This window comes from Microtus pennsylvanicus, chromosome 3 (assembly GCF_037038515.1).
Source record: "Microtus pennsylvanicus isolate mMicPen1 chromosome 3, mMicPen1.hap1, whole genome shotgun sequence".
Lineage (NCBI taxonomy): Eukaryota > Metazoa > Chordata > Mammalia > Rodentia > Cricetidae > Microtus > Microtus pennsylvanicus.
The window spans coordinates 4,117,454-4,261,632 of NC_134581.1; the positions used below are offsets into that span (position 1 = coordinate 4,117,454).

General features: G+C 47.4%; 4 protein-coding genes and 3 non-coding genes across 13 annotated transcripts; all 7 read right to left on the reverse strand.

Moving 5' to 3' along the window:
- Positions 1-19,321: 19,321 nt before the first annotated feature.
- Positions 19,322-54,919, reverse strand: Mobp (myelin associated oligodendrocyte basic protein). 6 transcript variants are annotated; one of them, XM_075964145.1, is made up of 7 exons: positions 54,467-54,599; positions 50,051-50,125; positions 32,142-32,351; positions 31,658-31,933; positions 26,833-27,055; positions 21,287-21,363; positions 19,322-21,165 (listed from the first exon to the last, which is right to left on the reverse strand). In XM_075964145.1, coding segments are annotated over exons 3-5 (483 nt in total). In that variant the 5' UTR covers positions 32,348-32,351; positions 50,051-50,125; positions 54,467-54,599; the 3' UTR covers positions 19,322-21,165; positions 21,287-21,363; positions 26,833-27,054. The 6 variants fall into 6 exon arrangements, with proteins under 6 accessions (XP_075820260.1, XP_075820256.1, XP_075820261.1 ...); XM_075964141.1 differs by having other exon boundaries at positions 31,617-31,933; positions 54,467-54,597; XM_075964146.1 differs by lacking the exon at positions 31,658-31,933 and having other exon boundaries at positions 54,467-54,597.
- A 23,059-nt stretch (positions 54,920-77,978) lies between these two features.
- Rpsa (ribosomal protein SA) lies at positions 77,979-82,326 on the reverse strand. The gene is made up of 6 exons (XM_075964148.1): positions 82,202-82,326; positions 81,428-81,593; positions 80,553-80,671; positions 78,925-79,170; positions 78,411-78,539; positions 77,979-78,306 (listed from the first exon to the last, which is right to left on the reverse strand). Exons 2-6 carry the CDS (start codon positions 81,558-81,560, stop codon positions 78,046-78,048), a joined length of 888 nt encoding a protein of 295 aa, XP_075820263.1. The 5' UTR covers positions 81,561-81,593; positions 82,202-82,326; the 3' UTR covers positions 77,979-78,045.
- LOC142847424 (small nucleolar RNA SNORA62/SNORA6 family) lies at positions 78,724-78,869 on the reverse strand. The gene has a single exon (XR_012910180.1). It is a non-coding gene; the product is annotated as a small nucleolar RNA SNORA62/SNORA6 family (small nucleolar RNA).
- Positions 80,272-80,473, reverse strand: LOC142847422 (small nucleolar RNA SNORA73 family). The gene has a single exon (XR_012910178.1). It is a non-coding gene; the product is annotated as a small nucleolar RNA SNORA73 family (small nucleolar RNA).
- On the reverse strand, positions 80,875-81,029 carry LOC142847423 (small nucleolar RNA SNORA62/SNORA6 family). Its single transcript, XR_012910179.1, has one exon. It is a non-coding gene; the product is annotated as a small nucleolar RNA SNORA62/SNORA6 family (small nucleolar RNA).
- Positions 82,327-85,693: 3,367 nt separating the features above from the next.
- Slc25a38 (solute carrier family 25 member 38) lies at positions 85,694-103,475 on the reverse strand. Of its 2 annotated transcripts, XM_075964150.1 has the most exons (8): positions 103,293-103,428; positions 96,217-96,388; positions 94,592-94,713; positions 93,268-93,352; positions 89,953-90,132; positions 89,550-89,724; positions 87,555-87,721; positions 85,694-86,530 (listed from the first exon to the last, which is right to left on the reverse strand). In XM_075964150.1, exons 2-8 carry the CDS (start codon positions 96,280-96,282, stop codon positions 86,408-86,410), a joined length of 918 nt encoding a protein of 305 aa, XP_075820265.1. In that variant the 5' UTR covers positions 96,283-96,388; positions 103,293-103,428; the 3' UTR covers positions 85,694-86,407. The 2 variants fall into 2 exon arrangements, with proteins under 2 accessions (XP_075820265.1, XP_075820264.1); XM_075964149.1 differs by lacking the exon at positions 96,217-96,388 and having other exon boundaries at positions 103,293-103,475.
- Positions 103,476-116,069: 12,594 nt separating this feature from the next.
- On the reverse strand, positions 116,070-117,275 carry Ccr8 (C-C motif chemokine receptor 8). The gene has a single exon (XM_075967682.1). The coding sequence runs from the start codon at positions 117,268-117,270 to the stop codon at positions 116,182-116,184; it is 1,089 nt and encodes a 362-aa protein (XP_075823797.1). The 5' UTR covers positions 117,271-117,275; the 3' UTR covers positions 116,070-116,181.
- Positions 117,276-144,179: the final 26,904 nt, after the last annotated feature.

Below are 144,179 nucleotides of genomic sequence, written 5' to 3' on the forward strand. Positions count from 1 at the left end.
CAGAATGGTTTGGGCAGAGAACACCTTGCATAGCTGCTGCAGAAGTGTTGTGACGTGCCAGGCTCTCGGCCAGGATACACTGGAAGTGCTGATAACGGTGCGGCATCTTTGTCTCTCTAGTGCTGCTCTTTCTGTACGCAGGGATCCTGCCAGCTTGGCAACAGGCCACACGCCACACCACGCTTTACACAGGGGGAGGGAGGTTGAAGTGCAGACACAGTCAGGACTCTAACCAAGGTCATGCCATTGGTCTACAATAGACCGTAAGGCTAGAATCCGATTTACTCTCCAATACCTGCCTTTGTTCATTACAGGTGCCACATGAGACAGGTTTTCTAAGACATGGTTGACTTCGTTTGTGATATGGCTCACCATGAAAATGTACTAACTTAAAGAGCCCCTTGGGGAGCCAGATAGATGGCTAACTTAACTGCACCACTCTTCCAAAGGTCCTGAGTTCGGTTGCTAGAACCCATATCAGGTGACTCATGGACACCTCTAGCTCCAACTCCAGGAAGATCTGATGCCTCTGATCTCACATATACCACATACACACACACACATAATTTTAAAAAGACTTTTGTTGACTGAGATTTCTGACCTGCCTGGTCCCACAACTGTTCAGTCCCAAAGAAACACACAGAGGTCTACATTAATCATAAACTGGTTGGCCTAGTAGCTCAGGCTTCTTATTAATTAATTCTTACATCTTAAATTAGCCCATCGTTCTTGTCTATGTTAACCATGTGGCTTGGTATTTTCGTCAGCGAGGCAGTCACATCTTGCTTCCTCTGCATCTGGGTGATGACTGCAGACTGACTCTTTCCTCTTCCCAGAATTCTCCTGAACCGATACTGCATCCCTGAGACACGAATACAGACACACATGGGGATGGGGACACACAGAGGTACAGGATACAGGAATGGAGGTATACATGGGGATGGAGGCACACACAGGAATGGAGGTGCACAGGGATGGAGGCACACAGGGATGGAGGCACACAGGGATGGAGGCACACAGGGATGGAGGCACACACAGGGATGGAGGCACACAGGGATGGAGGCACACACAGGGATGGAGGCACACACAGGGTTGGAGGCACACACAGGGTTGGAGGCACACAGGGATGGAGGCACACACAGGGATGGAGGCACACACAGGGATGGAGGCACACACAGGGATGGAGGCACACAGGAATGGAGGCACACACAGGGATGCAGGCACACAGGGATGGAGGTACACGCAGGGATGGGGGCACACACAGGGATGGAGGTACACACAGGGATGGAGGCACACAGGAATGGAGGCACACACAGGGATGGAGGCACACACAGGAATGGAGGCACACACAGGGATGGAGGCACACACAGGGATGGAGGCACACAGGGATGGAGGCACACACAGGGATGCAGGCACACAGGGATGGAGGTACACACAGGGATGGAGGCACACACAGGGATTGAGGCACACACAGGGATGGAGGTACACGCAGGGATGGAGGTACACGCAGGGATGGAGGCACACACAGGGATGGAGGCACACACAGGGATGGAGGCACACAGGGATGGAGGCACACACAGGGATGCAGGCACACAAGGATGGAGGTACACACAGGGATGCAGGCACACAGGAATGGAGGCACACACAGGGATGCAGGCACACAGGGATGGAGGCACACAGGGATGGAGGCACACACAGGGATGCAGGCACACAGGGATGGAGGTACACGCAGGGATGGAGGCACACACAGGGATGCAGGCACACAGGGATGGAGGCACACACAGGGATGGAGGCACACACAGGGATGGAGGCACATACAGGGATGGAGGTACACACAAGGATGGAGATGCACACAGGGATGGAGATGCACACAGGGATGAAGGTGCACACAGGGATGGAGGCACACACAGGGATGGAGTCACACTCAGGGATGGAGGCACACACAGGGATAGAGGAACACACAGGGGTGCAAGCACACTCAGGGATGGAGGCACACACAGAGGTCAGGCACAAACACATAGTATCATGAGCACACATAGGGATGCAGACACACATGGATAATGGTGCGACAAGGCTGCTATAATCAGCAATGCTGCAGTAGAATGTGCTCATGAAAGGAATGTAACACTGTTAGAAATTAATCCATTTATCTCATTGACTTGAACATACTCTTTCACAGCGCAACAGTTGTGAATATCAGAACATGTGACGGTCACTGCCAGACAAACAAGATCACTAAAGTCTCATTAGGAAACTCATCCATGGCTGTCCGTAATGTCACTTTGACTGAGCTGTATGCATTGTCAGACCTACAATACACTGAGACTAACTTCAGAGGAATTTCCACATGACTTAGCAATGGGACAAAAAATTCGCTGTGTGGATCAGTCCATGAGGCTCCTGTCACACAAACACAAGTACCTGAGATTGGACCCCAAGAACCCATGGAAAAGCTGGGCACAGCAGCAGGTACCTGCAACCCAGCACTGGCAGGGAGGAGAATTAGGGAATTAGCACATCCCTAGAGTTTGCTATCTAGTCAGCCTAGCTGAATCAATGAGCTCCAGGTTCAGTGAGATTTACTGCTCAAAAAATATGATAGAGAACCATCAAGGAGAATAATTGATGCTGGCTTCACAAATACATACATTCACTCACACACCCTCAAATGCACTTGCAAACTTGTATATAATGCACACAATCATTGTGTGTATGAGCTGTATACACTGTACACAATCATTGTGTGTATGGGTTGTATATACTGTACACAATCATTGTGTGTATGAGCTGTATATACTGTACACAATCATTGTGTGTATGGGTTGTATATACTGTACACAATCATTGTGTGTATGAGCTGTATATACTGTACACAATCATTGTGTGTATGGGTTGTATATACTGTACACAATCATTGTGTGTATGAGCTGTATATACTGTACACAATCATTGTGTGTATGAGCTGTATATACTGTACACGATCATTGTGTGTATGGGTTGTATATACTGTACACAATCATTGTGTGTATGAGCTGTATATACTGTACACAATCATTGTGTGTATGGGTTGTATATACTGTACACGATCATTGTGTGTATGAGCTGTATATACTGTACACAATCATTGTGTGTATGGGTTGTATATACTGTACACAATCATTGTGTGTATGAGCTGTATATACTGTACACAATCATTGTGTGTATGGGTTGTATATACTGTACACAATCATTGTGTGTATGGGTTATATATACTGTACACAATCATTGTGTGTATGGGTTGTATATATTGTACACGATCATTGTGTGTATGGGTTATATATACTGTACACAATCATTGTGTGTATGGGTGGTATATACTGTATACAATTGTTGTGTGTATAGGTTGTATATACTGCACACAATGATTTGTGCAAGGGTTACTTTTGTTATAACAAAATACCAGGCAGAAGCAAATTCATGAAGGGAGGTTTGATTTTAGCTCAAGGTTTGAATAGCTACAGTCAGTCGCGGTGGAGAAGGCATGTTGGCAGAACTGTAACACACCTGACCACATCACATCTGTCATCATGAAGCAGAGAGAGAGATAAACACTAGTTCTCAGCTAGCTTCCTCCTTTGTGTTCAGCCCATGACCCTAGCTCATGGGACATGTCACCCACACCCAGGGTGGATGTTTCCTCCCCAGCTAAACCTTTCAGGAAACACCCTCACGGGCACACCAGGAGGTGTATCTCCTAGGTGACTCCAGATCCAGCCAACCTGACAATGGAGATGAACCTCTGTGTTTGTGCATTTATATCTGGGGCCTGGGCATGCATCTCAGCTGGTAGAGTGCTCCCCTAGCATGCAAGAAGCCCTGGGTTCAGCGGTGGAGCACACCTTTGGTACCAGACTTAGGAGCTGAATGCCGAAAGACCGAAGTCTCAGGTCATCCTCTGCAACAAAGTGAGTTTGAGATCAAATTGGGCACATGCGACTTATATATTATATTAATGAAGCATAGTTGTTGTTGAATGAATTGTCACTATCTTGTATTTTTTCAAATTAATAACTAAATACTTTAGGAACCTTGTGGGGAAAAATTGTACATTTTGTTTCTGAGATAAATGTGCAAAAATGGCTCATCTCTCAACACAACAAAACACAGGAGTAATCAGATTCTTAGAGCTTAGCTTGGATTCCTGTGACATGCATTGTTCGAGATTCTGTTATCTGCAAACATCATCGAAAGCCCATATCCTTCTGCTCCCCACAGAGTTTACTGCTCGGCAGGAAGATTCCATCTTCCGTGCCTGTTGGCAGAGGGGCACGCCCACTCCCACAGAGGGTTCCGTGGGCTGCAGGCATTTGATGTGCTCTCTCCTTGTTGCCAGACAGCAGTCTAGAGGGAAACCCAAAGACAGGACTCAATTGCATTCTCCCCCACTACTGGGAAAACTTTTCATGCTTGTTTGAACACAATGGATCTGCTTCATATTCTTAGAGTGTATTCTCCTTTGGGAAATGCTAATGATGTCCTGATAACATTTACATTCAACACCAGTAAGGAAACCGTAAGTCAATTCTCCTTTTTTTTACATTGTATTCATTTGTATGTGTATAAGTGGTTTGCCTACTACTCTTGTGCCACATGCATGTAGTACCCACAGAAGCCAGAAGGTGGCATCAGATCCCTGGGGCTGAAGTTATGAGTCTGAGAATCAACTCAGAGCCCAGATTACTTTATGTTAGTCTGTGGCATTGGGTTATGAACTTGTGTAGGGTAAATCGACTAGCTACTTTTGATTTCAAGGCTGGATTAATGGCATGTTTACATTTGTCATTAATATATAATAACATTCAAAGGACATATATAAGTTCTGAAACATACATTTGCAGCTGAGAGTTATTACCATGTGACAGTCGCCATTTTAATTAGTCCTATTTAATTCACATTACACTAAGAAAGTCTGAAGTCTTCCAAAGGGCTTAGAATAAAGTGTTCCCAAGTATTCAGTAGCTACAGGTAGAAGGGATTCTGATAGCGTCTCTAATCAAACTGCAGGGAAATCGTTATTGGCTGCATATTGTGAATTGATTTAAAAGGGAGGTAACACATGTGCGTGGCGTGTTGCACTGCAACACCTAATCCACCCGTGCTGTTTTGAGTGTCCCTACAGAAGAGGGTCACACCGAACCACGTGGAACTATTTATTAAAGACAGCACTTGATTGGTCCCTTCCCCTCAAGGGGAAAAGGCCCTGTCCAGTTCTAGAGAGCCTAACCCTCCACAGGTGAGACACTATCCTGCCTGGTGGGCCTCAGTTTCCCTCAACCCCACACAGGAACGAAAAGGGGCTGTCCTGCTGGCTCAGCAGGTGAAGACATCTGTCCTCAAACCTAACACCTTAGTTCAACCCCAGGACACAATGGAGAGAACCAACCCCTGAAACTGGTCCAGGGTCAAGTGAAGTAAATGAGAGGGTAAATAAGTGTGCGCACAGGAGGAGATTGGAGAGTCCCATTTCACAGGTCTAGGGAGATATAAGTAAGGCGCTTGCTCCAGAAATGTGAGGGCCTAAGTTCAGGTCCCCCGCACCTACATAAAAAGCTGGACATGACCTTGCATGCCTGTAACCTCAGCACTGGGAACTGGAACTAGGGACCCTGGAACTCACTGACCAGATGATATAGCCAAAAGGTCATCCCCAGGTTCAGTGAGAGACCCTGCCTCAAAAACTAAGATAGGTCTGGCAAGATGGCCCTGTGAGTGAGGGTGCTTACCACCAAGACTGATGACTTCAGATCCGTCTGTAGGACACACACAGGGGAAGGAGAAAACCAGCACATATGAGCTGTCCTCCTAGCCCACGTGTGTGCACAGAGAATGCGGGATCACATGGAGGGTAAATGTTCCTGACCTGTATGTAAGATATTTGAATGACCTGCTGTCTCTTTTGCCAAATCAGAAACTATTTAAAAGACGTCAATGCGAGGTACTAAGGATCAACCGTCTCCTCATAAAGAAACATCTGGTGTTGGGGCTCCCAAGTCAACTACAAAACGCTCCCCTGGAAAGAGACGCAAGCTTCAAAGACTGAGGCATCAAAGATGGAGAAAGACCCAAGATGAAAGACCAAGACTTTGAAAGCAAATAAACATTTGCTGACAAATTTTCCTCTGTTAAGCCTTCAGTCCTGACACCGCACCTGCTTTACAGCTAACGATATGAGCTCAAAGGAGGGGAAGATTGGCTTGCCAGGCTCCTTGGACTGGATCCCCAGTGTCTCACACGCTGAAACGGAAAGAGAGCCGGGAGAGCAAATTCCACCAAAGCTGTTGCCCTAAGACCTGCGGGCAAACATTTGACTTTAACATTTTATTTTTCGCATCGCATGAGACAGCCTGACTCATAATTATAAATATCCAACTTGTCCTGTCTCTGGGATTCCAACAGTTAACCCAATAGTCCCAGACACTAGAATGTCACCAGCTGAATAGTGATGTCTCTGAGAGCCCTTTCCGTGAAATGGTCTCATTTAATCGAATCTCAAGCAACCAAGGCTGTATCTGATACACTTCACTTGTCTAGTCCTGGGCAGAGAAGCCAGAACACACCGTCCTTTGTCTCTGTGGTCCCGGGGTTGACATGGCAGCCACAGACGAGGACATGCCACTGGACTGGCAATTCCCTTTGTGCAGAAATCTAGTCTGTCAATAGTCCCCAACCCTAGAAACAACTCAGAGAAGCCAGAAACAGACAAGTAACCAATTATGAAAATCAGGTAAACAGCTGTACTCAGTAAATCAGACAAATCTTTGGGGTAGTCAGAAGTGGTGACCCCACGTATCATGGACGAGCCCTGCTTTAAAAGTTTTTCTCAAAAGGGAAACATTTTCTTCCCTCTCCCAATGTGTATGTGTGTGTGCATATATGCATGCATGTACATGTATGTATACATGTGTGTATGTGTGAGTGTGTGTGTACATGTGTGTGTGCATGCATGTGTATGTATGTATCATGTGGATATGGGCCTGAGGTCATCCTTGCTCCTCAGCATAGCATCCATCTTGTTTTGTTTTATAAGCAGGGTCTCTCACCTGCTAGCACTCAGCGAGTAGACTAGCTGCCGTGTGAGCCTCAGGAGCATGTCTGTCTCCACCTCCCCAGAGCCAGGATTCCCAGCATGCAACACGACTGCTAGATTTTGTACATGCGTTCTCCTGCTCTTTGCTGACTGTTGAGCAATGCTGTTCTTGCAGAGAAAGGCACAAATGTCTACTCGTTCCGCATAGACTGTGGTGGTTTGAATGAGAATGCCCCTCGCAGGCTCAGTCCAGTATTTGAACAAGAACGGCCCTCGCAGGCTCAGTCTGGTATTAATGAGACCTTAGTTCCCAGGTGGTGAAGCAAGCAGATGTTTGTTTTCTACAGTTCAGAGGCTGGGGAGTCTAAAAGGCATAGCTGCCATTGCTGCCGGCCTCATGAAGGCCTTTCTGCTTTGCCACACACGGTGGCGTGCCTTGTTCCACAGGCTTACTCCTCTGTTCCTGCCACACCAGCCCAGGAATGGCATCAACCGCCGTGGGCTGGGCCTCCCCCATTGATCACTAATTGAGAAAATGCCTTACAGCTGGATCTCAGGGAGGCATTTCCTCAGCTGGGACTCCTTCCTCTCTGATGACTCTAGCTTGTGTCAAGTTGACACACAACCAGCCAGTACGGTGGGTTGTTGTTGTTTGTTTTGTTTTGTTTTTCGAGACTGGGTTTCTCTGTGTAGCCTTGGCTGTCCTGGTACTCCGGTATTTCAGACTGGCCTTGAACTCATAGGGATCCCCCTCCCTCTGCCTCTAGAGTGCTGGGATTAAAGACTTTTGCCTCCACTGTGCACAGGTCACAGTGTTTATCACAGCAACAGAAAAGCAATGAAGACCAGGGCCCACAACAGACCAAAGCGATGAACACACCACAGTCCATGTGGTGAGCAATGGCACACTGGGGTTACACACAGGAGTACAGGTGGGAGGGGTCACTTAACAACTACTTGATATCACTGAACCCCAGCGTGAGTGGTGACCCGTGAGAGCTGGAAGCGGGGAGCTCACTGCCTGACGAGTTAGATCAGAGAGCCTCAGGCTAGTAGCTCTTCCATCCAGAGCTTGGGCTTCCATATCATTGGGGAGGGGTCTGGTGAAATTCTTTTTATCTTTCTTGAACTTGGGAACTTGTTTACTTAATTCTCAGAGGGCCCCATCCTCCCTCCTGAGAGGAGCTTTTGGCTTCCAAGGCATTTGCTACACAACAAGCCCCTGTTCTTATAAGTGATCCCAGCTCGGATATTTTGTTACAGACACAGAAAGCTGACTAGGATTCTGAGGCGTCTTCATGGCCTCCTCAGTGCTGGTTCTCAAGGCTGACTGAGGGAGGAGGCGAGGGAGACTGGACGGCTCAGGCCCCACCCCCATCCACTCACCCCAGGCTGGCTGCACATCCTCAGCCCACAGCCTTGGCGCTGACTACAGCATTCTTCTTCTGCTTCCTGCAATTGCTCACAATTCTAAATTTTCTGCCAGGACCGAGTGGATCTCAGCCACTGTTTCTGCAACTCTAGCGGTTTTCATTTGCAGAAAGTCAACCAGGGACAGAGCCCAGAGAGCACTTCTCACCCACTACCGCGCTCCACTCCGCAGGAAGCGGCCATGACTACAGGGAGCAGTGAGACCAGGAGGAGCCCCATGTTCTTTTTTTTTTTTCATTTTTTTTTATTGATAAAAGAAGAATAAAGAAAAAAAAAACAAATTTCCACCTCCTCCCAGCCTCCCCTTTCCCTCCCCCTCCTCCCACTCTTCTCCCCCTCCCCCCACTCTTCTCCCCCTCCTCCCACCCCTCTCCCCTTCCCCCCACTCCTCTCCCCCTCCCTCTCCAGTCCAAAGAGCAGTCAGGGTTCCCATAAAACTGAACTCTCTGATCATGACGAACAATGAGGGCTGATGAGACGCCAAGGACAATGGCACGCAGTTTTGATCCTACGCAATCTGCTGGCTTGGTGGGAGCCTAGCCAGTTTGGATGTTCACCTTCCTAGATATGGACGGAGGGGGGAGGACCTAGAGCCCCATGTTCTTGATGCACAGCACAGGCCTTCCTTGTTCCCCTTCTTCTAGGCTCCTCCGACTCTGAGGAGGAAGCTTGGAGGTTTGCGTTCGGCTCCAACTGTAATCCCAGACTCAGCCTCCATTTTTGGAGGCCCCTCCCCTGTGCCCCTCTAACCTTGACCTCTCCCCAGGAAAGGTCAAGACCATTCCCACGGGCTATTTATATGGCTCCCCAGAAAATAAACCTGTGGTTTTCTCTCTTCCTCTTTGGTGGTCACATTGGCGGCTTCCAGTTCCCCTCGGGGCCACCTGGGAGTGCAGATGTCTAATTAAACCTAGATAATTTTTAATCTGGTCTGATTTGGCTTGATTGGGATTATTTTGTGTCAGCGGAGAGGCTCAGTTAGGAAATATTCCTAACACTAACGTCCTGCGGTGCCCTTTGCTAAAACTCCTTTCTGAAGGATGAGCTTCTCACTGGGCATGGAATAAGTCCACTCCACTGGATACGGAGCCTAAGTTGGCCAGCTCGTCTGGGTTTGACCTGTGCCAAGCCACTCTTCCTCAATACCTTGTAACCCTGAGAAAAGTCACTCAGACTCTGTCCTGGTTGTTTCTCTATGACAAGATGCCTGACCAGAGCACCGTGAGGAAGGGTTCATGGCTTGAGGGTGCCATCCAACATGGCAGAGAAAGCGTTGCCGGAGGAGCATCGGGCAACTGTTCCCATTCCTGCAGGCAGGGACCAGAGACGTGGATGCTGGTCCTCAGCTGGCTTCCTCCTTTCTATTCAGGCCAGGTCCCGCCTATGGGATGGCACCACCCACATTCAGGTTTGGCCACAGAAAGTCATTGAAACTGGCTAGTTTAGGTGAGAGATGTGCCAACATTTTGAGAGATCTAAGTCATGTCTGTTGTGCCAGCTTCTCAGAGGCCTCAGGTGACAAAACCACCATTTGTGACCACATGTTTAAGAGTAGCTTGGACTAAGGCAAAGGTGCGGACAGAATTGCCGTGAAGTTGAGGCCAGTCTGGGCTATGGAGTCGGGGTCTGCTCAGTAAAGTGCTTGCTGCAAAAGAATGAGGACCTGAGTTCAGTTCCCAGCACCAAACAAACAGCTAGGTGTGGTGGGGTGTGCGTGTAATCCCTGCGCAGGAGCTATCGAGACAGGAGCAGCCCTGGGGTGCTCCGGCCAGCCCTGGGGCTCTACAGCCAGCCAGTCTAGTCGGGTCTTATCTCAATAAGTAGATGACTTCCGAGGAGCACCACCTGCGGTGACCCGTGGCCTCTGCTAACGCGTGTGCTCACCTGCACTCGCGTTTACACACGAACACCCAAGAATTGACTGGTGTTTCCTACGCTAGTAGATTTCCAGTACAAATTATTCAGCTGAGGGCAATGTAACCCAACCCTAAAGATGCCGATAAGACACTCCAGACTCTAGAGAGCTGAAGACCTGACTCAGGGTGGAATCCTTCCATGTCATGTATGAATCCCACAGCACTGCATACATGAAGCAGGGTGCGGTGGCACAGGACTTAGGAGGTAGAGGGAGGAGGATCAGAAGTTCAAGGTATCCTCCTCCACTACATCATAAATGTGAGGCCAGCCTAAGCTACATAAAACCCTGTTTCAAAAAAAAAACTTAAATTTTTTTATAGGTAGCTCTGTGTTCTTTTTTCCCCTTTTAGTTAATGTAGAAAGTTAGATAATTTAAACTTGAGTTCCATGAACTCATGCATAAGTTATCATGATCCCTTGGGAATTAAAAATAGATATTACACAGACATATAAATACATGCAAGTATATTTGAGTAGAGAATCTAAAGAAAATGCTAAGAGGTTTTTGTTTTGTTTGTGTTTTGTGGTGCTGGGAAATTTGACCTCGGGCTCCCACGCTACCGCTGAGCTGTACTCCCAGCCCTTTTTCCTTTGTTTCTGCTTTGACACGGTTCACGTAGCCCAGGCTTGCTTTAAACTCACTGTGTGATCAAGGGCAGCCTTGAACTCCTGATCCTCCTGCCTCACTTTCTGAGCACTAGGTTCACAGGCCTCGGCCACCACACCAGGCTGGAAGTGGGGACTTCTTGCCCTGTAAGGAAGCTCTGAGCTGACTCTCTTGCAAGAACTGTGCTCAGACAAAGCAAACAAGCATAAGCCCAGCGGGTGAGGTCAGCCTGGACCTCAAGGAACAGCCAACCTATGATCCTTGGTTTCCTCTTCAAGCTCAGTCTAAACGGAGAGGACATGATAAGAATCCTTGATCTACTTGATCAAGCAGTCTGCACCCATCTGCACAAAACTCTGGAGGCCCAAGGCAGAACCGCTATTTCAGACAAAAAACAATAAAAGTTATCATTTGACCCCCACATCTCCATGCATGAGCTGTTGCCTCCAAGTACATACATCCATGCATGTGTGCACATATATATGTATATATGCAGTATGTATGCTTGGGAGATTTTATGGGGAAGAATAAAATAGTGGAGACAGAGAGGCTCTTTCTTCCTAAAATGTAACCACAGAAGGGAAGAAGGTCTGTAGCCCCTGTGTGCCGTAGCCCCTGAGTACCGTGGCCCCTGAGTACCATGGCCCCTGAGTACCGTGGCCCCCGAATGCCATGGCCCCCGAATGCCATGGCCCCTATGGCATCCTCTCCTTTCACTCTCCAGGCAGGAGGGTTCACTCTTTCTGCCTAATCCCTCACCACCTCATGTATCTTCTCTCCTTCCCATTTTCCAGTGCATCAAGACCTCCTGGAGTTGGAGCCAGGCTCACAAAAGAGCTCAAAGCTGCATTTGCCTGCAAAACACCTCCAGCTGCATCCACAGAGACACGGGCTTTGGCAAGAAAGACTGGAGTGCCGAGTTAGCATAAGGCAATCCATCCACAGGCTCTGTGAGAGGATGAACCGCTCTACAGGCCTCTTCTGCTGACCTCAGGTTTTAGGGCTCACGCAGAAGCTGGAAGAATGCTGAGACCACGGAGTGAGGACTCCGAAGCTGTGCCAAGTGAACTCTGGGTAGGCTTCAAAGGGATTGGGATTGCGAATCACTGGGCGATCCCCTCCCATTGGCCTGTCTCTGCCATCTGAGCAGAAGGGCCCTCGACCTGTCTCTGCCCTAGAAGTAGACCGGTTCCTGGCCTGTCCTGGCTCCAGTAATCTTTCATGACCACTAGGTAATATTTTCAAGATGGTTGCCCTTTGTGGAGAGGGAGAACAGGTTTGGAATTTTTTTTTAATTCTAAGATTTTCCAATCTCCTAGGAAATGTCTGAAGGCTCCGATGTGATCATCTCTGCCACTGTCGTTGTTCGAGAGTAGACTGGCAGGGGCAGGGGGAGGCAGGGGAAGCAACTGGCTCAAAGGACCTAACTACTGAAGACGTAACTGGAGGTCCCATCCAGACAGACAGCTCAATCTTCCCAACGTTCATCTGTTGCATCGTGGAGTAAACCTGACCTCAGCCAGCTTCACAAAGGGTGTTGTGAGAGGCATATACGACTCAGTGTTTCTAGGACTTGGATATCATGTGCCTCTCTCCAATCAAAGAAACTTGGCCTTCCAAGTTAGCATCTTCAACTGGTGGTGGAGAGGGATGGGGGGGGGGGGGGGGGGCAAATGACCTTTAATGCGAAGCTGCAACCAGTGCTCCCTCTAGTGGCTGTTTATTCAGGTGCCAAGGTCTTTAGGAAATGGGCTTGAAATCCAGAAAGGCTGTGAAGAAGGGTGGGGAGTGGGCAGTGCTAAATGGTCCTAGGACTGAACCAGCTCCCATTGACTCAGACCCATAGATCAGCACCTCTCTCAAGCCTCTTCAGAGAAGCTTCTTTGACAGTAGATGGTGATTAATACAGAGACCCACATGGGGTAAGATGTTGGTTGATGGATACCAGTATTTATGTCACTGAACACAGAGAAGCTGAGCTGGTACCCGCCAGTAGGAGCTTCATCCCTACTGCGTAACATTCACAGTGCTGGAAGATACTCTACCAGAGGGGAAAGACAGGCATCAGGGTCACCCAGCTACAAGTGACCAGACTGTAAATGACCACCTGGTACAATGGTGGCACAAACATCATGGGAGTAACCGACCGCTTTGTATAATTGGATGTAAGGCCCACTCCAAGAGAAGGAACTCATACCTGATACCCATAAAGTGACCAGGAACCTGAGAGTAGGTTTGTCCCACCCCCGTGACCTACTGTTATTCTGCTAAAGGAACACAGGGATAAATGACTCTTCATCTCACACTATTATACCCATAGATCAGAGTACTGGCCACGTCAGAGGTGTTTCTTCTCAAAGTAGATGGAAACAGAGAGAGAGAGAGAGAGGGAGAGAGAGAGAGAGAGAGAGAGAGAGAGAGAGAGAGAGAGAGAGAGATATTTTGGAGCACTCGGTCCTAAATGGGATGTCTTCTTAAGGCTCCAGAAGCTGTGTGAAGGAGAAAGTGGAAAGATTGTCAGAGCCAGAGGTGACACATGACTCCAAGAAAGCAGTGACTTCCAGATACAGAAGGATTGATGCAGATATAAACTCACAGAGGCTGTGGCAGCATGCCCAAGACTTGCACAGGTTCAAGGGAAAGTGGACATGGGGTCCCTCTCCTAACCAGGAAGCTCTCTGCAGTTGACATCTGGTGTAACAGGGAAAAGCTATTTCCTCCAGGGGAGTGTCACTGGGTCTGTGCACCATACTGTAGGGCAGGTCTTACCAGGAGTAGTCAGCTGGCCAACACAGAGCACACTCATCGGTGGTTTGTGGACTTTTTGTTTTGGTTGGTCTTTTGTTTGATTTTTGTTTTGTGTGTCAATTTTTTTAATTTTGTTTTTGTGGGTTTTTTTTTCTTTTCTTTTCTTTTCTTTCTTTCTTTCTTTTTTTTTTTTTTTTTTGGTTTTTCGAGACAGGGTTTCTCTGTGGCTTTGGAGCCTGTCCTGGAACTAGCTCTTGTAGACCAGGCTGGCCTCGAACTCACAGAGATCCGCCTGTCTCTGCCTCCCGAGTGCTGGGATTAAAGGCGTGTGCCACCACCGCCCGGCTGGTTTTGTATTTTTTAAGAAAGAGGGAAAAAACAGGGTGGATAGGGAGGTGGGGAGAATCTGCAAGGAGTTAGGGAGGGAAAAGCCTGATAAAATATATTGTATAAAAACAAATTTAAAAAGAATGAAAGCTAGGAGGTGGTGGCGCACGCCTTTAATCCCAGCACTCAGGAGGCAGAGGCAGGTGGGTCTCTATGAGTCCAAGGCCAGCCTGGTCTACAGAGTGAATTTCAGAACAACGAGGGCTACACAGAGAAACCCTAGCTCGAGGAAAGAGGAGGAGGAGGAGGAGGAGGAGGAGGAGGAGGAGGAGGAGGAGGAGGAGGAGGAGGAGGAGGAGGAGGAGGAGGAAGAGGAGGAGGCAGCGCCGGGACAGAGAGACTAAACTGAAAATGATGGTGTCCAGGGAAGTCCCAGTCCCAGCAAGGTCGGCCCCGTCCCTGTCATCCCCTCAGCTCCTGACAAATGCTGGCATTCTGCCTGCTTGCCACTCCGAGCAGTTCTCCTCAGGGGGACTGTTTCCACAAGCCACTGCTGGGGTCCACCTTTTCGCTCATGCCCCGCCCCACCCCAGGAACTTCTGGGCTTATTTTAATTGCTATGGCAGGTTTTTTAAAACATAGATCCTAACCTGTATCTTGTTTCCCTAAAATGGCATTTAACAGATTTCCCTCATACACTTATTTCTTATGCCATACAGAGAGGGGGAAAAAGATTTTTGTCTCAGAAAAAAATATTTGCCTCATAATTATAGATGTGTTCTTTCCCAGAAACCCTTAGGTTTGATACACAATTACATAGTTCTCATAAAAAGATGGCTTTATTTCTACCAGGTATTGAAAATAACACACATCTGCCACCTGCACCAGGCCCATCGTTAGAAATGGCTAGGCATTGCCCTGGATGTGGGCCAGAATCTGCCTTTTAAACTAGAATTCCACAACCTCTAGGTCTCCCTGGATCTGCTTTCCTCCTTATGCAGCTCAGAGGTTACTCAGTATCAACCAAGTTTTCATTTTCTTCTCCAAACACCAAGTATTTTACATTGGTGTGATTGCCAGTAACTTCACCAGGTTTATTCATGAACCTCCAGGCAAAAATCTTTATTCAAGTCTGAAGACAGCACAGAATACATGCATTGGTGACGAATAGCAATTAAAGGTAAATCAAAGACGCTGCATTTAATTTCCAATTATTTGGTATGTTTGTCAATGCCCTGGGTTTCTTTTTCTCTGTCTCCAGGAAAAGCCATACAGGCTCAAGTTCCAGCAAGCATGCATGCCAATTAATCCCTGATACAGACACCTGCAGGGTGTCTAACCACAAGAAGGATGTCACCTCACTCCCAAAGGAACATTCATGCAGCAGTGAACAATATCCAAGGTGAAACTTTCAACCTGTAAGTTGTTGTAGCGTACATCTCGCTCAAATGTGTATCCTTTCTTAAAAAGAACAACCGGCTGCTCCTTCTACCTGTGTGGCAAAGGCACAGCGCCAGTTCCGTAGCTATTGTTGCTGATTGTATTATTTGCCTTCTTGCTCTCCTGCTGCCTTCCATAGAAGACTTCAAGACTTGGGACTGGAGAGATGGCTCAGTGGTTAAGAGCACTGGCTGCCCTTCCAGGGTTCGTGGGTGTGATCCCCAGCACCCACATGGTAGCTCACAACTGTCTCTAAGTCTGCTTCTAGGGCATCTGACGCCCTCTTCTGGCATCCATGGGCAGTGCACACAAGTGATGCAGACATCTATGTAGGCAATCTCTCATACATATAAAATAATCTTTAAAAACAAATTGAAAAGAATTGCATCATGACTAAATAAGACAACATGGCCTATAATGAAATAATAATTGGGTGTACCAATAAACCTCGGAGACAAGTCAGTGGAAGGGGGAAATGGTGTCAGTGCTCTCTGTGCTGAGGGGTTCTGTAGCTGGGCTGAGCACGGGAAATACTCAGTTTATTCTACAGAAGCGTTCTTGGTTTTAATTAAACACTACATGATGTCCTATGGGGGAAGAGAGCAATTGGTTCCAGCAAGTAAAATACGTTTAAGAGCCCATGCACAGCTGGGCCGTGATGGCGCACAACTTTAATCCCAGCACTCAGGAGGCAGAGGCAGGCAGATCTCTGTGAGTTCAGGTCCAGCCTAGTCTACAAGAGCTAGTGCCAGGATAGGCTCCAAAGCTACAGAGAAACCCTGTCTCAGAAAACATAAATAATAACAAGCCCATGCACAAGTGTTCTCTATTTAGAGCCCTCCCTCCCTTTGGGTGCACATCACACTTCACTGATCCTGTTGTCCCAAGGGAGACGCCCTCAGCTGCAGGAAGCCTCATCCTCACTCCAGGTGTTTGCTTGTGGCAACCATCCTCAGTTAGCATCATCCTTCTTAGGATCCCCAAGTCACATGAAGCCATGACCGGCTGTGCCTCCTGGAAGTAGGTATTCAGTCCCTCTGCGCTGTCACCACGGGCTGGAGTCTTAGGCACTGTGGGCATCTATCCCAGATTATACAAGGAAATCCTAGCCATTTATAAAACTCCCTGGTTCCTAGCGGGAGACACTCGGGAAGGGCGAGAAGAGACCCTGCTCCTACAGAACATCTCCAGGATGGCTGCAGAATCCCAGTTCTCTCCGTCACACCCATCTTCCTTTCCAGCAAACAAGCCACACCTCATAGCCATCTCTGGGATCAAGTTGGTCCTAAGATGCCTGCCACCTTCTGACGACGTTGCTTTATCAGAATAATACGACTGCATTTGTAAACAGTTGAGTATTAAAAACTCTTCAGAGCACACCGCTCCTCGTGGGCTCGTGACTCCACAGACTTTCCAGCGGATGGTTTGAGGACCACGAGTGCTTTGGGGGAAACCCCCATTGTGCTGACTTTTCCCACATCACAGACTTTCCATTCTCTGGTACCCTAACCAACCTTGCCTTCTTCCAGCATCTGGGATTACAGGTTGATTCTGATTCTCTCCCCTGCCCTGAGATAAGGACTCAGCTGTTCCTCACAGAGAGAATCACTTTAGAATCCAGAGGTGTGGAGTCCGCAAACATCGGTGGCCCATATTCCAAATAGAATTGTGCAAAAATACACAATATTGTAGGGATGGAGTAGATAAAACCTCTAAAAACACATCCATGGGTCTGAGTTAGAAGTGTGTGTCTGTCATCCCAGAGCTCAGGAGGATGAGGCAGGAAGTGTCATGAGTTCAAAGCCAACCTAGACTATTTATCATATTTTGGCTCAAAAGGAAAAATAAGAGGTTCCTGGATCCTACTGGGCATTCCACTCCATCTGTTTCAGTCCCTTTGCCTCAACTTTAGTAAAGAAGTTTACTAACCTAATTTTTCAACTTCTGAGCTACTTTTTTTTCTCATTTTCTCAATTGTTAAGGACCACAAAACGCTGTCTGTCATCCTTCCAAAGCACAGGTGCACATTTCAGTGTTGCCAGCTGCCCCATCCCACCCACAGCTCATAACATCTGTGCTCAGCTATCCTGAAACCAGCTCCACCACACCCAGGTTCTACCAATCTTTAGGTCTCTGTCCCTTTAACACCAATACCAGAAAGGAAAAAAGCTCAGATTCTTAGGCAATCTCTCCAAAAGCCAAGAGCTCAGGACTGAAGAGATGGTTCAGGGGGTAAAGTACCAGCTGCCAAGCCAAATAACCTGAGCTCCATCCCCAGGACTCATAGGGAAGCAACTCCTGCAAGTTGTTCCCTTGCTGCTGCGTGTGCGTGCGTGCGTGCGCGCATGCACACATACACACACACACACATGAGCCCAGACACACTCATACATATTCATGTTCACACTGCAACACTCACACACATCCACACACACACACACACGTATATATGTTCATGTTCACACTGAAACACTCACACACACACACACACACACACACAGTATTTAATAACTTCAAGAGCTCAGAACCTTGAGCATGATGGAGGGCTGGCTTCTTGACTAATAACGATGACAGTAAAGGTGGAACCATAGGTGACCACTGTAGGAGAGCAGAAGGAGGGACTGTTGGCCATGGGGAAGGAAACTGGCGTGAGGTGGAGAGGAAAGGAGCAGGAGGGCCGGGAGCAAATAAGAACAGAGTGTAAGTTACGTGCTGTGTCTCACACATGCATGAAACCATCTCATTACTCTATATTAAAAAGCTATAGAGGCAAAAAATAAAGAATAAAACAAAAGCATAACAATAGTAAACTAGAAACTAGAAACAAATATCATTTTCCAAGTTTAAAAGGAAAATCCTGTGCTGAGTCAGGCAGGTATCTGTGAGCTGGAGGCCAACCTGGTCTATACAGGGAGCCCTGGGCCAGCCAGGGCTCCATAGTGAGACCCTATCAATAATAACAACTCTTTAACCTGTGTCGAATTTCTCCACTGAAGCTCAAAAAAGTGAATTTATCTTATATATCCCAAGTAGCTTTTTTTGGTAGTGACATTATGTATGAAATAATTTATTTTATGTGTACAAGTGTTTTGTCTACACATGTATGTACACCCTGTCTGTAGAGTGTCCGTGGAGGCCAGAAAGGGACGTCAGACACCCAGGACCTGGACTTCTGCATGGTTGTGAGCCACCGTGTGGGTGCTGGGAACTGAACCCAGGTCCTCTGGAAGGGCAGCCAGTGCTCTAACCACTGAGCCATCTCTCCAGCCTATGACTCTGTGTACTATATTCCGCTTTCCTAGCTGTCCACAGGTCAGTAGCCTGTGCTGGTTCACAGTTAAATGATAGTAAAGTGTGGGGCACTGGAGAGCAGTAACCTCTAAGTGAGAGCCGGCCAGGTCACCTCTTCCCGCCGTTCACACTGTGAAACCGTGTCATGGGAATATTTCCATTATGCGAATTAGCAAATGCTATAACCCAGGGCTTCCTATCTGGAGACCCCAACAGCTCCAGGCACATGCCTCAGTTTCTCCCAGAACGTAAGCTTAATGAGCATCCGGGATAAGCTACCATGTGTCAGCCATTGTGGCTATGGATGCCTACTCAAGAAACTGATGAAGAGCAGCTTTTGGAGTTTTATATGTCGCTAGTATTTAATGGGAAGTGTTCCTCAGAATCAATGTTACACAGAAAAACATTACATAACTATCACACTGTGTTTCAGTTTTGATGCCCAAGGCACAAGACGCTCAGTCGACCCCCACCAGCTTCAAGCAATCTCCAGGTAGGTTTGATCCATCCCCAGATTTTATTTCTACAGAAGGCAGACAAAATTTAGCAGTTTCTGGTTATTCACATTAACAGGCTAACATCCAGTGCTGGGCATGGGTTAACACACACTCCAGGTCTTGGGGGTGGCGTGGAGGGGAGGGTGAAACAGCGAGCCCTGGGGATGGAGTCTCGCTTTGCTAAAATCAAGATGGTTTCCTGAATGGGTTGGGGCAAGGCTCACCACAGGGCTACTGTGTGCTCCTATCCCATTCCCGTTCTTCCCAGCCCAGTTACTCAGGAAGGTGATGGCCGTGGGCAGCTCACCGTTAGAACCTGTTCCTCAGAGACGTTATCACCTTAGATGTTCATTTAGCACCCGAGGTTCTGCATGAGTTGTTATGCAGTTAAATTCCTTGCCTTCTCATTGGAGCTTCCACGGGGTTACACTGGAGCGTCCTCGGGGCCACATTGGAGCTTCCACGGGGCCACATTGGAGCTCCCACGGGCCCACAGTGCCCTCCTGTTAGGACGCTGGGACCCTTTGGGTACCCTGGGACAGTATTTGGCCTGCTTCTTCTTGCTGGGGCACAGCATCCTCAGCCATCTCTTCCTTCCTCCTTGCTGTCTTCCTGCCACTCCAGATCCACACCTTGAACACGGGCCCCCCTCCTTGCACTTGAGTCTGAACCTTGCCAGCTCTGGCTGTGAGAATGCAATGGCGGCCTGTGGGGTCTTCAGGCATCTGCCCGTGCTTGGCCAACCAGCTCCCAGCACAAGGTCATTCCTGATGCTCCTCTAGTTCCTACATCACGTTTCCCTCCACCATAACACTGTCCGTTTTACATCCCTCCACATTCACCAACATCCTATTTCCCCTTCCTATCTACCTGTTCCGAAAGGGAAATTTGAGAGCTGTGTTCCAACTGGCTCCCTTTTCTCCCATGTCAGGAGCCATCACAAGCCAAGGACTCTAGCCCAGACCCAAAACAGATTCAAAACAAATGTTTTTGGTGTTTAAGATTTATATAACCAACCATGGAAGCTTCCCAGCTGCTGACAAATTTCCCATTTACTCTCTCCAAACAAATGTTTGTCCAGCAGGTGGTGTTAAACCATTCCTGTGTAACTTTTAGGCTGGGTTATTTCTTCAAGCCAGGAATTATTTCTTATACTTTTATTTCTGAGAGGATTTGTTTTTAATATCTTTGTATTTTGCTGTCATTTTTAAATCCTGTGGCATTATAGAAAAAGTATGAGGTCTTATGACTTCTCCTTGTTGAGCAATAACTAATATAAAACTGTGGGCTGTCAATATTTATGCATAGGATGTCATACTGGGCTTACTGCCTGATGCTTGCTTTGCATAGTCCTGGCTGTGGTTTCTGGATTTTCCTGCTTGACAGGGTCTATCTGACGGATTGACTTTTAACTGCTGGTTAGGACATTATTTGCAGATATCCCAAAACTGATTCTCTCATTCCCCTGTGGGTAGACGTTTTGGTTAGTACATTCTATGTTCCTCTCTTAACTACAAACCTTGATCTTTTAAACAAATTTGTGCATTTCTCTCTTCTCTAAAAGTGTGTAAGTTTTCTCCAGGATGGATGCCTAAAATTATAGTTACTTGGTTAGAGGTTTTAAGATACCCTGCCTTGCTAGTGTCCTGGAGTGCAGTGGTATTATGGCATGTGTTATGACAACGTATAAATTCCATCAGTAGCTTCTGGGACTTTCTTCACATTAATGCCAACACTGGACAGTTTCTCTTTTATATTTGCCATTTGGATAGCTGTGCAACACGAACTTGTTTTGCACATCCCTGAAGACACACGAATCTTCAGCTAGAGGTACCTGAGTCCTGGGCAGAATAAGCAGACATAAATCCGTACTTAGTGACATCGCAGTCATCGTATGTTCAGAACAGCAGGGGCGAAAAGGAAAATCATTTTAAAATAAACAAAGGAAAAGCAGAGTCTCACCATGAGTCGAGAAGATTGATGGCAGACCTCTCATCGGCAGTTATAGAGGGAGGCGGTGGGGTGGTATGGTCAAAGTGCTGAGGGGAGAGAGAAACTGTCAATAGAGTTCTAAATGGGGGCGTTGAGCCCCCAGTTTTCTCCTGGTGGCTGCACCTCTGCATTTCCCATGGGCTGCCTGCATTCTTCAGAAGTGGGTACCCCACTCTCATGAAAGGGATGGGCATGACTGTGAAGGAAGAAGGCGAACCCCTGAACCCTGTGGCCTTTGGTCATTCAATCGATCCCAAGGGTAGGGAGGTCAGTATGAGGGACAAGACCTGTGGACACCCATATCCCAGAAACCAGCTCAACCGGCTCCCGCCAAGCCTTGGAGATGTAGTTTGTTTGTTTCTGGTTCTTATATCTGAGCTTCCTGAGAAGAACATTTCTGAGATTTAAACAAAAGAAGATATGTCAAATAAGACTCAGAGAAAATAGTATAACATAAGGGGTTATAGACAGCTGGCAAGATGGCTCAGAGGGTAAAGGGGCTTGCTACCAAGTCTGTCAAGCAGAGTTTGATCTTGGGTCCCCTGTGATAGAATGAGAAAACTGACTCCTAAAATTTGTTACCTGACCTTCGCATACACATGCACACGTGTGCATGCACACAACACGCACACATACATGCACGCACAAACACACACTAAATCCAAGTTCCAGCTAGATTAGAAACACTGTTTTGGTTTACTGACTGTAGCTGTAGACTTGGTAGACGCAGCCACAAAAGCACAACAGACCAAAGCATTGCTCCCCAGAGAATGAATCTGATAACCTACTTGCCAGCAACTTTCCCACCCAGGAAACAGAGGAACTCAGTTTCTCTGTGTGCATTCCCTCCTTAAGCACAGAACCGCACAGACCCCCATGTCTTGTCTTGCATATGTATGCTCTATTGGGATGAAGAAACAACACGGTCCATGATAATGACAGAACCACAGGGCTGGGCAGTTTCTGGAAGGTCCTGTAATCTGGGTTCTTCACTGAGCGTGTAAATGACTCAAAGGCCACAGGCTGAGCTGATGGGATGACCTCACTGCTTAGTGCCAAGGCCACAGGCTGAGCTGATGGGATGACGTCACTGCTTAGTGCCAAGGCCACAGGCTGAGCTGATGGGATGACCTCACTGCTTAGTGCCAAGGCCACAGGCTGAGCTGATGGGATGACCTCACTGCTTAGTGCCAAGGCCACAGGCTGAGCTGATGGGATGACCTCACTGCTTAGTGCCAAGGTCACAGGCTGAGCTGATGGGATGACCTCACTGCTTAGTGTCAGATTTAGGGAAAACCTGAACCCACTAACTCCAAAGTCATCCCCACTTCCCCATGACACAACATCACAACCTCCATGATGTCCCTTGGAAAGTCAGTCAGCATTTGGATATGCTACACCATTAGACTCTAAGCTCTTTCTTGGTCTACACAACAGCACTGTGGGAAGGCAAGACAATTATCACAATTTCCTTCTACCAGTTAAGAAAGTGAGGGGTTAAAAGCCTCGTACAAAGTCCTGCTGTATCCCGGTTTCATTTCTGCTAATGTGATAGCGTATCTTGATTTAAAGAGGAAGGAAGGAAGGAAGGAAGGAAGGAAGGAAGGAAGGAAGGAAGGAAGGAAGGAAGGAAGGAGGAAACTTTGGGGAAGAAAAGGTTTATTTTGCTCACAATTCCAGGAGATAGTCCATCACTGCAGGAGCTGGAGACAGCTGGTCACACCAAATGCCAAGTCAGGAGGAGCAGAGAGAAATGAACTCAGGCATATTTCTTCTCAGCCAGCTTTCTCCACTCTGGTAGCATTATTTTATTAGCATGCATGGGCAGCCCATATATGGCGGTTCTGTTGATCTTGTCCATGTTGGACAAGTTCATGGTCTAGGTTGATGAGGATGGCTGACCGGGTCTCTTCCTCAACAGGGCACCAGATCTCATTACATATGGTTGTGAGCCACCATATCGTTGCTGGGAATTGAACTCAAGATCTTTGGGATAGCAGGCAGTGCTCTTAACCACTGAACCATCTCTCCAACCCCCTCTGATAGCATCCAGAGCCCCAAATCCAGGAGTAGGGCCAGCCACTTACAGGCTGGGTCTTCCCTCATCAATTAATGAAATCAAGGCAGCCTCCCCTCAGACATGCTCACAGCCCAACCTGATCTAGACAACCCCTCATTGAGACTGCATGTCAAGGCAGCCCCCTCCAATAGCCTCACAACCCAACCTGATCTAGACAATCCCTCACTGAGACTCTTCATGTCAAGTTGACAATCATCGGTACATTTACATTATTGTTTCATCGGCCAATACGAGCCCCATTGACCATGACATGGTAATGAGTAGACTGGCTATGAACTTGAGGGCCGACGCTTCTGTTTCTGTCTTTTAGATATAGTATAACAGTGTTTAGGTTTCTGGATTCCAAGGTAGATGGGCTCCTGTAAACTATGAGTGAAAAACAGAAATTCTTTCACCCCTACAAGACTTTAAATAAGGGGCTGACATCTTTTTTTTTTTTTCGAGACAGGGTTTCTCCGTAGCTTTTGGTTCCTGTCCTGGAACTAGCTCTTGTAGACCAGGCTGGCCTCGAACTCACAGAGATCCGCCTGCCTCTGCCTCCCAAGTGCTGAAATTAAAGGCGTGCGCCACCACCGCCCAGCAGGGGCTGACATCTTGAGACAACTAAATTATATATTTATGAATAAAATCATACAAACAAGTCTGATTTTGTTTTTAGTCATATAAGATTACTGCCCTGGGCCAGGCGGTAGTGGAATACATCTTTAATCCCAGTTCAAGACCAGCCTGGTCTATAGAGCAAATTCCAGGATAGGCTCCAAAACTATACAGAGAAACCCTGTCTCAAAGAGAGAGAGAGAGAGAGAGAGAAGGAGGAGGAGGAGGAGGAGGAGGAGGAGGAGGAGGAGGAGGAGGGAGGGAGGAAGAGAAAATACAAATTCATTCAAAAGTGAGAGGGGAGATTAGGATAAGCTTTGTAGAGGTGATTGGAGTGACATCTCTGTAGTCCTCCCTTCTGCCTTCATTCCTCCTGTCCCCAATGCCACCACCTCCCCACCACCCCAGTGTGAACTGGCTGCCTTGGGTCCTACATAAGGCACACAGGAAACTGATGCTTCAGACAAGGGCCACCCACACCCCACCATTGAACTCAAGAACTAGCTGTAATCTACAGTTCTCTTCTCTTTTTCCCCCTTTCCAATCAAAGGGCCCCTTGATTGATGGGGGTCCCCCTCACTGGTGTCCCCAAGCTCCCTCCTGGGTTCTTAGCTCCATCAGGTAATGGCCCTGTGCCTCTTCATCACACACACTACAGCCTCCTTCCCCAGAGCAGTGGGGGGGAGGGGCAGGAAGGGTTATGGTTTTTTGAGATAGGGGTTCTCTGTGTAGCCCTAGCTGTTCTGGAACTCGCTCTTGTAGACCAGGCTGGCCTCTGCCTCCCGAGTGTTGGATTAAAAGTGTGTGCCATCACGGTCCCTCAAGAGCATTTCAGTGTGGTCTAACAGCTCCCGAGTTACCGACTCAAGCCCTGTCTGCCCTCAACGTCCTTCAAGGCCAAGTTGAGGGTGCTGCATTTACACTCATGAATTCCTGCTCCTCTTTCCCAATTCCTTCACACAGAGGGGGCCCTGCCAAGGTCACCAGCAATTCTTTATGGACTACAATAGATGCCTCTGATTCCTCAAAAGAACTCATACTTTCGAACATTACTTTAAGGCTATTTTTAAAAACAAATAAACATTCTTCCAGTCAACAAGTATTTATTGAATCCATATTAGTCCCAGACAACTGAAGACCACACAAATCAGTTCTGGCAGACACGGGGTTTACATTAGGCAAGGCATTGACGCAAGAACTCAACAATAAGTAAGTGAACAGGATCATTCCAGAAGATGTAATCAAAACCTAGAGAGGCAGAGCCGGGTGACGTGGGAGAATCTCTGAGATGATATTTGAGCTGAGGGCACCTGCACATGAGCCATAGGCCAGAGCATGACAGGGTCTGAGCAGGAAGCTTGCAGCCCCAGGACGGGCACCGAGGATAGATGGCCACATTTGTTCGTGAGTACACAAGATAAAACAGAAAGAAGAAACCGTGAGGTCTTGCTGGGCCTGAAAACTGGCCAATAGTCCCCCAAAGTTAATCCCAACACACACACACACACGTGCACACACGCACACATACACACGTGTCCACAAGAGTCCAAGGCAATCTGAGGTGCTTCCATCTGGCCCTGTCTCCGTCCTCACAGCAAGTGTAGACGTGAGGTACACGCAAGTAGGGTGGGGTGGGGTGGGTTTCTGGGGTCCAGAACAAGAGTGCATACTCAGGATCATTCTTTCCCAGAAATCTGAGGCTACAGATCCTGGGGACAGACCAGAGCAAAGAGATGGAAATGAACCCCCAACCCTACTCACCCTATATAGTTGGGCCCAGATCCCCTTATGCGGGAACGGCCTTGAACTCAGGGAAGAAGTCTTGGATTTCTAGCTCCCTACTCCCCAACACACTCTTTACTCTCCTTTGCAGAAGGCCAAGTTCTGTCCCCGTTCTTCTTGATCTGTTTTTACCACAGACTTAGAAGTGGAGGGCCAGACAGGGAAAAGCCTGGGGTGCCAGGCCTCCTCTCCCCCCAGGAGTTTGGAGATTTGGATTGGAAGACAGAACTCCGATCACTCTTTCTAGACCTGTGCAATTGTCTAGAGACATCTACCTGGGCTCAGGGTCCCTCACGGAAGGGCAGAGGCTGAAGCCATAAGACCTTTCTAAGTTTTCTAATCTGAAAACAATTGGAGCTGTGCTGGTGACAGAGCCATGCAGGTGACACAGAACTATCCAGGTGAGTGCTAACTCTACAGGTGACAGAGCCCAGGTGACGGCTACCTGTACAGGTGACATGATTCCAAAGGCAGTGCTTTAAAGAAGGTGTTCTCACCCAGACCTGAGCAGGAGTTGATGCTCACTGTGCCCTGTGTGAGAATGGAGACAGAGGCCTGCAGAGGGAGGCAGAGGTTGCTGCTTTCCTCTGTTTCTGATACAGGTTAGCTACATCTGACTTAACATGACTCTAGAGACATCTTAGCATTTAAGGATCACATGACAATTTGTACCTTATCTGAAAATCACCCGGACCTTCACCAGCGTGCACTCTGGCTCCGGCCCTGAGCGTCCACTCTGGCTCCGGCCCTGAGTGTCCACTCTGGCTCTGGCTCTGAGTAAGGTCGTTCAACAGAAAGCACATGGCATAGGAACAGGAGGAGGCAGACAGAGAGTTAGGAAGGGAAAGGTTGAAGGATACAGGGATACAGCGGAATAAAGAGACGGAGGAATATGTGTGGATTAGCTCTGCAGACCTTTGTCAATGACCCTGGAGGCATCGCGCACCTGCCAGAGAGCAAAGGGCTGCAGATGAGACCAAAAGACCCCTCTCCTGAGCTCTGGAGCCCAAGGGTCCTCTCAGGTCTCAGTGACTATGGTACAAAGGGCCCCCCTCACCTCCAGGCAGGCTGCCCTGAGGCTCCCACACCGTGAGGACTGAGGGCATCTGTAGCTGTCACGTCAGCAGGCGTCTGACCCTGCTTCATCCTTGAGACCAGATAGTTTGTCTGAGGGCAGATGGCTTGCGAAGTAGTAAGTCCACAGGCGGAGGCCGTCCATTCACGGGAAATCCCTTCTCAGTTACTTTTTTCTTGGGGTTGACCTGCTCCTCCTTTTCAATCTGATTTACAAAGAGAAAAAGAAAATTTCATGAACTGGCAAGTGGTGTCCACTTCCTGAGCAGTATTTAATACAACTGTGACTTCATGGACCTTTCTCAACGATGTATTTATTTTTATTGTGTGTGGGTGGAAGAGAGAGAGGGCGCGTGCACACACGCGTGGGAGCACCATGTGCATGCAGTTTCCACAGATCCCAAAAGGGGCACCAGAACAGAAGTTACAATTTTGAGCCACCATGTGGGATGCTGCAGACTGAACTCAGGTCCTACAAGAGAAGGAGGGACTTTTAACCACTGGGCTCTGGTGCTATTTTTCTCCTCAGAAATCGGCTTTAGAGCCCCTCTCTTGGTTTCTCAACTCTTGTCGTCTTTGGCCAAAACAGACACGATTTTTTTTTCTGGATTGAGCCTAGGAAAGTTAATAGTTTTTTTAAAATCCTTCTGTTTCTATGCATAATGATTTTTGGTTTCCCGGTTATTTGTCGTAAGAAGTTTTGCAAGACAGAAGGCAGTTACAGTACACTCCACTCCTAGATCAAAAACAAAAAGCATTTTACTGCTTGTGATGGTTGATCTTCACTGTCAACTTGCCTGGATTTGAGTCACCAAAGAAACAAACCTCCGTGTCTATGGGGGTGTCCCCAGAAAGGTTTAAAGGAAAAGACTCAGCCTGAGTGTGGGGGGCACCAGCTCATGGGCTGGGTCCCTAGGACAAATAAGAAGGAGAAAGAGAGCTGAGAACCAATGTTCATCTCTCTCTGCTTCCTGACTGCGGACACCATGTGACCAGCCGCCTCACGCTCTTGCCACCATACCGTGATACAGGATGGACTGTGTCCCTTCAAACTGTGAGTCAAAGCGAGCCTTCCTAACGCTGCTTCCCCAGATACCTTGTCACAGCAATGAAAGCAGTGACGGAAGTCACGGCCGTAAACATAAACATGCTCACATACGTGTAGACTATGTGAACTCTGTTATAAAATTCTGACCAGGTTAACCTGTCCCTAGTTTGATAGCAACATTTAATAAATTGATTACAAATAATGTAGGCCCAGCCAAGTCCTGGTCACAGGTTATCTAAAAACTTAAACTCAAGCCTGATGCTGAAGGTGGCAGACTGTGAGGCCGCATTTGGTCTGAGTCACTAACATCAGCCAAACCCTGAGTTGGGCTCTGGAGGGTGAGTGTAAGATGGCCTGAACCTGATTAACACACAGTCCTACAAGGGGACACAGGCAAACAAACCCATGCACAAGGGTAAATGTGTCAAGAAGGCCCAGCACAGGACAGTCATCTACTCAGCAGGAAGTGTGAGCGGTCGTGAGACCAACGGCTCTGCCAGGGCTCCTTACCACTGATGATAACGGCAACTCCCTAGATGCAAGAGAGGGATGCTCTGCCTGCAGGAGATGCCTGACAATCATCTTTGCCAACCAAGCAAAAGAGGAAGATTAGAGGATGGTGGCCCATGAGAGTCAATCCTCATGTAAAATGCTCTCATTTTACTCTGGTGTAGCTATGAAAGTTTTAAATCAAAAAGATTTTCCATTTAGCAGGGCAGTGGGCTCCCTCCAGGAACAGACAGGCTCTAAAGGCTTGTCAGAGTCGAATTCATCCCATAACCTGAGTCCAAGCACTCCAGTGTATTTTCTCCCTGAACACCAGGGTCATGTCAGTATCTAAGGATCAACAATTGATGATGTCAGTATCTAAGGACCAACAATTGATGATGTCAGTATCTAAGGACCAACAATTGATGATGTCAGTATCTAAGGACCAACAATTGATGATGTCAGTATCTAAGGACCAACAATTGATGATGTCAGTATCTAAGGACCAACAATTGGTGATGTCAGTATCTAAGGACCAACAATTGATGATGTCAGTATCTAAGGATCAACAATTGATGATGTCAGTATCTAAGGACCAACAATTGATGATGTCAGTATCTAAGGACCAACAATTGATGATGTCAGTATCTAAGGACCAACAATTGCTGCCACAGAAAGTCTATCAGGGATTAGGATGTCTGTTAGTATCCCGAAGCACGTCTGGGGCCATTCTCTAGCTTGGCAGAAAACCTTGAAGACACTAAGCCATATTTCAAAATATGTTTTCAGTATAGATAGAAGTTCAAAACATACACACTTAAGTATCCAGATTGAAATAGAAAATTCACAGCTGTCTCTACTGAAAGACATGATTATGATGTATAAAATCCAGGCTCTACTAGCAAAAGCTAAAATAAGTGAAATCACAATACATAAATCAAAGTACAAAAATAAATTATCTTATTTTTTACTGTTATTAATGGACAGAGGAAACTGAATGTATAAAAAGATACTTTTTATTGTGTGGCCTGATTTCCCTGGGCTGTGGATCTAATCTCATAGAGTAACAGTATCTTACAGTGGCAGCTCTGTAATCTTGGGACCTTCAGATTAAGTCCCAAATCTTAAAGACGTGGAAAAGAATAAACTGGAGGGACATGCCAGGACCACCGCCCGTCCAGAAAGAGATGCTCCTACCTTCCACTGCGACGCCAGAAACCAAGCCACTCTTTTCTAAAATCAGATTATTCTCTGCTTTCTGGAGAAGAGCTATTCAAAAGTCTTATCATAGATCTAAAAAGGTCTTTGTCCAAATTGTTTGACCCCTCCACACAATACCTCAGGATCAGCATCATCTCTGAAAGCGTGTCAGCTTCAGAAAATCTCCTTTTAAGCCTTTTTTAAAGGTCTGGCCTCGCTGCCCTGATTGAGTGTAAGTTGTTCCCATTAATTAACGCCTCTGATTTGAGATCAATCAGATCAATAAAGGTAACAATACCCATTCTACTGTGCTGCCTTAGGACCTCTGAGTTCAGAGAAGGGAAAACGAGTATCTTGGGCGGGGCTCAGAGGGTGCATGAGAGCCTTGGACAGTAGGAAGCTGGTCCTGATTCCCAGGGAGGTAGGACACACACACAGCCTGTGGAGACACCTTGGCTGATGTCTCTGAGTCTGGTGACCATAATGAGTGAGGCTGGGTCCAAACAACCCTGTGTCTGAGATGGAATTTACCCTCATTGTCTTCTGTGTCCTTTCCTTTCCAGCTTGAACTCCAACGACCTAAAATGTCACGGACTGACTTTCCATAAAAGGCTGCCTCTCCTGTATAAACTCACAGCCTCAGCTCTAGATTTTCCAGCCCCTTCTATGTATCAGAAGTTAGCTGGCTGAACCAACCTCTCACTGCAACCTCTTGGAGGGATTTTATGACCAGTCAACCTGGATTCACTTCTCCGCTAAGCTTTTAGTGAGCCGTAGCCAGCTAGTCCCTTTGCTAGGTGAAACTCTTGACCTTGCATCTTGCCAATGCTTTCATTTGGGGACATCACAATCCTGGCAGCTGCCAAAGATGATGTGGGTCCTTTATTTAGGAATATCTAAGAAAGGCTGTTTACTGTGTCTGAAAATGAAGACACCCCCAAACTTCACTGGTGACCTGTGAATGAGCTCTCAGGAGGGTTCTAGAAGGCTGCACAGGGGCTGAGCAGCAGAGCAGAGAGGAAGTAGGCACAGCTGGTGCTCACCACTGACTCAACAAGCAAATCTATTTCCAAATATTAAAATGTTGTTGCCAGGGAACAGTGAAGTTTTTGTCTTCCTTATGTTTTGTGGTAGACCTAAAACTGTACCAAAAAAATAAATAAATAAATAAAGTCTGTAGAGAAGAAGAGAAAAGGAGGAAGAGGAGGGTTTGTTCAACACCAAACATGGCATCCATGCATTCTTGGATCTAAAACAGGAGGATCTTAATGAGTTTACAGAGTAAGCTCCAGGCTAGCCTGAACTATGGTGTGAGACCATGTCTCAAAAAGAAGAAACGGGTCCTTCTGAGGTAGAGCAGGACAGAGCCTCCCTGGCCATCCTTCTCCAATTTGCCCACTCCAACCTAACTTTCTGAGAAGCCTCAGGCTCCCATGGCAGAGCTGGGACGGTTCTGTTTGGGGCTCCCACAGTCCACAGACCTCCTGAGTAAAGCAGTATTGCAATGTTTGTACCGTGACCAGATGGTCTCTTCCTTGATACAAAGAAATCACAGGTTATATTCCTCTCCCCAGTACAGCATATCAAACCTTATAGATGCCAGTACGGTTTGCTGAGTGACAGACTGAGCAAACAAAGGAGTGCCATTGCTTCGGGGGCTAATATGTGATGACGTGTGTCAGGAGGGTGAGCAAACGGAGCACTGGGCTCGCTCCTTCCACACATGCCCAGGTACAGAGTCTCCTCTCCTTCTCTCTGAGGCACAAAGCAGCAGCACGGATCTACTCCGTATTCCTTGCCTGCCACTGTGGTCAACAAATACTATGCGCTGGTAAATTAGTGGCCTGCAGTCCTGCGGGATGGCACAGACACAGCCATCTGAAGTGAGGACTGAGAACATCGGGGAGGAAAAACAGAAGCCACGCCAGGTGTTTCAAACAAGAGGGGGTTTAATGGAGGGAGTGGATTATACAGGCTTGGTACTGTGGAGAGGTCCCCCAGGTTAGTACACGCGGAGAGCAGCTACTGACCTCAGGCTAGGGGGGAGACAAAAGGCAAGAGATGGTGTTACCAGAACCTAGGAGCTCTGGTGGGAGACCCCCCACGGCTGGTGCCTGGCCCTCTGAGGGGGCTGCTGCGTGCTGGTGGCTTGGACTTCTGAGGGGGCTTCTGCTTGACTGGTGGTGGTCGGACCTCTGGGCGGGGTCGCGGCTGGCGCTCAGTCCTCGAAGGGGACCTTGGCTTGGCTGGCCTCGGAGGGGACTTTGGCTTGGCTGGCGGCGCTCTGACCACCACGGGGGACGCAGCTGGCTGGAGCTTGGGCTTCTGGGGGGACCTGGCACGGCGGCTGGTGCAGAGAGGGCCAAAAGAAGCTGGAGGCTGCGGCTGGCCCGGGCTCTGCACCTTGCTTAAGGGATGCTGGCAGGAGCTAGAAACAGCAGGAAAGCCTTGCCCTCCCGCCCGCCTTCTGCTTGCCCTCCAGCGCCTTCCTAAGAGAGCTGACAGTCACGGAGCAGGGGAATGTGGCTCAGACCTGGCCCAGAGCCCACGCTCACCTGGTCTTCTGGCAAGCGCAGCAGATCCAATCTTCCTCCTTCTTCTGGTAGAAGCAGCCGCTCTTGCAGATGCTGTACTTGCGGTCCACGATCTCACGCTTGGAGTTGAGGAAGGTGAAGGGTGGACAACAGTGGATGCTGAAGTGCTCCGAGAACTTCTGATTCTTGGAGAGCCTGGGGCCCTCCTTGGCCATTTTCTGACTCATCTCACTGGAAACCATCGATGTGGGGAAGGGGGAAACACAAAACAGCCAATCAGGGAGGGCGCTTTTGCTTCAAGTCCACGCTGGACACTGCTTTGTGGAACAAATATGCAGAACTCAGGTGAAGGGGTGTGTGTGTGTGTGTGTGTGTGTGTGTGTGTGTGTGTGTGTGTGATGTGTGCGTGCGCTGCTGTTTCATATGTGTGTTGGGCCATACTGTGTGTGCAGGCGTATGTGCATTCGTGAGCACACGCATGTGGAAGTCAGAAGTTAACATCAGGTGTCCTCAATATGACTCCACCTCATAGATTAAGGCAGGTCTCTCACTGAAACCAGGGCCCACTGGTTATACTAAGTTGCCTAGCTAGTTTGCTCCAAGGCTCTCCTGTCTCTACCTCCTGGTGCTGGAACTAGAGGCAGGCTGCCAAACCTGCTCACCCAGTCTGTATGTGGATCCTGGGGACCAGAGTCTAGATTTACAACAGGTCTTTCCTCCAACAAGCAAAATGGGTTTGTTGTTAAAACATTAATCATAGGGTTAGAACCATAATCAATGTTTGTGTGTGTGCATGTGTGTGTATGCGCGCGCGTGTGCGCGCATCGTGGTGATGTACACGTGCATGTGGGTGCTTGCACACAAGCATGTGGAGGACTAGAGACATCGGGTTTGGTCCTCAAGAGCCATTCTTTACTTTCTATTTTATTTAATTAATTAATTTTCTTTCTTATTTTTGAAACGGAGTTTCTTTCTAGTCTGGAACTCATGAAGCAGGCTAGACGGGCTGCCAGTGAGCCCCAGGGATCAGCCTGCCGCTGACTCCCCCAGCACTGGAGTTACAAGCATGCCCTACCATACCATGGTTTTTTAAATCTATGTTCTGGGGGCTGAACTCAGATCTTCACGCTTATAAAGCAAGCACTGAGCCATCTCTTCAGTCCTTCATACAATTAACAAATACAACAATGGAAGACTATCCTTCTGGGCGGTGGTGGCACAGGCCTTTCATCCCAGCACTCAAGAATTGTGAGTTCAAGGCCAGCCTGGTCTACAAAGTGAGTTCCAGGACAGCCAGGGCTACATAGAGATTTGACTCTCAAAGCAAAGTGCTGAGCAAAAGAAACCAGACATACAAAGAAAATGCCAGCTCTCTCTTTAGATGAGGTCCCCAAATAAGTGAAACTGACCTGCGGTGTGAGGAAGCGGAGCATGGCTACATGTGGAATTCGCAGGGCTGAAACCCTTCCTTGAAGGAAGGAGACGGACACAGTACTAAGACACAAATGAATAGTGCTAATCGCTGGGAGACACAAACACTAATAGTGCTAATCGCTGGGAGGCACAAACACTAACTACTAATAGCACAGACACACAAACACTAACTACTAATAGCACAGAGACACAAACACTAACTACTAATAGCACAGAGACACAAACACTAACTACTAATAGCACAGAGACACAAACACTAACTACTAATAGCACAGAGACACAAACACTAATAGTGCTAACACAGCACATGGGAGCTCGGATGACTTCATCAAGAGTTGACAAAGGTGCACGGGTGGTGAACATCCCAGCTCTCAGCACGTTCAAACTCTCTCTCTCTCTCTCTCTCTCTCTCTCTCTCTCTCTCTCTCTCTCTCTCTCTCACACACACACACACACACACACACACACCTCCAGCACTCCAGGAGGTGAAGAAAGAAGAATCGAGAGTTCAAGGTCATCCTTGACTAAATAGGAAGTTCAAGGCTTGTGGTAGAACATTATTTTAAGGTGTGTGACTTGTTTATGCTGGGGAACACTTGCTCAAGGATGTAAGGACGTGTTGCTTTTGTTTATGCTGCATTTGTTTAACTGTGTGAGGCTGTGTTACCGCACCTGTCTAAAACACCTGGTGGTCTAATAAAGAGATGACTGGCCAATAGTGAGGGAGGAGAAAGGATAGGCAGGGCTGGCAGGCAGAGAGGTTAAATAGAAGAAGAAACGAGGGGAAAAAAAGGAGCAAGAAAGCACGGAGAGGAGGACGTCAGGGGTCAGCCACCCAGCCAGAAACAGAGTAAAAGTAAGATACACAGAAGTAAGAAAAGGAAAAAGCTCAGAGGCAAAGAAGCCAAGAATAATTTAAGTTAAGAAAAGCTAGCAAGAAACAGGCCAACCTAACTAAGGCCAGGCATTCATAACTAAGAATAAGCTTCCATGTATGGTTTATTTGGGAACTGCGTGGAGGCCCCCCAAAGAGTAAAAAAGCCAAAAGAGTGAAGATAACAACAGAGAACCTGTCTTGAAATATAAAACAAAACTAACAAAAACAGTAGTTGTGCAGGTAAGGTGGCTGGGCAGGCAAGTCTGATGACCTTGCGTTCAATCCCCAGAAACCACAGTCCAGAGAACTGACTTTCAGAGGCTGCCCTGCATGTCTGTCTCAAAAAAGGTTTTCATCCAGGCACGGTGGTGCACACCTGTAGTATGTAAGGCAAAGGCTGTACCGGAGCACACCAAAGTTTTGCACAGTAATCACACACCAATGAAAATAAAAGAACATCAAAAAAATCCATATTGGAACCTAGAAAACGTGGATGAATGAAAATAATGGACTCTGAGATTCTCACTTCCTAGTGAGCCACCATAAACATCTAAACCCTTTTCCCTCGAGGCTGGAGGGATGGCTCTGCACTTAGGAGCACTGGCTGCTCTTCTAGAGGACCCAGGTTCAATTCCCAGCACCCATGGCACCTCACAGCTCTCTGTAACTCCAGTTCCAGATTTGCTGCTTTCTTCTGATTTCTACAGGAACCAGGTACACACATGTAAATAGACATGCATGCAGGCAAAACACCTGTACACATAAGAAGCAATTTAAAAAAATTAAAAAATACACAGTAAAGAGAAAGAAGACAATGCCTTACTTTTCAAATTTATACACTACAGTTGGGCATTATTACTTTTTAGTTTAATGTCATAGACTTTGTTCTTACATAAGTTTATCAATGATTTTTTAATCTGTTGTCAAATTTCCAAATGTATAAAATATTTTTTTTTTTTTTGGTTTTTCGAGACAGGGTTTCTCTGTGGTTTTGGAGCCTGTCCTGGAACTAGCTCTTGTAGACCAGGCTGGTCTCGAACTCACAGAGATCCACCTGCCTCTGCCTCCGGAGTGCTGGGATTAAAGGCGTGCGCCACCACCGCCCGGCTTAAAATATTTTTGTTATATTGATGTCTCATGTCAATGTGTTAGCTAAGAAGAGTAACCACATGATACTGGCCTAGTGTGTATTAAGTATTTGCTAGAGCCCCATATTTGATTTAAAACATTGCTTGTTTCTGGAAACAGTTTGCAATTATCTAGTATCCTCATTAGCTTTAACTGCCAACTTGACACAGCCCAGAGGCTCCAGGAAGGGAGTCTCAACTTACAGACTGCTCAGATCAGATTGCCTGTGGCATGTCTGTGGGGGACTGTGTTGATTGCTCATTGCTGCAGGAAAGCCACTGTGGGCAGCACCATTCCCTAGGCAGTGGTCCTGGGCTGTATGAGAAAACTAGCTGAGCATGAGGCATGAGCCTGAGAGGAAGCCATCAATCAGCATCCGTCCATGGCTTCTGCTGCACATTCCTGCCCAGGCTCTTTCCACGATTTCCTTCAATGGCAGACTATTTTTTTTGGATACTGAATAAAATCTTTTCTTCCCTCAGTTGCTCTTAGTCAGAGATTTATCACAGCAAGAGAATAAAAGGAGTCCTCATGGTAAAGGTTATTTTTTTTTAATGCACACCAGTGTAATCGGACAATTTAGTCCTGGGTGTAGTAGTTATTTTGGATCACGGTTCAGTCTCACAGAGAAGGTGATCCAACTCAAACTGCTGTTCCCATCTCCCAAGAAACAGGATCATTCCCAGCCCCTGGACCTCATCACATAGCCTCTGCCTGGTCCCTTCCCACTACACAGCTCACCTTGCCTGCGTGAGACCCTGCCCAAAGGGAAGGCTTCTCTCAGAGTCTTTCCAGAACCTTCCCTTTTCCTAATCAGTAAGGCTCTCCCCTCCCTCTTTGTGGCCTGACCTCTGATATAATTCTAGAAGATCTAAAGGCAGAAGCATGCGCACACCCAGGGAGATGCAGTGTGAGGGGGAAATAGCAGAATAGCAGAAAGAGTCATATCCACAGCAGCAACAAAATCCTGAAATACACAGAAATAGAGAGAAAACTAAAATGTATAAGCTTGGGAGGGAAATGGGAGGCGGTGGCGGGGAGGAGGCAGAAATCCTTAATAAATAAATAAATTAAAAAAATAAAATAGAATAAAAAAATAAAATGTATAAGCTTCAATGGGGAGAAAATTAAGGCTGCAGCGATAATAAGATGAATAAATTAAAAGCTGTATGTAGACGGTAACTGTCTGTATCATAAAGAAAAGAGTTTCCAAAGACAACTCATGCACGCTGGGCACTCTTCTCACTAGCACCAAAGACTTTACATGCAGAGTTCCGTCTGCACCAGCAGAGCAGATGAGGGACTCTCTGGTAGCCCCTTAGCATGTGGCACTCACAAGGAGCAGATGCCAAGGAATCATGGAGAAGAGTCTAAACCCCAAAATCACATAATGGAGAATGGGAAGTGAGGACAAAGTCCCTCCCGCAGCCAAGAAGCTCCTTGCACTCAGTGGCTGCTGGAGAGGTAGCACAGTGTAACATCATCTATATCACCACGCTTAAAGGCAGGCTTCACGCTCCGGAGCAGCTGGCCAACACAAATTAGATTCCACTTTTTTGGTGGTGGGTAAAGGGGAATGAATAAATTAAAATACATTGTATGCACACCTTTAACCCCAGCACTCGGGAGGCAGAAACAAGTGGATCTCTGTGAGTTTGAGGTGAGCCTGGTCTACAGAGCAAGTTCCAGGACAGGTTCCAAAGCTACAGAGAAACCCTGTCTGGAAAAAAAGAAAAACAAACTTCTCAAAAAAATAAATAAAAATATTAAAAGTGAAATAAATTCTGTTTTAAAATCTGAAAAAAAGTAACAATTGTTCTCACACCATGCATGTATCAAAATGTGCCCTGAGAGCCAGAGTTTAAAATGATCTGACACACTGTAATGCCAAGACCGGACCGGACAGCATGGGGGTCATCACTAAAGGTCATCCTTGGCTACATAGCGAGCTCCAGGCCAGCTCAGTCCTCATGACGCTACTTTATGTTTTACAACATATTTAGTAACATGCAACATATTACAGCATACTACAATAAATACCACAGATTTTACAGCAAATTAACTAATAAAATAAAGAAACACGAAACAGTGCAGTGATGGCCTAAAACTAGACAGATGCGGGGGGGGGGGGGGAATGAAAACTCCAAAGCAGATCCACGTGCACAAGAAAATGTAGTGTGTGGCAAAGATGTCCTAAGTCAATATCAGAAGAAAGGGATTCTTCATCAAGAAAGCTAGCACAGGGGCTGGAGAGATGGCTCAGAGGTTAAGAGCATTGCCTACTCTTCCAAAGGTCCTGAGTTCAATTCCCAGCAACCACATGGTGGCTCACAACCATCTGTAATGAGGTCTGGTGCTCTCTTCTGGCCTGCACCACAGACAGAACATTGTCTACATAATAAATAAATAAATAAATAAATAAATAAATAAATAAATATTTTTTAAAAAAGAAAGCTAGCACAGTTAGTACAGCTTGTTATGGCTAAAGGGATCAAAATTAAGCTACTCCCCATCAAAAGACACAGTACTGCAGCCAAAAGAAGCAACATTAGAACAATACAACACATCATATATGAAAATTTTAAAAATTTCTCCATGGACATTTTGCCCGCATGTAAGTGTATGCACCACGTGCATGCCTAGTGCCCACAGAGACCAGAACGGGCATCGGATTCCCTGAAACGGGAATTGTGAGGGTTGTGACCCACGGTGTAGATCCTAGGAATCAAATGGGAAGCCTCCATTGGAACAGAGGTGCTCTCAGTTACTGAACCGTCTCTCCAGCCCCAAAACCAGCGCTCTTGGTTACTGAACCATCTCTCCAGCGCTCTTGGTTACTGAACCATCTCTCCAGCGCTCTTGGTTACTGAACCATCTCTCCAGCCCCAAAACCAGCGCTCTTGATTACTGAACCATCTCTCCAGCCCCAAAACCAGCGCTCTTGATTACTGAACTGTCTCTCCAGTGCTCTTGGTTACTGAACCATCTCTCCAGCCCCAAACCAGCGCTCTTGATTACTGAACTGTCTCTCCAGCCCCCAAACTAGCGCTCTTGATTACTGAACCATCTCTCCAGCCCCAAAACCAGTGCTCTTGATTACTGAACCATCTCTCCAGCCCCAAAACCAGTGCTCTTGATTACTGAACTGTCTCTCCAGCGCTCTTGGTTACTGAACCGTCTCTCCAGCGCTCTTGGTTACTGAACCATCTCTCCAGCGCTCTTGGTTACTGAACCATCTCTCCAGCGCTCTTGGTTACTGAACCATCTCTCCAGCCCCAAAACCAGCGCTCTTGATTACTGAACCATCTCTCCAGCCCCAAAACCAGCGCTCTTGATTACTGAACTGTCTCTCCAGTGCTCTTGGTTACTGAACCATCTCTCCAGCCCCAAACCAGCGCTCTTGATTACTGAACTGTCTCTCCAGCCCCCAAACTAGCGCTCTTGATTACTGAACCATCTCTCCAGCCCCAAAACCAGTGCTCTTGGTTACTGAACCGTCTCTCCAGCGCTCTTGGTTACTGAACTGTCTCTCCAGCGCTCTTGGTTACTGAACCGTCTCTCCAGCGCTCTTGGTTACTGAACCGTCTCTCCAGCGCTCTTGGTTACTGAACCGTCTCTCCAGCCCCAAACTCTCACATTTTTGCCAGTCTGATAGGTGAAGAGTTTTGTAATACAGGCTGAACAAAGAAAATTTAATTTCAGGATGGTTTGAATGTGCAAACCCTGTAAGCATAATGTGCTGTATCAACAAATCAAAGGGAAGATATGGCCAGGGGTATTTTAAGGAAGCATCAACTGGGGGGACTGGGTGGTGGTTCAGCTGGACCTAAGGACCTGAGTTCAGTCCCCAGAGCCCACATAGAACTGCCCAGACAGTGTGTGTCTATAATCCCAGCATTCCTACAGCAAAATGGGAGGTGGGCACAGGAGAGTCCCAGGAGACCCATGGGCCGGCTAGCCTGGGCATCAGAGACCAGGAAAAAGACCCTGTCCCAAATAGAGTGGAAGATGAATACCCACGCGTGAAGTTGTCATCTGACTCCTGTGTCCATATTCACACACAGACATACACACACATACAAATTAACTACTAAAATAAGTTAAAAAGAATTGCTCAGTGAAACTCAGTGTCCACTCCTGACCAACCTCTCACTAAGGTAAGAACAGGATGTGATGTCTAAAAAGCATGACGTCCTAGTCAGACCTGAAGAAGAAGGCCACCACTGGCCACCACCGTCAACCAACATACTGTTTGAAATCCTACAAACGAACATCTTTAATTTAATTGTGTTGAGGAGTTAGCCCCGTCAGTGAAGCGTTCACGAGCCACACGTAAAGACCGAATTAATCCCCTAGGACCCATGTTTTAAAAGCACGAAATAAAAAGGCAGCCAGGCGCAGTGGTGTGTCTGTAATCGCAGCAGTGGGACAGCGGAAACCAAAGATTCCTTGGGGCTTGCTGACCAGTCACCCCGGCATACTCCGTGGGTTCCAGGTAAATGTGGAAGAGACTGTCACAAACAACAGCGCAAACACTGTCCTGAGGGATGAGACTCAAGGTTGGCCTCTGGTCTCTACACACACACACACACACACACACACACGATCATGTAACATACATACACATACCAAAATATTCTCACACTGTCACACTCTACAAACAATCAAACAGAGAAAGAGAGACAGAGAAAGTCCAACAAAATTCCCAACACAGGGACTGAGATGGCTCAGTGATTTAAGATAATGGCTGCCCTTCCAGAGGACCCAGACTTGATGTCCAGCACCCATGTGGCAGCTCACAACAATCTCTGTGGCAACTTCAGCTCTGTGGAATCTGGTGGCCTCTTCTGACCTCTGCAGGCACCAGGCATAAACATGGTACATAGACATATGTGTAGACAATTGCCCGTGCACATAAAAAATAATAAATAAATTGAAAGTATTTTCAAAAAGATCCCTGACATAGGTCAACATACAAGAATGCAAATATTTGTAATGTATTATATATTATATTGCTAGATATATAGTATAGTATATAAAAGACACTATTCACACAGACCATAAGACCACTGGACATCTACAGGTAGAAATATATCAGACAAAAGAAATAAAGAACTTTCCTTTAGAAATGTATGCAACCAGGGATGGAGAGATGGTTCAGCTATTAAAGACACCTGCCTGATAAAGAATGTGGGTTCAAATACCAGCACCCACAGCTTCCAATCTATAATTCCAGTTCCAGAGTACAACACTCTCTTCCAGTCCCTGCAGGAGCCAAGCACGCACGTAGTGCACATGCATACAGGCAGGTGCTCACACAAGCACATAAAATAGATTAAAATGTTTTAAGATGCAACATTTTGAAGGCATAAAAAAGAAATATTTAATACCATAGTATGCTTAATACCACCAAGTAAATCTACATGGTAATTCTAATCAACATCAGACTTGCATGTCTGATAGTTCATCCCATAGTTCTTGGGAATGCATGAAGACCCAAGAATAACGGAGATAGCTTTGAATGAGGAATCCACGTCATACCAAATATTAGCACTCACTGTGGGCTGCACTAGCTGCAGCAGAGACATGTACACACAGTGGCACATACTGAATAAGAAACCCACACAGCACCAAATATCAACCCCCCTATGACATGTACTAAGCACACATTAGCTCGGGGAAAGACTGATAGATCAGTGAGACAGGGTTGAGATTCAGTGGGGAGCCCCGTATGTAGAGTGGCATAGTCGCAGAGGGAGCATTTAAAATGATCAGTGGGTGGCTTGGTGGTTACTTTAGTCACCAATTTAACTCAATCTAGAGACGCTGGGGAAGAGAGTCTCAATGAGGGATTGTCTAGATCTTGCTGCCTGTGTGAGCACATCTGTGGGGATTATGTTAATAATTGTGGAAAGACCCACTCACTGTGGGCAGCACCACTCCCTAGGCAGGAGATCATGGTCTGTATAAGAAAGGGAAAAATGTCTGGCAGTGGTGGCACACACCTTTAATCCCAGACTCAAGAGGCAGAGGCAGGTGGAGCTCTCTGAGGTGTCCAGTTCTACATAATAAGTCCCAGGACAGCCAGAACTATACAGTGAGAACCTGTCTAAAAAAGGAGAAAGAGGGCTGGAGAGAAGGCTCAGCGGTTAAGAGCATTGCCTGCTCTTCCAAAGGTCCTGAGTTCAATTCCCGACAACCACATGGTGGCTCACAACCATCTGTAATGAGGTCTGGTGGCCTCTTCTGGCCTGCAGGAATACACGCAGACAGAATATTGCATACATGACTGATAAATAAATAAATAAATAAATAAATAAATAAGGAGAAAGAAAGGGAAGGAGGAAGGAAGAAAGATCACGGTTCAAACTAGGATCTTTGTCTGAGACATTTGTGGCGTCATGCTCACAGTCAAGAGAGCAGAGCAAACACATGGTATGAAGCACAAGCTGGGCACTGTTGAGTGCTGTGTGCACTTTCTTGGCCTAGTGATATCACAATCACTCGACTTTGCAAATGGGAGCTACAGAGAAGTCACCTGAGGGCAGAGAATTGGGGAAAGGGAAGCCAGGACCCAGCCAAGGAAACCTGGGGTAGATTAACTCTGACGCGATATCATTCTAACACAGAAAAGAAGAAGAGGAGGAAGATAACGGCAGGAGAAGGAAAAAGACAAATCCTAAAGACTGCTTCGTGGATCAAGAAAAGTCACTTTACGGTGTTGTCACCCACTAAGGGAAGCAGGCACCCTCCATGGGGACTCCCACATCAAGGCACCTTCAGAGCAACCTTCACTTCTTTTCAGCAAAAACATTATGGTACATGTTGCTCATGCCCAGAGGTGTTCCTGTTTATCCCTTTCATCTTCAGACATATGCTCCACAGCCTTAACCTGAGCATTCTTAAGAGGGTGTTCCTTGACTGAGCATGCTCAGCAATGGGCCCTCCCTGTATGGATCTGAATAAATCCTCATGATTCCTTTCTTTAAGAACAGCACGGCTTTGGCTGTTACTCCAGAACTCTCCTTGCCTGTGGCCGGTAAGAATCGTCCTCCATTCTTTCATGCCTCGGTTCTGCCTTCAGTTACATAATGAATTAAAGGTACAAGGTCAGAGGTGTTCACGTCAGTGTGTGTGTGTAATCAGAGGTGTCACGTCAGTGTGTGTGTAATCAGAGGTGTTCACGTCAGTGTGTGTGTGTAATCAGAGGTGTCACGTCAGTGTGTGTGTGTAATCAGAGGTGTTCACGTCAGTGTGTGTGTGTAATCAGAGGTGTCACGTCAGTGTGTGTGTGTAATCAGAGGTGTACACGTCAGTGTGTGTGTGTAATCAGAGGTGTTCACGTCAGTGTGTGTGTGTAATCAGAGGTGTACACGTCAGTGTGTGTAATCAGAGGTGTACACGTCAGTGTGTGTGTAATCAGAGGTGTTCACGTCAGTGTGTGTGTAATCAGAGGTGTACACGTCAGTGTGTGTGTAATCAGAGGTGTTCACGTCAGTGTGTGTGTGTAATCAGAGGTGTAAACGTCAGTGTGTGTGTGTGTAATCAGAGGTGTACACATCAGTGTGTGTGTAATCAGAGGTGTACACGTCAGTGTGTGTGTGTAATCAGAAGTGTTCACGTCAGTGTGTGTAATCAGAGGTGTTTACGTCAGTGTGTGTGTAATCAGAGGTGTACACGTCAGTGTGTGTGTGTAATCAGAGGTGTACACGTCAGTGTGTGTGTAATCAGAGGTGTACACGTCAGTGTGTGTGTGTGTAATCAGAGGTGTACACGTCAGTGTGTGTGTGTAATCAGAAGTGTTCACGTCAGTGTGTGTGTAATCAGAGGTGTACACGTCAGTGTGTGTGTGTAATCAGAGGTGTACACGTCAGTGTGTGTGTAATCAGAGGTGTACACGTCAGTGTGTGTGTGTGTAATCAGAGGTGTTCACGTCAGTGTGTGTGTAATCAGAGGTGTACACGTCAGTGTGTGTGTGTGTAATCAGAGGTGTTCACGTCAGTGTGTGTGTAATCAGAGGTGTACACGTCAGTGTGTGTGTAATCAGAGGTGTTCACGTCAGTGTGTGTGTGTAATCAGAGGTGTCACGTCAGTGTGTGTGTGTAATCAGAGGTGTTCACGTCAGTGTGTGTGTGTAATCAGAGGTGTTCACGTCAGTGTGTGTGTAATCAGAGGTGTTCACGTCAGTGTGTGTGTGTAATCAGAGGTGTTCACGTCAGTGTGTGTGTAATCAGAGGTGTTCACGTCAGTGTGTGTGTGTAATCAGAGGTGTTCACGTCAGTGTGTGTGGTCAGAGGTGTTCACGTCAGTGTGTGTGTGTAATCAGAGGTGTCACGTCAGTGTGTGTGTGTAATCAGAGGTGTTCACGTCAGTGTGTGTGTAATCAGAGGTGTTCACGTCAGTGTGTGTGTGTAATCAGAGGTGTCACGTCAGTGTGTGTGTGTAATCAGAGGTGTTCACGTCAGTGTGTGTGTGTAATCAGAGGTGTACACGTCAGTGTGTGTGTAATCAGAGGTGTACACGTCAGTGTGTGTGGTCAGAGGTGTACACGTCAGTGTGTGTGTGTAATCAGAGGTGTCACGTCAGTGTGTGTGTGTGTAATCAGAGGTGTACACGTCAGTGTGTGTGTAATCAGAGGTGTTCACGTCAGTGTGTGTGTGTAATCAGAGGTGTACACGTCAGTGTGTGTGGTCAGAGGTGTACACGTCAGTGTGTGTGTGTAATCAGAGGTGTCACGTCAGTGTGTGTGTGTAATCAGAGGTGTTCACGTCAGTGTGTGTGTGTAATCAGAGGTGTACACGTCAGTGTGTGTGTAATCAGAGGTGTACACGTCAGTGTGTGTGGTCAGAGGTGTACACGTCAGTGTGTGTGTAATCAGAGGTGTTCACGTCAGTGTGTGTGTGTGTAATCAGAGGTGTACACGTCAGTGTGTGTGTAATCAGAGGTGTACACGTCAGTGTGTGTGTGTGTAATCAGAGGTGTTCACGTCAGTGTGTGTGTGTAATCAGAGGTGTACACGTCAGTGTGTGTGGTCAGAGGTGTACACGTCAGTGTGTGTGTGTGTAATCAGAGGTGTTCACGTCAGTGTGTGTGTGTGTAATCAGAGGTGTTCACGTCAGTGTGTGTGTGTAATCAGAGGTGTACACGTCAGTGTGTGTGTAATCAGAGGTGTACACGTCAGTGTGTGTGTAATCAGAGGTGTACACGTCAGTGTGTGTGGTCAGAGGTGTACACGTCAGTGTGTGTGTGTGTAATCAGAGGTGTTCACGTCAGTGTGTGTGTAATCAGAGGTGTTTACGTCAGTGTGTGTGTAATCAGAGGTGTTCACGTCAGTGTGTGTGTGTGTAATCAGAGGTGTTCACGTCAGTGTGTGTGTAATCAGAGGTGTTTACGTCAGTGTGTGTGTAATCAGAGGTGTACACGTCAGTGTGTGTGTAATCAGAGGTGTTCACGTCAGTGTGTGTGTAATCAGAGGTGTACACGTCAGTGTGTGTGTAATCAGAGGTGTACACGTCAGTGTGTGTGTGTAATCAGAGGTGTACACGTCAGTGTGTGTGTAATCAGAGGTGTCACGTCAGTGTGTGTGTGTAATCAGAGGTGTTCACGTCAGTGTGTGTGTAATCAGAGGTGTTCACGTCAGTGTGTGTGTAATCAGAGGTGTACACGTCAGTGTGTGTGTAATCAGAGGTGTTCACGTCAGTGTGTGTGTGTAATCAGAGGTGTCACGTCAGTGTGTGTGTGTAATCAGAGGTGTTCACGTCAGTGTGTGTGTGTAATCAGAGGTGTTCATGTCAGTGTGTGTGTGTAATCAGAGGTGTACACGTCAGTGTGTGTGTGTAATCAGAGGTGTACACGTCAGTGTGTGTGGTCAGAGGTGTACACGTCAGTGTGTGTGGTCAGAGGTGTACAGGTCAGTGTGTGTGGTCAGAGGACAATTTCCCAGAGTTGATTCTCTACCTCCGGCTTACCTGTGTCCCAGGAGCACTGTCAGGCTGCTAGGGCTGGCGACAAGCGCCTTCCCCTGCTAATCCATCTTCCTGGCTGGCCCAGCTGACAGTTATCTACAGATATGTGCAACTCTGTAATACTCAGAGAAAACGCAATAACAGCAAGGAGATGTCAGCTCACATCCATCCTGACGACCCACAGGAAAGGAAGCAGTGACATCAGCAAAGGAGAGGAGGGCAGCCAGTGAGATGTGCTGGGGCTGAGTCAGACGCTCAGACTGTGAGCCTTGGGCTGTCAAAGAGCCCGTCTCCTTGCACAGAAGGAATGTGTGCACAGGCTGGTACCCACCTAGTGTCTCCGCTGTGGAAACAGTAGTGATCACAGGGCAGAATAAATCCACCACTCCCTCGGAGAATGTCAGCAGCTCCTAATGCTGGCTAATCTGCTCTCAGCCAGAGGCAAATGCTTCCCTGAGTGTAGATTTACACTGTAAACACGGAGTAGGGTGCCAACACTGGCTGGATAACTATTAATTCATTGCCCTCTAGGGACGTTTTTCCATGTGTCCCCTTGATGATGAGTGTGTTACACATTAATACAGTGAAAACTGAACAGGTGACCACTGGTGAGAAACCAGCACCAGGTAATGGACAAGGCCGTACAAACATTTATTTTGAATGAGGAGCCTTTCCGCAGGCAGCCACCAGATGCCAAAATCCAACAGGGATTTGGAGACTGCGCAAAACATAACAGAATAAAAGGTTCCAGTTATCCTGGAGGGAGTCGCCCGTTGGGAACACAAACAAAGCTGTGTTAAATGTCTTGTTGTACGGCTTTGTTTTAGGCAACAAAGACAACAGAGTGCGGGCTGCTCCACAGACAGCTATCTCACAGGCCACGCAGACTCCACAGACAGCTATCTCACAGGCCACGCAGACTCCACAGACAGCTATCTCACAGGCCACGCAGACTCACAGACAGCTATCTCACAGGCCACGCAGACTCCACAGACAGCTATCTCACAGGCCACGCAGACTCACAGACAGCTATCTCACAGGCCACGCAGACTCCACAGACAGCTATCTCACAGGCCACGCAGACTCCACAGACAGCTATCTCACAGGCCACGAAGAATACTTCTTGATGAACAAAGCCTCTCTGCCACTTAGCAACTCTAAGAGGAGGAACACGTGGAACCCAAGATTGGCATCTCAAGTACATAGATAACACATGGGGAGAATTTTTAGGTGTGAACGTTAGTTACTATAATGGAGCAAAATAAACATACAAGAGGTAGGCTAATCTAAATGTTACATAGACAATACATCATTTTAGAGCTAAAATTATAGAATGTGTTATCATTTATGGACAGGGATATTTTAAGATTTATTTTTAAGTGTATAAATGTTTTGTCTGTGTGTGTGTGTGTGTGTGTGTGTGTGTGTGTGTGTGTGTGCTCTATGTGTGTGTAGTACCTGTGGAGGCCAGAAGAGGGGGTCAGAGCCCTTAGAATTGGAATTATAGGTGGTTGTGGGTGCTGGAAACCAAACCCAGGTCCTCTGCAGGAGCAGTCAGTGTTCTGCACTGATGAGCCATCTCGCCAGCCCTGGACACTGGACTGACTCTCCACTGGGATTTGAAGTGAACAGATCATCAGATTCTGAGTTCACGGCTGAGTTGAAGACTCCAGCAGGGGAGTCTGAAGGCATGCGTTGGGTGCGTCTCTTAGTTCAGAAAAGTTTGGCTGGAGATAAAGTGTAGGAAGGTAACGACTAAAGCCACACGGTGGCTACATGTAGAAAAACGACGTGATGGCCACTCTAGGAACTGCCTAGGAGACCACCCACAGGCGTGTTCAGCAGGGTGTTTAACTAAGGACCCAGCCTGAATGTGGGTAGCATTGTTCCCTGGACTAGCAGCTCAAAATTAATAAAAAGAGAGCAAGCTGAGCACCAAGAGACACCTCTGTCTGCTTCCCACTGCCACTGCGGTGTGACCAGCCGCCTCATGCTCCTGCCACCATACCTCCCCTGCCACGGTGGACTGCACACCCAAACCATGAGCCGGAAGAACCTATTTTTTCCTTAAGTTGCTTTTGACAATTATGTTGTCACGGCAGTGAGAAAAACAACTAATACAGGCTCTGCCTGAGCCACAGGGACTCCATGTAGTCCGGTAAGTGAAGAAGTGAATGGAAAAGGCTGGTGGGGGAGGGGAGGTGTCGTCTAAAAAGCATAGGAATTATGGTGACCACGGCAAGGGTTGTTCATTGGAGTGGTTGACGTGAAAGCTGAACCCGAGGGTTTGTGGAGGGAATCTCAGCCAAGGATTTGGACAGAGAAAATATAAGACCAACAGAACGGAAGCTGGAGAAGGAAGAGAACAGACATGGTTCCTAGAGGGTGTAAGATTCCCAGAGGCCTTTGCGGGAGGTGCTGGTGTCAGGTGACTGTGGATTGGTTTGTTGGTGAAGGAGAGGGGTGAGACTATGCAAATGTGTTGTGGGAAACATCTACAGAGAAGGTAAAACCACCAGAGAATATTAATAACATCCCTGAGGTAAAACTTGGGGTGTGAGAATGCAGATACACAGGTAGGGGGACGCCAAGTGCGTGGCCTTTGTTAGAAAGAGGGGAGAAAAACAGAACAGGCACTCGGGGACTCGGGGATCAAAACTGTTTGAGAAGAGAGCACTGGATTTCAGTTCCCAGCACCCACACTGGGTGGTGCAGAACCTCCTGTGACCTCACTCAGGGGATCTTCTGCCCTCTTCTGGCCTCTGAGGGTACTACATGAACTGAGAAAGGATAATGGAGCCGGATAAAATTCTCATCCACTCAGTTCCGTTTGTCCAATGAAACGGGAAGCCAGAGTATCAGCTGAGAGCAAGAAAGAGAAAGGCTTGAGGATAAAGTGGGTAAAGGAGATTCTGGAGCAATGTGGGCAGCAGGCCAGCAGCAGCTCTCAGAATCTAGAGGAAACCCTTGCCCACTCCCCGGCAGTGATTGTAGCCTGCTCCACTGTGCCTGCATCCAGCTGCTCTGAATAGCCAGGAGGTGTACGTGAGTGGTGCGGGGGGGGGGGGGGGGGGGGGGGGGGGGGGGGGGGGGGGGGGGAGTAGCCTGGGCGGCAGAGACAGACAGATCTCTATGAGTTCAAAGATAGCCTGGTTTACAGAGGGAATTCCAGGACAAAGATATACAGAGAACCTGTCTCAAAAAGCCAAAAGTTAAAACTAAAAATAAAAGAAATAGAAGTTAAAATAAAGCCACGTAAAGATGGAAAATACACAGAAAATCTTGATACTGTATGTTATTATGCTCTCTTTGAAATGTTTGAATGTTGAGGAAGGAGCAACAGCTGCTAAAAGATATTTGCTTATAAACGCTGCAGATAGGTATTTTGAAAATACCTTGGCTTCAAAATTGAAGTCAAAAGGTTATGTTACTTTGGAGAAGAGATTTTGCTTTTGTTTCCACAGAAAATGAGAGGCTGTGGATTTATTCAGAGTTAAGAAAAATCAACTTTGATCAAGGAAGACCACCTGAGAAGTCTCTGGTAGGAATAGATGGCCCAGATGTCTGAGTTCCTCATCCAGAACAAATTAAAGGCTGCTGCCTGAGATGATCAAGACTCACAGGATACTTCAGTCAGGACTTGATCATAACTCTAAATTTTCTTTAGGTCCCCATAAGACTATCAGCACCCCCAACCAGCTGGAAGTAGCCTGAAATACCATGGGAAAACCAGACAGGAAGTAGAAATGATGTAATGAGAACAGGAGAATTCTGGGAAGGAGGAAGTTGATTCCTCCCACTCCTGCCCAGACCACGGAAGCAGCAGGATATGAGCTGCCCCACTGAAAAAAGGTACTGAGCCACATGGCTAACATAAATCAGAAAAATGGGTTAATCAAGATGTGAGAGTTAGCCAGTGAGAGGCTAGAGCTAATGGGCCAATCAGCTTTATAACTTATAGAGATCTATGTGTGATTTTCTTTGGGACTAAACAGTTGTGGGGTACCAGGCGGGACAAAAACAACAATAGGTCCTGCCCCCATTCATGTTACATGTGAGGAGACAGTTTTCTGGGCTGAGCGCTGCCAGTGAATTTGCAAGACTGCCACGATAGAATTTAGAATCTATCAGGAATGGAAAGAGAAAAAAACCCAGAAGCTAGAAAAGAGTGATTGATTGCCGGATGTACAGACTCACAGACAGAGCAGCGAGCACCATGCAGACTAGAAGCACCTGGGGAGGATGATTGTGATGATATACATAGCAGAATCGTTTGCAAGGAAGGGAACCTGTGAATGAGCTGGCTGCTTGCACAGCTGGTTGCTGTGGTGGTAAGGTACCGACAGGTCCACAGAGCAGCGATGGACAGATGAGACAGGGTGGATGATACACTGGTGTGCTGAGAAGGAGGAAGAGAGCGCGCCTCATGGAAGGCACCTTTACTTAATCTCTTCCGATTTTACATTAGTCTGTGACATTCTGAATACCTGTATCATTTGTGCGACAATTTAGATGCAGATCTGTACCTGTATTTTCATCCACATGCGTCTGGCGGCGACTCTGATCTCTGCGTCTTATTCTCATTTAGTTCTTCGTTGCCCCTAGGAATGAGGTGGTAGCACACACCGGTCAGTTAGTGTGCTGTGCTTGGCCGCAATTCAGTCAAGTGTGAGCCCCATGCACGGAGGCTCGCTCTCCTGGTCCTAAGACGGATTGTGATAGATCTAGACACTTCAAATGTGTGCCACAGGCACAGAGGCTCACTCTCCCGGTCCTAAGACAAATTGTAATCCTAGACACTTCAAGTGTGTTTCACGTGGAGGTCACTCTCCCGGTCCTAAGACAAATTGTAATCGATCTAGACACTTCAAGTGTGTTTCACGTGGAGGTCACTCTCCCGGTCCTAAGACAAATTGTAATCGATCTAGACACTTCAAGTGTGTTTCACGTGGAGGTCACTCTCCCGGTCCTCAGACGGATTATGATGGGTCCAGACACTGTCAAGTGTGTTCCATACGGAGGCTCGCTCTCCCAGTCCTAAAATGGATTGCGATGGATCTAGACACTTCAAGTGTGTTTCACGTGGAGGCTCACTCCCCCAGTCCTAAGATGGATTGTGAAGGGTCTATACACTGTCAGAAAGTCTGCTGACAGAGAAAGGATACGGAAGTAAAATATCAGGCTAATTTGTATATCATCTTATCGCTATGGGAAAAAAATGATACTCATCGTTAATTTAAATAAAAAGCCTTAAGTCAGGGCTGGGAAGACAGCTCCGTGGGTAAGGCAAGCAGCTACTGTACAGGTGTGAGTTTGGCCTGAAGAACTCCCTGGAAGTGTTTAGGAAGTTCCTTTTTACACCTTACTGAGCCTTTTTCTCCTCTGCATTTATATTATTCAGATGCAATTCTTTTACTGTTACCACTAAAATGTGAAATCTGTGTTTGCACACACTCTGATCTCAGATACTAGCTCAGTGGATGAATGAATGGATGGAAAATAAAACATGTCACAAGCTTTAAAAACAAAATGAAGGCAACAACAACAACAACAAAAGAATTCCTAAATGTAGATTTCCAGTTAATTCAAAATTCTTTAAATATTGTTCATATATTTTTTAAATTATTTTCTGTGTGGCCACATGCATAGCATAGCCCCAGAATTCTTTAACTTCCTCTGGGGGACATCAAGCTTCAACACTAAGCTAGGTACACATTGATGGCTGGCTAACATCGGGTAAGCAATAGTACTGGTGAGTGCCAAGACTAATCCTTGTGTGGCTACTGGGAACCCGGCTGTCAATGAGAAGCTCCGTGTGGTAACAGGTAAACTGAGACATCAAGAAAAACCACTTCTTCATCTCCTCAGCATAGGGAAGGCTCTGGAGTTCCCAACTTACTCAAAGTCCATGATTTAGTGGGTTATTTGCTTGTGAGAGTGTGGTCGCCTCATGCAAGGACTAAACCTTCTTGAAGAAACAGGGACAATAGGGTGAAGTGAGGTAGTCTCCTTTTTCAGTGGACTTGGACCCTGGGAAGATTCAAAATGTAGCACTATGATGGTAATAATAATAATAACAGCAACAACAATAATGATAATATAGAGGCCTGACACCTGGTTTTCACTTGTCCCTCAGGAGGCTAGTGCCTCCCTGGAGGCCCTGAAGTGCAGGTGCTGTCCCATGATTCCCTGTTCCAGGATGATGTCGCCAGGTGTGATCATAGGGTGGCCTCTTTCTGTTCTCTCACCTAGGAGATGTGTGTATTTTCTACCTCACAGGTTTTGAGATTAAGAAGACCTGCATGCCTTAGAAACATCTTGAAGAAGTCTATGCTGGGGGTGGGTTCTGGAACACATGGGGATCCCTGACCTCCAGCCTGCTGAGCTCAGGGACACACAACTATGGCATTCACATATATCGAAGGGCAATCGAACTCCGGGACAGACACTATGGCATTCACATATATCAAAGGGCAACCCAGCTGCAAACGTTTGAGTTTCTTATGATTTCCACACAGAGATCTTGAAAATCCTAGTCACTCTTCAACAGAACTTCAAAGTTGACATAATCAGATTCCGTAGGTGCAACCAGCCGAGGCCCAGCCCAGCCCCGCAGAATTCTAGATCATCAGAAGCAGGTGCCATCCACAGACCCTGCCTCCTAAGCCCTCTGTACCCTGAGCCTCAATTGTTTTGACTGAGAAAAAGGAGGGGTTTAACACCTTCATTGTCTACCGCTAAATAGTTCACCATAGGAATATATAATCTGTCTGTCTGTGTGTTTTGAGGCGGGATCTTTAACCCAGACTGGTCTCCAGCTCCCCTTGTAGCTGAAGATGACCTTGAACATCCGACCCTCCTGAGTGCTGGAATCACAGGTGTGTGCCGCCGCCTATACAGTTTACCCAACATCCGTGACTGAACCTGGGGCTCTGTGTGCACTAGGCGGGAGCTGCTGACTGAGCTATGTTCCCAGCCTCATGATCCTTTCAGCAAAAAACTCATCAAACTGCAGGTGACTCCTTAGCTATGGCAGTCACAGGACCTAATGCTGTGTTTTCCCAGGAAGGGTGGGATCTATGCTGGGCGGAAGTGCTGGAACCATGGGAGAAGGTGCACCCACTGGTCAGGCGCCTGGTCACAGCATTAGCCAATATCACCCTATTGGAAGCTGTTTCCTGTTAGCATCATTCAGACCGCAAGCTGAAGGACATTTGACAACAGCTTAGAAGCGGCCAGCATCTTAACTGGGCTCAGTGGGCACCATACTCGCTATGCAGGATCTGAGTTCAGATTCCCGGCACCCACATAACAGCCAGTCATGGGCTCTGTCTTCTGTAACCTCAGCACTGGGGTAGAGACAGGCAGACCCCTAGAGAGTCTAGGAACAGGCTCCAGACTCAGTGAGGGACCCTGTCTCAAAAACTAAGGTGGCGAGGGATGGATGAGATCACATGACATTGACTTCTAACCTCTACACACATGCACACAAGTCTGCACAGGCATACAACCATAATACACACACACACCATCACCACCACCAACAACAACAAACAAGACTGTCAGAGAATGGTTGCTCTGGCCACATTTGCAGGTTAAGGGAATCTGAAGAGACAAGACAGCCAGAAGCAGTGTGTGAGACTGGACTGGCTGCTAAACGCTCGGATGAACTGGGGCGGGGGACTCTAGATTATATAACAGATCGGCAAGCTTGCTGTTAGTTTCCTGACATTAATGATGTGTGTGCACTTAGTCTCCGTTGGGGCAGGGATAAGGTGCAGGTGTCTGCACAGAAAGAGAACAGCCAGCAAATGCGGAGAATGTTAGCATTTGCCTGAACTAGGCACAGCTGGAGTTCTCCAAAAGTCTGCAACTTTTCCGTAGATTTGAAGCAATTCTGAGATGCACTCACCAGTAACCCCCGGCATCCTAAATAATCCCCAAACAGCAGATCTATGCATCTGGCTACAGCCCATTTCCTGCTTGCCTGTTCTGTTTACACGGTGTTCAAAACCTTTTCTCTATTTCCTTTCTAACACCATAGCCAAGTTCATTGCTTTATTCCCCTGGCACAAATCTCTTTCCTTTTTCCTCAGCCAAAGACTGAAGGTTCCCATGATCCCGTGAGATTTTTGTATGAGACAGAGCATCAGCATCGCTCCAGTCAGGGTGAGAATTTGGTCCTCACTGCTGCGCCCCCCGGTTACAAATCCTGCTGTGTGTTTAAGGGAGAAGGAAGGAAAAGTCGCTCATGGTCCTCTTTTAACTCCGTCTGCTCCTTTTCAGATGTTTTTGTTGTCATATGTTCGTTGTGCACAATCATGGGTCTTGTCACATTTTCACACATGTACGTAATTATTTCGGTCACAGCCAGGTCTTGTCACCCTCCCCGTTCCCTTCCACTCCTGAAGGGCCACTCCCTCTTCCCACGTGACCTCCCCTTCTTCTTCCTTGGTTTTTGTCCCTGGAGAGGGGTAAAATCCGAGGAGTTTCATTAGGGCTCCTTATGGGAGCATGAGCAACTTACCAGCACCAGCCGGATACATGACTAAGGACAGTGTCTCTCTTCCCTATTAGCCATTAACTACATAAGTCCTAGCGAGGGGTGGGGCCCCATGAAAACTCATTTTTTTAAATCATAACAACAAATAAAACAAGAAATGGGACCTGGGGGAGAAACCACCAGCACCATTGATCTCTCCGCAACAGCAAAGATGACAAACAAGAAAATCCGAGCATCTTTCCCTGAGGCAGCAAACCCAGATATTAGGAAGGATGGTTCTGAGGTGCCTCTGCCCAGGCCAGAGTAAACGGCTGTTCTTTCTCTCTTGGGCTAGCTCTGTTCTTTTTCCTCCTCCCATCCCCAGCTACCATCATGGCTGGCTTCCCCTGAAACCCTTGGGGATGTATGCCCTTGCCGCGTGAGCTTTGGGAATCCTTACCTGCAGGTAGCGGCTACTGCATAAGAGAGAATCCCGTGGACACGCGGCTCTTGTAGAACTGGGCTACCTCAATACATGCAGAATATATAGGGAGAGGTTGCGCTGTCTGGGTTTTCATTACAGAGGTGTTTTTGATGGGTCCTCAGCCAAGTTGTACTTTACAACAAAAGCCACACAAAGGCTGCACAAAGGCCACACAGCGTTTAAACAAAAGCCTAAAGAGAGACCAAACAAAAGCTAAAGAAAGTTGAAACAAAGATCTAAACAGAGAGAAAACAAAGGCTCAACAAAGACAGGGACAAAGGCCAACAAAGAATAAAAGAAAAATCTGAACAAAAGCTAAAGCCACATCACGCATGCCTGTGCACACCCCACATCCACCCTGCAGCCCAGGCTCACTCCAGCATCCCACCACACAGTCAACACCCACGCGAAGCCTCCCTCCTCGCCAAGGCTGGCTCCTCACCGCTCTACCCACAGCAGGTCCCACGTGCCCGTCCCTCCGGACCACACGGCTGCTCATCTCACAGTACGGCCATGAGCCCACTCTGCTGGAGCCACGGAGAGATATGCTCACATCTTTCCACAATGTCAAACTGCCTTAACGAAACGTTGCCATGCTTTATCGGTGCTGTTGGCTGCAATTTGCTGAGTAATCTTGACTTCCCTTGATAGCCGGCTACATAGCAATCTCGGGGGTTTTTTAATGCCAAATTTAATGACCAGTATTAACTCTCAGCTCAAACACTACACACCACACTGTAAACTATGTATCTATGCAGGTTGTAGAATGACTCCCAAAGGGTTCAAGCCAAAGAGGCCCCACTCTAGGGAAAGCTGAGAACGACAGAATTGTTATAGTGTATCCCAGTCTCCTTCCACAGCTAATAGAACTCTCTGAGAAAAAGGCAGTGGGGAGGGGGTGTGATTTTAGCTTAAACATCCAGGTCATAATCCATCAAGAGGGAAGTCAGGGTAGACACTCAAACAAGAACTTGAGGCAGAGATCATAAAAGATTATTGATTGTCCTAGGTTCATGCCCAGCTAGCTCTCTTACAGAGCACAGGGCCACCTACGTAGGGGACAGTGATGCCCACAGTGGCAAGGCTCTCTCTCCTACATCACTAACAATCGAGGGAATCCTCCACAGACATGTCCATAGACCAGTCTGATCTAGGTGGACCCCAGTTGAACCTCCCTTCTCAAGTGATTCTAGGCTGTGTCAAATCGCCAGACAAAGATATCTAGGACAAGGTGGTTAGGTACGCAGCAAGGACTTCAGGTGAAGAGCGTCCAGAGATCTGGAAAGTCAACTGCAGGGCAGAGCAGCTGACGCTTGGGACCATGGAGGTGAGGGTGAGTTGGAAGGATGGGTGAATAGATTGATGTTCAGATGATGAACAGGCAGATGGTGGCACTGGGGAACATATTAAACTGAAACCCTGTGTATAAAGCCAGGGATGCCTCTGTGTGTGTGTGTGTGTGTGTGTGTGTGTGTGTGTGTAAGAGAATCTACTCAGAGTTTAAAGACAAGAATTGGCAAGTGTGACTCTCGTTGTGACATGGCCTGGACCGTGTGGGACAAGCTGTGTTGTACCAGGCAGCATGCTTACCGTGGCACGGGGCCATGTTGGGGGTTTGTGGTTTGTGTGCAGATCGGGCTGTGCCCTGCCCTAAGTCACTCCACACTGTGTGAGACCCTGGTGGCTCCGCTTTACCTGTGGCGTCTGGTTCGTCTGAGTGCAAACACGGAGACAGATGCTGTGCACAGACACACCACCTGTCCAGTCTCAGCTATGCGGTGCAGATGTCTGAATATCTGAAAGCCCACCCCCACAGTGACACCCTTCCTCCAAGGTCGTACCCACTCCAACAAAGCCACACCTCCCAGTAGAGTCACCCCTCTGAGCGCAAGGGGGCATTACATTTGAACTACCACGGTGGGTGTGTCTATTTATTTGAAGCAAAGATAATAGAGGAACGCTGCTTGCTTGCTGCCTCACTGCCAGGCTCATGCTCAGCTTTCTTTTTTTTCCTTTTTTATTTTATTTTATTTTTCTAGCAGGGTTTCTCTGTGTAGCTTTTGGAGTCTGTCCTGGGACTCACTCTGCAGACCAAGAACTCACAGAGATCCCCCTGTCTCTGCCTCCCAAGTGCTAGGATTAAAGGTGTGCACCACCACTGCCCGGCCTTCAGCTAACTTTCTTATACAGCTCAGAACCACCTACCTAGGGAATGGTGCTGCCCACAGTGGCTAGGCCCACCTATATCAATTAACAACCACAAGAAATCTCCCACAGATATGCCTCAGGCCATTCTGATCTGGGCTGTCCCTCAATTGAGACTCCCTCCTCAGATGATTCCTGGCTGCATTAAAACGACTAAGCTAACTAGAACAAGGTAAGGTTACTATATATGTGGCGACCAGAGACACAGGTACCTCCCACATACACACAGAATAAATAAATAATATACTGGTGGTTTTATTGTTATCTTTAAATTTGCATTTATTTAATTTTGCTGTTTAGACAGAGTCTCATTACGTAGTGTTGGCTGCCTTGGAACGTGCCATATAGACCAGGCTAGCCTGGAACTCACAGAGATCCACCTGCCTCTGCCCCCTGAGTGCTGACGTTAAAGGTGTTCACCACCACACCCAGCTTGTAATTTAAATTTTTAAAGTTGTCTTATGATTTAAAGGGAGTCTACCACTGTACTGCCATGATTGAGTCCTGTCTCATCAGGTGGAAACAGATAAAAATACAGGCAACACTGATACATATGTTTTGCTGTATAAACATGAAAAGCAAGCATTTTGTTTTATAAACAGCTCTCGGGCCTTTGTAGTTATGGGGGTAACAATGATAATGAACTGACTGTTCGTATCCGGGAGAAACAAGCGCAAGTCTCTCCTCATTTGCCCCCAGTCTTTGCTTCAGGCCTAAGTCTGACCCATCCACAGTTCTGGCCTCGCCTAAAGGTTCCCTGCCTCTTGGATCTCTGACTTGGGTGGTAAATAGAGGACTCTGATGCCAGCTGGGCTGCCAGTCACTCACACAAAGCTCCTGTGTGTCCCCAAGCTCTATGCCCAGCATCACTATCTGCCTCCCCATCTTCTGCGAGGGCCCAGTCACAATTGTTTCTGGGCAGCGATGACCGGGTATGAGAGTGGACTCCATGTTCCCTAAGCAAGGGACTGTGTTTTGCTGTGTTAGAAGTCACTTGACTTTATATCCAGTTCAGGGGTTGTCTTTATTCCCTACCACACTGGAGGAAAAACTGGGAGTGGAAGGCACTGTGCAAGGGTTCTGGCAACATGAAAGAGCCGGAGCAAGGTTACGCCTGGGCGACATCAGCTTGCTACGGAGATTCTGGCTGCCGGTGTTTGCTGTCTAGGGAGACCCCTGTGTTCTAACCTTGTGCTTACGAAGCAGTGAGCATCTGCTGGGTGTTTCCAGAGTGCCTAGAGGAGCTCCAGTGTCCCCATGGGTAAAGATGCTTGGGACAAGCCTGACAAACTAAGTCAGCCGCACAGCCCACATGGTCAAGGGAAGAACTAGACCCCACAAACTGTCCTCTTACCTCTACACTGTATAGCATGGTGCACACAGAAAGAGAGAGAGGGAGAGAGATGGGGGACAGAGCACACACAAAGAGAGACATATACATACACAGACAAACACAGAGACACAGACTACATAGCACACACACACAGAGGTGCAACAGACCACACTTGGGAGCAGCTGGGAGAAGGATGAGGAAGATTAGCAGGCGGCGGGGGGAGGAGAAGAGAAGGCAATTGGAGAGTAGGGTCACAGAGTACATTATATACAGGCAAGAACAGTCAAAATAGAAATTGAGGTCCTCTACTGTGCTACCGCACACTGCCAAGTGTGCTGGGCCACCAAACTCCTACCAGCAGATTTCCCCAGGAAAGCAGGGAACCGGCCCGTGCTCACACGCAGGACCTCTGATTTGTGACCCTTACTCATGCATGTTTGGACTGTGTAGTTGACACAATTAATACTCACTTGAGAAGGGAATTTTAACTGAGGGTCTGCCCAGATCACTTGACGTGTGTGTGTGGGGGGGGGGGGGAGGTGATTGTCTGGACTGCTAACTGACCCAGCCTCTGCCCAGATCACTTGACCTGTGTGCTTGTGTGTGTGTGGTGATTGTCTGGACTGCTAACTGACCCAGCCTTTGTGGACAGGTCCAGGTCCTGGGCTGTATAATCACAGGGCCACGGGCAGCACAGGTGCACCCGTTCCTCTAAGCTGACTGTGGATTCGATGTGGCAACTGTCTCCTGCACCTGTGATTTCCCTAGGTATGGGACAGTAACCAGAAAGAGGAAAGCCCTTTCGCCCGTGTGGCTTTTACTCTTTTGTTGTTGTTTTGTTTGTTTTTTAATCGTGGCCACAAAAATCAGACTTGAAAGTCCTGCCTCAGCTGTGATTACAGGCTTGTGCCTCCAAGTTCACCAGAAAAAGACTTCGTTCCAGTTAGGAAGGTCTGTGCTGGCAACCACTGTGTTGCGCTGCCCCCTAGTGGCCATGCTGAGTCAGTATCAACAATTGAAGGGCTCCTCCATTCCAGCCGCTCATCCTGGATTGACCCTGCAGCTTCCTTGTGGCCTTGGAAGGCTGTGGCATTAACCAATACAGTTGCCAGATCCTACCAGGTCCACAGCAGGTGGCTGCCAGGCTGACAGAGATAAGAAACTATCCAGAATCTGGGTCAAGTCCATTTATGTTTCTGTTCCCTGTTTTCCTTCCAGTTCACTGACTGTCCAAGAGTTTTCTTAAGTGACAGAATTGTTCCTAGTCACTGCATCCAAGTACCCAGGATGAGCTGGGCATGGTGATGCTCACCTACCGTCCCAGTATGCTGGGGGCAGAGCCAGGAGGTCTCAGTGAGTTCAGGGCCAGCCTGATCTGCATAGAAGTTCCTGGCCATCCAGGGCTACATAATGAGACCCTGTATCAAAAACAAAGCAACAAAGCCAGGCAGTGATGGTGCACACATTTAATCCCAGTACTCAGTGTTAAATTAGGAGTTTAGGCCCCAGCCCCCTTACATCTATCCTAGCCCCCTGACCCTGAGAGTTAGCACTCTGGACTCCAAATCCCAGCAGGCCAGGTCCTGACCCCTCCCTGGGGGGAGGGGGACTCAGGACAACTCCCACAGAATATTTAAGTGAACTCCCAAAAGAGGAACATGTGGTCTCCTTTTATCCCTCCCAGTGGTTTGTGCGGCTTCCCGGTTCCCCCTTGGGGCCACCCAAGAGCGCAGAACTCCCATTAAACCTGGATATCTCTTAATTTGGATTGTTTTGATTTTGCTTGATTGGGATTATGCGTCGGTGGAGAGCTTGCATTAGGAAATATTCCTAACACTTGGGAGGCAAAGGAAGGCAGGTCTCTGTGAATTCAAGACCAGCCTACTCTACAGAGCAAGTTCCAGGGTGGTCTCCAAAGCTACAGAGAAACCCTGTCTCAATAAATAAATACATACATACATACACATACATACATAAAACCCCCCCAGGATGGCTGGGGATGTAACTTTTGGTACCATGGTTACCTCCCATACACAAGCTCTGAATAAAGCCCAGCAGGTGGCTGTTGTGTGATTTTTTTCCTCAGGAGTTGTAAACAAGCACTCTTCATTTAGATAAGGCACTAACAACAGAGAAAACAATTCCTCCCAAGTCTAGTCTGGCAAATGAGTTTCTGAGCGTTACTTATCAGAGTATAGGTAAGGGGTTCCAGGAGCATGGATGACCCCAAGGCAGCTGAATCATTCAGCAGAGCAACAACACACAAAATCTGTACCTCAGAAGCTCCCAGCACAATGGCAGACAGCTCAGCCTGTCTGAAAGTATCCATCCAGCAATCATGGCTGACTGTATAACCTCAGTGGAGGGTGCTCATGAATCTTTTAAATTCAGGAACCTCCTGAGACTTGTGTGTTTATTTCCTGGGTCTTAAGGAAGGAGCAATGCAGAAAACATACAGTTTGATACAAGGGAACACGTGTCACGCCCTTGACCTTGTTATTCAGACTGGACATTTCACTGGTGCTTCCATATTTCCTGTGTTGATTGATGTATCTTTCTGGTCCAGGTCTCCAGACTTGTCAATTGGCTTTTTAAGTAGTGGATAATCCCCAAGGTACACTTGCTCTTGGGAGGAAAAACAGCACAAGGGTGTCAGCCCCCTCCACCTAGGTAGTTGCAGAGGTTAAAGCCACCCTCCCCGTGGGTTTGAACTTATTTTTAATGAGGTGTGTGCATGTGCATTTAAACAGAGACTGCTTGTTCGTTTCCTGGCCGCTCAGACCCAAATAATCACACAGAAACTATATTAATTACAGCACTGTTTGGCATATTTGTAGCTAGCTCTTATATCTTGAATTAACCCATTTCATTTATTTATATATCACCATGAGGCTGAGGCTCACCTGGTAAGGTTTTGGCTGGTGTCTTTCTATTTTGGCAACCATATGATGTCTCCTTGACTCTACCTGTTCTCTCTATATATTTCTGTTCAGATTTTTTTTTGCTCTGCTAAGCCCTTGGCCAAAACAGTTTCTTTATTAGCCAATGATAATTAAACATGTTCACAGCATACAGAGGGAATCCCACACCATGCGTGTGCTTACATCTGTGCATGTGAGTTTCTCATTTGCTGTGAAGATCTCTTTATGGTTAATTTTGTTTTTATGTGTGAACACTTTGCTTATAAGGGTTCGTGGGTTCATGTGTGCACCAAGTATGTGCAGGTGCCTGAGGAGGCCAGAAGTGAACACTGGATCACCAGAAGCTGGAGTTTCAGATGGGTGTTAGCAGCCAGACATACATGCTGGAAACCAAACCCAGGCCCTCTCACTCCAAGAAATCCAGTGTCTTCTTCTAGCCTCTGGGCTTTGTTCACACACACATGGATGCACACACACACACACACACACACACACACCTATCCTTTTTTTAAAAAAAAATCTAGACAGGCATGAGGGCACACACCTTTAATACCAGTATGTGGGAGGTAGAGGCAGGTGGATCTCTGAGTTTGAGGCCAGCTTGGTCTATAGAGCAAGTTCCAGGACAATCAGGGCTACACAGAGAAACCCTGTCTCAAAAAAAACAAATCCAGACACAGTGGTCCACACTTGTAATCCTAGCACTGGGGAGGTAGAACAGGAGGATCCCTAGAGATTATCAGTCTAGCTAACCTATTTGAGAAATCTGGACCACCTAGAACAGTGGTTCTCCACCTCCCTAATGCTGCAGCCCTTTAATACAGTTCCTCATGTTGTGGTGACCCCTAGCCTTAAAAGCTACTTCATAACTGTAATTTTGCTATTGTTATGAATCATAACATAGATATCTGTGTTTTCTGATGGTCTTAGAGGGTTGTGTAGCCCCCAAAGGAATTTTGACCAACAAATCAAACTGTTGAGAACCACTGACCTAGAGACAGTGGTTGGCACCAGAGCAATGACACTTGGGGTTGTCCTCTAACTTGTGTGTGTGTGTGCGCGCACACACACACAATCAGTTTATATAACTTTTAAGCCAGTGGGGTAGCAAACACCTCTCATCCTAGCACTGGGGAAGCAGAGGCAGATGGATCTCTTTGAGTTCAAGGTCAGCCTGGTCTACAAAGTGATGTGGGTTCCAGGCCAGCCAGGAACACGCAGTGAGAGTCGTTTTGAAAGAAAGGAAAGAAGGATAGGAGGGAGGGAGGGAAGGGAGAGAGAGAGGGAGGGACGGAGGGAGGGAGGGAGGGAAGGAAGGAAGGAAGGAAGGAAGGAAGGAAGGAAGGAAGGAAGGAAGGAAGGAAGGAAGGAAGGAAGGAAAACACATACTTTTTAAACTAAGTGGTAAAGAAATATCACAAATACTGGTAGTTTGAATGTAAGTCTCCCCCTCAATCTCACAGGGAGTGGCACTATTAGGAGGTGTGGCTTTGTTGGAGTGGGTGTGGCCTTGCTGGAGGAAGTGTGTCACTGTGGCAGCGGGCTTTGAGGTTTCCTGTGCTCAGGATGCTGCCCAGTGTCTCAGTCAACTTCCTGTTGCCTGTAAGATGTGGGACTCTCACCCACCACCATGTCTGCCTGCCTGCCACCATTGCTCTCCACATTATGATGATAACGGACTGAACCTCTGAAACTGTAAGCAAGGCCACCCCATTAAATCTTTTCCTTGATAAGAGTTGCTGTGGTTATGGTGTCTCTTCACAGCAATAGAAACCCTAACTAAGACCCCCCCAAAAGCTGCTATGCAATTGAATTAAAGAGGGGGGCAAATGATGCAGTATGTTGGGGCAGCTCAACTCCAGTCCTCAGGAGACTGGAACAAGAGATCTTCAAGTTCAAGGCCAGGTTGAGCTACATAGGAAATTCCAGACTAGCATGATTTGAACAGTGCGGTCCAGGGCAGTGTGGGCTGCAGTGTGAGACTCTATCTGAATGATAATATAATTTGAAAATTTAAAATATATATTATATATTTTTAAATTTTTATTATATGCAAACTTAAAATAGATCATATATATTTCAAATTATAGCATATATATTATAAATTTTCAAGTTGTTATTATTATTCACATAGGGTCTCTTTGGGGCCTGAGATAGTTGACTAAGAGCACTGGTTGCTCTTGCAGAAGACCCAGGTTTGGTTCTCAGCACTCACATGGAAGCCCACAATGATTCTATAACTCCAAATCCAGGAGATCCAACATCTCTCTGCCCTCTGCTGGCACTAGGCATGCGTGTGGTACATATAATACATGAAGGCAAAATACTTACATACATAAAACAAAATAAATATTAAATTATAATATGTAATTGAAAGATTTTAAGTGCCACCTGTAGTGTGAATTCGAATTGGTCTTAATAATAAAAAACAGAGTCAGATATTAGGGGGTTAAAGCTGAAAGAGAAGCAGAGCAGCCAGACACTAGTTCTCACCTGTATGAAATCCTCAGACTGAATGGGATATCATGTCTCTGCGAGTCCTCAGACTTAATGCCCTGAGCTCCTGTGTCCTCCCACCTTATTTCCTTTTTCTTCCCAGCCATATCCCTTCCTGTCTCCACCTCCCCATGCTGAGATTAAAGGCCTGTGATTCCCAAGTGCTGGGTGACGCTCTAGAGATATGATGGTCACTTCACACCCTGCTGAGTGATGCTCTAGATATATGCTGGTCACTTCACACCCTGCTGGGTGACGCTCTAGAGATATGATGGTCACTTCACACCCTGCTGAGTGATGCTCTAGAGATATGATGGTCACTTCACACCCTGCTGAGTGATGCTCTAGAGATATGATGGTCACTTCACACCCTGCTGGGTGATGCTCTAGAGATATGCTGGTCACTTCACACCCTGCTGAGTGATGCTCTAGGGATATGATGGTCACTTCACACCCTGCTGGGTGACGCTCTAGAGATATGATGGTCACTTCACACCCTGCTGTGATGCTCTAGAGATATGCTGGTCACTTCACACCCTGCTGAGTGATGCTCTAGAGATATGATGGTCACTTCACACCCTGCTGGGTGACGCTCTAGAGATATGATGGTCACTTCACACCCTGCTGAGTGATGCTCTAGAGATATGATGGTCAATTCACACCCTGCTGAGTGACGTTCTAGAGATATGATGGTCACTTCACACCCTGCTGGGTGACGCTCTAGAGATATGCTGGTCACTTCACACCCTGCTGAGTGACGCTCTAGAGATATGCTGGTCACTTCACACCCTGCTGGGTGACGCTCTAGAGATATGATGGTCACTTCACACCCTGCTGGGTGACGCTCTAGAGATATGATGGTCACTTCACACCCTGCTGAGTGATGCTCTAGAGATATGATGGTCACTTCACACCCTGCTGGGTGATGCTCTAGAGATATGCTGGTCACTTCACACCCTGCTGAGTGATGCTCTAGGGATATGATGGTCACTTCACACCCTGCTGGGTGACGCTCTAGAGATATGATGGTCACTTCACACCCTGCTGTGATGCTCTAGAGATATGCTGGTCACTTCACACCCTGCTGAGTGATGCTCTAGAGATATGATGGTCACTTCACACCCTGCTGGGTGACGCTCTAGAGATATGATGGTCACTTCACACCCTGCTGAGTGATGCTCTAGAGATATGATGGTCAATTCACACCCTGCTGAGTGACGTTCTAGAGATATGATGGTCACTTCACACCCTGCTGGGTGACGCTCTAGAGATATGCTGGTCACTTCACACCCTGCTGAGTGACGCTCTAGAGATATGCTGGTCACTTCACACCCTGCTGGGTGACGCTCTAGAGATATGCTGGTCACTTCACACCCTGCTGGGTGACGCTCTAGAGATATGATGGTCACTTCACACCCTGCTGAGTGATGCTCTAGAGATATGATGGTCACTTCACACCCTGCTGGGTGATGCTCTAGAGATATGATGGTCACTTCACACCCTGCTGAGTGATGCTCTAGAGATATGATGGTCAATTCACACCCTGCTGAGTGACGCTCTAGAGATATGATGGTCACTTCACACCCTGCTGGGTGACGCTCTAGAGATATGCTGGTCACTTCACACCATGCTGAGTGACGCTCTAGAGATATGCTGGTCACTTCACACCCTGCTGGGTGACGCTCTAGAGATATGCTGGTCACTTCACACCCTGCTGGGTGACGCTCTAGAGATATGATGGTCACTTCACACCCTGCTGAGTGATGCTCTAGAGATATGATGGTCACTTCACACCCTGCTGGGTGACGCTCTAGAGATATGATGGTCACTTCACACCCTGCTGAGTGATGCTCTAGAGATATGCTGGTCACTTCACACCCTGCTGAGTGACGCTCTAGAGATATGATGGTCACTTCACACCCTGCTGAGTGACGCTCTAGATATATGCTGGTCACTTCACACCCTGCTGAGTGACACTCTAGAGATATGCTGGTCACTTCACACCCTGCTGAGTGACGCTCTAGAGATATGCTGGTTACTTCACACCCTGCTGGGTGATGCTCTAGAGATATGCTGGTCACTTCACACCCTGCTGGGTGACGCTCTAGAGATATGATGGTCACTTCACACCCTGCTGAGTGACGCTCTAGAGATATGATGGTCACTTCACACCCTGCTGGGTGATGCTCTAGAGATATGATGGTCACTTCACACCCTGCTGAGTGACGCTCTAGAGATATGATGGTCACTTCACACCCTGCTGGGTGACGCTCTAGAGAGATGCTGGTCACTTCACACCCTGCTGGGTGACGCTCTAGAGATATGCTGGTCACTTCACACCCTGCTGGGTGACGCTCTAGAGATATGCTGGTCACTTCACACCCTGCTGAGTGACGCTCTAGAGATATGCTGGTCACTTCACACCCTGCTGGGTGACGCTCTAGAGATATGATGGACACTTCACACCCTGCTGGGTGACGCTCTAGAGATATGCTGGTCACTTCACACCCTGCTGGGTGACGCTCTAGAGAGATGCTGGTCACTTCACACCCTGCTGAGTGACGCTCTAGAGAGATGCTGGTCACTTCACACCCTGCTGAGTGACGCTCTAGAGAGATGCTGGTCACTTCACACCCTGCTGAGTGACGCTCTAGAGAGATGCTGGTCACTTCACACCCTGATGAGTGACGCTCTAGAGATATGCTGGTCACTTCACACCCTGATGAGTGACGCTCTAGAGATATGCTGGTCACTTCACACCCTGCTGAGTGACACTCTAGAGATATGCTGGTCACTTCACACCCTGCTGGGTGACGCTCTAGAGATATGATGGTCACTTCACACCCTGCTGGGTGACGCTCTAGAGATATGATGGTCACTTCACACCCTGCTGGGTGACGCTCTAGAGATATGCTGGTCACTTCACACCCTGCTGGGTGACGCTCTAGAGAGATGATGGTCACTTCACACCCTGCTGGGTGACGCTCTAGAGATATGATGGTCACTTCACACCCTGCTGGGTGACGCTCTAGAAATATGCTGGTCACTTCACACCCTGCTGTGATGCTCTAGAGATATGATGGTCACTTCACACCCTGCTGGGTGACGCTCTAGAGATATGCTGGTCACTTCACACACTGCTGGGTGACGCTCTAGAGATATGATGGTCACTTCACACCCTGCTGGGTGACGCTCTAGAGATATGCTGGTCACTTCACACCCTGCTGGGTGACGCTCTAGAGATATGCTGGTCACTTCACACCCTGCTGTGATGCTCTAGAGATATGATGGTCACTTCACACCCTGCTGGGTGACGCTCTAGAGAGATGCTGGTCACTTCACACCCTGCTGAGTGACGCTCTAGAGATATGATGGTCACTTCACACCCTGCTGGGTGACGCTCTAGAGATATGATGGTCACTTCACACCCTGCTGGGTGACGCTCTAGAGAGATGATGGTCACTTCACACCCTGCTGGGTGACGCTCTAGAGATATGCTAGTCACTTCACACCCTGCTGAGTGACGCTCTAGAGATATGCTGGTCACTTCACACCCTGCTGTGATGCTCTAGAGATATGATGGTCACTTCACACCCTGCTGGGTGACGCTCTAGAGATATGCTGGTCACTTCACACCCTGCTGGGTGACGCTCTAGAGATATGATGGTCACTTCACACCCTGCTGGGTGACGCTCTAGAGATATGATGGTCACTTCACACCCTGCTGGGTGACGCTCTAGAGAGATGATGGTCACTTCACACCCTGCTGGGTGACGCTCTAGAGAGATGATGGTCACTTCACACCCTGCTGAGTGACGCTCAAGAGATATGATGGTCACTTCACACCCTGCTGGGTGACGCTCTAGAGATATGCTGGTCACTTCACACCCTGCTGGGTGACGCTCTAGAGATATGATGGTCACTTCACACCCTGCTGGGTGACGCTCTAGAGATATGCTGGTCACTTCACACCCTGCTGGGTGACACTCTAGAGAGATGATGGTCACTTCACACCCTGCTGGGTGACGCTCTAGAGAGATGCTGGTCACTTCACACCCTGCTGGGTGACGCTCTAGAGATATGCTGGTCACTTCACACCCTGCTGGGTGATGCTCTAGAGATATGCTGGTCACTTCACACCCTGCTGGGTGATGCTCTAGAGATATGCTGGTCACTTCACACCCTGCTGGGTGATGCTCTAGAGATATGCTGGTCACTTCACACCCTGCTGGGTGATGCTCTAGAGATATGATGGTCACTTCACACCCTGCTGCAGACAGCAGCATGGTTACCGAGTCTGCTGCTGGGCTAGACTGGCTGGAGTCTTAACTCCTCTGATCGCCCCACAGAGCTTCTCAGGGAACAATCAAATCTGAAAGTGGCCCACAAGCACCCCTTAAATTTGCATTTGGTGTCGAAAATGAAGCTGATAAAATAAAAAATAATACAGAGAAAGTAAATGTTTAATAAAATTTTGCTTTATTAAAAATGAAGTAAAGGTGCTAGTTGAACTACTTAAATTGATGTAAAGAAATATTAACATTCGTGCCTCAAAGCCACACCGATTTCTAAGGCATAAATTTTAAGGCCGCTTCTTCATCGTATGCAACCTACATCTGGAAGCCTGCTCCTTCCTCAGAGACACTTCTGAAGATGTGAATGGTGTTCCCAGGCACAGGGCCCTTAGAGGAGGCGCCCCTAGTGCGACGCACCCTCCCTCCTTCCTGGGTCCTCTGGTCACCTCCTGTCCTCCCCTTGTCTGGTCTTGTTTCCTTGGTCCCCGCAACAGCTATAGCTTCCTGCTGGCATCCTTGCAGCTTCTGCCTCCCCTTTCCTCCCAGCTATATGTCAGCACCTCGTTCGGCTCCAGATCCCTTCCTAGATTCCCCAATTCCTTCCTAAGATTTACACCGTGTTGCCCTCAGCCAATGGGTTCCTTGCCCATCCCAGGCTCTTTACTGGTCACTACACACCCTGAACTCCAGGAAGGTTTTTGGGCCCATGCGCCAGACCGGCCTCATAGACTAAGATCCAGGGGCACAGTTGAGGACCTGGGGTGGCGAGGTGGGGGGCTGCTGGAGAGAAGCCCCGGGGTCCTTGAATTCAACGAGGGGCCACAACGGACTGGTTGGTAAAGTGTTGCATTTACTAGGGGACACTAGGGACAGTTGGAGTCAGGCTGGGGTCTGAGTTGACTGTAGGCAGTTGGAGACTGGCTGGTGACCGTTGGGAACAAAGGGGGTGTGACTAAGAACTGACTTCCAGCCCTTGGGGACAAGTGGAGGGTATTTGGATCCAGCTGGAGACTGTCAGAAACTCACCGGTGACAGTTGGGACTGTCGGGGGTTGGCAAGTGACCATTAGAGACAGGTTAGGAACAGTTAGGACCAATCTGGAGACATTGGGAGCTGGCTGGATTGGGGCCAGTAGGAATGCGTGGAACCCGGAGGGAGGCCAAGCGGCTGCCTTGGTTGAATCATCCGTGACCACTGAAGCCAGAAGGTGGGAACCAAGGAGCAGGCACAGTGGAGACAGACACCCAACAAAGAGTCCTGCCCCAGTGGCCTCTACCTGACCTGGAACCTCGTGGGTTGAGGAAGAATCCAGCTTCTCACCCAACTGGGGAGCCTGGGCTGATGGGCGAGAGCATCCAGGGCACAGAGAAGCAGGCCTGGAACCCAGCAAAGCCTGACCTGCATGGGGCTCGGCTGGTCCCCAAGTTCCGGAGCTCGCCTGCGCAGATTCAGGAGGCCCCTGCGAGCGGGCTGCCGCTTTCACAGGAGAAGCATGGGGTCTTCGGTTGGACCGAGTCTCCTGTCGTACTGTGGATGTTTCCGGACCTGTGTGCGCACAGGCTACAGTATTAGAGGTCGTGGACCGGGCCGGATCACCTCTGACTTGTTTGGACACCAGCGAGTGGCGGCGATTCAGGTAGCTTGGGTCAGCTGTGTGCCTTGTTCCCCGGTCCAGGCCTAGGCCAGTGCTGCTCTGTGTCAGGGATGTGTGTACAGGAGTTTCAGCTAAGCGTGTGGGTGTGTGCACGTGTTTGTGTGTACACTAAGCATATGTGCTAGCGCTGGCTGAGGCAAGTAGACGGCATCAGATTCCCTGGAGCTGGAGCTACGGCGGGATGTGGGCCCTGGGAACCGAATCATGGCCTCTTTAAGATCAGCAAGTGCTCTTAACCACTGAGCCATATCTCCCCAGCCCCAGAAACCTCCCTTTCATCACATGGCCATGCCTTTCAGAATGCTGCTTTTGTTCCCTAGATTGCAGAGTGGCTCGTAATGTTCTGTGTCTACACTCTTGGGTGGACTCTCAGATCCTGATGCGGGGCTTGACTCGACCCCCCCCCAAAACACCAGAGGCTCCATCAGCAGCCACACAATTGCCAACCAAGCTGCCTTCTGCCTCCAGCCCTGTAGCCCTCCCCAGGACAGCTAAGCCCGAAGGAAGTTTGAGCTAAGAGTTGATGCCAGGAAGATCCTTGACACCCATTTGAGCCACAAACCTGTTTCGAATCTCTGCTCTTCCTCCCCACCCTGTCTTCCCTCACCTGAGCATACTGTGAGAACGGAGGCTGGAGGAGGCCCGGGAGATTTCTAAAAAAGCCGTCCAACTTTTAAGAGGAATTTTATTTTTAAAAAAATGTATTGTGGGGTACATGTGAGGAGGTCAGAGGGCAGCTTGCAGGGATCCAGTCTCTCCTCCCACCACGCATACAGTCCTGAGGATGGTACTCAGGATTCCAGGCTCGAGGACTGAGCCATCTGACCAGCCCAGTTAACACTTTTGTATACACGGATCCCTGTTTAAGAGTCACTCTTCGGGAGAGCGTGAGAGACTCTTGCTTTGTCCCCCCACACTCTTCGCCCTTCTTTCCCACCCGCAGACATTGCTCCAGGCCTTTGCCCTAAGATAGCCATGGGAGCCTCGAGGCCAGGACTCAGAGGGCCAACCTTCTCTCTGACCCTCACCGTCCAGGACCACAGCTGCAGAAGGAAGGCGGTGGGAAGTGGCCCTCCCATGTCTGACTGCAGGAAGGAATGCGATGGGTCATCAAGCTTCCACGAGTTTCATGCCCACAGTGCTGCTACTGGCTTGCTTTCTGCATGGAGAAGACCCAGAACTCATGGATGAAAGAGAATAAATCCAGGCCCCTCGTCACCCTTTGCCTGCTGCCCTCTTTCTTCAGAAAGTGAACTCCTCAGGAAGGGACTCAGCCCACAGCTCCCTGCCCTTCCTCTCCCAATCCTGGTGAAGGGTGTATGAGCAGAAACCCACCAGTTCTGTATTTATCATCAACTCATGAGAACCAAACTATTTCATTCTGCCAATTTTTTTATCTTTGCCGAGCAATGACTTGGGCCTTAAGATTTCCTGACATTTGAAGTCTCTCTGCTCCGTTTTTATGGGACCATCACCCACAAACAGACAATTTTTATATTTTACCCAACAGCCCCAAGCTCGAAGGCGCATCAGGAGGAAGTGGGCTGGGGTGTGTGCTGCTGTGTGTCTGAGAAGTAAGAAGGCTGGCGGCCCTGTTTGCCCAGCCAAATGCACCCTGTGACTGACATGTTAAAGTGATGGCCTTTCTCCTTGAACCTCGGGTAGATCCCAGGGCAGAAGCTGTGAATGGTCCAGGGTCAGACCCAGCAGTAGCTTTTCTTTGTTCTCTAGCTTTTTATACATTTTTCAATTTCCCAAGTGTTGTTCACTGTTCAGTTACAGCACTGTGTTAGACAGCCGTTGCTGTTTGCCTAATTGAAATACAAAACCCGGGAAAACCTGGCTAGGCAATGTGCTTGCTTCCTGACTGTGAGGTTTGCAGTTGGATGAAGTCAGTTTGTCCTCCATTCATTCTGGTCCTTTGCACTAGAGGGCCATCACATTCTACCCAGATGTCAGTTGCCCTGCTTGAGGGAGTCTGAGGTCTGCCCTGGGCTGGAAAGTGAAAGCAGGAAGAACTGCCCCAGGATCTCCCTTCCACCCCCAGGAGCTCCCTTCCAGCCCCTGGAACTCCTTTCCTGCCCCAGGAGCTTCCTTACTACTGAAGTCAGCTTTCCTCCAGAAAAGACTATTTCTTCCCCAGTGCCCTCTACCCATCATTTTCTCATCCCCGCCCGAGTTTTTTTTTTAAGATTTACTTATGTTTTCATGTATTTCATGTATATGAGTTCTCTGTCTTCATGTACACCCAAAGACGGAATCTGATCCTGGTGTGGGGGGTTCTTCTGTTCATGTGTTGCTTTCATTGATTAATGAATAAAGAAACTGCTTTGGGCCTGATAGGGCAGAACTTAAGGTCGGTGGAGAAGACAGAACTGAATGCTGGGAGGAAGAAAGCAGAGTCAGGGAGAATCCGTGGATCCTCTGCCTCAGACAAATGTTGATTATAATCTTGCCAGTAAGCCACAGCCACGTGGTGATACACAGATTAATGGAGATGGGTTAAAATACTATGTAAGAGTTAGCCAATAAGAAGTTAAAGCTAATGGCCAAGCAGTAATTTAATTAATACAGTTTCTGTGTGGTTATTTTGGGGCTAAGCACGCCGGGCGGCCAGAAAAAACAAGTGGGCCCTCTTCCCTTGCAACATGATCCCATTAGAGATGATTGTGAGGCACCATGTTGTTGCTGGGAATTGAACTCAGGACCTCTGGAAGAGTAGTCGAGTGCTCTTAACTGCTGAGCATCCCCCACCCCCAGAGTTCTTAATTGTTATATGCTCCCTGTTGGGAATATTATGTTAGGGTATATTACTTTTTATTTTTTTAAACTCTGTGATGTTGTGATTCTTTGTCTAGAACACCTGATACTCTAATAGATCTGAACGGCCAATGATGAGGCAGGAGAAAGGACAGGTGTAGCTGGCAAGCAGAGAGAATAAATAGAAGGAGAAAACTGGGAGAAGAGGTTCAGAATAGTCTGAGGAGGAGGAGGACATCAAGGGCAGCCACCCAGCTGCACAGCAATCCACAGCGTAAGAGTAAGATTTACAGGAGAAAGAGAAAGGGAAAAACACAGGCCAAAGGGTAGACAGGACAAGTTAAGAAAAGCAGGCAAGAAACAAGCCAAACTAGGGCTGCACATTTACAAATGAGACACTGCGTGTGACTCATCTGGAAGCTGGGTGGCGGGCCCCCCAAAAAAGTCCAAAGAGCATAACATCATACTCCAGCTCTGAATAGGAGCAGGTTGGCCATTCTGTCACAATCTACTAGCTAAGTCTTAGGAATATGGGTGAACAGAAATTCCTACACTCTTGTGGAATATTTGCACACTGTGTGAAGGTGAGTGTGATACAGAGCTGAATGGCGAATAGCGAGGCAGAAGATATAGGCAAGATTTCCAGGGACAGAGAGGACTCTGGGAAGAAGAAAGGTGGAGAATCAGGAGATGGAGGGCAAGTAGGATGTGCAAAAGAACCACCATGAATCACGTGGCAGAATGTAGATTAGTATAAATGGATTAAGTTATAAAAACTATTAAAAACAAACCTAGGCTATAGGCCAAGCTTTTATAATTAATATGATGTTTGTGTGTGTGTGTTGTTTTTATTGGTTGATGAATAAAGCTGGTCAATGGCTTGGCAGAGTAAAGCCAGGAGGGAAATCCAAACAGATATATACAGAGAGTAGGTGGAGTCAGGAAGACGCCAATCAGCTGACAAAGGAGACAGGTGCCAGAACCTTGTGGTTGATACATAGATCAATAGAAATGGGTTAATTTAAGGTATAAGCGCTAGCTAAGAAAACGCCTGAACTATTGGCCAAACAGTGTTGTAAATTAATATAGGTTCTGTGTGATTATTCGAGTTTGGGCAACTGGGAAACAAATGTGCAGTCTCCTGTTTACATTAATAAGAAGTCTCTGTGTCATTATTTGGGAGCTGATGGGACAGAGGAAGACTTGTTACATTTGGAGCCCAAAGCATGGCATGTAAAATCCACATAGACCCTGAGAAAGCTGGGGAAATAGTTTCCTAGTAGGTGCGGGGCTTGCAGCCTACCCAGGTGTGGCTACCAAGCACTCAAACAGGTTTATGAGCAACAGGCAGTGCACTACTCAGTAGTAGGAAACGAGGTACAAGTGCCTACTGGAGCTGGAGCAGATAGCATGCCAGGGCACAGACACGAGGTCCTCTCACCCACCTGAAGGGGCGGAGCCAGTCAGCAGGCCATGTGCTAAACAGAGTCATGCAGCAACCACATGGTGCTCACAACCATTTGTAATGAGATCTGGTGCCCTCTTCTGGCCTGCAGGCATATGTGCAGACAGACCACTATATATAATAAATATATAAATCTTAAAAAAAAAATAGTGTTTCCAGAAAAAAAAAAAAGCGCCCAGACACCAATGAAAACAAGTAGCCCAGGTGACCCAGCCTCTCAGAATGCCTCTGCTGCAGGTTCCTCAAAATCCTGCATCCAGGACAACTTCAAAGCTGCTAGCCGAGAAGATCCAGCCTCACAGACTACTCCAGCTAGGACTTCAAATAAACTCAACACTTTCCCATCACAGAGCCTAAACAAAAATATAATAGTTAGTTCTCCCAGGGCTTGACTGGTAAGTGGTGAAGGAAGCTGGAGGTGGGCATGGCCTACAAGGTCAGTCTGGTTAGGCCTGCTTTTCAGTTCCTGATAGAAGCACCTTGCTTGCTTCTTCGAAGTGTGGTGTGTGAAACAAACTGCACTTGCCATTCATTCCTCTCACAGGAACAGAAGCAGACAATAAAAGCACTTGGATCCCTGCTGATATAGGCAGTGGTCAGGCGGAACCTGGAAAACTGCCAGGCTTTAATGTCTAAAAATGCCCCGTGTTTCAATGCCATTAAGCACAAAGATGCGCCTTTCATACATGTTTATAACAAAACTGTGTAAATTGTTGAGTTAGGAAGCTAGGTAAGCTATTCGTAGCCACTTACTAGCTCGTTCTAAAACCTATAACCTCATGGAGAAATGCTTGTTGTGAACGGAGGGCAGCAGCTGGTTGGCTGTGTCGGATAGGAAATTGGCTGCTCTTGCCGAGGACATTGCCTGCTGGAGTTCACGGCTACGACCGTGGTGGTAAGACAGGCATCCACACCGCATTTCTCAACAGAGAACATCTCTAGGACTTTCCCACCCCAGCCCATTCTTGTGCTCATAAAGAATTTGACAAAAATGACTCACCTCTGTGACTGAAGGCATCTACTGACATAGCTCAACTTGAGACAGGACAGTAAGTACACTAAAAAAACTTGCTGTCTGGGCCAGCAATTAGTACTGCTTCCTGTCTCTTAAGCAGGGATGAGGCTGTGGACTGGGGACACCAGTTCTTGTGTGGCTCTCTCAACTGCTTAGGCTTCCTTCCTAACAGAAAATGGTGTTAAGAAATGTCCCGGGTCCAGATCAAGGACAGCATCTTTATAGTCTCCTTAAAACCACATTGCAGCCGGGCGATAGTGGCGCACGCCTTTAATCCCAGCACTCGGGAGGCAGAGGCAGGTGGATCTCTGTGAGTTCGAGGCCAGCCTGGTCTACAGAGCTGGTTCCAGGACACGCTCCAAAGCCACAGAGAAACCCTGTCTCGAAAAACCAAAAAAAAAAAAAAAAATCAAATCACATTGCAGCACATCCACCACCCTATTATTAGTGAAGAGAATTAGGCTACAGCCATAAAAGGGAAGGAACAGAGTCCTCCTCGGTGTAGCAGCACCGTCATGAGGGTAGACAGGCAAGCAGGATGTGAGCCTTCCTTCTTCATATACTAAAGTGAACATTTAAACACTGTCTTTATTATATACAGTGTTTCACCTGCTTCTATGCCTGCAGGCCAGAAGAGGGAATCAGATACTATTATAGATGCTTTTTGAGCCACCTTGTGGTTGCTGGGAATTGAACTCAGGACCTCTGAAAGAGCAGCCAGTGCTCTTAACCTGAGCCATCTCACCAGCCCTATAAATACTTTGTGGCACACTGATTTCTCTTCAGACTGCACCATCTGCCTTTCTGCTTTGTCTCCACATATCCTTGTCCTCTACTATTGAAAACATTCTCTATTCTTGGCCTAAACCTAAATTAACATTTTGTTAAGTATATACATTTGAGGGACTGGAGAGGATAAAGGTTCGATTCCCAGCTCCCACAAGACAGCTAGCTCTTTAACTTCCGTTCCAGGGGATGACACCCTCACACAAATGTGTACATAACATATACGTATTCTTTTCAGTTTGTCATTGGTGGCGCACACCTTTAATCCCAGCACTCGGATCTCTTGAGTTTGAGACCAGCTCGGTCTATAGAACAAGTTCCAGGACCCCCAGGGCTACACAGAAAAGCCCTGTATTGAGAGAAAAAAAAAACTAAGGAAAGAAATTACATTTTCTTGCCATAGATATACTAAGTGTACCTGTAAAGAATATGCCATATGCCTGTTTTTGAACTCTTTGCAGATGGAAGCACTTCTTAGGGGCAATTTTCTGATGTAGTTATTTGGTCCAAAGTGGTGTGTGCCGTGCACGTAACCTTTGTTCATTTTCAGTGCTGCTTGGCATTTGTTGACTGTTAGCTATCCTTCCGGGTTTTACCTCCATGTGATGTGAGGCATGGCTATTTAGCCTATGGCTAGGTAAAACTCAGTGTGGAGCTTACTGAGCCAGCAGGGCTGGCCGACTAGTCTATCCTTCTCAACTGTGACTGGTGGTCGCCAGCACTGACAGGGTTTTTCAAGACACTGTGGTTTGGGCCTGATTCTTTAACATAGCCCACAGTAGGTCTGTAAAAACAGTATTTGGAACATACCAGTATTCTATATCCACGGACCCAGGAGAATCAATTTCCTACTCCTGTTAGTCATTGCTCATCTGATATCCAGGTAGCCCAGGCTGGCCTCCTCAGCAGTCCTGCCTCAGTTCCTCAAGCATTTGAATTACAGGTTAGTCCACTATATGTAGTTTCATTAAACCCGTCTCTAGCACGCTTTTTCATACCTAAATTGCTAATTTTAGTTTGCAAACACTTTTGACTGGATAGAACTGTAATACCCTAATACAGAAACGTCAAGATTTTGATAGCAGCTATTACGCTGGCCTAGCAGTCCTCATACAGCTGCACAGACCAGGTCAGGGGACTTCTGACCTTACTGAACGAGATAAAGGGTGTGAAGAGATGCAAGCACATGGAAAACACAGGAGTCAGCACTAAGGTGGTGCAATGTCTTCCCCGGCAGACATGCTGGGTCAGTATTTCTGGGGACCTTTTTCTCTAGCAGGAATCATTTACTGGTCACCCAAGTGGGTAGGTCCTTAATCTGCACCTTAAGAGGCTCCTCTAGGTTTTCTTAGCTCACTGGATATTCTCATCTCATTGGAGGTTTCCCTTTCTCTGTAGCCTGATGTCTGACTCATGCCTCCACCCTCCAGTCAGTTTTCCCTGTTCACTGCCACATCCTGTGGGCTTAAAATTTTTAGTCCAGGATCAAATGTAAAAATCTGAGATTCAATCGCTAAAGGACCATTCTTAAATCTCCCACACAGCTAGACAACCAGGCCCACCTACATGTTTTATTCAGCTCAGGCTGACCTGGTTCAACAATTTCCTAATAGTCTCTCTTAAGGGCAAAATTTATGTCTCAAACACTAATATGTAGCGAACTGCAGAAAATCTTCACAGCAAAATTACAAAAGCAGAATTTGTAGACAGCATTGCTCAAGATGATAGAACCAATGCCAATCTTGTGCCAGCTGTAAACTACTGAGCGGCAGTCCTGGCACAACCATCAACTGCACTTTCAGAGCTTACACCAGCAAGGACCACAGTTCTGTTCCCTTGACCCAGATCAGGAACCTCCAAACCCAGTACATCTTATGCCCTCCTCTAGCCGCCATGCTTTAAATACTGCGAGTTTAGCCAGGTGGTGCACACCTTTAATCCCAGCCCTTGGGAGGCAGAGTCAGCAGCTGAGTTTGAGGCCAGCCTAGTGTCTGAACCAAGCTCCAGGACAGTCAAGGCTACTGAGAAACCTGTCTTTCAAAAAACCAAAAATTAAGAACTGGGAGCTTAGACCTACTAGCTCCAGTCACAGGTGACCTGTCAGCGACTGGCAGCAGCAGGGAGCGCGGTGCTGCCCTCAAGACCACTCCAGCTGAGAAGTCACTGTAAATTCCCAGTGCACAGCGTCAGACTAGCCCATTCTGCTGCCAAAACTAGTGAGGCTAACTGCTTGGACATCAGCACCTCAGGCACTGTTAACTGTTGCAGGACACAGAACCCAGTGGCACCAACATTGTCTTCATCCCAGAACTCTGCGTTTGAGGGAGCTATAACAGGGACCCTGTATCAAAAAAAACACAACCAACCTCACCCATGCACCAAGCACCTCGTTAAAAGGCCTCAAATTTAAAGCAGAACACTAATATTCTCTAATTGTATTTACATGAAAACCCTCTCCTAAAGCCTGTTCACTAACCACCCCATGCCCGTGGGCTCACTTCCATCATCTTGTACCCAGTGCCCATTAGATCCCATAACAGCAACCCAGGCACTCAAGAGACAGCTTGTAGGAACTTTATTTTCCTTCCACCTTTTTTCCCTTTGCTCAGGTGACTGCAGAGGAGCTCAGGACCACTCAGTGGTGGCTCCAACCCACTCGGTGGCCTGCGCTGTGGGAGCTGCTGACCAATCCTCAGTGGTTGGCTGGGCACTCCAGTCTTCAGTAGGGAACTGCTGGATGGGCACCGAGGGCACCTGCACCCCCTCAGACCAGTCAGCCACCTCTGGCTGAGCAGCAGTGAACTCAGGAGCTGGTGCGGTCCATTCGCCCTGAAACTCCTCCTTGGTCACGGCCTTCTCAGCAGCAGCCTGTTCTTCCTTCTCAATCTAGTTTTTAAAAAGACCATAATGGACAAATTTAGCTTCACTGAACAAGACCAAGGTACCCCATTCACTTAGTGGCAACAGGCATTTAGTACAATAGGCCTTACCTCCTCTGGGTCTCTGTAGAAGTAAAGATCAGGCATAACCTCCCATGGGTGCTCACGAGAGATAGTGCCACGCATGCGGAGTACTTCCCGGGCCAGCATCCACCACATCAGGCCCACTGAGTGAGCTCCCTGGAAGAGCGAGGGTCATTAAAACACCTGTCCAACCAAACACTAGTCTGTCCCCACTTCCTCCTGGGCACAGGAACACACTGGCACAGACATACACGCAGGCATAATAACACCCCATATTAATTAAAGTCTAAGATCCATTTAGGAGAAACCCAGGCCCATATCCTACAGGCATCACAGTCAGGCTTGTAGCAAAGGTTACTATCAAGCTCCACTCACGAGACAGAGTGGGGGTTAGCGAAACCTTGCCGCTCGTTTAGCACACTACCTACACTTGCGAGTTCATCGGCCAGGTTGTGACCTCAACTCCAAGCTCTAACAATGTGCACAGGAACGAGATAAAGGTTTCCCAGAGTGCTTGTCATGAACTCTACACCACAAGTACCTTGTTGTTGCACGGGATGGCGATGTCCACATAGCGCAGAGGTGAGTCTGTGTTACACAGGGCAATGGTGGGCAGGTTCACGTAAGACGCCTCTGTGAGGGGCTGGTGGTCGGCCCTGGGATCAGTCACCACTAGAAGCCGTGGCTCCCTGAAGGCTGCCTGGATCTGGTTAGTGAAGGTCCCTGGGGTGAAACGGCCAGCAATCGGAGTGGCTCCAGTGGCGGCAGCAAACTTCAGCACGGCTCGCTTTGAAGAGATTCTGAGTCAGTATTTTCAAGTATTTCACGGGCACTGCTGATACCCTCTTCTAGGCACATGCTCTCACCTTTCACACTTTTTTTTAAATATTTACTTAATTCATTATGGATACACTATTCTGACTGTGTGTATGTCTGCAGGCCAGAAGAGGGCACCAGAACTCATTACAGATGGTTGTAAGCCACCATGTGGTTGCTGGGAACTGAACTCAGAACCTTTGTAAGAGCAGGCAATGCTCTTAACCACTGAGCCATCTCTCCAGCCCCTCACACACTTTCTTGAAGTACTCTCTCCTCAGGCTAATTGCAACACTTGCACATTCCATCTCATCTAAGTCCCTCAAAGGACAGAGACAGTCCCGCAGCAAACACCTGTGGCTTCTGGCAAAATACACCACAAAACAGACAAGTACATATGTTCTCCCTCCTTTTTGTCTCATATTTAATGTCTGAGTGGTTTATGTGCAATGCATACAAGCACAGCACCCATGCACACCGAGGTCGGAAGGTGCTGGAGCCTTTGGAGTTATGGATGACAGTGCTGGCAACTAAACCCAGGGCCTCTGTAACACTGGGTGTATCTCTGCCCCCACATGTGGGGACATACAGGGTCTCAACTGGGTAGCCTTGCTATTTGTAAGAGATCTGCCTGCCCCCTCACCCTAGAGATTTCCTGACTCCCTCCAGGAGATGGTCCTTTCTGCTCTATCCAGGTACTACAAACACTTCCTGGGGAGGGAACAGTTACTAAACCGTATTCTATCCTGTTCCACAGCACAGGTCTACTCTTCAGAACCACATTCACAGGACCCTTACTGCAACATTAAAACAGAATGCTGCTAGTATTTAACTCTCTCAAACCTTAACATAAACTGAATATTCACCAACTCAGCCAGCATACATGTAACAAAACTGTTAACTTTCTTAACAGGAAAGACACGCTTCCTCATTTTTTACAATTGAAACAAGTTCTCAAATAACTTAAAAAACTCTGAAGAAGAACCGGCAGGGGCCTGTACAAGGACCAAGCTCAAAGGGAATCGAAGTATTCTGCCGCTGACATTATGCCCGCCACTGAGGGCGGAGGGAGGACTGTTTCCTGCATGGTTTGTCTCCTCAGTCATCGTCCACAGGACTCTGAGAAGCCGTAGGAATATGCAGGTGCAGGCACGAAGCCCAGCTTCATCTCCAACGCCGTGGAAAGGGACTGTACATCACAGGCAGTGCCTATGCTCCCCTTGGCCACTAGGACAGAGCCCAGGGAGAGTGACCTCCTGGGGTATCCACGTTGGGTCTCTGCCTTTCTACACCCTTCCAGTGTCTTCTGTGGATTACTGCCACGACCCAAAACTTGGCCTCCGTTCTACACACCTGCCCAGTGTTCCTGGAGGAGATGACGCTGACATCAGCCGGGTTTTCGATGGCAACAATAGCCCGAGCTGCAAGCAGCAGCTTCTCCCAGGTCCTCTTCAGATTGATGATGTAGATGCCTACGTGGAAACAAGTGGACGGGAAGGGCTTTCAAGACTGCTTTACCCTGGCACTCTGGAGGCCAGGCTGGCTAGGGCTCACACATCTAACCGACTGCCTCCCAAGTCTACCTGGCAACAAATGATTTTGTTAGGGATCGAGCCCAGTGCCCGATGGATTTGCTAACCTAGCTGGACAAACACTCTGGAGGAAGGCAGACTATGGATGTGGCAGAGACCACTATCAAACTCCAGTCACAGAGGCAAGCTCTACTGGTGTTAGCGAAAATCCTGCCATCTGTTCAATGTAGCACACTTCCGACACTCAGAAGTTCACCGGCCCAGGCGGCCTCCACCCTGAGCTTTAATAGTGTGCAGATTCAGTTCCTTGGGGTAATCCTCCATCATGTTCTCTACCCTGTGGACCACCGCATCAACTTCAAATCCGTCCTACCAATCCCTTACAACACTCAATTCTTCCTCAGGTGCCTAGTGAACGAAACCCCGCCCCTTCTCACAACCCAGCCTGCCAATTTTTCTCGACTCTTGCGTATCCCCACACCTCATTCCACTTCCCACTAAAGCTACGCAGGCGACCCCTATGACTTCATCTGTGACACAGGGTGCACCGTAGGATATAACATCCCCAGCCAGCTGGGGCACCCCTCCAAACAACAGGACAGTATCCCAACAGAGCACTCAGTATCGGCACTCCCACGGCAGGGCAGTCGAAGACTCAAGAGAAGTTTACCCGACTCATCAAAAGCGGTAACTGACCATCACTTTTCCTTTTGTAGATGTACTGCTCCATCTGGAAGTCGAGGTTGGTGCCACCCAAGTGGGTGCCTGCAGCGAGGAATTTGAGGACATCCTCCTCCTTCATCTGCAGGACATCAAGGGCTCCGGACATTGTGTAAGTTTCCCTTTAAGTTACGTCGGGAACCTGGAAGAGCAGAAACGCACCATGTTTTCCTATTTCTTTTCCGAGCCTAGATCTCCATGTAGCCCGAGCTGTCCTAGCACTCATATTCCCCACGCCTCCCGAGAGCGGGGGTTCAAGGCGTGGGGTTCCAGGCGCCGCACGTCCTCTAGCGTGGGAAGCTAAGTGGGATGGATTCGTACTCTACCCCTTTTAACTTCTCTGGCCACCTATCACACAAGTGCATCGGACATTGTGGCAGAAAGAGAAATCAGAAAAAGTAGCCAATCGGAAGTTAACGCTTCCGCAAGCAGACAGATATCAAAGACTTGTGCAAAGGCAGCCATGTCTGGGGTGTTTCAGGTTTTTCGTAGCTCGAGACTGTGGCCGGCAGCTCCGGATCCGTCTCTACGCGCCTCACAAGCACTTTTCCAGCACGCGGCCGCCGAGGCCTGCAGCCTGGCGCGAGCGCCCGCCCCACCTCACGGGAGGCCACCACATGGCGCCGCCGCCGCCTCCGGGAACGAAGCCGCTTGGGTAGGCGCGGCCTCGGGGCGTTCGTGCCCATCCACGGAGCGACAGGGTAGAGCCCGTGACTCCGAGCGGCACCAAAAACCCCACCAGAGACTCACCAAGAACAACGCCGTATGGACCCGTCCCGGGGCAGCGCGGAAAGGACCGGCGGTCGGAAATGACGTCATTAAATACGCCACAGCTAGCCAATAGCAAAGCAGATTGAGCGAAAAGAGGGCAGAACTTTCCCTCCGGAAAGAGGCTTGCGACGCACGCGCAGACTCAGCAGGCGAGACCTCTAGGTTGCGTAGAGCGGGGGCCGGAAGTAGCTGGGAGACCGAGGGTTGTGACTCCGCCGCCGGGGCGCAAAGTGCGCTAGTCCTGTTGGGAGGTTTGTGCAAACCAGGCCTGTGCACAGCAAGCACAGCCTGGCGGATTGTCACGTGGTCTCTGGAGGACGAATTACCAACGCGCAATTATCTCTGGGATGTTTTCTTGAAAGTATAAAGGACAAGACTACGCATAAAATTATTTTTTGTTCAAAGAGATAAATGCAGTTAGTAAGCATTCTGTTCAATGGAATGCCATGCAGTCATTTAAGGATAAAATATGTCCTGTCGTAAAACTACAAAAATACGTACGAAAGATGGCTGAACAAATAAAAAGTAGACAGTGAAAAAGAAAACAATGCGTTTGCTCACCCTCACAACCAGTCTTGGGCTTGGGCGGTGTGACTGTCCTCATTTCTTTGACACAAGTGAAGAAAAGGCTTTAAGCCTGGGCCATCTGTGTCAGAGCTTATTAAACACCGGAGGACATACTCACCCATCCCTCTGATCCTTGGAGAAATTAATGGTTCCTTCCTAAATTTGAGAACACCACCAAAAAATTGATGGGTTCCCAGTAGGATATTACAAACGTGTTGAAGGTATGTGGACATGACAGGTTATCTATTTACTGTTCATTCTGCTGGGTGCTAGATCGCTTGCCTTACCTCACAAGGCTCTGGGTTTGTTCAGTTCCCAGAACTTCGGAGGAAAAACAGCTCTGACCTGAACCTGGTGATACACACCTGTTAATCCTAACGCTCTGGAGGCTGGGGCAAGAGGGGCAAGAGGGCTTGGCTTTGAGGGTGTAGCAGTACCCGGTGTCCAAAAAGAAAAGAAAAGGTAAAACTAAATATTGAACTTCCACCACATCAGGAATGTATCTCAAAATATTTTGATAAATAAAATACAGAATATTCTAGAATCTATTATTAAATAATATGTTCAGAAAGGCAAAATAATGGAAAATGAGATGTGGGTTGGGAATGAAGATTAAGAGATACTTTTACAAGGGGAATGTTCTAAAACCAATTTAGGATCACGGTTGAACCCCTTAGACAGGGTCTCAAAGTGGAGGGTGACTGAGCTCCCAGTGATGGTGTGCACCCCACACTGGCTACGGTCTTTCCTTAGGTGTGCACCCCCACACTGGCTACGGTCTTTCCTTAGGTGTGCACCCCACACTGGCTACGGTCTTTCCTTAGGTGTGCACCCCACACTGGCTACGGTCTTTCCTTAGGTGTGCACCCCACACTGGCTACGGTCTTTCCTTAGGTGTGCACCCCACACTGGCTACGGTCTTTCCTTAGGTGTGCACCCCACACTGGCTACGGTCTTTCCTTAGGTGTGCACCCCACACTGGCTACGGTCTTTCCTTAGGTGTGCACCCCACACTGGCTACGGTCTTTCCTTAGGTGTGCACCCCACACTGGCTACGGTCTTTCCTTAGGTGTGCACCCCACACTGGCTACGGTCTTTCCTTAGGTGTGCACCCCACACTGGCTACGGTCTTTCCTTAGGTGTGCACCCCACACTGGCTACGGTCTTTCCTTAGGTGTGCACCCCACACTGGCTACGGTCTTTCCTTAGGTGTGCACCCCACACTGGCTACGGTCTTTCCTTAGGTGTGCACCCCACACTGGCTACGGTCTTTCCTTAGGTGTGCACTCACACTGGCTGTGGTCTTTCCTTAGGTGTGCACCCCACACTGGCTACGGTCTTTCCTTAGGTGTGCACCCCACACTGGCTACGGTCTTTCCTTAGGTGTGCACCCCACACTGGCTACGGTCTTTCCTTAGGTGTGCACCCCACACTGGCTACGGTCTTTCCTTAGGTGTGCACCCCACACTGGCTACGGTCTTTCCTTAGGTGTATACCCCACACTGGCTACGGTCTTTCCTTAGGTGTATACCCCACACTGGCTACAGTCTTTCCTTAGGTGTGCACCCCCACACTGCTCTAGTGTTTTCTTGTACTTGCTCCTTTGGCAGAGCTGGGGTTTGAACTCAGGGCCTTCCATGTGTTAGCACGCCACTCAGCCATACATCCAGCTCCAAACCACTGGTCCATTGGTTTGTGTACCAACAGGTACATTGTCTAGTGTGTAAACTAAAGCTGTTTTTGTTTTCCTCTTGATTTTCTGAGACAGAGTTTCTCTGTGTAGCCCTGGCTGTCCTGATACTCACTTTGTAGAGCAGGCTATCCTCCAACTCAGGGATATGCCTACCTCTGCCTCCTGAGTGCTGGAATTAAATGCGTGTGTCATCATGCCTGGCCCTAAATTAAGTTTTAGGGACTAAATGGCTGGTCAAAAATTAAGTCACATCAAAATCACTCTGCTGTCTTCAGGGAATGAGACATACTGCATATGTTTACCAACCAGCACTTGTTTTAACAAAATGAAGATGTGAGGGCCAGCCATGATAATCTAAGTCTGGGCAGAAAGGAAGATGTGAGGGCCAGCCATGATAATCTAAGTCTGGGCAGAAAGGAAGATGTGAGGGCCAGCCATGATAATCTAAGTCTGGGCAGAAAGGAAGATGTGAGGGTCAGCCATGATAATCTAAGTCTGGGCAGAAAGGAAGATGTGAGGGCCAGCCATGATAATCTAAGACTGGGCAGAAAGGAAGTTCTTCACTTCCAACCATTATCACCTGAAGCTGTGTCTCTGGTTTGTTTGGTGCCATTGTCCTTCCTGTTTTCTGTCCCGTATGTCTGTGTATTGTGTGTTGTTCTTTTGTCCTTAGACTGACGCTGACGTACTCAATCATGACTTCTTTGACTTTGATATTGTGACCACTTGCAAGACTTTAGAGATAGGGCCATAAGCATAGGAGTATATTTCATAAAAAAGTCAGCCTCGGCCCCAAGCACATGGCTGCGGGCAGCAAGCCTGTATGGATGGCTGGGCTATTCAGCCTTGCTGTTACAAGGAATCGAGGCTGCCAGGCACAGTTGTAGAAGGCGATGTACCCCAATAGGATTTCTAACACTAAACAAAAAATCTGAGAGTAATCGCTATGGCCTAAAGAGGCTAACAATCTTTTTCCCCAGTGCTGCGTACCACCCTGCCCCCCTCCTGTGCTGGTGGGTGAGTTCCTTCCGCCTGCCCTGGGGACTACAGGCCTCAAACTTCTGGTCAAACCTGACCAAGGTTTGGCTTTGCAGGTAAAGGACTCTTTCAGATCCTATGGGTTATAAATATCTGTCATCATTTATAGGGGCTGGTTACAAATTATTGTTGGTTAATGTACAAAAATAAAAAACTTTTGTTGGTCTCAAATGTTTCACACTGGTACAGGATTGTTTATTTTTGTCACCTCAGTCTCCAGTCCACTGATGTCTTTATTTAAAAAATTACATTTATTCACTTATTGGATATGGGTGCTTGCCACAGTGCACATGAGGAAGTCAGAGAACAACTTGTAGAAACTAGGTCCCTCCACCATGAGTCCTGGGACCCACTGCAGGTCACATGACAAGCTGACTTTCCTGGGACCCACTGCAGGTCACCTGACGAGCTGACATTCCTTGCCGAGCCATCTCACTGGTCCACGGCAGCGCTTGGGTCCAGTCTTCCCTAACTTGAGACTCCTGCCCTCAGCCATGGCAAGAGGCCCACAACTTCTCTCTGTGGGATTCCTGGCTTCTAGGCAAATCTACGGTGTCCTGTGATGGAGGTAGGTGGCCCAAACAGAGCAATCTGGCAGAGGTCTCTCTAGAAATGCCTCTCATAGCCTGTGGGACAACCAGGCTTGCTCCCCAGCTCCTGTGTATTGACTGGGAGTGTGTCCTGAGCTGTGGGCACTGGTGACTCCACTTCTGAGGCTCCGGGGGCTCCAGGCTCCTCCAGTCTCTCTCTGAATGGGGGACTAAAGGCAACAGCATTTCTGCCTGGTTCCTCAGACCGCGCTTCACTTGACTCCAGGAAAGTGAGCTACAGCGGCCCACATTAGGAACCAGGCAAGACGGCAGATCTTCCTTCCCCAGCTGTCTCTTTCAGGAGTTCAGACCCATCTTGGCCATCATTTCTTCATAGACAGTCCATGCCATGGCAGCCATCAGAGTTCTACGGAGGGCCCGGGGAACGCTGCCATGGAAGAAGCCACGCAGCCCATAGTTCTGTGATAAGAACAATTCAACACTTCAAAAGCAAAGCCGCAGTACAGCTAGTTATGCCCATCACCAGAGACCTCGCTACTCCACTTTAGAACCTTAATTTCTATCTATAGTACCAAACCAAGGAGAAAACTAAGGAACCCCAATTTTCCTGTAACTGTTAGGGTCCGCCTCTTTAGATCTGCACTACCTAGGGAAACTTCTTAGTTGAAAAAAGAACACTTAGAATCTGGAGTGGTGGCGCAGGCCTTTAATCCTGGCACTCTGGAGGTAGAGGCACATGGAGCTTTTGAGTTCAAGGCCAGCCTAGTCTACATAACAAGTTCCAGAACAGCCAGTACTGCGTAATAGAGACCCTTTTCAAAAAACAAAACAAAACAACAACAACAACAACAAAGTCATTCAGGATCAGAGAGCACTTGCTGCTCTTCTAGAATTTGCTTTGCAGCACCCACAGGGCAGCTTATCTTTTACTCCAGCACCAAGGGATGCAGTGCCCTCTTCTGGCCTCCATAGGTACACACACACACACACACACACACACACACACACACACACACACACACATAAAATTAAAGGGATTTTTAAAAGAACATTAAAAGATTTGTCTGGGGTGCCAGAGGTTAAAACCAGATCTAGGCAACTGAAAAGCTCTCTCTCCTGGGAACTCCCTTATCAGAGCTGCTGCGAGCAGTTTGGTTTGTGTGTCTGTGGTTCTGTTTTCATTGCTCTGGTTTGTTGACTTGCTTTGAGATGGGACCCTCACTACCACAGCCCAGATAACACTCGCTTCAAATTCCTAATCCTCCTTCCACAGATGACAGAGCTAGGGCGAAGGTGTGGGCCACTATGCCCAGCCAGCTGTACCATTTATACAATGCAAAGAAGTGCCAAGCAGCATACAAAATACAGACTAGGGCTACCTGCCAAGTTAGGGATCTGGATCAGATTGCTGGAACTGGAGTTACAGTCGGAAGCTGGAAGATAAAATGCCCTTTGTAAGGGCAGCACACACTTCACAGCTTACCTTGAAGATGAGCGCGGCTGCCTGGCCAATCCACTGGGACTTCACTGGGGAGAGCTGCATGTGAGTCTTGATCACGTCTGCAGGCTGAGTCACCAGTGAAGCCAGAATGCCAGCAAATATCCCACAGCTGAAATTAACCAGGGGCATCACAGCAACATCTAACTGGTCTGAAACGGAACAAGAGCACAGACACGTGGAGAGGCAGGGTTAACCAGTGTGCTCAGGGCAGACATGACCAGAGTCCTGTGATGTGTCTGGATTGGGGTCATGGGAAAACTCATTATTCAGTATAATGATTTAAAACAATTAATATGCTAATTATATTTATTTCATAGTTACTTAAAACTATCTGACAGTTCTGCAGCACCTGACTGGACAGTGTGGGTGAGAACATCCTCTAACTGAACCGTACAGGTGAGAACACCACCCGAATGGACGGTGCAGGTGTGAACACTCTCTCACCTCGTTACTGACGCTAGGTGGGAAAATTTTAGTTTTTATTCACCAAGGACACTGCTGGCTTTGAAGATTCAATATATGCCAACACTTGGGAGGCAAAGGAGGGCAGACCTTTGTGAGGTCGAGGCCAGCCTGGTCACAAAGCAAGTTTCAAGACAGCCAGGGTTGTTATACAAAGAAACCCTGTCTCAAAAAAAACAAAAATAAAGTCAAAGATTTAATATACATTTCCAATATCAAAAAAGTATTCATTCATTAATTCCAGTTTTTAAAGATTAATGGACGTGAAACTTTAGTTTTTTAATTAATGTGGACACGACAGGTTAAGCCTGGTGACTCACTCATGCCTTAACCCTGTGCTCGGGAGGTGGAGGTCGGCTCAACTCTAGGGTCTCAGCCAGGCTGGATTACAATAGCGAGTCAGTTCTAGGCCACCCACAGCTACATTTCCTTACTGCCTTAAATTTCTGTTGTAAAATGAGACTGTGACCTGCAGGGCACATCTGTTCCCTGGGGGAAGAAGCCAGTCTCCCCGAGTCACCAGGGGTGTTCCCAGTCCCACTTCCCCCACTATCCAGACAGCTTCCTGAGCTCAGGCGCACTCTGCAGAATGGGTTCCAAGCAACTCTGCCTGGTTCTGTCAGCATCTGCCACCCAGACTTGGCTCGCGGTTGGCCCACAAGCTTACTGGGGGGACAGGTCAAGTTTGCGGTTCTGGCCCCACCCATAGAGGGCTCAGGACAGTAGCAGGGCACAGCAAGGGGACTGAAAACTTCCTCAAATCCCCAAGCAGTCAGTGTTGCCAGACTGCTCTGTTTGTCTCACAGGGAATGCTCACTGACAAACACACTCACAGGCTGCACCCCAAAGCTTCAGCCCTAGGGTGTCTGGGGCATGCTATTGCAGAGCCTTGTCAAAACACACTTTGTGTCTCATCCAGCCTACCCTCTTTCCTTCAGAAGACCCCAACTCTATAGGACATCCTAACACCCAGCCCCAAATTGGCTCCTGTGGCGGTTTGAATGTAATTGGCCCCATAAGCTCACAGGGAGTGACACGTACTGGAGTGGGTGTGGCCTTCTTGGAGGAAGTATGTCACTGTGGGGGTGGGCCTTGAGGTTTCAGACCAATTTCTATTGCCTGTAGGTCAAGATGTATTAGCTCTTCGTTCCTTCTCCAGCACCACGTATCCCTGCGTGACATCTTTTTCGAGACAGGGTTTCTCTACAGCCCTGGTTATCCTGGAACTAGCTCTTATAGACTAGGCTGGTCTCAAACTCACAAAGATCTGCCTGTCTTTGCCTCCCGAGGTTGGGAGTAAAGGCGTTCATCACCACCACAGGGCCAGCATGACATCATGTTGCACCATGATGGTAATGGACTGAACCTCTGAACTAAATGTCTTCGTTTATATGCATTGCCATGGTCGTGGTTCTCTTCACAGCTCCATTCCCAACGCTGCTATGACTATTCCAGAGAAAAAAGGGAAAATGCAGCCTCTCAGAGACTCCTCTTGCCAACCACACACTCCCTTACCTGTGCCACGGAGCACTGCGGTCTTGGTCTGGCTGTAAAACATCAGGTAGAGCCCTGAAAAGGGCGCGTCACGCAGCAGAGTTGCTGTCAGGCCTCTGAAGAGGCCCCGGTGGCCCTCGCTGCAGTAGATGCTCCTCAGGGCTGCATAGACGCTCCCATAGCTGTAAGTCCCACTCTACAAAGAGCAGATACAGTGACCGGCACAGGTCAGCGTCTGGACAGCGGCCCAAGCACAATTCAGGCTGCATACCATCACCAAGGAACCAGGCTTTCCTTCATATGTGGCTTCCCTGCCTACGAAACTGAGGTACCTAAGCACATTTGACCCTGAGTCAGACTACACACCCGGGAGCACAAGTGTTCACTACCCTGATCCCTAAGGTTCTAAAACTGTCAGACTTACCTCATAGCGTGTCTTGATCACGGTGATGGGTGACATGCAGACTCCTGCGACAGAGCGTGAGCCCATGCCCAGGATAATGGACTCCAGGGCGGTGGGAGGATGGCCTCGCAAGAAATACTGCTTCAAAGAGTACAGAGTGCCAAAGTAGATCCCTACGCCAGGGACACACCTCATGATGGACTGCGGGAAAGGCAGAGGGAGGGAGGATGAAAACAAAGGCTCAAAACTGCAAGGTGCCTTCTGGGAGGGTGGTCCACATGCAAGCTGCTTGTTTACAGTGTGGAGGGAGCACCAATGGGAGGAGGGGCGGCGGCAGGGCAGGCAGCAGCCAATGAGGAGTGTATCAGAGCAGCTACAGCTGTGGGTAAGTCAGCCCCTGGGCAAGCTTTAGCGAACATCCCACCCCTTGCCATCTCTCTGCTGAAGGGGCAAGGGGAGTGGTTAAACATCACTTCCCATCTTCTAGTGGCTGAAGGCTGGAGGGTGGGAACCAATGCTTGGTGCTTCCAGCAAGGTGGGCCAGAAAAAGCCTCTGGGTGAAGAAATAAGGTGTGGCTGTCCCAGGCCACTTCCCCAGTGGTGGCAAAGGTGAGGCTACACTGACAGGCAGTGGACGCCAGCCCCAGAGCTGGTGCCAGGCTAACAGTCGTACATCAGTGGCAGGACAGGGGACAGGGAGGAAGTCAACAGTCCCCTCATATCTGTCAGGAGGGGGTAGCCAGAACAGTGGAGAACCCTGAGCCCTATGCACGCTGCACTTCTGTCTCCACTGTTCAAGTACAGGTGACAAAGTTCACTTATAAACAAGGCACGGTCATAACCTTTGTGTGTCTGTGGCCTCCCTTGCCCTTACACCTTACTGTCCTGTTCTCCCTCTGCTTGTGATATTTGGAGCCAACGAAACACCTGGGGAGGAGACGATGCAGTGATCGACACAGGCACCAGGTGAGGTCAGGCTACTACTGACCTGAGGACCTGTCACGGGGGGGGGGGGGCAGCCACGATGATCCGCATGGCTGGACTGAGGAGCAGGGGTGCTGACAGCCAGAACATCCTGACCAAGAAAAGGCTGCCTTACTTCTGAAACTGTTCAAAAGAACCAAGACCGGTGTCCTCCCTTCAGCTCACTCCAGCTGCTGCAGGAGTCACAGCCCTTCAGGGACACTCAAGGATGATCTGATCTCATGATTTTGTCCTTTAACGTGCAATCTGAAACACTTGGGCAAACCTGGATAATATCCACATCCACGTTTCTTCTCCGTCTTCTGATAAGCAACTCAACAAGGTCCTCCCATGCCTCACTTGTTTCTGTTTCCAGACAGGATCTCATTCAGTAGCCTTGTCTGGCTGCTAATTCACGAGGATCCCCTGCCTCTGCTTCCTTAGTGCTGGGGTTATGTCTAGCAGTTACTTTAAAAAGAAAATTTATTTTTGTTTAGTGTATAGATGTGTGTCTGTATACGGGTTTGTACATGTATGTGAGAGAATGCAGAGTCCAGAAAAGAGCGCTGGATCCCCTGGACCTGGAGCTACAGTCAGTGTGAGCTGCCTGACATGGACGCTGGGATGGAACCCAGGTTTAAACACATGCTTTGTTTGCTCAACGCATGCTCTTTACCACTGAGCCATCCTCCAGTCCATTAGCACTTCCTGCCGGCCTTCAGTCTGCTCTCTCCCCTCCTGTCAGGCAGGGCGCGGGTCCCCTGCGCGGGCACCTTAGAGAAGAGCCTCGCTGCTTCACACCTGTCCCCTGGCTCAGCTTCCTCTCTCCTCAGTCACGTCAACGTGCCAGAAACACGGCAGCCGCTTCAGTCACAGGTACAGCTTGCTCTTGCCCAAGGCGGCTTCCGAACGCAGGTAATGCATCCCTCACTTGCGCTGAGTGGCTTGTGGTCACTCACTTCAGGAGATCTCCTGTTGAAGTCTTCAGCAGGCTCAGTGCCCTCTGGCGGACCACGCTGCCATCAATTAGACCATATTTTCTGTTCCTGTTTCCACTCACAAATGCAGTGTTCTGTCCACTTAACCTAGAACTTTCCACATGCTATGGCTGTGATCACACTGCACCATTAACTTCTGCAATCTGAACTATGACAACAAAAATAGCCTGGATTTCAGGACCTCCAGGGTGCACAAAGAAACGCTGTCTCAACAAAACAACAACAACAAAAGCCTGGATTTCAGGACATCCAGGGTGCACAAAGAAACCCTGTCTCAACAAAACAACAACAACAAAAGCCTGGATTTCTTTTTCCTCTTCCACAACTTCATACACACAGCATTCCTTCCTGCCATCTAGTGTTTTTTTCTTTTCTTCTTAAGATCTTCTACCTTCCCCGTCCCCTGAAAGCCCCGTCCAGCTTCCCTCTGGCCCATCCTACTGTCCGTACCAGTGCTCCTGTGTGCTGAGGGCACCATAAGTAAAACACGGGCTGCCCGGACACAAAGCTCAGGATTCCCAGCAGGTGATCTGACTACTAACAGCAACTGAGTGACGGCTGGGCAAGTGGGGAGCACGGCTCCGATGTGAGTGACCTCCCACACTCAAAACAATGCACAGCTGAAAGCTTATAAACTACTTATGTCATCTACAGAATTTTCTATTGAATGTTTCAGAGCAAGGCTGACTGCAGGGAACTAAAACCCCAGACTATGATTCGAAAGGGAAATGTCCCTCACAAACCATGTGTAACCTTGTTACCCGTGGGTGGCGCTGTTCTGAGAGGCAGTGAAATGTCAGAGGTAGGAGGCATGACTGCTGGACTTGGGTCACTGGAGCTGGCTTTGAAGTATGTCATAGACCCGCCTACTTCTGGCCGAGGCTCTCTGCTTCCTGGTTTGCTGAGATGTGATGAGTTGCCTCATGCCCCTCCTCTGAGACTGTGGAGAGCTATTCCAGCTGCCATGCCTTTCCCACCAAGATGGACTCCCGTCCCACACAAGCTCAGACAAGCATCTCCTCTCTTGAGCTGCTTCTGTGAGGGTTCTGGTTCTAGCCATGAAAGGTAACACACGGATGGGGAGGAGCTACACAGACAGGGAGGAGCTACTTAGATGGGGAGGAGCCACAGACAGGGACAAGCGACACAGGTGGGGAGGAGCCACACAGGTGGGGAGGAGCTACACAGATTGGGAGGAGCCACACAGATGGGGAGGAGCTACACGGATGGGGAGGAGTTACACAGATGGGGAGGAGCCACAAAGACGGGGAGGAGCTACATGGATGGAGAAGAGCTACATAGTCTAACAGTGACTGTGAGCTGGAGGAGAAGGATCACTAAAGAAGTGAAGCAGGAGAACCAAAAGGCAGCTTACAGGAGACATTCCTTTCCAAAGGCCCAGAGGACTTTCTGTGCGAACCACCTTCAAGAACACAGCCAACATCCCGACACGCCTGGACCTGAAGGAGACAAAAGGGACAGGAAAAGAAAACAACTTAACAGTTTTCTAACGACCAGACCCTCACAGTAGAGTTCCCACCAAAGACTGTCTAAAATCCGCAGGAATCTCTATACTAAATTTTATTATATATCGTGTGTGTGTGTGTGTGTGTGTGTGTGTGTTTGTGTGTGTGTGTACATGCAAACATCTGGAAGTCAGAGGACAACTTGCAAGAGTCGGTTTTCTTCTCCCACGTGAGTCCTAGGGATCAGTCTCAGGTGGTCAGGCTTGTAGTAAGCACCTGCAGAGATCACCCATCTCAGCAGCCCTGGAATTCTTCTTCATTTCCATGTGTTCATGGTTTGGCACACGCATACTTAACTGTTTATTTACACCACAAGCAATGGAATAAACTCCACTTTACATAGTAGCTCCCATAGTGCTCCGGAGACACAAACACATTTAAAATGGATGCTATTTACAACAAACAAACAAACAAACCAGTACCCGGCAGCATAGTTAGAATGTCATGAGCTTGCACCGGGTAACACAGTTACAATGTCACAAGCCCGCACTAGTACCCAGCAGCATAGTTACAATGTCACAAGCTTGCACCAGTAGCACAGTTACAATGTCACAAGCTTGCAACAGTAGCACAGTTACAATGTCACATGCTTGCAACAGTAGCACAGTTACAATGTCGCAAGCTTGCACCAGTACCAGGCAGCACAGTTACAATATCACAAGCTTGCACCAGTACTGGGCAGCATAGTTACAATGTCACAAGCTTGCACCAGTACTGGGCAGCATAGTTACAATGTCACAAGCTTGCAACAGTAGCACAGTTACAATGTCACAAGCTTGCACCAGTAGCATAGTTACAATGTCACAAGCTAACTCAAGAAAAATGCAAATGTCACCAAAGACAGTCCTCTGGAGCTGACCAAAAGACCCCAATTAACCAAGAAAAATCAAATTATAATGTGTTATAAATAATATATTAACTTTTTCTTCAGAAAACAGTATTCACAAAGCATGTGGCCCAGTACTCAGGAAACTGAGGCAGGAGGATTGCAAGTTCAAGGTTGGCACAGGATACACAGGAAGACTCTTGTCTGAAGTAAACACAAACAACAACCAAAAGGAATTCCAGCCTGGCTTGTGTTTCTCTATCATAAGGAAGTTGATTTAACTTGTAAGGCTAATCCTGTGTCTGAGAAGTTGCTAAACCTGGTTCCTCCATGAAGCAACAGCCTACCGTAGGTCCGAGGGCTGTAGGGTCTGCAGGCGTGTTTTGAGAAGATCCAAAGGCTGGAAGAGGAGGGTGGAGCAGGTCCCACTGATGGAACCACAGAGGAAAGCCTTGATCACCGGATGTAACTGCAAGACAAGAGACGGTGGTGTCAGCAGGCCTGGCCACCAAGCCAGCTCCTTTGCCCACACCTGCACCTGAAGCCCTTTAGGCTCCACCTGTCACAATCCCATTCTAGCCAAGGCTCTCTGCTTCCTGACTCTGAACTGTGACCACTTGCATCATGCCCCTCCCATAAGGCTGATGGGAGCTACTCCAAGTGCCAGGCTTTTCCACCAGGATGGGAAAGTAAAGTCTGCAGCCAATACTGAAATGTGCACAGCAAAAGGGACCTCTCTTGTCTCACTATTACTGCTGTAACGCTGGTTCCACTAGGCAACATGTCCATTTCACAGCAAGCGTCCCTGTCTGCCCTGACTGAAGAGTCACTGACCATGGTCTCATGCTGAGAGTAGTCTTAGCTGTTGGCTTCCCCAGGCTAGTTGGTTTAGGAACTATAGATGTTTATAGGAACAAGTCAAAAGCCATGAGGACCTAAGCTTGGCCACTGTGTATAGCTTCCAGCACTCCATCAATTTCTGTGCTTAGAGCTTAGCCTTTCAAGCGAGCAGTGGATGCAGTTGCACACACCTGGGAGGAGAGGCAGGCAATCTCTTAGTTGAGACCAGCCTGGCTTACAGAGTGAGAACGAGTTCCAGGACAGCCAGGGCTACACAGAGAAACCCTGTCTGCGGGGGGGGGGGGGGGGGGGGGAGTTAAAAAAACAGCAAAAACAAAAACAAACGAAACCCCTCTGCCTTTCTTCTACCCACTATCTCACAGAGACCCAGCGGACCACACACTGCGCAGTGCAGTGACTGCTGACCTGCGGCCCCGCCCTCAGCCCTGCCTCAGCACAGGTTGCCTTATCTTCTGGCTCCACACAGAAGGGCAGCACTCTTTCAGACACTCAAGTATCTCCCCTAGGCACACCCCAGGAGCCCCAGGTCAGGGCCTGGGCTTCCACGACAGTGTCTGTCCCCTTTCTGGAATGCAGCAGAGTCACCAATGGCAATGAACAGATGCTTCGAAACTCCTTCTCCTCCCACCAGGACACTTGGCACAGCCCATCTGGGGACCTTCTCTTCCCCCATTTCATTTAATGACATCTCACTCCCCACCCCCGAAATCAGACAAGATTAGGGGCATTCCAGGTGGTATGGCCATAGATTACTTATTTAAGTAACTGACACACTGTAGTCCTAATGGCTTACTAGGACTATGAAGTCTATTACATCAAATTACCAAGACCCCAAATGTCATCAGAAGCACCCATTCCAGAGAGAAGAGAACCCACCCTAACTTCCATCAAACACACCTGGGGTTGGCGTTAAGCCCACTGGGACTAAATAAGTTCTGAGAGTTGAAGGCTGGATGAGACAACCGCCCTGGGTGCCAGCAGGGCTCCAGAAGACAGCCGGCACAACCAGGCAGTATGCATTTCAGCACATCTGTACTGGCGGCCAGTGCCCTCTCCCCAAAGATGCCAGCTATTCTGCTAATCAATTCCCCAAAACTCTGCTCAGCCTTACCTGAGCCTCTGAAGTGTTGGGGGGTTCAATCCCCTCACACACCAGGCCCCTCTCTTCCTTGGACATCTCTTCCGTATCTGGAAACCTGCTCCAGAGTCTCTGTTTCCAGTGCCAGATCGTCCCATCTCCACTCCCTCTGTGCCAGTCACTCTCCAGGCCTTGGGCTTGTCATCTAGCCAGAGCTCCTCCAGTAAGGCTCCTGCAGATTCACTGGGCCCGCACATCCCAGGCCCCCTCTTCCACCCTGTCCTTAACTTTGAGTTCTTAGGTGCATTTGATATCAGTGACCACCTCTCTCTCAGTATTGGTTTCTTCCAGCACCCACCTCACCCCACTGCTGCTACAGGTCTCTCCTCCCTCTGCCTGCACCTCAGTGCTGTTCCAGCTCTTATCTCTTCAGTCTGCAGCCCCACCCACAACCGTTCACAGGCATTCCCCATTCCCACTGCACCCACCGACCCTCCAGCCAAACTCTGCCATCCCAGTATTCCCTCCTGCCCACAGGGGCTCGCAGGGGTCTCAAACTCAACAATTCAAACTAAAAACATGGGCAACAGTCTGTCACCTGCCCCTCCCCAGCCCCAGGAGACTTGCTCAGCTTGCTGCTTCCTGACCACGTCCTGATGGCTGGCCCACTGGTCTGCCCTAGCCGTCCCTTCAGCCTAAACAAGAGAGACTCTCTAAAGGACTTTATTCAGGAACAACCAGGGGCTGCAAATGTGTGCCAGGAGTCCCATGAGTATTCTTGAGCCCTCTCATTCCAGCCCAGCACTGAGCCCCATCCTCCCCTCACTTCTCTGGCCACTGCTCACTGTCATCTTCACATCCGTCAGCAGCTTCAGCTTCCTCCCTTCCGTGCACAGACTACTGCTCATGGAGCTCCAGACAAGCCACACAACACTGCTCAGAGCTCAGAGGTCACCTCAGACAACATTTTGTTTTGTTTTGAGACAGGGTTTCTCTTCTCAGTAGCTCTGGTGCCTATCCTGGAACTAGCTCTTGTGGACCAGGCTGGCCTTGAACTCACAGAAATGCACCTGCCTCTGCCTCTGAGTGCAGGGATTAAAGGCGTGCACCACCGCCCAGCTTGACATTTATAAACTTGAGCTCTTCTCTCTCCCTTAGGCCAACCTGCTGCTCCCCAGCGGCAGCTGTTGGACCCCTGCTCTTCACCTATCCTGTCTGGGCTTCTCCTTACCAGTTCACTCTGCTCCTGACCAGCTCTCAGCCTGCCTTCTGGACCCAACCGGGCTCAAGGGCCACCTCTCCCTCCTTGCTGACTGCCAGGACCTTTTTACCTCAATCATTGACCCCCTCAGTCTACTCCCTCTCCTAAAGCCAGGGTTATCTTTAAAAACTGCAAATTGGAGTCTGCAGCGTCAATGACACCGTGTTCTGCTCCCAACTCAAACAAGCCAACAGGACGGGGCCCAAGTCATAAGTAATGGCAAACGCACTAGAAACTACTAAACATGGCAAATCTGTCCTGCGTGTTGGTTCAGAGGAAATGAGAACTATTAGTTGGTCGCTCTCTAACTCCGCTGCGAGGCCCTGGAGCAGCACACGGCTCTCCTCCCCTCCCTGGCCCGCACAGTGACATCGTCCACTGCCACGGTGTTGCTCTCCCTGCCCGCTCACTCTGAACACCCAGACATTAGCCTACCTCCATCTGTGCTGCTCACAAGCCCCATGTCAGGCCCCACTGACTCTCTTGGTGACACCTGGAACAGACCCCTGTGGCCATCATCCCTATGACCAAGGGTACAAGACAAGAGGAGACACAACTCCTGTCTCCTGCATGCTTCTGTAAGAACTGGCATGGAAGCAAGGCATGGTTGCTGGGGACGCAGCCCCGGCGCTCATATTACTACAAAATGGCGCCCAGACGTGGAGAAAGCTTGGGAAAGAGTAAAGCATGTTTTCTTGGTAGCAGCAATTTCTCGGGTCTACTCTGCTTCCTAGAGGCAAGCAAGCGCTCTCATCTAAGAGAGGCTTCCTGACTCAGCTTTAGCTGCAAAGCTTGCAGCTCTTTTAAGAGGTCCTGCCACGAAACACTTAAACGGTGTTGACGAAAAGCTGAACGAATGCTTTTCGGTTTTCAGCAGTAGCAGGAAAAAAGTGGCACCATTTAAAAATGCCGGCTTTCTAGGCTGTCCTGCCAGGGCAAACTCTGACTCTTTTACACAGGCGGTTCATGCGGTTTGCAAGCACAGGCTGCTGAAGCTCGCTTGCTGGCAGGGACCTTGAAATGCCATAGAGTTGTGGCAGTAAACATGGCTACAGCCAGTACCTCAGCCATGAGGCTGGAAAGCTAAGGAATGGGCTGGATCTAGCTGCCAAAGTCACGGCTTTAATCCCACCCATATTGCTCAGTAATTTAAAGGCTCGTGTGGTCAGAAAAAGAGAGATATACAGTAAAGAGGGATTCAAAGACAAAGAAAATTTCTAAATAGTTTATTGTGTGTTAAAAATATATGCACGCTAAAAGTTGAAGTTCTTAAAGTAAAAAAAAAGGAAGAGAGTTGTTGGGTGTGGTAGTACACACCTTTAATCCCAACACTTGGGAGGCAGAGGGAGATTGACCTCTGTGACTTCTAGGTGTGGTAGCACATGCCTTTAATCCCAATGCCTGGGAGGTAGAGACAGGCAGATCTCTGAGAGTTCAAGGACAGCTTGGTCTACAGAGTTATTCCAGGTCAAAGATACAGAGAACCTGTCTCAAAAAGCAAAAAATAAAAATAAACAAAATAGAGGTTAAAATGAAACACACAAAGATGGAAAATACACAGAGAATTTTGATACTGCATGCTATTATGCACTGTTTGAATTGTTTGAATGCTGAGAAAAGAGCAACAGCTGCTAAAAGATATTTGTTTATAAATGCTGCTGAACTAATCCAACATAGATATTTTGAAAATGCCTTGACTTCGAAATTTGGATCTAAGGACATGATGCTTTGGAAAGGAGTTTCTTATTTTGTTTTCACAGAGGGTGAGAGTCTGTGGATTGTTTCTATTCCAATATGGTATGATGGACCACACCCTCCTGAAGGGTTGCTGTGAACACCTTCAGAAAACTGCTTCGCTCAACTGCCAACTGAGATGAAACTAGCACACAGGTTATACCATGAAAGACCTAATTAACGACGCCCTCATTCAGCAGGAAGCAGTTTGGAGAGAAAAAACTGCGCCCATGTTCCCAAATATGGTTTATAAACATTCTTTTACATTTAAAGGGGGATATGATATAGATATGAATAATTTGCACTAGTATAGATTTTGCTTTATTTATAGAGATTTAAGGTCAATTTTGTTATATGTATATGTATTTCTGATCTTTATTAAGGTACTGTGATTGTGTAGTTCACTTAAAAATGTAATGTATACAGGTTGTTAATGGATAATCAATAATAGTCAAGCTTGTAGTCATGTTAGTTAAGATTTTCTAGATGTACATAGATATATTTTAGATAGGTATTCTTCATATTTTTCAAAGATTATAGAATATGGCATTTTAAATGTTTTAACAACTTAGGGTTTTTCATGACAATGAGACACTCTGCTCCTGGCAGCACCAATCTACTTCAAGAAGAAGATGGGCATCGAAGAGGATCCTTATGGAGTTTGATAGCCATTTGGGCAAGAAACTGCTCTTGCCTGGACTATTGCATAAACTGGACACAGAGAACCCACAGAGAGAGGACTATTGAACTTGCCTAAAGGTGAGATGATCTTTCGGGGTTCCTGATTCATGAAAGAGTCTGCGAGACATTCTGCAGGACACAGCAGATAGTGACTGAACTGCCTTTGAAATTTCCTCCTTCACTGAAACGTCTGCTGGAAACTATGGGCCTGTAGGCCGAAGATGGATGCCCCAACAGTACAGAGGAACTTTGGGTGACTGTCCAGGCAGCGAGATGTCTCTGTGATTTTTAGAGTTTTGTAAATTGCTTACTTCTCATTTACTTAGGTAATAATATATCCTTCTGGAATCTTTGATGGAGTTGAAGAATAGATAGATAGTTACAGTTATAGTTTTCCATTGTTATGATAAAGATAAAATAGGTGTAAATATTGTAATTTTTACTTGATAACTGTTTTGTTATATGTAATTTTGCTATGTTAAAGTTAAAGCCTTCCTTTTTTTTGTTTAAACAGAAAAAGGGGAAATGATGGAGGAGGGTCAATGGCTGGTAAGGAAACTGCCTTGGCCCATTTTATTGGTTAGAGCATAGGTGGGTGGAGTAGACAGAACAGAATGCTGGGAGGAAGAAGAAGTGAGCTCAGACTCAACAGCTCTGCTCTGGAGCAGAGACGCCATGCTCCCCTCTCCAGGGCAGACGTGATAGCTCTGCTCTCTGAGGCAGACACGATCAAGCTCTGGCCCAGGATGGACGTAGGCTAGAATCTTCCCAGTAAGCGCACCTCGGTGATACATACTTTATTAGAAATGGGCTAGTCCAGGTGTGAGAGTTAGCCGAGAAGAGGCTAGATATAATGGGCCAAGCAGTGCTTAAAAGAATACAATTTGTGTGTTGTTATTTCGGGGCATAAGCTAGCAGGCGGCCGGGGTGCTGGGGACGCAGCCCCGCCTCTCCTATTACAACACATGGTGGCAGACACCTCTGATCCCAGCATTCCAGAGGATGAGGCAGAAGGGCAACCTGATCTACATGGAGCTCAGTGTTCCATGACAGCCAGAACTACATAGAGAGGCTCTGAAATCACAAAACAAAACAAGACCTGACTGTGGGGCTGGTGTGCAGAAAGTGTGCAACATAGACGGATGAATGATTCTGCCTAACAGGAAACCTGTACCTGATGGAGGAAGGTCATTGGCTAATAAAGGAACTGCCTCAGCCCATTTCATTGGTAGAAGATAGGTGGGAGGAGTAGACAGAACAAAACGCTGGGAGGAAGAGGAAGTGAGCTCAGACTCGACAGCTCTCCTCTCGGGAGCAGACGCCTCAGCAGAGACGCCATGCTCCCCGCTCCAGGGAAGATGCACACTATGAAGCTCCGACCCAGGATGGACTTAGGCTAGAATCTTCCCGGTAAGACCGGTGCTATACAGATGATAAGAAATGGGCTAGTCCAGGTGCGAGAGTTAGCCTAGAAGAGGCTAGGTAGAAATGAGCCAAGCGGTGTTTAAAAGAATACAGTGTCCATGTAATTATTTCGGGGCATAAGCTAGCCGGGCAGGCGGCTGGGGTGTTGGGGACGCAGCCCCGCCGCTCTTATTACTACATGTACCCACTTCTCCTAGAGCAGAGACCCACAGGATAAGGCCCAGTAGCCCCTGCATGCCCTACCCCAGAACAGGTTAAGGTCACCCCAACTCTTTCCAGCAGTTTGGTCCAGCAAGGTTCCAAGAAGGAACAGTAATTACACCTAGGCACCGCACCCTATGTTTATCTGTTCTGGGAGCTGAGCCTAGGCCTCATGCACGCGGGCAAGCATGCCACCACGAGCTCTACTTCCAGCCCTGCCCCTCTTTATTTTAAGGCTGCCATCCTTCACCTCCATGCTGGATGGCAGAAACTGCATTTTAAATGTCTCACCTTCACAGCACAGGGACCAAGCACATCACTGGCCCAATAAATATCCACTGAACCAACTTGTTTTTGTTTGGTTTTTTGTTTTTCAAAACAGGGTTTCTCTGTGTAGCCCTGGCTGTCCTGGGACTCGCTCTGTAGACCAGGCTGGCCTAGAACTTGGAGATCTGTCTGCCTCTGCCTCCTGGTATTAAAGGTATGCATCAACACCATCCGGCCACAATGTCAATTCTAATAGATAAACCAAAAACTAAAAAAAAGAAAAGAAACAAAAAGAAGCAGGTAGCTTAAACAGCATCGGGACTTTGTATATGTGCAGCATATTCTTTGAGTGGATTAGGTTTTTTTTGTGGGCCTATGGTCGTACTTGTTTTGAGACAGGGTCTCACTATTCCAGATCTACCTGCCTCTCCAGGAGCCACTGTGCCGGGTCCTGGGTTTAGTTTTATTTGTTATAGTGATGTATATTGAGGTGCCTTACCCCAGGAATACACCTCCAATTTTAAGACATTTAATTTATTTTAGTAGTTCAACCCTATTCACAGATTAAAGGTGAACATTCCAATTTTCTAAGTGTGAGAATGGACAAAAACAATCAGAAAGGGCTGGAGAACAGTCAAAAGGGGCTGGAAAGCAGTGTTACCCCAGAAGGCCATGGGGTTCCCAACAGCCATATGGGAAGGGGTGCTCACAACCACTTGTAACTCCAGCTCCAGGGGATCCCAATACCCTGTTGGCCTCCGTGGGCAAGTGCACTCTTGTGTACATACCCCACCGCACGCGCGCGCGCACACACACACATACACAAATATAAACTAAAAGCATAATCAGCAAACACAAGGTGAGTATCATTTCAACAGCCAATTAGTTCCACAATTTCTAACCACCCACACACAAAATCCCTATGTCCAATATAAACAGAAGGAGAAAGATGGCAGTCCAGAGAAAAATGCTAAGTAGTGATTCTGGAGCAGCCATGGTTATCTTTAAAGATTTCCAAAAAGCCACACACAGGGGAGCACACGCCTTTAGTCTCAGCACTATGGAAACAGAGACAGGTCAGTCTCTCCGAGTTCGAAGCCAGCCTGGTCTAAATAGCGAGCTCCAGCCAGGGCTGCACAATGAGGTCCTGTCTCAAAAACAAGTAAAAAAATAAAATAAAAAATTTAAATCTATTTCCAAAGGAGTGCGTCCTCCTCCCAGCAAGGGGCACCGCCACCCAGGTCCGCCCGGCCTCCCGACGCACCCCCGCCTCCGCCTATGGCTGGCGAGGACCCGCCCACGCCTCCGCCAATGGCAGCCCGGAGCCCGGCCGCGCAGCCAATCTGACCGAGGGGGCGTGGCCTTCGCGAGCCGGGGACGCTGAGGCAGCAGCAGACCGCAGGGAAGCGGGGCCGGGAGGGCGGCCTGAGACCCGAGGTGACCGGCGGCGCTCACCTCCATGACCGGTAGCGTGTTCTAGAACGAGAATGTTCTAGAAGCACATGGCAGTTCCCGACCCTCTCCCCCGTCCCCACGTTACCATGAGCGTCTCCACCGTGTCCTCCACGTCCTGCGGCGGCAACAGCGCAGAGCGCGCCTTCTCGATCACGGGGGACGCGAGCCCGGCCCCGGACACGGCGAGGCTCCGCGGCTCCGCGCTCACGCCCATCCCTCCCCGCCGCTCCGCCCCGCCGCAGGCCTCAGTACCCGAGTCTAGCGGGTCTGTGTTTCCGGGGGAGGAGAAAGTGGGAGGAACCAGTCAGGAAGGTGAGAGTCCACTTCCGCTTCCGTTGATGGAGCCCGTCCGGCGCCTAGTAGCGTTCTGACGCCACCTGGTGGCTACACGCAGAACTGCAGCCTGCGGTTTTTAGTTGGAGACCCAAGACTTGCCGGGATAGCTAAAACGTTTTTATGAAATGTGTGACTGGCTGATTTGTAATTGTATTTAATTTTAATTTAATTATATTTAAGAATTTATAGCCGGGCAGTGGTGGCACACGCCTTTAATCCCAGCCCTCGGGAGGCGGAAGCTGGCAGGTTTTTGTGAATTCAAGGCCAACATGGTCTACAGAGCTAGTTCCAGGACTGCTAGGACTGTTTACACAGAGAAACCCTGGCTCAGGGGGAATAAAAAAAAGAATTGAAGCAAGTTGGGATGCCTTCCTTTTAGACACGGCTTTTTAAAAATACAATTCATATTTCTCCATTTATTTATATGTTTACTTATTTTATTTTTTGTTTTTCTAGACATGGTTTCTTTGTGTAGCTCTGGCTGTCCCGGACTTGCTCTGTAGACGAGGTTGGCCTTGAACTCAGAGATCCTCCTGCCTCTGCCTCCAGCTGAGTGCTGGGATAAAAGACGTGTGCTGCCACAACCCACCTTTTCAAATTTATTTTTGTAGACTTTATTTTAATTATGTGTGTGGGTGTGTCCATGTGAGTGGTGCAGATGTGGGGCCCGTAGAGGCCAGAGAGGGCCATCAGATCCCCGGGGCTGGAGTTACAGGCAGTTGCGAACTGCTTGCAAGGCTGCTGGGAACTAACCTCAGGTCCACTACCACATCTCTTTTTTATTTTTTGAGAATTTCTAGCTGCATATAATGTGTCTGATCAAATCCAGCCCCCATTCCCTCCCCTCTGGTCCTTCCCCCCATCCACATTTCTCTTTGAACACTGACCTCTGTATGTCAATCACACGCCTGATAGCTAATATTTATAAGATAAATTATATTATTACTTTCTTAGTCAGTTTTGGTCTTAGAGATGGAACCCAAGGCCTCAGGTTTGCACCATTGAGCTACACCTGGCTGCATTCATGCGTTCACTAATGCACGCATGCATTTATTCAGTAGTTTATCTGAGACTGGGTATTGCTGTGCACCTCTAGATGGCCTGCAGCTCACTAAGTAGGTGAGGCTGGCTTCAAACTCATTGAAATCCACCTGCCTCTGCCTCCTGAGTACTGGAATTAAAGATAGGCGCCCCCAGGCCTGACTCATTAATAATTTTTTGTGATACATGTTGAAATGATGCTTTAGATATATTGGGATCAATGAATTTTTTTTATTGATGTTAATTTCACTTGTTTCTGCTCTTTAAATTTTGGGATTATTTTATGTGATAAGTATTTTACCTGCATGTATGTATACTGCAAGTGTTACAGCTCTGGAGGGAATGGTATCCTGACTTGTCGGGAAGTCAGGCTCTACCTACAGCTGACCTGTCGGGAAGTTAGACTATCCCTGAAGTTGGGATCCAGTGGAGGATGGTCTCCCTTCAAGATGTGGGGACCTGCTCCTCCTGGAGAGAGAGCCTTTATAGCTGAGCTCTGCTCTGCTTCAAGGGAGTTTCCCAGCAGGAGTATCGGTTTCTTCTCTGCTTTACTCTGTTAATGGGAAACCCCTGCAGAAATGTAGCATCTGCTAGGGCTCTGGCAAAAAGTTGTTACTTCTGCTCTGCTTGCCTAAGGGCAATTCCAGCAAAGACGCCAGTGAAAGAAGATCTTCACCCAAAACTATTTCAAGAGAGATTTATTTGGGAAGGAGGAATCCAGGAGGGTGGCTGTCTCTGCCAGGGTAGAGGGCAGCTGCCAACTGAACAGATTTATACACAGGGCTTCTCAGGGGCAGAGTTTTTCCAGGCAGAAGCTTTTCAGGGCGGGAATTGGTCAGATTTCAATCCCCTTGGGTTTAGACAAACTCAGATTGGCCATGTTTCATGCTCAAGGATTGGTTGGTATTGTATTCAGTTGGCCAGGGACAGATTTGGCTCTGGTTTCAGGGTCAGGATGTGTTTCTTTGGCTCTGGTTTCAGGGTCAGAATGTGTTTCTTTGGTTCTGGTTTCAAGGTTAAAATGTGTTTCTTTCACAGGCTCTGGGTTCAGGGCCAGGGTGAGTTTCTTTGACTGTCCCTTTTATCCTATGTGTACCATATGCATGCAGTGCCCATAGAAGCCAGAAGAGGACATAGATCTCCTGGAACTGGAATTACAGATGGTTGTGAGCCACATGGGTGCTGAGGACCAAACCTTGGTCTTCTGTAAAAGCAACAGTACTCTCATTGCGGAGCCATCTCTCGAGCCTCCTCTTTATGCTTCTTAAAATACTACCACTAGACCATTTAAAATACCACATTGGTTTGCATTATTTTTTTTAAATATTTATTTATTATGTGTACAATATTCTGTCTGTGTATATGTCTGCAGGCCAGAAGAGGACACCAGACCTCATTACAGATGGTTGTGAGCCACCATGTGGTTGCTGGGAATTGAACTCAGGACCTTTGGAAGAGCAGGCAATGCTCTTAACCACTGAGCCATCTCTCCAGCCCCCTGCATTATATTTCTTTTGGACATTCCCAGTCCAGATATCTCAAATGTGTGGTTTGTGGCTCACTCGCACATTTTGGTTTCCAGCTTCCCATGTATCTGTGTGGCAGACGTGTGGAAGAGATCCTGATGCTCTTGTTGGAAATACATGCACATAGCATCAGTGTCTGGCCATCCCAAGAGTAAAATCTGAACTTACAAACATGCCGTGTCAGAGCCCAACTGCTGCTCAGGCGCAGCCCTTGCAGCAACCCTTTTGCCTCACAGATAACGCCCTGTCTGTGAGTCCCTTAACTGACAGACCTCCAGGTACTAGGAGCTCTCATCTGCAGAAGTGAGTTTACTTCAAAGGAATATTGATGGCCACACATCCATCTCCCCTTCCCTGCTTCCTATCTGAAATCAGAAAGCCTGGCTTCAGGCTTGTGCTGTGATCCTGGCTACTTCTATGTCAACTTGATACAAGCTAGAGTCACTGAAAGGGGGGAACCATAATTGGGAAAATGTCTCCATAAGATCCAGCTAAGGCATGTTCTTAATTAGTGTTGGGGGAGGGAAATAGCCCATGGTGCATGGTGCCAGCCCTGGACTAGAGGTCCTGAGTTCTGTAAGAAAGCAGGCTGAGCAAGCCATGGGGAACAAGCCAGTAAGCAGCTCTCCTGCATGGCCTCTGCATCTGCTCCTGGCTCCAGGTTCCTGCCCTGTTTGAGTTCCTGCCCTGACTTCCTTCAGTGATGAACAGTGATACGGAAGGGTAAGCCACGTAAACCCTTTCCTCCCCAACTTTTTTTTTTTTTGGTCGTGGTGTTTCTTTTTTCTTCTTGTTCTTTTTTTTTAAACTTTTTTGTTGTTATTTTTTTTAATTTTATTTTATTGATATTTATTGAGCTCTACATTTTTCTCTGCTCCCCTCCTTGCCTCTCCCCTCCCCTCTTCAATATTCCCCCAAGGTCCCCATGCTCCCAATTTACTCAGGAGATCTTGTCTTTTTCTACTTTCTATTTCCCATGTAGATTATATCTATGTAAATCTCTCTTAGTGTCCACATTGTTGTCTAAATCCTCTGGGACTATGGTTTGTAGGCTGGCTTTCTTTGCTTTATATTTAAAAACCACCTATGAGTGAGTACATGTGATAATTGTCTTTATGTGTCTGGGTTACCTCACTCAAAATAATGTTTTCTAGTTCCATCCATTTTCCTGCAGAATTCAAGCAGTTGTTATTTTTTTCTGCTGTGTAGTACTCCATTGTGTAAATGCACCACTTTTTCTTTATCCATTCTTCGGTTGAGGGGCATTTAGGTTGTTTGCAGTTTCTGGCTATGACAAATAATGCTGCTGTGAACATAGTTGAGCACATGTCCTTGTGGTACGATTGCGCATCCTTTGGATATATCCCCAGAAGTGGTATTACTAGGACTGGAGGTAGGTTGTTTCCTAATTTTCTGGGAAATTCCATACTGATATCCAAAGGGGCTATACCCAAAAGTGGTATTACTGGCTCTTTTTTAAAAATATTTTTTTTATTTATTATATATTTGTCTGTGTGTATGCCTGCAAGCCAGAAGAGGGCACCAGACCTCATTATAGATGCTCATTACAGATGGTTGTAAGCCACCATGTGGTTGCTGGAAATTGAACTCAGGACCTTTGGAAGGGCAGGCAATGCTCTTAACCACTGAGCCATCTCTCCAGCACCTTACTGGGTCTTGAGAAAGGTTGTTTTCTAATTTTCTGAGAAATTACCACACTGACATCCAAAGAGATTGTACCAGCTTGCATTCCTACCAGCAATGCAGAAGTGTTCCTTTTTCTCCACAGCCTCTCCAGCATAAGTTGTCATCAGTGTTTTTGATTTTGGCCATTCTTGCAGGTGTAAGATAGAATCTCAGAGTTGTTTTGATTTGCATTTCTCTGATGACTAAGGATGTTGAACATTTTTTTAAGCGTCTTTCAACCATTTTAGATTTCTCTGTTGAGAGTTCTCTGTTTAGGTCTGTACTCGATTTTTTTTAATTGTATTATGTGATCTTTTGGTGTCCAATTTCTTGAGTTCTTTGTATATTTTAGAGATCAGACCTCTGTCTAATGTGGGGTTAGTGAAGATCTTTTCCCATTCTGTAGGCTGTATTGTTGACTGTGCCCTTTGCTTCACAGAAGCTTTTCAGTTTCAGTAGGTCCCATTTATTAATTGTTTCTCTCAGTGTCTGTGCTGCTGGGGTTATATTTAGGAAGTGGTTCCCTGTGCCAATGCATTCAAGTGTATTTCCCACTTTTTCTTCTATAAGGTTTTGTGTGGGTGGCTTTGATTCATTTGGACTTGAATTTTGTGCATGGTGATAGATATGGGTTCATTTTCATTTTTCTACATGTTGCTATCCAGTTATGCCAGCACCACTTGTTAAATATGCTTTCTGTTTTTCCATTTGATATTTTTTGCTTATTTATCAAAGATCAGGTGTTCAAAGATGTGTGGATTGATATCCGGATTGTCTATTCAGTTCTATTAGTCCTCCTGTCTGTTCTTATGCCAATACCAGGCTGTTTTCAGTACTGTAGTTCTGTAGTAGTGTTTGAAATCAGGGATTGTGATGCCTCCAGAAGTTCTTTTATTGCACAGGATTGTTTTGGCTATCCTTGGTTTTTTTTTTTAAGGTTTATTTAACTTTATTTTATGTGCATTGGTGTGAATGTGTCAGATCCCCTGCAACTGGATCTTCAGACAGTTGTGAGCTGCCATGTAGGTGCTGGTAAGTGAACCCGGGTCCTCTGGAAGAGTAGTCAGTGCTCTTAACCACTGAGCCATATCTCCAGCCCCTATCCTTGGGTTTTTTGCTTTTCCAAATGAAGTTGAGTACCGTTCTTTTGAGGTCTTTGAAGAATTTTGCTGGGATTTTGCTGGGCATTGCGTTGAATCTGTAGATTGCTTTTGATAAGATTGCCATTTTTACTGTTAATTCTGCCTACCCAATAGCATGGGAGGTCTTTCCACTTTCTGGTGTCTTTTTCAATTTCTTTCTTCAAAGATTTATTAAAGTTCGTGTCATACAAGTCTTAGATTAGATTGACCTGTCCAGTGATTAGGAGTGTTGAAGTCTCCCACTTTTAGTGTGTGGGGTTTAATATATTATGTAAACTTTAGAAGTGTTTCTTTGACATATGAGGGTGCCTTTGTATTTGGGGCATAGATGTTCAGTATTGAAATTTCCTCTTGATGAATTTTTCCTGTGACTAACATGAAATGTCCTTCTTTGTCTCTTTTGACTGATTTTTGCTTGAAGTCTATTTTGTTAGATATTAAGATAGCTACACCCGCTTGTTTCTTAGGTCCATTTGATTGGTATATTTTTCCCATCCTTTTATTCTGAGACGATGTCTGTCTTTGAGGTTGAGATGCATTTTTTGTATGCAGAAGAAGGGTGGATTCTGTTTTCGTATCCAATCTGTTAGCCTGTGCCTTTTTATAGGTGAATTGAGGCCATTTACCTTAAGGGATATTAATGACCAGTGGTTGCTATCTCCTGTTAATTTAGTTTTCATCTTTGGTGATGTTAATTGTACATTTTTTCTTCTTTCAGATTTGCTGTTATGAGATCATCAATTGTCTGTGTTTTGTTGGAGTTTTCCTTCTAGTATTTTGTGTAGGGCTAGGTTTGTGGCTAGGTATTGGTGAAATCTAATATCTTGTTTTGTTCTTCTATGGTGATTGACAGTTTTGCTGGGTATAATAGTCTGGGCTGGCATCTGTGGTCTCTTAATGTCGGCATAATGCTTGACCATGACCTTCTGGCTTTCATTGTCTCCACTGAGAAGTCAGGTGTAATTCTGATAGGTCTACCTTTATATATTGCTTGGCCTTTTTTCTTTGCAGCTCTTAATATTCTTTCTTTACTCTCTATGTTTAGTGTTTTGGTTATTATGTGGAGAGAGGACTTTTTTTGGATCTAGTCTATTTGGTGTTCTGTAAGCTTCTTGTATCTTCATAGGCATATCTTTCTCTAGGTAGGAAAAGTTTTCTTCTAAGATTTTGTTAAATAAATTTTCTGTGCCTTTGAGTTGAACTTCTTCTCCTTCTTCTATACCTATTATTCTAAGATTTGACCTTTTTATAGTGTCCTTATATTTCATGGATATTTTGGGTTAAGCTTTTGTTAGATTTAATGTTTTCTTTAACTGATGAGTCTATTTCCTCTATTGTATCTTCAGCGCTTGAGATTCTCTCTTCTATTTCTTGTATTCTGTTGTTCATGCTTGCATTTGTGGTTCCTGATCTTTTTCTCATGATTTCTGTTTCTATAATTCCTTCAACTTGTGTTTTCTTTATTTTTTCTATCTCAGTTTTCAAGTCCTGAATAGTTTCTTTTATATGTTTGAGTTCTTTTTCTTGGTTTTCTTTAAGTGATTTGCTCATATCTTCCAATTTTTTGTTTGTTTTTTCCTCCATTTCTTTTTATTATTTATTTATTTATTTATTTGTTATATATACAATATTCTGCCTGTGTATATCTGCAGGCCAGAAGAGGGCACCAAACCTCATTACAGATGGTTGTGAGCCACCATGTGGTTGCCGGGAATTGAACTCAGGACCTTTGGAAGAGCAAGCAATGCTCTTAACCACTGAGCCATATCTCCAGCCCCCTTTCCTCCATTTCTTTAAGGTAATTTTTCATTTCATCTTTAAGAATTTCAAACATTCTCTTGAGATTATTTTTTAGATAATTTTCTTCTGGTTCATCCATATTTGATGTTCAGGTCTTGCTGTTGTAGTGTCTTTAGGTTTTACTGGTGTTGTGTTGCTCTTTGTGGTATAGCATGTGATCTTACCTTTTCTACTCATCTTTTCCTATAATAGGTGTGGTTGGGGCTATCTGAGATTCTGTTGAATAATCTTCTAGGTGCCAGTGAATCCAAAGCTCAGACGGTTGTTCCTCATGGTACAGTCAGTGCCACAGTTCTAATTACCCTGTTGGTTCTTCCTGTTCCTGGAGGTAGCTCGGTGCCCTGTGCTTTGGTCTGCTCCCTTGGGGTTTGCTGTTTCAGGCCTACTTTGGCCCAGGCTGCTGTCCTTGATCTGTTTCTGTAAATCTTGGTCTGGGTCTCCTCCTGCAGAAGTCCCTGGCTTGGGGTTGGACCTGTTGAGGTTGCGATTGCTGACTCTGGATCTGGTTGCTGGCTCAGTCCTGATCCGCCCATGTCCCGGGACTGGGTTTGCTCCTAGCTTCGGCTCCTGGTGGAGCTTGTTCTCTCTGTGTCTTAGGTAGCTGGTTCAGTCCCACTCCAGTTCCAGTGGAGATTGCAGACTCTGAGTCAGGTCAGTTGCTCAATCCTGGTCTGCCAGTGTCCCAGATCTGGGTTGGCTCCCAGGGCTGGATTTGCTCCTAGTTTCTGCTCCCACTGTAGCTTCGGTCATGGTGTTTCATCGCAGCAATAGAAACCCTAAGACAGCAGCTGTCTAGCCTCCCCCATCCTCAGAAAGGTATAAGAAGAACCCTCACTTCTTCTGCATGTGCCCAGATTCCTCCCTGGAGAGTCACAGCCATGATGTCTAGCTCTGGTTCTGAGGCCTGAACTCTCCACTGAGCCCCCACCATGATACTGTCTGTCTGTCTTTCCATGGCATTAATAACTCTTCTAATAAACTCCTTAGTCCCAGCAATCCATTTCAGTGTCCCCTGGCCCCATATCAAAGGTCCTTTGGTGCTGAACACCTCTAATTCTTTTTTATGTATATGCTTCTGTATCTTCATGTGTTTATGTGTGTCATATGCATCGGATCCCCTGTAGGTGGAGTTACAGGTGATTGTGAGCCGACAGGCGAGTGCTAGGTATCGAACCTGGGTCCTCTGCAAGAGTGGTAAGCACTCTTACCTGCAGAGTCACCACCTCTCCCGCCCCAGTTCTCCTTGGTTCTTACTCATTCACTGAGCAGATAAACAAAACCTGGGCTCTGGGATGTGGCAATGAACAAAACAGCTGGGGCTCTTATCCAACAGGCAGGCAGGTGATGCCAGCTCCATCTCAGGCACTGATGGGCATGTTTGCACTGCTTTGCTTCTTCATGTGTATGCAATCCCGCAGTCCAGATGTAAGTTACCAGATGTTCCCAAAGCATCCTCCATGCATTTCTTAGGTAACATGTTCTGATGAGGCTAGGACAGCTCTTCAGCTTTGACAGACAAGTTCTTGACAAACTAGAACCGCTCTAGTCGGAGAGAATGTGTGCCCCTCCATTGACGATGAAATGTTAGAGACAATGAACTCCAAAGAATTAAAGCTTCCCCAGGCATCTCACGCTGGGGGAAGGGAAAGGCTGAAGCCGGATACCAGCCAGAGAGACTTGAGCTTGCCTCTGGGGAGAGATGGCACACATTTCTGCAGCCTGCTGGATCACCTTACAGGAGAGATGGAGCCCAGACGGTGATGTGGGCGGGATCACACCCTGACCAGGACTGTTTAGCTCTGCAAACCACATACCGTCTATTAAACCCAGGCTCAGGTCAGACCCTGAAGATGGACTTGGGGGTCACTGGACCCCTTTGCTGTTCCTCTTCCCAATGAGGCCACATTGAATAAACCTCCGCATTTCACAATGACTTTTTTCAGTTTTAAAAAAGCTGTGTTTGGGGTATGTGGAGTATGTGCTCAGACATCGGTTCCCTGGCTGGACTTATGGGCAGTTATGAGCTCCAAACCAACCTGCCAGACACGGGCACGGGGAGCCAAACTCAGGCCTTCTTGAATAGCAGTCCGTGTTCTAGCCACTGAACCATCGCTCCGGATCCATAGCTTGTATCGTTTAATCGGTGTGTTGAGGAGGGGTGGCTGAGCATAGCTCTCTGACACTCCAGAAATGACATGGCATGTGGGCACAGAGGTGCACACGGAAGGAAATTAACTCCAATCCTTTGCTACTGTTGGCAGCTGGTGGTACCGCTAGTCCATGGACAGCAGGTGGCGCTAGAGCACGGCCTACTTATGCTAACCAATTCCTCTCCCTCGGCTTGTTCTTCTCCAGCTCCAGTTAACATGTAAGGAATCAGAAGCAGCTAACAGTTAAATCAGTTATGTCAAGTTTATAACTAAAAAAGATCTATCTGCTGCTTAGTTTATTACACTAATAAGAATTATTCTTTCTGTGCAAAAGGAACCTCCAGGTTACATAAAGACATCAGGCAGCTGGGTGGGCAGGCAGGACAGACGGTCCCTCTGTCTCCATTTGCCCCATGTCATCTGACGATGGCCTCCTGAAACTCAGGGCTTATCTTAGGCAAGATGTACATGGCACAGCAGGGCCAGGGCAGGTTCTTGGTCATGTCCCTTCAGGAAGCTTGGCATGATACCAAAGTGAATCTCGCTCCAGAAGCATCTGTGTGGGGGCAGACAGGGAAATGCTAGAAGCTTACAGCCTGGTAAAATGTCCAGGAAATCCCCCCACCCCCCTTCCCGAGCTGCAGAGTTACTGACTTGTCAGACATAGCACGGTGCCTTCCCACAGGGCTGGGGTTCCCGTCAGAGAAGCCAGGAGCCGGTGTGAAGAGAATGGTGGCCTTGCTAGCCAGTACAGGCGATGCGGTGAGAGCTGACGTCAGTGACATCCTACTCTAAGATTCCAGCTTGGCAGCCTCTTGTCATAACAATAATTAGTTTTATTTTTTCTTAAACCTTTTTTACTTCTGAGACATTGTCTTATGCATCCCCGACTGAACTCAAATGCCTTTAATCTCAGTGCCCTGGAGGCAGAGGAAGGTGAATCTCTGTGAGTTCTAGGCCAGCCTGGGCTATGTAGAGAGACCCTCTCTCACACTCACCACCCCCAAAAAGAAGTGTTACTGGTCAGAAAGAGGATTTCATGGTAACAAAAGAAGCTATTGCCAGGCAGAGGTGGTGAACACCTTTAAGCCTTTAATCCCAACACTCAGGAGACAGAGGCAGGCAGATCTCTGTGCATTTGAGGCCAGCCTGGTCTACTCTAGAGTGAGTTCCAGGACAGGCTCCAAAGCCACAAAGAAATCCTATCTTAAAAAACAAACAACAAACAAACAAAAGCTATTTGATTAAAATTCAAGGAGAGCAGTCAACAACAGCTTCAAAATATACAGCAAAAATAAAATGAAAAGTGAATAAGCCATAATTAAAGTCGGGTGCTCTGATGTGCTTCTCCTCGTGGCTCACAAACTAAATAAACACGGAGAATTTGGCCTGTCAGGGTAGCTCGACAGGCAAAGGGGCCAGAGTTCGATCCCTGAGACACGTGGTTCAAGGAGAGTGTCAACTCTTGTCCTCTGTTAATAACTTTTTTTAATTAAAGTTTTTTAAAAAGATTTATTTATTATATATACAGTGTTCTGTCTGCATGTTGTGATTTAAATGAGAATGGCTCCCAAAGGCGCATATGACTGCATGCTTAGAACCCAGTTGGTGATCTGATTAGGAGGTTGGCCTTGTTTTGTCACTGAGGTTTCAAAACCCCATGCCCCATGCCCAGTTCTCTCTCCCCAGCACCGTGCCTCCCTGCCTGCCACCCTACCCCCTCCATGATGGCCGTGGACCAACCCTCCGAAACTATAAGTGACTCCCAATAAAACACTTTCTTTTATAAGTTGCCTTGGCATGGTATCTCTTCACAGCGACAAAACAGTGGCTAAGATGGAGGTGGAAGACAGCTTCTCAGACCTGCCTAGGATCAAACTTAAAATGCATAAAATGCACCCCAAAAACACAGTGCTCAGAGAGAACTCTGTGCCACTAAGTGAATATTTAGATAATAGATGATTTGTTTCCAGGGAGCCCATAATAAATAAAGCCCAAAGGAAAGAGATGAGATGAAAATCAATGTGCAGAGACGTTAGTAGGAAGTCAGCATGGCCAAGGCTGGTTACCTGCAAAGATAAAACTACTGATGAATACCATAAGACCCACAAACCATCTGTATCAGGACCAGAAAGGGACGTCCTCATACTAAAAAAGATGTTCAACAAAATTAATTGTGCAGATTTCATGTTCTTGTATTTGTGAACTTAAAAAGAACAGCAAAATTTCTTACAAATCAAAAGCAGGTAGAAAAGCTGAATTGTAGGCAGAGGCTGCTTGTTCCTTCCTGCCCACCCAGATCCAAAGTAAGCACACAGAAATTATATCAATTACAGCACCGCTTAGCCAATAGCTTAGGCATATTTCCGGCTAAGTCTTATATTTTAAATTAACCCATTGCTATTAATCTGTGTATCACTACATGGTTGTGGCCTGCCAGCAAGGTTCCATCAGGCATCCGGCTATGTGGCTTCTCCCTGACTCCGCCTACTACTCTACATCTCTCTTTGGATTTTCCACCTGGCTTTACTCTGTAAAGCCATCGACAAAAGCAGCTTCTTTATTAACCAATGACAATAAAACATATTCACAGAATACAGAGGGGAATCCCACATCACTAAATGTCTCTGTGTGGTATATTAAATGCAAATCTTTGTACAGAAGTACCTTGGATGGGTTTATTAATAAATTGCATCAAACCTTCAAAGAGAAACTAATGCCATTTTTTTTTTTTACACAAACCACTTCAGAGAATAGATTTTAAAAGGAACATTTCTCAATGCATTTTAAGAAATCAAGCCTGGTTAGATCATTGGGAATGAGAAAAATTATAAAACATTGTCTCTCATGAACACAACACACACACACACACACACACACACACACACACAAATCCCAAAACTATGAGGTCTCTTTTTTTCAAGAAAAAAAAGTATTTTATTTCTTTTAAAGAAAGATGGTGTTAGCCTGATGTGGTGGCACACACCTTTAATCCCAGCACTCAGGAGGCAGAGGCAGGCAGATCTCAGAGAGTTCCAAGCCAGCCTGGTCTACAAAACGAGTTCCAGCTGCGCTGTTGAACAGAGAAACCCTGTCTCGAAAAAACAAACAAAATAGGATGGCGCTTGCATTTAGCAGGCGGAGACAGAAGAATTGAGAGTTCAAAGCCAGGCTGGGCTGCAAAGTGCGACTCTGTCTCAGTAAACCAGGGGAAGTGGGAGGAGGGGAAGCGGGGAGAGGGGGACAGATTGGGAGTAGGAAGAGTGGCGGAGGCACAAGCTGTGCACGCCCTCCTACAAAATGTAGTCCAGGGTGGAGGAGTGAGAAGAGCGCGTATCCCACGCCCCCGCAGGCATCTGTCTTCCTATGGAAGAGTGCGCATCCCACGCCCCCACCGGCATCTGTTTCCCTAGATAGAGGAAGAGGTGGCTGCAACCTTTTGGAAACACGTTCGCGAGGTATTTCTTGAACTTCTCGCCTATGAAAGCATAGATGACAGGGTTCACACAGCAGTGTGTGAAAGAGATGACCTCCGTGACATGGGTAGCCAGAGCCAGCTTCTGGCTCATGGCACATCCATCAAAGACATGCATGTCGTGCAGGGACGTGAGGAAGAGGACCACGTTGAAGGGGACCCAGAATAGCAAAGACGCGATGACTACAGTGAGCACCAGCTTGATGGCCCTGGTCCGGTTGTGGTTCTGGCAGCTCCGCAACTGCTGCAGAATCCTGATGTAGCAGAAGAGAAGGATGGTGAAGGGGAGCAGCAGGCCCAAGGTGTTCACTTCAAAGTGAGCAGACAGCTTCCACTTCAAAGACTGGTTGTCGTAAAACGGGAAGCACTGTAGAATACCATCCTCAGCGGCCACTTGATAAAACACCAGCAGCGGAATGGTGGCCAAGATGGCCGTCAGCCACACCGCCAGGCTCAGGGCCGTGCCCACTCGGGCCGTCCTCACTTTGAGGGCATAGACAGCGTGGACAATAGCCAGGTACCTGTCCACGCTCATGAGGGTGATGAAGAACATGCTGCTGAAAAAGCCCATATAGTAAAAGCCGGAGACCACTTTACACATGGCAGTCCCAAACACCCACTGGTCCAGCAGGTAGTGAGTCTGGAACGGGAACGAGAAGACAAAGAGCAGGTCCGAAACGGCCAGGTTCAGGAGGTAGATGTCCGTGATACTCCTCAGCTTCTTGTAGGCCACAAGGACCAGGATGACCAGGCTGTTTCCCAGAAGGCCCAGTACAAACAAGATGCAGTAGAAGAGGGCAAGTGGCAACCCTCTGCCCCTGAGGATGAGCTCCGTGTCACAGGGCATGGCGAAGTCGTCAGGGTAGTAGTCCGTCGTCGTCACATTGGGCTCCAGCGTGTAATCCATTGAGGCAGGAGACTGGGCAAAGAGGAGTATGAGAGATGCTGAGGATTGCATGGACACACTGGAGCCCTTAAGCCCCTCCCCTCGCCCCTTGGGGCTCAATATCAGGTGTTAGTGGGCACACGTGCTCTACCACCAGGGTGTGGTGTATTCTCCCCAGGTTTTGCTTCCTTTATACAGGGTAGGTGGTTTGGGAACCTACTACTTAGCCCAGGCTGGCCTCAGGCCCCTGGTGCTGATATAGATCTGTACCATGTACCACCTTGTGTGGCTCCTCTTTCCCTTCCACTTTCTCCCTCCCTCCCTCCCTCCTTATTTTAATTAATTTTTATATTTTTGAGATAGAATCTCATTATGTAGCACTGGCTGCCCTAGAACTTACGATGTAGACCAGGCTGGCCTCAAACTCACAAAGATCCACCTGCCTCTGCTTCCCAAGGGTTGGGATTGAAGGCGTATGCCACTATGCCTAGCTTCTCTTTCATTTTATGTATCCATAAACAATATACAGGTAGGATATGGTGGTACATGTCTAGAATCCCAGCATTTAGGAGGCAGAAGCAGGTGGATCTCTGTGTTCAAGGCTAGCCTGGTCTACAGAGTTCCAGGACAACCAGGGCTACACAGAGGAACCCTTTCTCAAACAAGCAAAATACCTAGGTATATGCAATATATAATATTTATGTATTAATTCACAAGTAACATAAATGATGTTTCATATTTTGCTTTAGATATATCCCATGATATTCATGAATTCATGATATTCTTTCATTGCTTCCATAACCCCCAGAAAAAATTTAAAATGCAATAGAAAAAATGATCCCAACTACACTAAAAATGAAAAGCATCAGGTTTTCCAGAAAGTAAACCTGATAAAGGCTTTATCATCCAGTCATATTAGAAATGCTATATCATCCCCTCATATCAAAAAGGCTATATGTCATCCAGTCATATCAGAAAGACTATATATCATCCAGTCATATCAAAAACTAGAGCCTAGGAAGAGATAGCTCAGTAAGATGCTTGTCGAGCAAGGATGAAGACCTCAATTCAAGCCCCAAAACTCACGTGCGGTGGCGTGTTCCTGCAAACCTGTGCTGGAGGCAGAGACAGGCAGCTCTCTGGGGCTCCGGCCAACCCGGCCTGCTTGGTGAGCACGAAGCTGAGAGACTCTGTCTCAAGAAACACAGCAGAGAACACCTGAAGGCTGGCACCAAGGTTGACCCCTGACCTGTACAGACATACATGCATGCATATGTACACACAAAAAATGAAATAATAGAGAATAAAAACTTACGGGGCCTGAGGGTGCTGCTCACTGGTAGAACGCATGCTTGGTGTGCACAACACCATTCTCAACACTCCCCCCCCACACACACAAATTCTGAAACTTCACTGGGAGACATACAAGATGGTGTGACGGAAAGGAAGCTTTCGAGGTAAAGGCTGGTCCCCAGGAGAGCTCATCCTTGCTTAGTTTCCCTTCCTGTGAAGCTTTCCCTCCCTCCTGTATTCTGGAGAGAGCAAGGGGCAGGCCCGTCCTGTCAGCCAGCAAGACATACCCAAGCTCAGGCTTTGGAGACATTCAGTTTCTTTTTTAGAAGTTAGCCTTCTCCTGACCTCTCTGTGAGGAGATGAAAGCACCCCTGAATCGCCTTGGCGCCCCAACCCCAGGATGCTCCTTAGCAGGTACCTGAGCAGAGCCTTTGTTCTGAGGTTGTCAAAGCTGCCCGCTCTCCCCTGCCTGCTGCTGCATGTCTGCCGACCTGTGGCTTCTCTTTCTCAGTGGTTCATAAGTCAATCTGAAGAGTGAACAGGGTTAACGTGACAACTACCTCTGGGTTTTGATAGTCCTGCCCCGCCCCCAGGGGCTTTTTCCTCTCAAGCTTCAGTTGATACCATCTGTCTTTTCTCCTCCCATCTAGGGCAGAGACAAACAGGGTGCAGCGCGCGACTCCGCCAGCAGAGAAGACGCCACAACAGGATTCTTCTTGGAACGTACTTTAATGGAGCACAGAAGACTGAAGTGTAGATAGAGGCGAAAAGACCCCGAGCCCTTCCGCGTGCCGGGGGAATATATACAGCCCTGGTCCGCCTCTGACGTGTCATTGCCCGATTTGATGTATCACTGCTCGATTGGCTCAGACCACACTGAGGCAATCGTGTGAGCAAGACGTGTGAGCAAGTGATAGGTGAGAATCAAATTACTCCTGGGCCAGCAGTGAGCGTGCGCAGAAGTTGTTTACCAACTAGGGACAATAGAAAAAACGGCAACGGGCTTAATGCCAGACCCTACATGTCCCCCTTTTTTGTTTAAAAACAGAACACCCGATCTAGTGGGGAACTTCATGACTTTCCTCACGATCGAGGGTGCAAAAGTACCCTAGTCCAAATCCTCTCGAGTATAATGACAGCAGGTCAACGAGGTGCAAGGACTGTAAGACCGGGTAAAAGAGACAGAGAAGAGGGGAGCAAAGATGCACCTATCTCCGTGCAATGCCCTAAGGCCGGAGGTGCTGAGGCTGCATCTTGCTCAGAGGCCATCTTTAAGGCTACTTAGCCAGACCTGGGGGGAGACTCCTTGTTCAAGGGCAGCAAGAGCCTGTACCATAATTGCTTTGTCCCTGCACAGGCATGTCCTGAATCGGCAAAGGAGCCATAAGCATATGACCACACCGAGGCAGCACAGGGCACTGAACATTCCCACACCCACCCACTCTTTGAAAAAAGAAAAGGCAGAGTAGAGCCAGTCTGAAAACTGTCCAAGAGTGAGAGGCTGCACGCGGGTGCTATTCAAAATGATGATTTGAAACAGCTGCTCTTGAAGTAGCAGTTCCGTCTCTGGCGACCAATTTCCTGCCAGGTATCGTCCAATTTGTTCAGACTTGTTCCGCCCAGAGTGTCATCTTCTTCGCATCTGTTTGAGTCACCCACAGCAGGATGATCAGTATTCACTGGGTTGTCTTCATCCTTCGCAGCGATCTTCACTTCTCTGGTCAGTCTTACTGGCACCCAGATTGGGTCCTCCTGATCCTGTGGGAAAACACAAACAGCTCCCCTGGATCTGGCAATCACCAGATCTGGTCCACTCCATTTATTTTTTAACACATCTTTCCACTTTACTAGGGTGGATTCTATGGCGCTCATGCTTGCATGTTTATCAGCAGGTGAGTGATCCTTATCATCCAAGGTTAAAAAATTCAAGGTAAATGTTGCCAAGGATATAGCATTCCTTGGTGGTAGGCCATGGCCTATTCCCCCCTTTTTTTGTAAAAGTTCCTTCAGGGAGCGATTAGCTCTCTCAACTATTCCTTGTCCTTGTGGGTTGTACGGCAGGCCAGTATGATGTTGAACACCCATGCGTTCACAGAAACCTTTAAATGTTCTGGATGTATAAGCCAGGCCATTGTCTGTTTTTAAGTGTTGGGGCTTTCCCCAAGCAGCCCAAGCCTCCAAACAATGTGTTACCACATTGGTGACCTTCTCCCCAGTCAGGGGTGTGGCATGAATAACCCCTGAACAAGTATCTACTGATACATGAACATATTGAAGGCGCCCAAAGGCGGACACATGAGTGACATCCATCTGCCAAAGGTCCCCGGGCTTAAGACCCCTAGGATTGACTCCAACATGGGGAGAATGATGAAAGGAAACACATGCTTCACAAGCCTTGACTATTTCCCTGGCATTTTGTCTAGTTATACCAAATTTTAATCTTAAGACTTTAGCAGACACATGATATAATTGATGGAACTGCTTTGCGGCCGCTAAGGGGTCCATAATTAAAGATGGAAAAGCTTTTGTTGCAGCATCTGCTAAAGGGCCGGGCAAAAGGGAATGAGTTCTAATATGGGTAATATAGAAGGGATATTTCCTGCTCCTAATCTCTTGACGAAGAGCCAGGAAAACACAGGATACAGGACTAGTAGTTGATATTATTGCTGAGGCCTCTAGACAGCGGACTGCATTAACTACATAAAGAGAATCCGAATAAATGTTCAAGGGTCCTGGGAAGTTGCGAAACACCTCCAACACCATTTGACACTCAACGATTTGCAGTCTGTCGGACTGGAAACATTTCCTCACTGTCCCTCCTCCCAGGATCACATAAGCTCCTTTGCCTGAGCTTGAACCATCAGTAAAAATCGTAACCGCCGCTTCCAGCGGATGTGAGGCTGTTATTTTAGGGAAAACCACCAGATGGTGCGTAATAAATTGTAACAATTTATCGGATGGATAGTGATTATCAAATCTACCATTAAAGGTGGTAATCAACACGGCCCAGTCATCTATGGTGGCACATAAAATTTGAATCTGTTTAGGATTATATGGCTGTATAAGCAAATGAGGTTGCATAGCAAAATATGTCAAAGACAATTTTATGCCTGTGATAGCAATCGTAGCGACTGCTGCAGGATAATATTGAATAACCTTAGGGATGGAGGCATGGGCATGGACCCACAACAAAGGTCCCTTCTGCCAGTGTACTGTAGTAGGGGCTTCTTCAGTTGGCAAGATACACAATATTGGAAAAACTGTCTGGTTATTAATCCACTGCCCTTGTCCTAATATCAGCCGTCCAAGCGGCATTGCCATTAGCCGCATTAGCGCGGGCCTGTGCAATGGCAAGATCAGTATATATAGATTGAAAATCCAGGTATTGTCCTAAAGAAACACATGCTTTCACTGTGCTCATCCAATCAGCGGGGGTCATAGCTGACTGCCCTAAATGCTCCACCAATCCTAGAGTAAAGCTGGCTGACACTCCTTAAGTCCGTGCAGCCTCCGCCAAATCCTTTACGCTCAAATCCTCCTCCTCATCCAACTGACCTCCTCATCTGAAGATCGGTCAATAGAAAAATCAGCAAACTCATCCAAAAGTGGATATATGCTTTTCTTTTCTGGGGTAGCGCTACTCTGGAGTTTCTTTTCTCCCTTCCGAGAGCTATTGTAGCTCTCCTTAGTTTCTTTCCTTTTAGGTCCTCCCTTTCCTTTTGATTCTGACTCTGACATGCTGTCCTGGTAAGCAGAGAGTGTTCTACGGCCTTCCTTCAACGCCTCAACACACTTACCTTCCTTCAGACAAGCCCTCACTAATCTCCATAGGGGAAGTGTCCCCGGTCGGAGTGTGCCCTATTCTTTGGCTGTCTCAAGATCTTTACCCAATTTCTCCCAGCAGGGAAGATTAATGTCCCCCAAGCCGGCGAACCAAGGAGCTGCTTGATCCACGTCCTCCAGGAACTTCCTCAAAGTTCCATCTGAGACTTTCAGGTCTCGGGTTCTCAGTAGTCGCTGGAGAGGACGCAAAAATGAGCTCACATTCGCTGAACCAGAGGCAGCATTCCCCATGCTGTGCGCTTACCTACGCACAACTTATACACGGGGAAAACCCGGCCTACCTACGCCGGACTTACTGTCGCTTTGTCTACAGCAGGTTCCAGCAGACAAACTCCCGTCCAGGCTTATGACAGCGCACATAAGAAAAAGGGCCAGAGCATAGATCTGTGGCTCGACTCCCCCCACCAGCACGTCAGAAAATTAACTTTCGGAGGACTTACCGGCGCTGCCGCTCCGCACGTCCAAGTTCTGAATCCTCTCACTGCCGTGAGGGTCTTTTGCCTGGTACCTGGATGTCAAGGCCCTGGTTTTCGGCACCACTTGCAGCGCGCGACTCTGCCAGCAGAGAAGACGCCACAACAGGATTCTTCTTGGAACGTACTTTAATGGAGCACAGAAGACTGAAGTATAGATAGAGGCGAAAAGACCCTGAGCCCTTCCGCGCGGGGGAATATATACAGCCCCTGGTCCGCCTCTGACGTGTCATTGCCCGATTTGACGTAACAAGCTCCATGAGGAGCCTCTTCAATGCCCATCTTCCTCTTGAAGTAGATTGGTGCTGCCAGAAGTAGATGTGTCTTATCGTCATGAAAAGTCTAAGTTCTTGGGGCTGGAAAGATGGCTCAGAGGTTAAGAGTACTGACTGTTCTTCCAGAAGTCGAGAGTTCAGTTCCCAGCAACCACATGGTGGCTCACAACCATCTGTAATAAGATCTGGCGCCCTTTTCTGGCCTGCAGCATACAGAACACTGTATAAATAATAAATAAATCTTTAAAAAAGAAAGAAAAGTCTAAGTTCTTAAAACATTTTAAATGCCATCTTCTAAAGGTCTTTGAAAGATTTGAAGAATACCTATCTAATGAAATATATCTCTATATATCTAGAAAACCTATCTAACATGACTACAAGCTTGACTATTATAGATGATTATCTATTAATCTATATTTCTTAATTATACATTACATTTTTAAATGAGCTGCACAAGCACAATATCATAATCAAAAGCAGAAATATATATAACAAAATTGACCTTAAATTTGTATCACTAAGCCAAGATCCATGCCAATGCAAATCTCTATAGCATATCCCCCCTTTAAATGAACAATATTTAGAAATTTGGGCATAGTTCTCTCCAAACTGCTTCCTCCTTTTTGTTGGACAAAGTAATTGGGGGGGGGGTTCACAGTGACCTTTCAGAGGGTCTTAGTCCATTAAACCACATTAGTCTGGAAGGAACCCACAGGTTCTCATCCTCTGTGGAAACAAAAGAAAAACCTCTTTTTCAAAACAACATATCCTTAGACCTAAATTTTGAAGTCAAGAAACCTTTAAAATATATGTATTGGTTTAGCTTCACAGTCCACAAAATCAAATGCCTCTCTGCAATCAAAAAAATCAAAGAAAACACTGTTATGGTTTTGGTCCCTTTAAGAGACAAGCCACACCCATTTCCCTCCCCATCTGCTGAGGCAGGCTGATCTTCAGCTTCCAGCCTGAGCTCCCTCTCTTTTCCATCTTCCTCTCAGAGAGGCAGCTTTGCTTCTGCCTCTCTCCCCACTTCTCTGCTTCCCCCCTTCTCTGTCTCTTTCTCCTCTTCTCTCTCTCTCTCCCCCTCTCTCTCTGTCCCCCCCTTCACCCTTCCTCTTCCATAACCCCCTGAATAAACATTCAACCTCACCCTGTATGTCTTGTCTATCCATGTTTCTGTCTTCTGCCTGCCCGCCTGCCATGTGTCTCCCTGCCTGGGGCCAGCCATTGCTCAGGGACCAGCAGCCATCTCTGCCTGGGGCCCACTGCCTGCCACCACATGGCCCACCACCACCATTTGGGACCTACAGCATTTCTGCTGCTTACTGCCACAGGGATCTTGCAGCATTTTTTAAAAAAGAATAACAAACACAATAGTATATATAATCCAGACTCTCTGTGTATAGTCCATCTTTGTGTGGCTTATTTTTCTTACTCTATCACTTTTTTTTTATAAGTTTACTCTGTCTCTTTAAAGACTTTTATTTTTTAAAATACCATTTACTTTATTTATTTATTTATTATGTATACACTATTCTGTCTGTGTGTATGTCTGCAGGCCAGAAGAGGGCACCAGACCTCATTCCAGATGGTTGTGAGCCACCATGTGGTTGCCGGGAATTGAACTGAGGACCTTTGGAAGAGCAGGCAATGCTCTTAACCACTGAGCCATCTCTCCAGCCCCACCATTTACTTTTTTTTTATAACTTGATATATTCTTTTTCTTCTCTTTCCCAAGCCTATGTACATTTTTTATACACATTGTGACTCATTTAGAAGTCTTTTTCATTTGAATTTGTCTTTACTGTGTAGCTGTAATCCTTTTCTGACCAGGACTGCTTCTTAAAATGCTAATTAAACGAATGCAGACAGATTGTAAAAATATATATAGCTTTAATGGCGAAATAGACTTACAGAACCACCGTTCCCGCAGAGACCAGGAAAGCAGAAAGGGACGGCTGGGAGCACGCTTGCCAAATTTCTAGGCCAACATTAGCCCGAGGCGAACACGCCCCCTAAGGGGCGGGACTTATCCCTACATCTCCCTTTTTTGTCTAAATAAGACAGAACTAAACCAAATACAACTATATACAATAACAACAAATAATAAATATAACAAACAATATTGAGAACAAAAGCTTTGCTAAACATTCTATCTCAAGGAGTCCAAATAATGTAGAGAGTAACTACAATTATATAATCTTCAACTCTGTCAAAGATCTGAGAAGGGAATAAACACTACTCAACAAACGAGATATATCCAAAATGTGCAACAATTGACAGAGACAACTGACTACCTGGGCAATCACCCAAAGTCTCATTTGCAACGTTGAGTCAACCAATTTTGGCTAAGGCCTAACATAACTGACTTACCATTATTAAAGGCAAGGAACTTTTCAAAACTATCTTACCCTGTCTTGGCAAGATATGACAGTCCTGTTTTATCCATTGATGCACGCTCTATATCTCTGTCAGTGGTTGAGGTATGGGCATTTCTTTGCCCAGAGGCCAGTTCTGCCAAATAGAAAGGCTCCAGATGGAGTGTCTTTGGTGCTCAACATTCTCTCGGGAATAGAGCGGTGTTGCCAGGAGCAATTGTGTCTCACTATCACGAAACTCTGAGTTAGATTAAAGGCCATTTTCTACAGCTCTTTGAAGAGGTCGAAGATTATCTATCTATACTGAGTATAATCTCTATATATCTAGAGAACCTTATTAGTCTAATTATAAATGACAAACTTAGATGACTATTTATCTATATAATTCTCAATATCTATCTAACTTAAAGACTAAGACAATAAACAACTGTGTAACAAATGAGGATAATGACCTCCAAATATAAACACTGTACAAATATACATTGCAATATGGCAAATATATATCAATACACAAACATTATATAAGTATCTTAATCAGAGGTAGAAATGTACACTGCAATATGGTAAATATATACTATATATATATATATCAATACAATATATGTCAATACATAAAAATGTTTTAAACAGACATAGAAACATGCATGCATACAATAGTCAATATAATTTAACTTTGTATCAATATACAAGAATCGATACCAATATATTTGTCTAAAAGCAGTAACTCACAATTATAAATCTATTATCTCATCATTCCCTCTTTTTTTTTTTTTTTTCAAAATGATCCCTGCTTTGCCTTTTGGCTCTGCTCAGTCCAACATGGTGGAGGTCCATTACCACCTCTGTGAACCATGCTCATGGTCCCATTTTCAGGCACACAGGGGGTCTATGTTGCCATTAAGCAAGTTATAGCATTCTGCTCACAAACCCCATTTAAATGCTCCATAGTTGGCCCTCCCGAAAGTCAGAGTTGTTTGTGTGACTAGCACAAACCAGGAAGCCTTCTAAAAAGGAACTGCACAGTTTTTGCTGCTACCACTGAGACAGGAGCCTTCTCTTAAGAGAATCCTGCCTTTGCTTGCTTCTCGCAAACAGAGCCCACCCGAGAAAATGCTGCTACTGAAAAGCCATGCTTAGCTCTGTTCTTTTGTGTCTAGAATTCTTTTTTTGTTTTTTGTTTATTTATTTATTTTTTAGAATTCTTTTTTAAGATCTCTCAGACTTTTTTATGTGGATGTAGTCAGCCCAACGTTGAGTGCCAAATTGTTAGCAGAGGCTGTATGTTTGTTCCCGAATGCTCAGACTACAAAACAATCACTCAGAAACTGTATTATTTGCTATACTGTTTGGCCAATGGCTTAAGCATATTTCTGGACAACGCTTACATCTTAAATTAACCCATTTCTATTCATCTCTGTATCACCACGTGGCTGTACCTTACCAGGTAAAGTTCCATTCGGTGAAGTCTGTCTCCGGTGGGGCTACGTGGCTTCTCCTAGACTTTGCCTACTCTCTCTCTCTCTCTCTCTCTCTCTCTCTCTCTCTCTCTCTCTCTTCTCTCTCTCTCTCTCTATCTTTCAGCCTCGCTTTACTCTATTAAACGATTGGTCGAAAGCAGCTTCTTTATTAATCAATGGCAATAAAACATATTCACAGCATACATCACCTCCCACATCAAGGTTGTTTTCTAGAACACAAGCAGGGAAGAAAGGTCTCCACTGTTGGGTCTCAAACTCCTGGACAAATGCTGAGGTGCCTATTTAACCTATCAAAGCCTACCTGTCTGCTCTCCCAACATCCCTCAGTTCCTACCTGTTACAGGGTATGGCTGGCATACCCCACCCTCTCTCCTAACCCTTCAAACCAGGGGTTGGGCTACCCTTCCCCCAGCTACCTACCCTGTATAATCCAGCCATTTGGTTACCTGGTCTTTTTCTGTCTACTCTCTTGGCCAGTCTCTTGGCCCAGGCCACCCCTCTTGGTTGGCAGCTGCTCTTCTCTGTCTCCCCTTTCTCCTCACATGGCCCCAACCCACGGTCATGTCCACACTAGACTCTCCCAGATGTCCTTGTCTTGGCTCTGTGCTCCCTTTTATCTACAACCAACTTTCTCCTCCTCCATACCTAGAGACAGTCACATCCTTTCCTTTTTTCCTTCCTTCCTTCCTCCTTCCTTCTTTCTCTCCTTCTCTCCTTCCTTCCCTCCCTCCTTCCTTCCCTCCCTCCTTTCTTCCAATCCTCCTTCCCTTCCTCCTTCCTTCCTTCCCTCCTTCCTTCCCTCCTTCCTTCCCTCCTTTCCTCCTTCCCCCCTTCCTTCCTTCATTTCTTCCTTCCTCTTTTATTCAACCACCACCAAAATCCAAACACTGTCACCCCATGTCATTTAATAGAGACATTTAGGAAGTGGTTATGAACTTTAAATTAAAAATAAAGAAATAAAAGCTGGCATATAGCTCAATTGGTAAAATGCTTGCTGTGCAAGCATGAAGACCCAGAGTCGAGTGTGGTGTGTGCATCTGTGATCCCAGAGTCGAGTGTGGTGTGTGCATCTGTGATCCCAAAGTCGAGTGGTGTGTACATCTGTGATCCCAGAGTCAAGTGTGGTGTACACCTGTGATCCCAGAGTCACATGTGATGGTGTACATCTGTAATCCCAGCAATGGGGTGGATACAGCAGGATCCTGGGATTTGCTGCTCAGTCAGTTCAACCAAATTAGACAACCTTTACTATTGTTCTTTGTTAGTTATTTTTTAAACTTATTTTGTGTATATGGATGTTTTGTCTGTTTGTATGTCTATGCATCACATTTATGCCAGTGGAGGGTGTGGGATCCCCTGGAACTAGAGTGTTGTGAGCTGTAATCAAACCCCAGTCCCTTGGAAGAGCAGCCGATGCCCTTCACCACTGAGCCACCTCTCCACCTCTCCAGCTCCATCTACTCCTGTTCTTCATTTGTTTGTTTCTAGACAGGGTTTCTCTGTGTAACATCCCTGGCTGTACTGGAACTCACTTTGTAGAGTTCCAGGCCGGCCTCGAACTCACAGAGATCTGCCTGCCTCTGCCTCCTGAGTGCTGAGACTAAAGCATGTGCCACACCCCGCTACCGTTCTTTCCCTGGTCTGGAGCTCCCTAATTTCAGTAGGCTGACTGGCCAGTGAACCCCAGGGGTCCACTTGACTCTGCCTCCCTGAGAACTGGGATCGCAAGCATGTGCTACCTTGCCTGGTTTTTGTTTTTGAACCTGAGTCCTGGGGACTGAAACAAGGCAGGCTTTCTACCCGGTCTCTCTCCAGCCTCGGTCTTAGATGCTGCTTCAGCAGACAGCATGCTTCTCTTGGCCTCTGTTTTGTGTCTCATGAATCTAATTATCTCCTGAATGATGGGTTTATCTTTTAGAAGCATCTCCTGACACCTGAATTCATACCTATATAATTCTCCTCACCAAGCTTGGGGAAAGCCCTAGCCTTTAAGACAGTATCGTATTCGATACGGAAATATCAGTGCTAGCTCAGGGTTCTCTGCTGCTGCTCGTCACGACAGCGGAAAGTCAGCCTCATCAGTGATGCACCTGGACGGGGACAACTGGGTCCCCTCCCTAGCCCAGCAGGAGCATGTACGTATCTCCCCTGTGTGTTGGTCTCCTTCAGCGGGTATGACACTATTTTTCCTTCTACAGTCCTGGGGACAAGATGGCTGCTTTGTGGGAAGCTCAAAGGGGCAGTCCTTCCCTCTTCCTTCCAGGTGCTACCCAGCAACCTTGAACTTTTTGTCACATCCCTCAATCTTGCTCCTCATCTTCGTGTCTGCTTCTCAGTGTGTCTATGGCCAGTCTCTCTCTGCTTCTTGTCTGTAAGCACTGTGACTGTATTTGGGGACCATCCAGACAACCCATAGTAAACTCCCATCTCAAGACCATTGATTGAATCACGCTTGTGAAGACCTTTCCCCCAGTAATGTAACAACTACAAATTCCAGAGATTGGGAATTGGCATAGGGGAGGGGCGGTGTTCACTCCGTAGGATTCTGATCTGCAGACAGGTGGGCGGCAGCTTAGGAAGAGAGACCTGGGGGGGGGTGGGGGGGTGCTGCACGCATGATCCCAGAACTTGGAAAGTGGAGGTAGGAAGATTTGGAGTCCACAGCACTTCTCAGATACACAGTAAGATAAAGGCTAGCCTGGGCTACATGAAACCTTAAGAAAGAAAGAAAGAAAGAAAGAAAGAAAGAAAGAAAGAAAGAAAGAAAGAAAGAGAGAGAGAGAGAGAGAGAAAGGAGGAGAGAGGAGAGGAAAGGTCCTTGAGCATCTGTTGACAGCATTGATTATAAAGATTTATTTGAGACAGGGTCTTACTGTGTAGCCCTGGCTGACCCAGCACTACCTGTATAGACTAAGCTAGCCCAGTACGCACAGAGGTCTGCCTGACTCTGCCTCCTGAGTACCGAGATTAAAGACTTGGGTTAAAATGGCCACACCAGGCCATTTGTTTTATTTTTCCTTATGTGTATCTGTGCGTAGGCAAACATGCCTCCAAGCGACTTGGAGACAGCACATCCCCGTGGAGCCGCAGTTCAGGCAGCCGTGGGCCTCCTGGTGTGGATGCTGGGAACTGAACCTGGTCCTCCCTCTGCAAGAGTGGTACACACTCTTAACTGCTCAGCCATCTGTCCAGCGCCTTTCCTTAAAAACAAACTTCTACTTTTAAGTAATTGATTATAAAGGCAAAGTCATGGATAGCTCCCACATCAATGGCCTCCCCAAGGTCACATCTGTCACCCAGAAACCCAGCTGAACTACAGTGTTGGGATGACTCTGCCTGGGGTGGCCTCACGGCACTGGTCCCAGGGTTCTCTGTCCTTCACTTTAGAATGAAGAATATGAGAGAGAGCACATTGTTCCTTCTCTCCCAGATGCTGAGACGCGGAAGATTATAATTAACCCCACATGCGGAAAGAAGAAATCCCATTTCAGATGTTTCTCATCCAGTACAGGGAAGGAAGCGACCTCAGCCACCTCCCTGTGTGTCTTTCTCCTCTCCCATACACACTCCCTCATTCTAAATGTTTCCGTTAAGTCCACAGAAACGAAGTAAATCACTCCAAATAGCACAGCAGGTTAGGGTGAGGGTTGAGCAGGCAAAGCGCATGCCCAGCAAGTGTGGGGACCCTGGCTTGGATTTCCATAATCCACATAAAAGTAGGAGCACAGAGCATCTGCCTGCAACCCCAGCCTGCAGAGGAGGCAGAGCTAGAAGGATCCGTGGAGTCCCACAGCCAGACATTCTGGCAGAAGCAGCAAGTTCCAGGTTCAGTTAGCCTCTTTCCCTGAGGCTGGAGAGATGGCTCAGAGGTTAAGAGCATTGACTGCTCTTTTAGAAGACCTGAATTCAATTCCCAGCAACCGCATGATGGCTCACACCCATCTGTACTGAGATCTTGTGCCCCAGAACACTGTATGTATAATAAATTAAAACAAAACAAAATTTTAAAAAGCCTCTTTCTCAACGAACAGAGTGGAAAGTTGCTGAGGAGGACACCTAAATGTCAACTTCTGGCCTCCACACGAATGCGTCCACATGTCCAAACACACGCGTCCACATGGGCACGTGCACACATGTCCACAGGCACATCAATACAAGGGCACATGCACACATGTCCACACACATCAATACAAGGACACGTGCACACATGTCCACACACACATCAATACAAGGACACGTGCACACATGTCCACACACATCAATACAAGGGCACGTGCATACATGTCCACACACATCAATACAAGGGCACATGCACACATGTCCACACACATCAATACAAGGACACGTGCACACATGTCCACACACACATCAATACAAGGACACGTGCACACATGTCCACACACATCAATACAAGGGCACGTGCATACATGTCCACACACATCAATACAAGGGCACGTGCATACATGTCCACACACATCAATACAAGGGCACGTGCATACATGTCCACACACACACATCAATACAAGGGCACATGCACACATGTCCACACACATCAATACAAGGGCACGTGCACACATGTCCACACGCACATCAACACAAGGGCACTTGCACACATGTCCACACACATCAATACAAGGGCACGTGCACACATGTCCACACACATCAATACAAGGGCACGTGCATACATGTCCACACACACACATCAATACAAGGGCACGTGCACACATGTCCACATACACATCAATACAAGGGCACGTGCATACATGTCCACACACATCAATACAAGGGCACATGCACACATGTCCACAGGCACATCAATACAAGGGCACATGCACACATGTCCACACACATCAATACAAGGGCACGTGCATACATATCCACACACACATCAATACAAGGACACGTGCACACATGTCCACACACACATCAATACAAGGGCACATGCACACATGTCCACACACACATCAATACAAGGGCATGTGCACACATATCCACACACACACATCAATACAAGGGCACATGCACACATGTCCACACACACACATCAATACAAGGGCACGTGCACACATGTCCACACACACACATCAATACAAGGGCACATGCACACATGTCCACACACACGTCAATACAAGGGCATGTGCACACATGTCCACACACACACATCAATACAAGGACACGTGCACACATGTCCACACACACATCAATACAAGGGCACGTGCACACATGTCCACACACACACATCAATACAAGGACACGTGCACACATGTCCACACACATCAATACAAGGGCACGTGCACACATGTCCACACACATCAATACAAGGGCACATGCACACACATCCACACACATCAATACAAGGGTACGTGCACACATGTCCACACACATGTCAATACAAGGGTACGTGCACACATGTCCACACACATCAATACAAGGGCACGTGCACACATGTCCACACACACACATCAATACAAGGGCACATGCACACATGTCCACACACATCAATACAAGGGCACATGCACACACATCCACACACATCAATACAAGGGCACGTGCACACATGTCCACACATGCATATCAATACAAGGGCATGTGCACACATGTCCGCACACACATCAATACAAGGACACGTGCACACATGTCCACAGGCACATCAATACAAGGGCACGTGCACACATGTCCACACACACATCAATACAAGGGCATATGCACACATGTCCACACGCACACATCAATACAAGGGCACGTGCACACATGTCCACACACATCAATACAAGGGCACGTGCACACATGTCCACAGGCACATCAACACAAGGGCACATGCACACATGTCCACACACATCAATACAAGGGCACGTGCACACATGTCCACACACATCAATACAAGGGCACGTGCACACATGTCCACAGGCACATCAACACAAGGGCACATGCACACATGTCCACACACATCAACACAAGGGCACGTGCACACATGTCCACACACATCAATACAAGGGCACGTGCACACATGTCCACACACACACATCAATACAAGGGCACATGCACACATGTCCACACACATCAATACAAGGGCACATGCACACATATCCACACATGCACATCAATACAAGGGCACGTGCACACATGTCCACACACACGTCAATACAAGGGTACGTGCACACATGTCCACACACATCAATACAAGGGCACGTGCACACATGTCCACACACACATCAATACAAGGGCACATGCACACATGTCCACACGCACACATCAATACAAGGGTACGTGCACACATGTCCACACACATCGATACAAGGGCACGTGCACACATGTCCACACACATCAATACAAGGGCACGTGCACACATGTCCACACACACACATCAATACAAGGGCACATGCACACATGTCCACACACATCAATACAAGGGCACGTGCACACATGTCCACACATGCATATCAATACAAGGGCATGTGCACACATGTCCACACACACATCAATACAAGGACACGTGCACACATGTCCACAGGCACATCAATACAAGGGCACGTGCACACATGTCCACACACACATCAATACAAGGGCACATGCACACATGTCCACACGCACACATCAATACAAGGGCACGTGCACACATGTCCACACACATCAATACAAGGGCACGTGCACACATGTCCACAGGCACATCAACACAAGGGCACATGCACACATGTCCACACACATCAATACAAGGGCACGTGCACACATGTCCACACACATCAATACAAGGGCACGTGCACACATGTCCACAGGCACATCAACACAAGGGCACATGCACACATGTCCACACACATCAACACAAGGGCACGTGCACACATGTCCACACACATCAATATAAGGACACGTGCACACATGTCCACACACATCAATACAAGGGCATGTGCACACATGTCCACACACATCAATACAAGGGCACGTGCACACATGTCCACACACACACATCAATACAAGGACACGTGCACACATGTCCACACACATCAATACAAGGGCACGTGCACACATGTCCACACACACATCAATACAAGGGCATGTGCACACATGTCCACACACATCAATACAAGGGCATGTGCACACATGTCCACACACATCAATACAAGGACACGTGCACACATGTCCACAGGCACATCAACACAAGGGCACATGCACACATGTCCACACACACGTCAATACAAGGGCATGTGCACACATGTCCACACACATCAATACAAGGGCATGTGCACACATGTCCACACACATCAATACAAGAGCACGTGCATACATGTCCACACACACAAATCAACACAAGGGCACATGCACACATGTCCACACACACGTCAATACAAGGGTACGTGCACACATGTCCACACACACATCAATACAAGGGCACGTGCACACATGTCCACACACATACATTGATACAAGGACACGTGCACACATGTCCCCACACATCAATACGAGGGCACATGCACACATGTCCACACGCACATCAATACAAGGACACATGCACACATGTCCACACACATCAATACAAGGGCACGTGCACACATGTCCACACGCACATCAACACAAGGGCACATGCACACATGTCCACACACATCAATACAAGGGCACATGCACACATGTCCACACACACATCAATACAAGGGCACGTGCACACATGTCCACACACATACATCGATACATGGACATGTGCACACATGTCCACACACATCAATACAAGGGCACATGCACACATGTCCACACACACATCAATACAAGGGTACGTGCACACATGTCCACACACATCAATACAAGGGCACGTGCACACATGTCCACACGCACATCAATACAAGGGCACGTGCACACATGTCCACACACATCAATACAAGGGCACGTGCACACATGTCCACACGCACATCAATACAAGGGCACGTGCACACATGTCCACACGCACATCAATATAAAAACATGTGCACACAATCACACATCTCTTTGGCCTTGGGGCTGAGACAGCACGGAAACTTCCTGAAGAACAGCTCAGGGTACCTTCTCATTAACCCACATCAAAGCCTGTCGTGTGGCAAACATCAAGAAAAGACGTGAATGACACTAGGAAAAATCTTCCAGGATTTTTGTGATGAAATCTCTTAGCATGGAAATGCAGCAGCTTATGCTAATCCAAATAAAAAAATAAAGGGCTAGGGATGATGGCTCAACAGCTAGAGCCTGGCTGACCCAGGCTCAGCTCCCAGCACCCACATGGCAGTTCACTATTGCCTTTAATTCCAGGCCAGGAAATGTGGTGCCCTCTTCCGGTCTTCTCCTGCACCAGACACACATGTGGTGCACAGATAAACATGCAGGCAAAGCATCTGTCCATATAAAATAAATCTTTTTTTTTTTTTTTGGTTTTTCAAAACAGGGTTTCTCTGTGGCTTTGGAGCCTGTCCTGGAACTAGCTCTGTAGACCAGGCTGGTCTCGAACTCACAGAGATCCGCCTGCCTCTGCCTCCCAAGTGCTGGGATTAAAGGCGTGCGCCACCATCGTCTGGCTAAAATGAATCTTTAAGGCAAAACAAAACAGTGGGGCTATCTGGGGAAGAGGGATGGCAAAAAGTGAGTGAATGAATGAATGAATGAATGAATGAGAGAGCCATGAGATTGTGGAGGGGGCTCTCATACACATCTGACTACTACGAAGCCGCTGACACAGACCTCCTGCCACAGGTTGGAGAAATGGGTCAGGTTAAGCGTGCTCTCTCTCTGAAATCATGAGGCCCCCATGTAACAAGATGATGTTACTGCAAAGGCTTGTAACCCCAGCTCTAAGAGGAGCAAAAACAAAAGGATTTCTGGGCTTGCTGGTGTCAACCCATTACAGAAATTCTAAGTTCCAGGTTCTGGGAGAGACCCTGCCTCTGAGGAGGAGGTGAAGAATGATAGAAGTCACGTGATACCCTTTTATGACCTCAACACAATCCCTCAAACTAGCAAACACACATACACATACACAAAACACACACCCCACACACATATACATAAACCACACACACATATATACACATACCACACAGCACACACACACATACACCACACACGTACATACAGTACCACACAGCACACATACCACACAGCACACATACACCACACACACACATGCACACACATACCACACAGCACACATACACATATAAAATCTACTAAAAGGGGATTTATTTTTATCTATTTATATGTAAGAGTGAATGTCACATAGAGTACACACAGGAGCCAGAAGAAGGCATAGGCCCTCCTGGAGCTGGAGTTACAGTTATGAACAGGAGCACTGGGAGCTGAGCTTGAGTCCTCTGCAAGGGCAGCAAGCCTCTATAGTAACTGACTGATCTCTTCAGCCTTAAATAAAGTGAACCTTAACTATAGTAAACTTCTGCCCAAACCGCCACATAGTACCCCCCTCATAACCTCACATGGGAAACATCCACCAGGACACCTGCCCGCCCACTGTGGGCTCAGCCTCAGATGGCTCCCACCACTGGTGTTGGTCCCTGGAGGCAGAGGTTACTGTCTCAAAGTGTCTCACATAATCCTCGTTTTTGTGTTTCAGAATTCTGCATGTCTCAAGCTGGTAGAAACTGGTGGTTGGCTGTGCGCCGTGCCCCACTCTGTATCCTCCTGCTCTTCTGAAACACACTCTGTTTTCTCTGGAGTGTGGCTCTCTGTCTGCTACTTACAATAACGCTTCAGTCTGTTCGCGTTCAGTTACCGGAATTTTCAGGCAGAAAGCTGTATTGAACAAAAGGTCTTACAGAGAAAAAAAATAGTTGTTGTCAACAGTAAAAGCGACCTATTAGGAGAGTCTCTGTCACCTAAATAATTTTCCACGTTAATTACAGAAGCGCTGCAGCCACGGCCTGAGAAACCACCATTTACAGGGGCATTGCCAGTCCATTGAAGATACGATCACAGATGACGAGGTTGGATGGGGAAACACGTGGGGAGTGGCGGGATATTTATATTTTAGGTGCTTTTTCAAGAGACATATGACGTTGTGTACGAGACAAATGACTCCGTCTCCCACCTTAGAGGTGGAGCATGATAGGCTTTACTGGTGGTGGCACCTGGTGCCCTCCTTCATGGGGCCTTGGTGGCACCTGGTGCCCTCCTTCATGGGGCCTTGGTGGCACCTGGTGCCCTCCTTCATGGGGCCTTGGTGGCACCTGGTGCCCTCCTTCATGGGGCCTTGGTGGCACCTGGTGCCCTCCTTCATGGGGCCTGGACAGAAACTGAGAAGGGGAGGTTCTGGCACTCACCAATTCCCGAGATTCATCTAACGCTGACCTGGTTTTGTTTCTGTCAGCACGCTGTAACACACTGACAAACAGCTGCCTAGCGAACTGTCTTTATCACTGTTCTATTGCTGTGAGGGGACACCATGACCACAGCAACTCTTACAAAGGAAAGCATCTAGCTGGGGGCTTGCTGACAGCTTCAGAGGTTTAGTCTGCTACCATCACAACAGAGAGCAGGGCAGGCCTGGAGCTGGAGAGGGTGAACTGGGGTGCGGTGCAGGGCTCAGAGGGGAAGTGGTACTAAGTTGCTGGCTTCAGAAACATTCTCAAGGTACCTCAATTTTATCCATTTCTAGGACCACAGAGAATGTTAATAATTTAGGTTGCAGGTGGGAGAACTGGGGAGAAGAAGAATTTATAATAACCCTCCATCAACTCAGTTTCTAACTCCATGCTCAGTCTCCAGAGCAGATGCCACTGAAGCCAGGCAGTCCCTGGTCTCAGCCTCCAGACTCCCCTGTCCCCATGGTGGACAGTTTCTGTGGTGCTCACGCTGTCTCCTGGCACTGTCTGAAGTCTAGAGGTGCCAGAATGAAAAACAAGAGGCTCGTCTCGGTCCCTGGGGGCGGGCAACTGTGATTAGATCTCCAGCATCCTTCAGTGTGGCACCTGTGGCACAGCAGGGCATCGAGAACTGTGCACCCAGAGGAGCTAGGTTGTGCTGTTATCTCTATGTAAATCTCAGCTTGCGTCACAAAGGCTCTGAGATGACCAAGATGTCCCCTGGAAAGAGGAAGCCAGATGTTCACACCTAAGTGTGGCTTCAGCCAAGGCAATGCCACAGAGGCCTAAGCAGAGGTAGCTGTCTGCCAGCAGCGTGAGGCCTATTGGTTTCTCTCCTTTTTAAAAGCTGAATCCATCTCTTTGCTCTGTTAGACAATGAGGGGAATGGCTCAGAGATGGCCTCGCCTCTCACAGTAGCCATAGCCACTAGGAGCTTGATCATGGATGGACTTGGCGTTGGAGAGACCTTTGCCTCTGATGAACCTGCATCTCAAGAAGCCCAACCCAAGCATCACCAGCAGGCAGACTCATTTCCAAACAGGGAAAGCCACAAAGATGGCCCCTTTCGAAGTTCCAAGTCGAGCATTGATTGTCTCAACAGTCCTGTGGGCAAAATGAGAGAGTGGAGGAGGAGGCAGAAGGGGAAGAAGAGGAAGGAGGCTGAGCCTAAGAGTGGGGAGTGAGAAGGCAGGAGGAAGAGATGGAAGAGGAGCCAATGAGAGGGACCGTGTGCTCCATTGAGAGTCATCGATCAAAAAAGGGCCCCAGGCTGGGGAGAGCAGAGAGGAGATAGCGTTTAGGGAACCCCCACACTTCCTGCCATCTCCCTCCCCTATGCTCCCCTACAGTCATCTCTGCCCGCTTCCCATCATCTGCACCCACACAGCAGTGGCTGCTCTTCCAGAGGACGTGGGTTCAGTTCCCAGCACCCACATGGCAGCTCACAACTGTCTGTAACTCTAGTTCCAGGGATTCTGACACCCTCACACAGATATACATGCAGGCAAAACACCAATACATATAAATTTAAAATTTAAAAAAAAAAAGGAGTCAAGTGGTCTAGAGGGATGACTCGGAGGCTAACAGCACTGGCTATGAGTGTCAGCTGACCCCCAGCCTCCACATGGCCATTCAAACCATCTGTAACTCCACTTCCAGGGGATCTGACACCCTCTTCTGGCCCCCGTGGGCACTCCGCACACATGGTGCACATACATATATGCAGGCAAAGCACCTACACACATAAAATAAAACCTGAAGAAAATAAAAGTGATCAAGAGAACTGGGACAAGAGAAAGGGTTCCTTGAGTGCGTGTCAGAAATTCGCAGACCTCCAAGTAAATTGCATATGTGTTTGAAAGATTTTTATTTTAGAAGGTTGCCGAAGGGGCAGACTGCTTGAGCAAGGTTGCCAGGGAAGTATTCTTTCTGGTTCCGCCCTCCAGACACTAGTGGCTGCTGCAGCTGTGGTCCAGGAGTCCCGACTACTGCACAAGCTACACAGGACTTGCCCCTGGCTTTGCCCCGTGGTACTCTTCACAGCCATAAAGGACGCACGAGTCACAGGGTTGTGAGGGCATGTATGGTATGTGCCACATGTGTGTGGGTGCCCTGACAGGCCGGAAGGGGGCTCTGGATGCCCTGGAGCCGGAGTGACAGGTGGGGTCCTGTCACTGGGGTCCTGGTCAGAAGCACAGTGTTTGCATCTCCTTCTCCCTGTTTTCTTCTGGTCACTTCTGTTTGTTTGGTTTGGTTTTTGAGACAGGGACACTCTCCATAGCCAACAAGCAGAAAGTCTCTGATTCATTGCAGGCCTCAGACTCCCAAGAGCTGGAATTTCAGGCATAAGCCTAACTTACGTCTTACAATACAGTCTCTTAATTTCTTTTTTATGGTTTTACACACATATATGCTGGAGTCTAATAATTTTTGGCCCCCGTTGCTTTCTCTTTGCTTGCATTGAGGCTATTGTGAACAAGACCGCTTTCCTGATTTTTTTTTCTCATAACAGTTGTTACTGTAAATAGAACAGTTGCTGGGTTTTATATATCGATTTTGAATGCTGATATGTTGCTAAAATTGTCTATCAGATCTAAGAGTTTCCTTCCTCCCCCCTCCTCCCTCCACCCCTCCCACCTTCCTTTTCTCCTGATGTTCAAGGTTAAGAACACTAACAAGTTGCAAACTCTACTGGAGTTCAGAGGCACTTGCCGAGCACCAGTGTTCTGTGGCAGAAGTCTATTTGGGAGTGGAGTAGGCAGCCTGCTGCAGATGCAAACCCTCAGCCTAAACGGCCTTTATAACTAGTTCACCTGCCAACACTCCCAACAAAATACCAAGTCCACCCTCTGATGTTGAAGGGGCTTTCCTCCACCTGGTGACACTGCAGGCACTGGGAAACTCACAGAAGAGTACCCAAGTCTTCCAAAGGAGCCGGGACGACAGACACCTGAGGCCACACACATTGCTGTGTTTCCAGATGACTCAAGGGCTCAGTTCCAGGACACCAAAATAGCTTTAGCTCAAGAAAAGAAATAGAAAAAAAAATTACATGACCCATGAAGCACCCAAAGGTTAAACCGTACCCTTTTACTTGGGGAGAAGAAAAAGTAGCACCGAGGAGATTTCTAGAATTTAATATATTTCAATTTTTCTAAAACTTGCAGAAAAAATACTTCTCAAGGCTTAGAACAAAATATAGTCCTCCCAACCCCACAGCCCAATATCCAGAACCATCAAGAGTGCTGGCAAGGGGCTGGAGAGATGGCTCAGCGGTTAAGAGCATTGCCTGCTCTTCCAAAGGTCCTGAGTTCAATTCCCAGCAACCACATGGTGGCTCACAACCATCTGTAATGAGGTCTGGTGCCCTCTTCTGGCCTGCAGGCATACACACAGACAGAACATTGTATACATAATAAATAAATAAATATCTAAAAAAAAAAAGAAGAGTGCTGGCAGATATGGCCCCTCCTCGCCAGGAGTCACTTTCAATATTTCAAAATGCTGTGTTTATGCCGCTGTTTTCATCATGATGCCTGAAGCCACAGCTGCTGTCTCTCTTAGTGGCCGTCCCCGCTTCCTGTAGCCTGGGAGGTGGTGTCAGCTGGAAGAAGGGCTTTATGTGTAAAACTGTTTATTTGGCGTGTATGTGTGAGCACTTAAGTGTATGTATGTGCACCACGTGTGTGCAATGCCTATGATGGTCAGAAGGCCCTGGATCCCCTGAAACTGGAGTTACAGGCAGTTATGAGCCACCATGTGGGTGCTGGGAACTGAACCCTGGTCCTCTGGAAGAGCAGCCAGTGCTGTTAACTGTTAAACTGTCTCTCCAGCCCCAAATTATCTATTTTTAATTTTTAGGGAAACCTGATAACTATCAAGTATGAAATTATAAGTTCAATACACACAATGTCAAGAACCCTTAAAACTCATATTTCATATTCTCATTTGCATAAAATATACTTTAAGGTCACTTGAAAGGCCAACTAGAATCCCTCTCTAAAAGGGATAGTCTAACTGCAGCTAGTGAGAAAAGCACGGGAAAAGGCTGAAGAGAGAGGTTTTCTGGTTAGCGTAAGAGAAGTAGCAAAGCCCTCCAGAAGGCAAGCTCTTCAGTTCTGGGTGATTGATTGCACTAGTGAGCTGTATGGTCCGTCTATGCTATAACTGCAAAACCCTGACCCAAAACCTAAGAAGTGCTTGACTGCCCACAAAAACGGGATGGCGAGACCCTATTGCAGAAGATACCTTGGTTCCAGAATACAGAGAAGCCATGCTGGACCAATTCTGGAAGTTTCAGTATAGCCTTCCTGGAAGCCACATTGCAGGCAGGTGGGTCTCTAGTTCCTGATCCCAGTGGTGCCTCCTATGGCACCTGCACCACCTGGAACCGCTATCGGACAAGGGTCTGGGGATATACAAAACGCATACACACATACCCATCTTCAGTACACCTCTCCATCCCCAAGGGCCATCTCTCAGGGATCCCTAGTTTCCGATCTCGTCGGGGCTTCCACTTGTAGCACCCCACCTGGACTACAGGACAGTTCGCAAGTCAGGCAAGGGGCTGGAGATTGAAACACACACACACAGACAGAGACACAGGTCATCCTTGAAACAAGAATGCCCCCTTTATTGTGTTCCAGGGCAGCTTACATAGTGCTCTCATTTACTAAATGGCTACGCCCTAACTCTCACGGGAATTTTTCAGCTGCAAGCCCACCACCACTCCCCTGCTATCAGGAACTCATGAGGGTCTCGTGCCCAGAGCAGCTGCAAACACAGGAAAACAAATTGCTTACTCCAGCAGGCAAGGGGGTCACAGGAAATTTAGGATCTGAGGGTCTGCAGTCCCCTACAAGAAAGGTCAGCAATGGTCCAGTTTCGGACCCTATGTGCAACAGTAGCAACCTCCCAGATAAGAGGTGCCTACTGATGCAATAACTGGTGCTTCTGCTACTGGGGCAGCCCACCGACTTACACTTGGATCTGATGCCCACTTGGCATTGTGCACCTGGTCAAAGGCCCATGACTAGGGAGATCAAAAACACAAAAGGCAGACAAACTACTTTTGTTTTGCAAAGTGAACACATTGTCAAGCTGCCTCCAAAATAATTACATTTATGTCCATAGCCTAGGGCAGTTCTCAGCCTTCATCAAAGCTCTTCTTCGCAGCAAGGAACAATTAATGCAAAGACTCACTGATGGTCAGGGTACTGAGAACAAGAGACTGTTGAGTGTTCAGAACTAAACAGGACATTCATATCACTTCCCCCAGAAGACATGGAAGAGGGAGATAAAGAATGTAAGAGCCAGAGATGGTTGGAAGAAGGATTGTGAAATACTGTCTTAGGGCATGGGACAGCCCTTGAACTCAAGATCTTACAGAAACTGTGGTTGCCTACATGGGTCTGCACAAGGCTGGGCCCATAAACACTCAATCACAGATGGGTGAAGGGCTCATGGATCCCAGGAGAAGCCCTTGAAGAGAAGAAGGCTTTGTCTTCAGAAGTTACTGTGAGTTAATCATGCCCCAATGGGTAGCTTGACAGCCACATACACATGAGTGGCCCTGGTTAGTGGGTCACATAAAAAAATAAAAATAAAAAAAACACTGAAGTGGGATGCGGACGTGGTGGGAGGAATGGAGGTCTTTGATGGTAAGATGAGTAAGAGAGCACTGGAGGGAAGAGTGTGATCAGGGTGGATTAGAGATGCCTGAAATCATCAAAGGATGCATTAATTTAAGATAGGAAAATAAAACCTAAGAGCGTGGAGGATACTTGCCCAGTGTGTGCAAAGCTCTGAGATCCATCCCCAGCGCCCACATGACAGAGGGTATATGAGATGTGGAGGGTTTTCTGGTGTAATGTGGTTGTATTGATGTATAGAACTTTCTGATTAAATGTATATTCAACTAAAACTCTACTGCCATTTTGGAGAAGTTTTCTGAGTTGAGAGAAGAGTTTGAACTTTTTAGTTCCTATTTTATCCACAATGGCACTCTGCAAAAATGGGCACTAACTGGGGCCTCTGTGTAAAGGTGTAGAATGCCACCTGTCAAGTCATTGCTTTAGCTAGCCTTTCGTGCCAGAGAGTGGAGGTGCTTGGAGTTCTCTTGACTTAACACCTCATCCTGCTTCAATTTAGGCACATCTCATCTTTTTTCAAGTTTTTTTTTGTGTTTATTAAGCTCTATATTTTTCTCCACTCCCCTCCCCTTCTACCCTCTCCCATGGTCTCCATGCTCCCAATTTACTCAGGAGATCTTGCCTTTTTTTACTTCCCATGTAGATTAGATCCATGTCATGGATGTCTCTCTTAGGGTCCTCATTGTTGTCTGGGTTCTCTGGGATTGTGAATTATAGGCTAGTTTTCTTTGCTTTATGTCTAAAAACCACTTATGAATGAGTATATATGATATTTGTCTTTCTGGGTCTGGATTTTTTTCACTCAATATGATCTTTTCTAGATCCATCCATTTGCCCACAAATTTCAAGATGTCATTATTTTTCCCTGCTGTGTAGAACTCCATTGTATAAATGTACCATTTTTCTTTATCCATTCTTCGGTTGAAGGGAATTTAGGTTGTTTCCAGGTTCTGGCTATGACAAATAATGCTGCTATGAACATAGTTGAGCACATGTCCTTGTGGTACAATTGAGCATTCTTTGGGTATATACCCAAAAGTAGTATTACTAGGTCTTGAGGTAGGTTGTTTCCTAATTTTCTGAGAAATTGCCATACTGATATCCAGAGGGACTGTACCAACTTGCACTGCCACCAGCAATGCAGGAGTGTTCCCTTTATCCCACAACCTCTCCAGCATAAGTTGTCTTCAGTGTTTTTTATCTTGGCCATT

Excerpts from the sequence above, each read along its gene's own strand:
- Mobp (XM_075964141.1), bottom strand. The coding sequence starts at position 32,347 with ATGAGTCAGAAAATGGCCAAGGAGGGCCCCAGGCTCTCCAAGAATCAG. Across the intron at positions 31,934-32,141 it reads TGCGCTTGCCAGAAGACCAG|CCGCCGTGCCAGGTCCCCCC; the intron begins GTGAGCGTGGGC and ends TCTCTGCACCAG.
- Slc25a38 (XM_075964149.1), bottom strand. The coding sequence starts at position 103,421 with ATGGGCGTGAGCGCGGAGCCGCGGAGCCTCGCCGTGTCCGGGGCCGGG. Across the intron at positions 94,714-103,292 it reads ACACGGTGGAGACGCTCATG|TTACATCCGGTGATCAAGGC; the intron begins GTAACGTGGGGA and ends CTTGTCTTGCAG. Across the intron at positions 87,722-89,549 it reads CGCAGTGCTCCGTGGCACAG|ACCAGTTAGATGTTGCTGTG; the intron begins GTAAGGGAGTGT and ends GTTCCGTTTCAG.
- Ccr8 (XM_075967682.1), bottom strand. The coding sequence starts at position 117,270 with ATGGATTACACGCTGGAGCCCAATGTGACGACGACGGACTACTACCCT.
- Rpsa (XM_075964148.1), bottom strand. The coding sequence starts at position 81,560 with ATGTCCGGAGCCCTTGATGTCCTGCAGATGAAGGAGGAGGATGTCCTC. Across the intron at positions 79,171-80,552 it reads CCTCCAGGAACACTGGGCAG|CGAGCCGTGCTGAAGTTTGC; the intron begins GTGTGTAGAACG and ends ATCTCTTCAAAG. Across the intron at positions 78,307-78,410 it reads TCTACAGAGACCCAGAGGAG|ATTGAGAAGGAAGAACAGGC; the intron begins GTAAGGCCTATT and ends TTTAAAAACTAG.